The 144,179-nt window shown below is 41.3% G+C and overlaps 1 long non-coding RNA gene across 2 annotated transcripts; it reads left to right on the top strand.

Moving 5' to 3' along the window:
• The first annotated feature begins 35,550 nt into the window (after positions 1-35,550).
• LOC135229920 (uncharacterized) lies at positions 35,551-92,723 on the top strand. Of its 2 annotated transcripts, XR_010320587.1 has the most exons (4): positions 35,551-35,670; positions 79,007-79,154; positions 86,185-86,359; positions 90,419-92,723. It is a non-coding gene; the product is annotated as an uncharacterized LOC135229920 (long non-coding RNA). The 2 variants fall into 2 exon arrangements; XR_010320586.1 differs by lacking the exon at positions 35,551-35,670 and having other exon boundaries at positions 72,761-79,154.
• Positions 92,724-144,179: the final 51,456 nt, after the last annotated feature.

Raw genomic sequence — 144,179 nt, 5'->3', positions numbered from 1 at the left:
CTGGTGATGGAGAGGCCTCCAGGGATTCCTGAGACCAGAGCCTTGGGCTCCTATATGAAGATCAGGGCCATGAGAGCTCATATAAATTAACTATTCTCAGAGGTCTCTATCCAAAAGGAAAATGCCCAAGAATCCACAACATCTCAAGCAAAAAACCCAAGCTCTAGGGCCGGGAAGACTCCACTACCATCAGAGAGGCCTTTTCCCTCAGCTTCCGCTGAGCAGACATCTCATTCATCCAGCTAAGGGGCTACCCCAGAGAAGCGATGGGTAAGGTGTGCATATTTCACCCAGGTGCGCACGGTCAAGTGGGTGGCTGTGGCCTGGCAGACCAAAACCTCCTTTGCCCCCGTGGGACAGATGCCCCAAGTCTTTGAGGCCGAGCTCTCTGAGTAGAGCACCGTCGCCGTGCCCCCAGTCTGGCCAACACTGAGTCCCTGGTGAGCACCCTGGGGCCTTGGAAGGAGGGGCCCCAGGCCCGCACCACCGAGCCCAGCGTCTGAGGAGAGGATCATGGGGAAAGCCCCCACGCAGCCACCCCGGAGTGGCTAGTGACCCATGAGCGCAGCTTCCACTGCTTGGCCTGCTGCCTTGTGTTCAAGTCCCAGGAGGCCCTGGTGGCTCACATGGAGCATGGAATGAGCCAGGGCTTCAGCAACCAGGTCCTCTGTGAAGAGCTGCTGGAAAAGGAACTGCCACCCTCACCCCCATGCAAGCCCAGAGGCTGCCACCAGCTGGCCAAGGCCACTTGATGGCCTCCAAGAAGAGGGAGGTGTGGGAGAGGAGTGCCGTCTGCAGGAGCTGGAGGGGCAGCTGGAGAAGCAGAGAGAGCAGCTGAGGAGGTTGAGGCACCAGCTGGTGAGGTTGCAGAGGCAGGAGGCCAGGCTACAGAGGGTGGGGGCACAGCACTGAAGCCAGAGGAGGAAGAGCCTGAAGACCTGCTAGCAACTTGGGACTGGGAGGAGCAGGGCATTTGTGCTGGGAAATGTGGGTCATCTCATCAGCTGCTACCCAAAAGATATGTGGCCCACGGAAGAAAGGCCTGGCAATCTACTTCTGTACTATCACAGTCATTGAAAACTCTGTGCAGTGCAGTTCTACTCTGAAACACCTGGGTTCACCATGCATTGAAATCAACAAGACAGTAGGTTTTTGTTCTGTTAAGGCCTCTGTTCAGGCTCCTTTAACCCACCTGCCTGTAAGAACCTCTCCTCCCAGCCTGTGCCCCAATCCAACTACTCCAAGTGCATGGAGAGCTGCAATCCTAGGGGGACCTGGAAAGAAGGAGCCCCAGAACACCTGACTGCAGACACCAGGTCTGCTCAGAGGTTCCCCTAGCCTAGGAGAGGAGAGGACAGGCCTGATCTGGATGGTGAGGTCTCAGAACTCTGAGAATGAGCACAGCATAAGGAGGGGGGGAGAAATGGGATTTCAGTGGGACTTGGGAGGCTGAGGGGGACTCTGCAAAGACAGCTCCAACGGAAGTGTGCTGGTGAACGGGGTGTCACTGAGTTCTTTGCATAGAAGGAACCAGAGAGAGAGTAGGCTGTGGGGAGACCTGCCTGTAGGTGAGCAGTGGGCATAAGGCCCTACCCAAGGACTCTGGGTCACTTCTCATCATCCTCCAAGCATAGAAAGGAGGAGGTCCTGGTTGGGCAAAGAGGAGGAGGTGGTGAAATAAAGAGCTCACCGCATTCAAGTCTACTGCCCTCACTGGGGGAATTTGGGTTTATTGCTGTGATTTAGTGTTGCCTCTTTGGAGGAAACCCTCATGGCGTATTGGTTAAGTGCCACGGCTGCTAACCAAAGCGTCGGCAGTTCGAATCCACCAGGTGCTCATTGGAAACTCTATGGGGCAGTTCTACTCTGTCCTGTAGGGTCACTATGAGTCGGAATTGACTTGGCCGCAGTGGGTACTGGGCCTCTTTGGACTGGAGTGGGAGATGGTTTAGAAAAACTCTCCTGGGTGTCCCTTTTCTGCATAACAGTAGATCTAGTAGTGTCTGCGTAACTCATGCAAAGGATGAGTTCCTAGGATGTAAGGAAACTTTTTTTTTTCTTTTAAAAAAGCTTTTTCTGTTTGATTTTGCACATATCAATGACACTAGCTTGTTCTTTCTTTTTTTCTGTGGTATAATTTGGCCAATCCTGGGGTCAGAGAACGGGAAGAAAAAGACTGGACTGGAAGTATAGGAACAAAGGCAGATGAGGCCTCTTAACCCTGGGAGAACACAGATGGTTAGAGGTGAGGCCAGCAAGGGACAGATTCAGGCCCAGACTGTATAATGAGCAGAAAAGCCCAAGTCTTAGACACATCATCATGTCCCACGCCCTGGAAGATGCCAGGGGCATGTTGACCCTCCTGGGAGATAAGACCCCAAATGGCACAGGGAAGCCTTCAGGAGCAAGGAAGGGAGGGCAGGGCCTCCAGGATGGGCATCTCCATCCACAGGCTGCCCTGTGTATATTTCTCAGTGACAGTAATGGCTCCTGCGAGGGACGGGGTCAGAGGCAGACAGAAGCGAGAGCTTTGAAAAATTTGAGACAGGGTTAATTCTGCCAGTACCAGAGGATGAAAAACGAAAGCCTGTGGTTCTCAGGGGTACAGACCTGCCAGGGGCCTGATGTATACAGGGTGGACAGAGGTGTCTGGAGAGGTCCACCTGTCTAAAGACTTATGGTCATAGTCTTCATTATCCTAAAAGCAGCAATTTCCCAGTTAATTTCCTCTACGTTTAAACCAAAGCCAAACCCATTGCCATTGAGTCCTGATAAAAGGCCTGGAGTGCGCAAGGGTAGGTTTTCCAGTAGAGCGATGAGGGGAGGAAGATGGTAGTACCATACCAGACAAGGAGACTCTTCTTTGTGCCTTGTGTTACCTACTCAATTGCACATGGTGTTCAGCCCTCATCTTTGCGTATACACGTGTACATGCATTAAGAGTTACTATATTGACCTCGCAGAATTCTTTTTGGTCCTTTCTAGGGATAGAGATCAGAAGAGGTCACTGGCTTCATATACCAAACATGAAATCTGCAGTCTGACTTTTGTACAGTCTGTGTTTGTGTTCTCTATCCAGGGATTAAAATCTCTGATCTGACATTAAAGATTGTTTTTTTTTTCCTACAAGAAAAAGAGGAAGACCCTCAACAAGATGGATTAACACAATGGCTGCAACAATGGGATCAAACGGCAACAATTGTGAGGATGGCGCAGGATGGGGTAGTATTTCCTACTGTTGTACATAAGGTCATTATGAGTCGGAACCAACTTGATGGCACCTAACAGCAACAACAACATAAAAAAATAGTTTTAAAAACATACATGTCATATTTTACAATTTGCAAATATCTTATAATCTTATTATGACATACGTAACAGTACAAATTTGCAAAGAAGTTATAATACAAGCCATCCCTACATGTGTGTGATGCTCCTGCTCCCCCAAGGTGTCCATTGTTCAAAGACACATGTGTGTTCTTCCTTACATTTCTCTTTTCTGGGACACATGTTACAGTCGTACGTATCCATGTAGATCTATTTGCATGTTTGCTGTTACAGAACCTTCAACACAGTCTACCCACATTGCTCCTTGCCCCTTTTTTCACTTGACATTTGATCATGGCTCCCCTGTAAGTCAGTAGATATGGAACTAATGCTGCTTAGTTCTTCTAATTTTTTAACTCATATTTATACATAAAGAATGTAAATAAATGGTAACAATGACAATGTGCAACCTATACACTTTCATATAACTCTACAGAAATGAAAACACATAGCAGCTATGATCTTTAAAAAAAACCCACTGCCAATGAGTCAATTAAGCATAGTGTTTTCAGTATGTTCTAGCTCCCCACCCCTTGTCCCTTCCCATAACTGAATCTAAGATAGTTCATATCAACAATCAGGTAAGTGTTCTATCTTATTATTCTTGCTTAAACTATCATACTCACACATGCAAATAACCACATCTACTCATTTATGGACATATATATATATATACACATATATATATGCTTGTATTCAAATACATTTGGTTATTTGTTATTGTTTTACCCATATGGGCTCACTTTATATATATACTTCTCTCTGTCTTGCTTTTTTTTCTTCAATGATACTTCACAGTGATTTCACTTACTAATCTTCTATAGCTCTGTTTCATTCTAATGACTACCATATATTATTATATGATATGGTTATTATATTATTATTCTAATATTACTGGAATATTTGAATATTATGCATTAAAATTTTATTATAATATCACATCCTTAATGGGCAATAATTTTATTTTTCCTTTTTTGTCTTTAACAATAACCATCCTTTGCATATACTACATGGAGCCCTGGTGGCACAGTGGTTAAGAGCCCAGCTGCTAACCAAAAGGTTGGCAGTTCGAATCCACCAGCTGCTCCCTGAAAACTGTATGAGGCAGTTCTACTGTGTCCTGCAGGGTTACTATGTACTACAAGATTTGTATCTGTGGGGTAGATTCTAATGAGTGAGATTTCCAGTTCAAAGAATGTTTTAAAAAGTATAGAGCCATGTCTATGTCTTTCGCCTAAAAGTCTGTAGTAACGCACCTGTCTTTGTCATCTAGTGCTGCTATAACAAAAGTACCACAAGTGGATAGGTTTAACAAAGAGAATTTATTCTCTCACTGTCTAGTAGGCTACAAGCCCAAATTCAGGGTGGCTATCTGTCTCTGTTAGCTCTGGAGAAAGGTCCTTGTCATCACTCTTTCCTTGGTCTGGGAGCTTCTCAGTGCGGGAATCTCAGGTCAATTGCTTCCCTTTCCTTTTATCTCTTGTAAGGTAAAAGGTGGTGCAGGCCACACGCCGGGGAAACTCCGTTTACACTGGATCATAGTAAGGGTGTTAAAATCCCACCCTAATCCTCTTTAATGTAAAATTACAATCAAAAGTGGAGGACAATTACACAATACTGGGAATCATGGCCCAGACAAATTGATATATACCTTTTGGAGGGGACATAATTCCATCCATGACAGCACCTTTCCAGCCATGTCTGAGGGCATCCTTCTCCCCACAGCCCAGCCAGCCATAAGTGGTGTTGATTTTTAAATTGTGCCAGTTTCACTGGGATTTTGATTGACATTTTCTTAACTATCAGTGTTTTTGAAACTTTGATTATTTTTATTGGGGATTTGGATATTTTCTGAATGGTCGGTAATTGCTCATTACCAACAGTTCTGATGAGGGCCACAATACATAGATGCTGAAAAAGTGGGAGAAAAATGAAGAACAGAGCTCAGATTATTAAAAAGTCCAGACCTACCGGACCAGCTGAGACTATATATATACTTATAATACAAGCCATCCCTGAGATACTCTTTAAACCTTGTACTGAAACTATTCCCTGAGTTCATCTTTTATCGAAATAGCAGACTGGCACACAAAATAAAGGGTATTATCCATCAGTATGGCACTCCATTAAAAAACCATTATGTGCAGCCAAAATGTCAACCATTACTCTAAAGCAAAGATGAGATGATAAGGGGGCAGGGAAACTAGAGTACTGGAAATGGAACAACCGGAACACAATTAAAGACACTGTTGACACGCTGTGAAAGATCTGAATGATTTTTGTAGAAATTGTCAGATGGGAACCTAATTTGCTGAGTAAAGTTTCACCAAAAACATAATAAAATATTATTAAAAAAAATCATTGCTCATTTTCCAAGTGCCAAATTTTTGTGTCTCCTTCATCTAAAGTAGGAATAGTTATTAGTCCTTTGTCATCTATGTTTCAAATTTTTAAGTCTTTTGCTTGTTTATCTCTTCTTTTTTTTTTTTTGCAGGCTATTTTCCTCTCTTCAATAATTGAAATGTTTTATGCTCAATTACATCTACCTTTTCTCTTATAATTTCTGGATTTCCTATATAAGTTAAGAAAATCTTACATGTAACTTCCTAATTTTCTGTTAAGATTGTTGTTGATTTATACATTAAATTTGTAATTCAATGCGGTATTTTCGCACACTTTTCTATAAGGACAATCAGTTGAGTCAGCACCATTTATTATGAATTTTCTATTTTGTTCCACTGGTGTATTTCTCAGTTTCTAGTATAAACCCTGGTGGCGCAGTGGTTAAGAGCTATGGCTGCTAACCAAAAGGTTGGCAGTTCAAGTCCACCAGGCGCTCCTTGGAAACTATGGGGCAGTTCTACCCTGTCCTATAGGGTCACTATGAGTCAGAATCGACTCGACAGCATGGGTTTGGTTTTTTGGTTTAGTATAATGTATTAATTTGTTCTATTATTCAATGAAAGAAGGCTGCACTTACTATCCTTTTTCATATTTCAATTGTCTGTTCTTTGGTATAAGGAGCCCTGGTGGTGCAATGGTTAAGCACTTGGCTGCTAACCGAGAGGTTGGCGGGTCGAACGCACCCAGCAGCTCTACAGGAGAAAGACCTGGGAATCTGCTTCTGTAAAAATTACAGCCCCCTTCCTTCCCCCTCAAAAAAAGAAAAAACCCTAAGTGGCAGTTCTACTCTGTATTCAGTTCAACAGACAACTATTTTGATATTCTAATGGGAATCACATTATATATATATCTTAGTTTTGAAACACTTGACTTGTTTTACAAGTCTTCACGTTTGGGAGAACAGGCATTTTTTTGCATTCAATCGGGTTTTGTTTTATTTACTTCAGTAGATTATTTTCTTCATATAGGTTCCTTACCGTTTCTATCAAAACATTTCCCTAAGTATCTTATTGTTTTTGACACTATTTGGTACAATCAAATAGCAGAGAAAAAAGAATGGTCTATCCTTCCCATTTTCATTTTTTCGCGTGCTTATTTCTGGACAGAAATATAGAACTGATTTTGGTATATATGTCCTATTTCCTGCCACTTTATCAGCAATTTTATATTCGTCCTCTAGGTTTGCAATTATATCAGCATTAAAAAAGTTTTAAAATCTTTTAATAGTTACCCTCGTTATTTAAAATTTCTGGCTTATTCTTTCACCGTCAAAACTATATTCTGGGATAGAAGTAATTATAGCTATCTTTGTTTAGTTGCAAACTTTATCAAAATGAATGGACTGTTTTGTAGTCTATCCCACATCTGTTAAGTTTTGGGATAATTCGTTGTGCACCAGTAGATAACAAACACGTTGACCTTGCCGACCATGATTGCATTTAGCTTCGTGGGCAAGTTGGGGAGAGTTTCGTCTTCATCTATTCTTTGATGGATCCTGTCTAAGGCCAAAATTAACTGTTCTTTGCATGTTTCATGAAATCTGCTGAGAGCCAACCAGGCCTGTAATTTTCTTTGCAGGAAGATTTTTAACTCTAATCCCTTTTCGACTCAACGGCAAGTAGCGACAACAACAATCCATTTTGCTTCATGGAATCTTCTGGCAATAATTTATTAGAGAAGTTTCCAATGTGTGCTCTAGGCTGCTGGAAAGCCATCTTTAAAGATTATGTGGATATTCACTCTTTTCAGCCTTATCCAAACCCATTAATCAATCCCAGATTTTCCCCATTTCCACAAAGGTCCTTTCCTGCATCCACTCCTGGTACCAGTTCCCTCCTCTCAGACTTTGTATTTTCTGAAAAGAAATGAACAGTGTGCCACCCAAGCAGTTTCGTGCCCACAGACTCCTGAGTCCAAAATAGGGAGGATACTGTCTTCAAATATTCTTTTATTTTCTATTTTTGTCTGTACTTAATTTCTTTTTCATACCGTATCGTAATTGTTTTAAAGTTGTGTTTTTATGTCTGGGTCTGAAACCCAGCTGGGATTCCCTTTGTGTGTGGTATGTTGTGGTGTCCAGTTGCATGTGGGCATCAAAAGGACACATTTTTCAGGAGGGTGGGGATGGGGAGGGTGCTGACACATTGCGGGGATTGCAACCAATGTCGGGGAAAATTTTTGTATGAATTGCTGAATGGCAAACTAATTTACTATGTAAATTTTCACCTAAAGCACAAAAATGTTATACACACACACACACACACGCACGCACGCACATTGTGAAACTAAAAGGCAGGGAGAGGCAGTTGGGGCGGTTGGGCCAACCACAGTGGGTGCTGCGCGCGGGGAGAGGAGCACTCCAGGGCGTCACGGAGTCCTGCGCCCAGCAGGGCTGGCAGAGGACCTGAGCCTGGGTCCGGTGCCTCTGGCAAAGGGCCAGCTCCCCTCATACCTGCCTGCCAGCCAGGCTCCAGCCCCTGCCCTCATCCCTCTGGGTCTCCCCCACCAGTCTCCTCATTGCTACCACTAAAATTTAGGGGGAGGCCAACGCCACCCAGAGGGTGGCGCAGAACCTGGACTTCAGGAGCTCCACGTGCACCGCCGGGCCCGCAGCACTTCCGCTGCGAATCCGTCAGCTGTCGGGTATCCCTAGGACGCTGGGCACGGGTGAGTGAGTTGCGATCACACATGGGCTTCTAAATCCGTCCATGGGAAACCCCGGGGGGTGCACTTCCAGGAGGAAAAGGCCAGGCCAAAGAGGCCACCCTGTCAGGTGGACCCTCTCTCCAGTCAGGACTCACCGCCTGCACCGCACTGGGAAGAGTCCTCCCAAGGGCTCACCCCTAGATTGAAGGCCACGATCAGACTTTGGGGATCCCCAGGCTCCCAGAGCTGCAGCACCGCACGGGGAGGGTGAAGTGGTGCTTACCGGCCAAGCCCTGGCAGCAGTTCCTCTTGCATGTGACCCCTTTGTCAGCCTGAATTTCTTGCACTGTTTTTCCACCAGCCTGGCATTCTGCAACAGAAGCTGCAGGGAGAGTTGCTTCATGAAGCTGCTTTGCACTGAGGTCCTGAGCCTGTGCACTCCCAGGACGAGGTCCCATGATTTTAGTTGGATGGTTTCTTTCCAATGACATGTTTTCCTAGATTTTCTTCTCAGCCCCATCTAGTTCTTTCTTCTTTTCCTCCCACCTCCATTTTGTTGGCTCCTATGACATCTATCAGTTCTTTTGCCCCCACCCTCCCATGACTCTGCCACTGTAGACCCCACCCTGGAAGACCCCCATGGAAGGTGCTAGAGAGTGGTTCATGGGCCCCTAGCTGCTCAGCAATTTGGGGAGGGGGTATCTAGGGATCTACACTTCTAAGAAGCTCTTCAGGTAATTCTGGTCCTGTTGCAATGGAAGGCTTTATTTTAGAGGTCAGCTGTGAGCAGGCCCCTACTGAGAATGGCTGTGGCAGGTTTCCCACACACCCCTCTGCTTTGCTCAGTCTAGGGGGAGACAGAAGAAGATTGCAGAGCTGAGCTGCAAGGATTTCCTGCAGCAAAGCCTGCCCTGGTGTGGGCTGGGGAATTTGTTTCCCCAATTCTCATCACTAGTGGTGAGCAGACCGTTCTCTGCTCAGACTAAAGAAGAGTTAACAAAATGAGCTTGAAACAATAAATGCCTGCTTGGAGCCCTAGTTGCTAAAAAAAAAGGGGGGGGGGGAGTGAAACAAGAATCCAAAGGACGTGAAATGAGCCTCCTCTTTTGACACCCTGCCTGGTCCCTAACTTTCTCATCTTCCACCTCCCAAGACTGTACAAACTGAGTTCAGATCCTGGAATAAAGATCCCCAGGAATATTGCTGCTTTCGTCACCCCGTGAGGGTTTCCCGAGTGCTGGCTGGAATAAGGTCTGAGAATCCTCCAGGGGCTGCCCAGGCCTGTGTACTAGACATTCAACACACCGAGATTCAGAACCACTTCAGTTTTCCAACACTCGGGCTTGACCCCAGGGACCTGACCCTGAGGAAGCTGAGATTTTCTGAAGTCAATACTCCTACCCACTCCTCAGGTTCTCCCCATCTGAGCCTCGGGATCAGTCAGGCCTCATGTCCTCTCAGCAGTGTTTCTGCTAAAGGACAACAGAGGGTACTGTAAGGAGCCCTGGTGGCACAGTGGTTAAAGTGCTCAGCGGCTAGCCAAAAGTTTGGTGGTTCAAACCTGCCAGCCACTCCACGGGAGAAGAGGTGGCAGTCTGCTTTTGTGAAGATTTACAGCCTTGGAAACCCTGTGGGGCAGTTCTACTGTGTCGTATAGGGTCTCTATGAGTTGGAATCGACTTAATTGCAGTAGGTTTGGGTTTTTAAGGGCACTGTGGGTTTGTGCTCTATAACTTGAGCACCTGCCCCCTCTGAAAGGTGCAAGGAGCTACTGAAAGGACACCATCATAACTGGCAGAAGCCACAGCCCATGGTGCTGAGGGAAAGCTGGGAGGGAGAGAGAGGTGGGTGAGTTAGAAAGGCCCGGTCTGTAGGCAGCCAGGGGCCAGGGTGACCTGAAGCCAGAAAGCTGACTGAAGACAAAAAGCTTCAAACCTGCCCCTCCTGAGTCTGTTTCTTCTTTCAAAACCTTTTCAAAGTCTTTCGCTGCTCTTATTGGCTAGGCCTGAAAGGCCTTTGCTTTAACATGAAGGAGCCTCCAAAGCCTCTTGGGGCAAAGGATGGCCCAGGAGGCCCTGCCCACCACACTCCGTCCTTCCTGCAAGTCCGAGGGCCAGTAGTTTCAGCCTTCCAGCTCCTCCACCGATCTAATGACTTGAAACAGGATTTCACTGAAGCTCAAACATAACATAGACTGGAAATACTCCTGGGTTCTCTTCTCACAGCAGCTCATCGCCTGGTTCCTAGTTTTATTAGAAAAGTTAGATAAGGGACGAGAAGAGGAGATTGTGGAATGCCTGACATCTTAGCGCCAGTTTTTTTTTTTCTTGAGGAGAAAAGAAGGCGGCATTTACTGTGTCCTTTTTTTTTCCTTGAGTCTCACAAAATTCTCACAAAGACCCTCTCAGTTAAGGACTGTTGGGAAGTGCCTTGCTTTTCTTTTAAACTTTGTCCTGAGGTGCTTTGATTATGGAGCACATATGAAGAATTTTCCCCTCAGGGAAGCATTCTAATTCTTACCTAGACTGTAAGCAGAATGAGGACATATTAAGTGCTAAGCTTGGTACATAAGGGAGTGGGGACCCCTCAAAGCAGGCCTGTGGAGAGGTTCATTCACGATTCCCTGGGAGGCACACCCGTTGCTCCAGACATCTTTGAAATGCCTCCCTGGGGAAGGCCTTCGGGGCTGGTTCCTGGCCACGTGGGAATTCAGTCCCGTTTTTCTGTTAACACTGCTCATTTGGGGTCCAGAATGATATTGCCCAATGTCTCATTTCCAAGGCCTCTGCTGTGAGTGTGACTAAGAGACAATATGGGAATTCTTAGAAGAAAATCCTGCAAGAAAGGCACTTCTTAAATTCAGTATTTTTCAAACCAATGAAGTCTTCATTCTTACTGAAAAAGGAGGGAAAAAAATGCCACAAACTCGGGGGGGGGGGCGGGCGGGGATATTTGCAATGAACATAACTACGTAAGGATAGGCATTCAGAATATGTTAAGATCTCTCTCAGTGAATAGAGAAAAAGCAAAAACCCAATGGAGAAGAGTCACTAGAAGGCAGATTATAGCAGAGGCACCTAAAATGGCCTATAAACCTGAGCTCCTCAGAAGTAATCAGGGATCATCACAGAGACCACACAGAATAGTCCTTCCCACACAGGGAGCAGTCCAGGGCCAGGCCCCTGAAGGAATGTGTTATGAAGCTATCACTGAGAAAAGAGGATCAGTCTATACCACCACTGGGGCCCACTCGGCATCCTGCATGCCTTTGACCAGAATACCTAGGTTCTGCTTCTGGTTAAATAAAAAAAACAGGTGACCTTATAGGGTGGGGTTTATTTCCCTTAGCCCAGCTTCTCAAAACGGGTGTCTGCTGCCCAAGAGGAGAAAATCAGAGGGAAAACCCATGCAGTGCGCAGATGGGCAGATGACCTATTTCCCTGGGGCCAGCCCTGAAATCCTATAGCCTATTTCAAGGTGGCACAGCATGGCCATATTGAGAGGGAAATCTCCATGGTTCCCTGAGATGAGCTCACAGCTCTGCCCATGCCCTGGCCCATTCCAGCACCACCTCTGGCCCCCAGAATCTAGGATTTAGATGTGACTAATTAGCTCACCATTTAAAATTCATTGCTCAAAATCCATTTCCTTATTAAGGGTTACCCTGACCACCCTTTTAAAATTGCAACCAGAAAATCTCTTCCCTCCCATTCACACTCACATGCTCCCTAGCCCTGCCCTATTTTATTACTAGCACTTATCACCTTTAACTGTCTTAGTCATCTAGTGCTGCTGTAACAGAAATACCACAAGCTGATGGCTTTAACAAAGGGAAATTTATTTTCTCATACCCTAGTAGGCTAAAAGTCCAAAATCAGAGCACCAGCTCCAGTGGAAGTCTTTCTCTCTCTGTCATCTCTGGAGGAAGGTCCTTGTTACCAATCTATCCCTGGACTAGGAGCTTCTCTGTGCAGGAACCCCAGCACTGCTTTCTTAGTGTTATGAGATCTCCAACTCTCTGCTTACTTCTCTTTCATTTTATCTCTTGAAAATAAAAGGTGGTGTAGGCCATACCCCGGAGAAACTCCCTTTACATTGCATCAGGGATGTGACCTTAGTAAGGGGGTTACAATCCCACCCTAATCCTCTTTAACATAAAATTACAATCACAAAATGAAGGGCAAGCACACAATACTAGGAATTATGGCCTAACCAAGTTGAGACATATTTTGGGAAGACACAGTTTGATCCATGACATTCCACCCTTTGCCCCCCAACCAAATGCATGTCCTTGCTACATGTAAGACGCATTTACTCCATCATATCACAGCAAAAGTCTTAAATCAACTCCTAGTCTAAAATCCAAAAATTCCTCTTCATCTGTGAAATCTAGAATATAAGTTTTCTGTTTTCAAATGCAGTGGCAGGACAAGTGCAAGCTGTATATTTCCATTACAAATGGAGAAACTGGAAGAATAGAAGGGATAACAAGCACCAAGCAAGTTAACAGAGCCCATTACATTAGCCCTAAAGGCTTTGCAAATAATCCTCTGTTTTTGAGACCATTTACACAATGGCCCAGCTCTCTGAACTCTAGGTATTGGCCACACTCTCCGGATTCTGAGCGGAGGCCCCAGGGCCCTGGGCTTCACCTCTGCCTTCCTGACCCACTGGGATGGCAACTCTGCTCCCTTGACTTTAGTCATAGCGTTCTCCTGGTCCATCTTAGTGGCGACTCAACCCTTAGAAACACCAGAAGCCATGGCTCCACTTTGAAATCCCAAAGGTCAAGGCTATACCTTTTGAGACTAAGGCAGCTCAACTTCCGGTGTTCCTTGTCTCTTTAAACTCTGCTTTTTGGCTTCTTGGCCCTCTGGCCTTATGACCACATCTGTCCTATTGGGGCAAGTGTTCCAAAGCTCAGTAGCTCCCCAAATAAGTGCCTGGAGGCACCCCACTCTGCTAGGAAGCCTCCAGCACACAGGCACTCAGCTCTCTCACTCCTTGGGTTGACTTCAGCACTGCCTGGCCCTGGTTTCCTGGGTGTGCTGCTCCTGGCTCCCTGCTGCTGCTGGTCCTCTGCTGCTGTTTCTCACCATCTGTACCTTCTCTGGTGTTACCAGTTCTCCTCACTTCCTTCTGAGTCTGTCCATTCACAGTTTCAAAACCACTTCCACATTTTAAGTGTCTGTTAGAGCAGCACCACATTCTCTCAGTATCAAATTCTTTCTTAGTCATCTAGTGGTGCTACAACAGAAATACCACAAGAGGATGGCTTTAACAAAGAGAAATTTATTTTCTCACAGTCTAGTAGTCTGGTGGTCCAAATTCACAGTGTCAGCTCCAGGAGAAGGCTTTCTCTATCAGTTTTGGAGGAAGTCTTTGTCACCTTCACTAATTGTGCCCTATTTTATTACTAGCACTTATCACCTTTAACATAATAAATATTTCCTAGTTTATTACATTTATTATCTATTGTCTCTCCACTGGACTATAAGCTTAGTGAGGACAGGAATTTTTGTGTGCTTTATGCATTGATATATCCCCCAATCATAGATAGAACACTTTCTAGTGTAGTATGTTTTAGGTAGTTCAATATTTGTGGAATGGGTGCATGAATCCAAAGAAAGACAGCTCGAACAGGGAAACTCTCTCCTGTCTCTTCTCCCAATAATGGAGGCACAACTGTCACATCTCTGGTGTCTCCAGGGCTTTCCATGCCTCTCATTTGCACCCAAAGCTGTAGACTGGGATTTCCTAACTACTCTTTATGCTGGAGACATGCACGTGAAACGCTCCATGTCCCCCTCCCACCACTGAGATTCAGGTTGACACCCCTCACCCAGGCCCAACCAACATCCCCTCTTTTTTGCTCTTTTGGGCACTCGCTGCATCTGATCTTCCGATGTCAGCAAGGGTCAGAGAGCCCCATGGAAAGAAAGAAAGGCCCCCCCATGTCAAATCTGTGCCCCAAGACAGACATCAAACCCATCAGAAAATCCCAAGCCCACAGATCTTCTCATCAAATTTGTCTCAGAGGTGTCTCCTATGGAAGAATTCAGAGCTGATCATAGGTCATGGAGCCTCACCAGGTCTAGAAGGAGGGAGTCACAAGTTGGGCCTGCATGTATTGAGGTCAACACTCACACCCGTGCTTATGATAGAAGTAGACTCGGCCACTTTTGACTTCATCAATCCCTATTACTCTCCTTTGTACCTTGGTGGGCTGAGCACAGTAAGGAGCTTCTGGGAAGCCAGCCATGGCTCTGGCTACTGCTCTGATATCCCGGTTGGGTTTGGGAATGAAGGATGGTTGCTCTAGGTACCTTTGATCCCCACCCCTCTCAGAGGTATGGCCAGTTTAATTGAAGTAGATGTTTCCTCTTTATTCCCTGAATCTTCTCGTATCTGAATTCTTCATTTGGATATTCTAGGACCTCTCTCCTCAGACTGGGATCCAGGGACCAGCAGCACTGGTAGCACCTGGAACCTTGATGGAAATGTAGACTCTTGGGCCTCAACCCAGACCTCCTGACTCAGACTCATCATTTTAACACGATCCTTAGGTGATCTGGGTGCACAATGAAGTTTGGGAAGCACCATGACTGACCTGGATCTCAGAGAAATCAAATATAATGCATGTGAGTTCTTGGGCCCATTACAAAATGGATTGTCATCCCTGAGGTCTGGTTTGGCCCCATCTTTCTGTCAGTAAGTGAGATCTCTTTGGTTCCTTCTCAGGAGATAAGCCTTCCCAGCCTTCTAGTTGAGGTCTTAGAGAGAAGTACTTAGTACCAAAGGACATGAAAAATAAACTTGAAAGAAAAATGTGTTCATTTCCAGGAGAAAAACTCAGTGCAAAGTGTTGCATTTATACTTGGTATATTTTCAAACTCAGAGGAATTCACAGTTTAAATAATTCTCTTAAAACATTTTTTGTTAATTGACTGCTGAATTAATGTCTACCACGGGGACATGGAAACAACACTGATTTGCTCAACCTTGATAATGTGAATTTATCATATTATTTCAGGAAGAAAATGCACGTTTCTTCATGAACGTGTAATTTAAATAGGGAATCTGCAGAGTTTTATAACTGTTTAATGGTTTAAGCAAGGATAATGAGATAAACTTAACAGATTCTTAGTGTGAATTCCCTTGGATTCACTTGTCGGAAAAGACAGGCAGAGGAGAGTTAAAACATATAGAAACAGTATGCTTCAAAAGCATTGATGATATGTCTTTTCATTTCTGTAGAGTTGTATGTGACTGTTGATAGTGTGTACTGCCCTGGTGGCACAGTGGCTAAAAGCTCGCTTGCTAACCAAAAGATTGGTGGTTCAAATCCACCAGCTGCTCCTTAGAAATCCCATGGGCAGCTCTACTCTGTTCTATAGGGTTGCTATGAGTCGGAATCAACTTGCTGGCAGTGAGTTTGGGTTTTTTGTTTTTTTGGTATGTTCCCATTTATATATGAGTTAAAAGTTAGAAGAACCAAAAAGATAGTGTTACTGCCATGGCTACTGACTTACGGGAACCAAGATAAATTGTCAAGTGAAGAATGGTGCAGAGAAACATGTGGGTAGAGTGTGACCTAATCTCCAGAAAAGCAAACAAACCATAAAGCTACATGTGTACCTGTGACTATGCATATGTGTTCCAGCAAGCAGGAATGTGTGAAGAGGTACACATGTGTCTTTGAACATGGACACCTTGGAGAAGCAGGTAAAATTTACACATGTGGGGATGACTCTTATTATAATTCTTATAAAAATCTGACTTGTTAAATGTGTTATAATAAGAATACAAGAGTTTTCAAAGTAAAAAAAATCATAGAAATATATATATGTATATATTTAAAACAGTTTTATTGGCTGTTATTTTATATAGGCAAAACACTGTCATCAATACTGGATTCAGAGACTTTCACCACTGGGTGAAGAGCAAACTCAGAGATGGAACAAAGGTCTCAGCAAATTTCTTGCTTGTTCTTGGAGCTAATGACCTCTTCTGGTCTCTATACCTGGAAATGGCCAAAAAGAGTTCTGTCAGGATTAATGCAGTCATTGTTCAAACATCTACTGCATGTACATGTCTTCGGGGTAAGGAAGAATGCTGGACACCATGTGCAATTCATTAAGTAACAAGTGGACCATTAGACAGTTCTTTCTCTGATGTCCCACTACCACGTTCCTCCCCTTGTTGCTCTACTGGAAAACCCACGGTATACATTGTAGGCCTTTTTTCAGGACTCAACATAGAGGAAGTTAACTGGAAAGATACATCTTTTAAAGATAAAGAAGATTTTGTCCACAAGGTCTTTAGACATGTGGACCTCCCAGGCAGCCTCTGCATAGGATGGGAATGCAAGACCCCTCTCACTCAGTATCTCTGAGCATTTCAGTCTTTCTGTTTCTTTATCAGGAGACTGCAGAATTTACCCACTTCAGAACCCTTGCTGCCATCAACCCCAACCAGTCCCATATAGGACCCCTCACTTCCACTCTGAGAAATAAAAGTAGGACAGCCTGCAGGTGGAGGTGCCTGACCTGGAGTCCCTGTCTATCCTTCCTTACCCCTGAGGGCTTCCCTGTGCCAACTGGGGTTTCATTTCCCAGGGTGGACATACCTCTGGCACTTCCAGGGCTTCCCAGGCCCTGGAGCTTGATATTGAGGATGGGACTTGGGCTTTTCTGGGCCTGCAGAGCCTGGGCCTCAAGCTGCCCCTTCCTACCCTCAACCTTTGGTTATCTGTACTCTGGCTGTCTTTACCAGGTTTAGGAGGCCTTGCCTTCTCTTTTGCTCCTTTCATCTCAGCCAGGCTTTTCTCTTCCAGTTCTCTGATCTCAGGGCAGTTCAGGCTAGACCACAGAAAAGAGAAAGATGAAACAAGTGTCATTGATTATGTGTGGAGGCTGCTGGGAAAGGAATTGACTGTCATTGGCTTAGGGCTTTATGCCCACTGCTCACCTGCAGGCAGGTTTTCCCACAGCCTACTGTCTCATTGGCTCCTTCTGTCACAAAGAACGTAGTGATGCCCCCTTCACCGTCACACTTCCCTTAGAGCTGTCATTACAGAGGCTCCCTCTCAGTCTCCCAAGTCCCACTGAAATCCCATTTCACTTTCCCTACTAATGCTGTGCTCATCCTCAAGGCCTCAAGAGCTCACCATCCAGATGAGGCCTGTCCTTTCCTCTCCAAGAGAGCCTCTGAGCAGACCTGGTGTCTATGGTCAGCTGTCCTGAGGTTTCTTCCATCCAGTTCCCCCTCCGGCTGGAGCTCTCCATGCAGTTAAGGGGGTGGAGTGGGGTGGGGAGGAAGGCACATGTGAGGGTTTTACAGGTGTAGTGGGTGAAAGGAGCCTGAAAGGACGTCTTTCCAGAAGGGCCCACATTTTGAGGCCGTGTCTGCCCCCTCTGTAGCCAGGTCTGCCACATCTGCAGCAGCACCAGTAGATGCTGTAGTCTCTCCAGCCCCTGTCTCTGCTCCTCTAGATGCTCCTGAAGGTGCCCGGCTCTTCTTGCCAGGACTCCAGGATGCTGACCGAGGCTTAGGTATTGTGTAGACTGGAAGCAGAGCCGATGGGGCTGTCTTTGAGAACTTGGCCTCAAGACTGGGGGCATCTTGCCTACGGAGGCAGGGGATGTTTTGGTCTGCCGGACCACGGCTACCCCCTTAACTGTACACACTTGGGTGAAGTACACATACTTGACTCATGGCTTCTCTGGAGTAGCTTGATGAGTGAGATATCTGTTCAGAGGAAGCTGAGAAAGAAGACCTCTCTGATTCTTAAGGAGTCTTCCTGGACCTGAAGCTTACGTTTTTTGCTTCCGATATTCTGGCTTGAGTGGCACTTTCCTCTTGGGTTGAGACTTCTGATAATAAAGAGTTAACTTACATGAACCCTCTGGGCACTGAGTTCTCAACTGTGACCCAAGACCCTGGTTTCAGGTGTCCCTGGGAGCCTCTCCATCATCACTGTCCTCCACCTCTGCAGGACCTGTGGTTTCTTCCTTTTTCCCTGGGGACCTTCCATCTTTGGGGAACATCACTGTGGGAGACCAAGTCTCCTCTGGGAAATCTTTTGTGATATTAGCACTTCATAACAGAAGTCTATAGTCTTTCAAAGGACTATAATACACTGATAATTTCTATTGCAAAGAGAGGGTCTCCACATTAATTTTTTTGGCATTTGTTGAATGCCAAATGAAATTGTTCCTTTGGAACTTGAAAATGACCTCATTTGCCTGATCTTTCATAATCACACATGACTTCTCTGAGAGACATTTTCTATGAAAGTGATTTTCATAACAGATTTAGAGTGTAAACAGTGAAACAGGAGAAATTGTCATCACTTTTTAAACTTTTTTCAGCCTTCTTTTAAGGGAAGGGTATTTATAGGAGGAAGCATACTTAGAAAAATTTGTATTTTATATGCATATAAAGCTTCTCCTTGTATCCTTAACCAACCCAGGGTAGAAGGTTAAAATTGCCCTTTTCTGAACAGAAGGCCCTTACCATGCTGCTATGAGAAGCACTCCTTCAGGGTGATGCAGAAACAGATGTCCATTTCTGAGAGTTTTGATGCCACAAACCTCAGGTGGGCAACATACAAGAACCTCACCTGAGTGTGTCTGGGTGTGCTGTAATGTCAGCCTAACGGTCTGTGCACATTTCTGAATATGAAGGAAGGATTGGTGAGTTAACGAAGAAATGAATGGAAGCAGTTTGGGAGGGGAGTGAAAGCTCCAGGGACAGACAGAAGATGGGATGGGGGACTTGTCAAGAGGGTGTCAGAAAACCAGGAAGGAGCAGGAAGCACGGCCAGGGGAGGGCAGCATAGGCTAGGGGGCAGCAGAGATAATGGTAGTGGGGAGAGCAACAAAACTGGCCTGTGATACAGTGGGAAATTAGTAATCCTAGATGAAGCTCAGGTTAAGTCAAGTAGGAATGTAAAAAATTCTATCCTGTAGCTATCTTTGCTGTGAGGGATTTAGGTCCTTGGGGAGAGGTGGGGAGGAGACATAGGAGGAAAAGGCGCATTCCTGGGTCTAGGGAAGGAGTCTGAAAGACCTTCTTCTGCCCTAACAGGCTGGGGCTGCATGGTTCACAATGATGTGGGCCCTGTGCTTCTTCACACCACCCACTCCTAGAACCTCCTGAAAATTTTCTTAGTTCTTCACATAGTATGTTCATTCCATCTCATTAGAAAATATAATAATGCAATACACTTTTCCCTCACCACCCTTTCCTCAGTCCTACATTCTCTCTCCCAGTTGTACACTGGCTTCCTTCCTTTCCATCAGGTTTAAAGGCCAGAACAATTGAGTATTATTTCTGCACTTATTCCAGAAATTTCTCAGAATCCTAAGTTTGATCATTGATTTATTCCTGCATTTCCCATTGACATTACAAACTTTGGTGAATTATCTACTAAATGACAGGAAATGCTTTCTTAGGTCAATCCTCCTTATGACCCTATCTGTTCACCTCAAATCCTTCATCTTCTCCTGTCATAGCTCTGATTTCTGTGGAAATCAGATCCCCTAGTTCCCTAGCTCTCACCCATCTGGGAGATTTTTCCTCTCACCCTTATTTAGAGTCTTAGAGAAAGGCCTCTTCTTTGTTTATCACTGATTCATCCTGTCTGGGTGAAGACATCCAAAAATAATGGTACTCTGAAGGATCTCTATCCCTCCTCCCAGTTACTGATGATATCTGAATCTTTCATGACTTGGAGACTCTGATGTAGTCCTGAATTTCCTGGATTTGCTATCTAAAAACACTCTCCTGCAGGAGACCTCAGATCGGCACCCTCTCCAAAGAGCAGTTGACATCTGAGCGAGCACCAAGACTTCCATAGCCCTTGTGTGACATCATTGTTGACACTGCTCGGTTCTATGGGCCCAGTTTGAAGCAAAGCTGGGCAGCAAGGAAAATATGGCAACTGTTGAAGTAGGGGCTTGGGGGCTGGGAGGAGGGAGATTATATATTAAAAATAAATTAAAACTTCTCTCTGCACTCAAAGAGGTTACCATCCCTTGGGAGGGAGAGAGAGCATACAGGGAATGAAAATAGTGTGATAGGCAGTTGCTTCCACCAAATCCTCTCATTTAACTCAGTTTGAATCGTCTCTCCAGCCCTGGTCATACAACATCCACTCTGCACCCTTTTCAGGTCTCCTTAGCCTCTGAGGCTTCACACAGGCTCTTCACTCTGACTAGGAGATGTTGTCCCCCTTCCCATCTCCCGGCCTACTCTCCCTGGTGAAGTATGTGGTGAAGAGAACTGACCCTGTTGAAACAGGTTAGGCTTATGGCCTCACCAAAAAGACCTAAGACTCAGGACTTTTATGCAGCCAGAATAGGAGGTTTAGGAGTTGACTTGGGAAAGCCCATGACCTCTGCTTCTTCCAGACTCTATTTTTGTTTTGGATGCCATTTAGAAAAAGATCCTGGAAATGGGGAGATCTATTACGGAAGAAATTAGGAAAGTTGGGGAGGTGACGAGAGAGGTGCTGACTTCTCGGTAGAAAATAGAAATTACAACACGAAGATGCTAGGGGCTCGTTTTGTGTGACTCCCAACTGTATAGGAGGGAGGACTGGTTGGAAAACAGAACAAAAGACGATCTGTGCCTGTTGACAAATGCACCAGTGGCTTCACTCTGTCTCCTCAGAATGTTCTCATCAAGCCATCCCTCACCTTGTACTGAAGCCTCTAGAGAATTCTTGGGGTTTCCTGGATTCTGGGCCTTTGTCATCCCTTAACTATCCAACCATATTCCCAACTTGGTTCAGGCATCACTTCCTAGTTGAGATCTTCCCTGACCCTTTTCCTGGTAAATTTGTCCACTTCTTGCTCTGTACACCTTTGTATTTAAGATACCCTTTACCACCACATAAAACACAATTCCATTTACTTGCCACAGATGATTTTAGGAAGGTCGACACATTCTCCCTCTCTCTGTGTCCATGCCTTCTGTGAGACTCTGGAGCGCCTTTCCTCAGCAGCAGGAGTCTTTCTGCACCCTCAGTTGAGGCTGACCTTACGGTTGCTTTGGCCATTAGGATAGTAGTGAACCGGATACAAGGTGAGAGTTGAAAGGACTTTGCATTCAGACTTGCCCTTTTGTTGCTCTTAAAGCCTGAGAACCCATGGGAACGGACCCAGGCCAGCCTGCTGGATGATGGGAGACCATTGGAGAGAGGATCCAGCAGTTTCACTGAGTTGATTTTAGATGAAATGGCTCCTAGCTGACCTGGAAGCGAATTGTAGACACATGAGGAAGGCCTGCTGCGAGTCACTGTGCCTGGCCCAGATAGGAAGATCCCCAAATTGACAACCAGAATAACTCTGAGCTTAGTAAGTGGTTGTTCTTTTAAGTGCTACATTTTGGGGTCATTTGTTACACAGCAATACACAACTGATACAACGGTTAACTTGGCTCTTTCTCTGATCAGGCAATGAGGGACCTTCTCTGAGTTATCTTATCATCAAGAGTACATGGCATAGGGTCTGACATGTAGTCAGTATACAGTGAATCTTTGTTGACTTAATGGATAAATGAATAATATGAATCATAAGTGTGAATCTGCATAAAATCCTGTGTGAAAAAAAGCATGATATTTCTTTAAATAAACTGAATTCCAGCTCAGAGCAGCCTGCTTACCAAATTGGGGGGTGGGGGGGGGACGGGGTGGTGGATTTTCACCTTACTCATTTTTAGATTTCCTCCTCATCCAGATATGCAATAATTCCTGGGGCCTTTAATGAAGGACCAAGGTTTGGAGACAGGCTTCAAAACACCCATTGCCCCAGCCTACGTGGGTGATTTCTCTAGAAGTATTGGCTCTGCTCCTTCCATTCCTAGCTGGAGCAGGAGAACCTTGGCAGGGCTGCGAACACCATGATGGGGTTTGTGTACCTATGTGCCTGCATTATCCTTTGAGGTGCTGCCGTCTACCCCAGGGCACTGTCAAGAAGCAGGGCCAACCCCTTTCCTATTTCTAGGACTCTGCTATCCGACTCTCACTCCTCCCCTGGGTTTCAATTCACGCAGTGTGATTACTCCAGTGAGCTGAGGCTTTTACAACAGGCTCTTCAGGGTCTCAAAGTTTCAGAGGTTCAACCCTGTGAGTCCAACTACCTCCTTGAAATAAGATAGAGAAGGAAGAAAAATATAGGAAAATTTTATTTTGAATTTAATGTTTCAATAAATTTTCTTGCCATGTGTTTTGAAAGCGTCCTGCCTAAAAATTCCCCCTGTTCTCTTACAATTTGCAAGACAGTGAAAAGGGAATGTTTGATTGTGTCATAATCTGCAGAAGATGTAAAGCACACATGGGGTCCATTCCTCCCGATGCTCACACTAGAGCACCCCACCCACTTGGAAATTTCTGCAAGTATTTCGGAGTCCCTCACACATCCACAATGAACAGCTTTCAAATTCTCCTAAGCAGGAATTATTACTGTCACAGCCTGTGACCCAATAAGCAAGGTTATGCATGGGTCCAGTTGTGCCTTCCCACTAATCTACAGCGCACCATTTCACCTGTCAACCACCACATCAAAGACGTAGTGAAACCCATGTGAAATTGCTCGCCGTACATTGTTGCTGTTGTGTTGTTGTTGTTAGGTGGGTCTAATCAGTTCCAGCTCATACTGACCTTATGGACCACAGATGGAAACACTGCCCAGTCCTGCGCCATCCTCACAGTTGTCACCATGTTGGAGACCACTGTTGCAGTCACTGTGTTAATCCATCTCATTGAGGAACTTCCTCTTTTTTGCTGAGCTTCTACTTTATCAAGCACGATGTCTTTGTCCAGGGACTGGTTCCTCCTGATAACATGTCCAAAGTACGTGAGACAGAGCCTCATCATCCTCGCTTCTAAGGAGCACTGTGGTCATACTTCTTCCAAAACAGATTTGTTTCTACTTCTGGTAGCCCATGGTATATTCAATATTTTTTTGCCAACACCATAATTCGAAGGTGTCAATACTTCTTCGGCCTTCCTTATTTATTGTCCCAGCTTTTGCATGCATGTAAAAAAAAAATGCATATAAGGTGATGGAAAATACCATGGCTTGGGTCAGGCCCACCTTAGACCTCAGAGTGTCATATTTGCTTTTGAACACTTTAAAGAACTCTTTTGCAGCCAATCTGCCCAATACAATAAGACATTTGATTTTTTTGACAGCTGCTTTCCTGGGTGTTGATTGTGGATCCAAGCAAAACGAAATCCTCTACAACTTCAGTCTTTTCTCTGTTTATCATGATGCTGCTTATTGGTTCACTTTTGATGATTTTTGTTTTCTCTATTTTCACCATACTTATTCAATCTGTACGCTGACCAAGTAACCTGAGAAGCCAGACTGTATAGAAGAATTTGGCATCAGGATTAGAGGAAGACTCATTAACAATCTATGATATGCAGATGACAAGACGATGCTTACTGAAAGTGAAGAGGACTTGAAGCACTTAGTGATAAAGATCAAAAACCACAGCCTTCATTATAGACTACACCTCAACATAAAGAGAACAGAAATCCTCACAACCAGGCCGGTAAGAAATGTCATGATAAAAGGAGAAAATATTGAACTTGTCAAGGATTTCATTTTACTTGGAGTGACAATCAAAGCAGCATTCAAGAAATCAAATGACGTGTTACTTTAGGCAAATCTGCTGCAAAAGCTTTCCTTAAAGTGTTAAAAAGCAAAGATGTCACTTTAAGGACCACGGAGTGCCTGATCCAAGCCATGGTGTTTTCAACAGCCTTATATGTGTGTGAAAGCTGGACAAGGAGTAAGGAAGACCAAAGAAGAGTTGGTGCCTTTGAATAATGGTTTTAGTGAAGAATATTTAATGTACCGTGGACTGCCAAAAGGAGAAAAAAATCTGTCTTGGAAGAAGTACAGCAAGAATGTCCTACTGAGCAGTTACATCTCTCTTATAGGGTTGCTGTAAGTTGGAATCAACTCAATAACACTGGGTTTCATTTGGTTTAAGTGGCGTTCAAGGCAAAAATGTTTTATATAAATATCACAAAATACATTTCCTAAATCTAAATTGATAATTTATATTTAGGAAATGTATAAATTTTGTTGCATTTTTGATTTTATAAGAAAATAAAATTTATAACTCTTCAGGGTTATACTTTATCTATATTAATGGGGTGCCAATTATACTTTCTGAGCATTCTTTTTAGTTTATATGATTTTTCAGTTGAGTCTAATAGTGTTTCAGGTTGATTATATCATACGTAAATACCATTCATTTTTGCTAGCTTTTCAAAGGTAAGATATTTTTAGTTCCAGTGTTGATATCAGATCTACGATTTCCAAGAAAAATGTTGAGTATTGGATCCTTAATGTTTGATTCTAACATTGATGGAAAACATTAACAGTGTTTTATTTTCCATTTAAAATATGTATGCATTTTATCATATTACAGATTTTTTTTCTGCCTCTTCTAGACTATTAAAAAAAATTAGTATGTTTGTATTTAGTGTTCTATGGGAATTTGTATTATTTTTTACTCAAAATGTTTCTCCTCCACTGATGTGATGTCAGGGTTTTTCTCTAATCTGGAGTATTCATGGACTTCTCTCTTTCTCTAACATCTTATATACAACACTTTCTGTTGGTTGTATCTTCAGAATAGATTCCATATCTGCCCACTTCTAAATTACTCCCTTGCCAACACCCTGGGCCTGGCTGCCATTACAGCTTGCTCAGACACTGTAAGGGCCTCCTAACTGCTCTCCCAACCTTCAATTTTTCCCTCTAGAGTCTAATCAGACAACAACCAGGTGGAAGTTCTCAAAACATTACTCAGGGGACATGTCTCTCTGATCAAATCTTTTCAAAGATTTTAAATAAATCCAAGTCCTTTAGGCTGCCATGATAATCTTTTGGACATATCTCTCACCTCACTACAGAGCACCCCTCTCTCCCTTGATTTCTGCTGTGCATCCTCCTTGTTTTGTTTCATTGCCTCCAGGCCTTTGGACTGGGGTTGGTTCTCTCTCCTAGTATTTTTTTTTTTTTTTGCATATTTTCCTGTTGGTTGTCTCTCCCCTTTCATTCAGATCTCTGCTCAGATATCACTCTTAAGAAAGGACTTTGCTGACCAACTAATTTAACCTATAAATTAACATTCTACTTCAATGCCTTGCTCATTTTGTAAGCATTAGCATTACTTTGAATTTTACTGTATCTCTATTTGTATATGCATTTTTTGTGTATTTCTACATTGGAATGTAAGTTTCTGATGGGCAGAGAATTTGTCTGATGGTTTACTTCCATTTCTATGGGACCTGAAACAGCAGTTGACAAACAATATGCACTTACTTAATATTTTTTAATGAATGGATGATTGTACTGGTCCTATTGTAGGACCATCTTAGGAATTTTGTGATTACAAATATATGTTTAAAATACAGTATCTTTTTATTTACTGATAGCACACATTTTCTGGGATTTTATTTATGATATTAAATAATATGCATAAGTGAGACTTGTCCAACTTTATATTTTTGTTCTCTTTGTTATCAAATGTTTCAGTGATAATGCCATAAATATTCATGATATATTGATAACAATTAAGTAGCAACTACAATATACCAAGCAGTGTTCTACACATTTTGTTTATAATAAGTCACTTAACTTTCACAGGGAGTCCCTAGTTGCACAAATTATTAAGCTCTTTGCTGTTAACCAAAATATTTGTGGTTTCAATCTGCCCAGAGGCACCTCAGAAGAAAGACCTAGTGATCTACCTCCAAAAGGCCACAGCAATTGAAAGCCCTACAGAGTACAGTTCTGCTCTGACAGACATGGGTTTGCCATGAGATGAAATTAGTTGGATGGCAACTCGTTAATCCTCACAACGTCAAGACCTATTACTTCTATTGAATCTGTTACTGTTATTACTGCCATTGTACAGATGACAAAGTTGAGGCTCAGAGAGATTAAGTAACTTGTTCTTGGTCATGCAACTAGAATTTGTATGATTATTATTAATCACAGGGTTTTGTTCTATTTTATATTCTCCATTGTCTAAACAGAAGCATAGCAAAAGGGGGGCAGAGGAGGGCACATGCACCAGGGTCCAAGTCCAAGGGTGCAGCAGACAAGGTACAGAATGCTTTTAGGTGCCACAAATATGAAAGCCAGACAAGAGGGGGAGACATTTCTGCTGACTCATCAACATCTATTCGTCTTGAAATTTGGGATAGGGAAAGGCTGAACTTAGAGATTGGCCCTGGAAACTCCTTACCCTCACTATGCCCTGTGTCTGAAATTTATTACAAAGTATAAGAATTGCAAGTTTCTTGCTATTTTGATAAAAGTAACATAAAAATTATATGACAGTGATTTGCTTTGGATTTTAATGGTTCAGTAGCTTTCTAGTTTAGGTATTTTCTATTCAGTATTTTTTTGGTATTTTATTGATTATATTTTGTTAATGTATATCTTTGAACAGACTTACACGCGTGTATATGAACACACACATGCATGCACACACTCCTACACTCATGAACACACATATCCACTCAAGGATTTCATGGATAAAATTATAATATTGACATGAAGGTAGACCTCAATAATTCTTGAGATATAGAAAGTTAATGGTTAAGAAGACCAAATTCAACCAATACTGTTTATATATTCTATGCAAATCTAATAAAAATCACAACAAAATTTGTAAAGAAAATGACAACCTAATTCTAAAACTTATGTAGGTATGTAAAGGCCCAATAGTAGCTAGAGTAGTACTAAAAAATAAGTAACAGCCCCTACCAGATACCTGACATTTTGTAATAAATGAACAGTGCTGTGTCCTTACCTAAATAAACAGACTTCTCATTTGACTAAATCTAGTTTATGTCATTGTTTAATTTCTATCTCTATGCTTACAACTACCAAATTTATATCTCCAAATAGAATCTCTTTCCTGAAATCCATGGTTGAATATCAACTTCCAAGTTAATCTCTCCATGAGGTTATATATTAAGTATTCAAAATTGACTTATTTGAAGTTTAAAGGTTGATTAGGCTCTCCAAGATATTTTCCTGCCCAATCTTCATCCTATCAATAAATGATGCCTTTATTCAACCAAAGCTTTAGTAGCATCCCTGACTCCACTGTTCTCTCAAAGAATGCATTATTCAGCATTTGCTCATTGTCTTCAGGATTTTGCTACTTTTGCTATTTTCCATACTTGATGGTTCAAGTCATCATACTTACTCACCTGTACTTTTGTAATATCTATCTAAATGGTCTTACTGTGCCCATCTTTGTACCATGTGCTTTATGGTACATGGAATAATCCATTTAAAGTATGTTAGATTTTATTAAGGTTCTATTCAATTTTACAAAAACCTGAGTTGAATGGAAAGCTCTTAAAAAACTCAAGGCCCAACTCCACCTGGCCTCCATTATTGTATGCTCCTCAATTCCTATTACATCACTGGGCTCTTTCATTGTATTACAGCTATATTTTGCTGAGGTTTCTTCTATTTTAGGGCTTTAGCCAGTTCATTTGCTTTGAGCAGTCTGCTTCTAGAAATGATAGAGAGACTTCATCCCTGAACCAGTTACTATCTTGTCCTTTTACCCTCCTTTTTAAATTTTTCTTCAGATAGCAAGGCACCATCTAACTATATATATGTAATTATGTGTATCTATTTCTATCTACTACTAGAAAAAGAATTGATGCATGCAAACTCCAGCGTTGATGAAGAATGTTGAATATACCATAGACTCCCAATAGAATGAATGTTTACTCATTCAGTCTTAGAAGAAATACAACCAAAATGTACCTTAGAAATTAGGATGGTGTCTTAGTCATCTAATGCTGCTATATCAGAAATACCACAGGAGGATGGCTTTAACAAAGAAAAATTTATTCTCTCACTGTCTAGTAGGCTACAAGTCCAAATTCAGGTCGTCAGCTCCAGTGGAAGGCTTTCTCTCTCTGTCTGCTCTGGAGGAATGTCCTTGTCATCAATCTTCCCTTGGTCTGGGAGCATCTCAGTGCAGGAATCTCAGACCCAAAGGACATGCTCTGCTCCAGCACTCCTTTCTTGGTGGTATGAGGCTCCCATGTCTCTCTTCTCACTTTGCTCTTTTGTATCTCAAAAGAGATTCACTTAAGACACTACCTGATCTTATACATTTCATCAACATAACTTCTGCTAATCCATCTTATTACATCATAGTGATAGGGTGTACAACACTTACGGAAACCACATCAGATCGTAAAATGATAGGCAATCATAGAATCACACAAGGTAATCATGACCTAGGCAAGTTGACAGATATTTTCGGGGGGGGGACACAATTCAATCCATGACAGACGGTGAGACTTCAAATTCTTACTTTGAACATGTCATCAGGAAAAACCAATTGCTAGAAAAAGGTACCATGTTTGGTAAAGTAGAGAGCCAACCAAAATGGGGGAAACCCTCGTGAGACGGATTAACCCAATAGCTGCAACAACGGACTCAAAATACCAAAGATCATGAAGATGTTACAGGACATGGCAATCTTTCATTTTATTATGCATAAAGTCACCGTAACTCGGAACCAACTTGATGGCAGCTAACAACAACTAGAATGCATATACTTTGAATCCTGCTTTGGTATCTGAAAAAAATATTTGTGTCCAGAAAGTATTTCTTGGATGAGTGAATGCAACTCGTGTAGATTAGATTATTAGTCACCAAATATTGACATTATTCCCCTGCTTGCCCCCACACACATAGATCTACACTGTCTCCGTGGGAGGAGTATATTTCCTGACCCACTGACACTAGTCTTGGCCATGGTACTTGGTTAATGGAATGTGGATATGAGTGTGAGTGTGGTGTTTCCCAGCCTAGTCTGTAAGAGACTTCTCCTCTGAAAGCTTGAAGTTCTACCATGAGATGAACATGCCTCAAGTGTCTGCTGCCCCTTCAACTTGTCCAAGGAAATTAAGAGATGCATGGAAACAACCTGAACTCAAAACCTAGCTGATCTGTAGAGTTGCATGAAATACTTTTTATTACATGTCACTAAGATTTTGTGGTTGTCTTTTATGCATCATTATTGTAGTAAAATTCTGACTAATATCCCAACCCAGTGCCTTTGAGTCGATTCCATGACTAATATAGGAACGTGATATGGAAGCCAAATACAGACCTAATGGTATATGAAATATATGATTAATTCACTATACCTAGAAACAAGGGAAAGGGTTATCCTTGGTGCATCCTGAGTAGCGGGGTATTTCTCATCTCTTTCACGTCAGGATTTGCCATATGACTTGCTGGGCAAATGGAATATGAGTGAAGTGAAAGATTCCACATTCAAACAGAAGAATTAAGTGCCATTTACCTGGTTCCATCCATATTCCTATGCATTTGCCATGATAGTGACTAACATAAGAGCTGCTAACCAGAAATGAAATAGGAAAGATGATAATTCAGAGCAGATTTGCACTTGACTCACACCCAAGAGGTATTATAAATGAGAAATATCCCCACATTTTAAGTCAATGAAATTTGTGGATTGTCAATCAACTAGGATAGAGTTCAAGCCCAGTTCTAAGGATATAACCCAACCATTTCACCAATAACAGTAATCCCATTTGTCGTGATTATTTCTGGAGCATGATTTAAACCAGATGTTGTCTAATTAGGTCAATTGTTTATTTATTCTAGAAGGGGTTCATGCACCTGTAATTATTACACAAGTTTGAACTCAGGTTTTTTTTTTTTTTAACCCAGTTAACACAAATTTTAACTGATTTAGTGATAATGCAAAAAAAGTGCTGCTGCTGATGATAATGGTGATGATATACACCCGTCCCAACCCATATGTATTTTATATAATTAATACTGACAGAAGCTTGGGTGAAACTTTGACTTGCTCTACAAGCATGACTAGAAACCAGTGAGATATCACAGGTGTCTCCTATGAACAATAGGCATATTGGTTTTGACAGACCCTAAACCAAAGATGTCCCTATAATAGCTGACTTGAATATCATATTTTTAATACCATTAGGTGACCATTTATATATATATATATTTATTAACTTTTATTGAGCTTCAAGTGAACGTTTACAAGTCAGTCTGTCACATATAAGTTTACATACATCTTACTCCGTACTCCCACTTGCTCTCCCCCTAATGAGTCAGTCCTTCCAGTCTCTCCTTTCGTGACAATTTTGCCAGCTTCCCACTCTCTCTGTCCTCCCATCTCCCCTCCAGACATGAGATGCCAACACAATCTCAAGTGTCCACCTGATATAATTAGCTCACTCTTCATCAGCATCTCTCCCCCCCGCACTGTCCAGTCCCTTTCATGTCTGATGAGTTGTCTTCGGGGATGGTTCCTGTCCTGTGCCAACAGAAGGTCTGGGGACCATGGCCGCCAGGATTCCTCTAGTCTCAGTCAGACCATTAAGTATGGTCTTTTTATGAGAATTTGGGGTCTGCATCCCACTGATCTCCTGCTCCCTCAGGGGTTCTCTGTTGTGCTCCCTGTCAGGGAAGTCATCGATTGTGGCCAGGCACCAACTAGTTCTTCTGGTCTCAGGATGATGTAGGTCTCTAGTTCATGTGGCCCTTTCTGTCTCTTGGGCTCTTAGTTGTCGTGTGACCTTGGTGTTCTTCATTCTCCTTTGCTCCAGGTGGGTTGAGACCAATTGCTGCATCTTAGAGGGCCGCTTGTTAGCATTTAAGACCCCAGACGCCACATTTCAAAGTGGGATGCAGAATGTTTTCATAATAGAATTATTTTGCCAATTGACTTAGAAGTCCCCTTAAACCATGGTCCCCAAAACCCCGCCCTTGCTCCGCTGACCTTTGAAGCATTCATTTTATCCTGGAAACTTCTCTGCTTTTGGTCCAGTCCAATTGAGCTGACCTTCCATGTATTGAGTGTTGTCATTCCCTTCACCTAAAGCAGTTCTTACCTACTAATTAATCAGTAAAAAACCCTCTCCCTCCCTCCCTCCCTCCCCCCCGTGAAATATTTCATAGCTTGGAGGAATCTGGAGGGCATTACGTTGAGTGAAATTAGTCAGTTGCAAAAGGACAAATATTGTATGAGACCACTATTATAAGAACTCAAGAAATAGTTTAAACAGAGAAGAAAATATTCTTTGATGGTTATGAGGGTGGGGAGAAAGGGAGGGAGAAGGATATTCGCAAATTTAAATAGTAGACAAGAACTATTTTAGGTGAAGGGAAAGACAATATACAATAAAGGAGAGGTCAGCATAACTGGACTAAACCAAAAGCAGTTTCCTGAATAAACCAAATGCTCCAAAGGCCAGAGTAGCAGGGGCAGCAGTGGGGGGACCATGTTTTCAGGGGACATCTAGGTCAATTGGCATAATAAAATCTATTAAGAAAACATTCTGCATCCCACTTTGGTGAGTGGCATCTGCAGTCTTAAAAACACTATCAAGCGGCCATCTAAGATGCATCATTTGGTCTCAACCCACCTGGAGCAAAGGAGAACGAAGAACACCAAAGATACAAGGTAATTATGAGTCCAAAAGACAGAAATGGCCACGTAAATCCAAGACTACATCAGCCTGAGACCGGAAGAACTAGATGGTGCCCGTCTACAACCAAAGACTGCCCCGACAGGGAACGAAACAGAGCATCCCTGATGGAGCATGAGAGCAGTGAGATGCAGACCTCAAACTTCCGTAAAAAAATCAGACTTAATGATCTGACTGACACTAGAGGAACCCTGGAGGTCATGGTCCCCAGACCTTCTGTTGGCCCAAGACTGGAATCATTCCCAAAGCCAACTCTTCAGACAGGGATTGGACTGGATTATAGGATAGAAAAAATAGTGGTGAGGAGTGAGCTTCTGGTCTCAAGTGGACACATGAGACTATGTGGGCAGCTCCCGTTTGGAGGGGAGATGAGAAGGCAAGAGGGGGACAGAAAGTGGCTGAATGGACACGGGGAATACAGGGTTGAGAGAAGGAGTGTGCTGTCTCATTGGTGGGAGAGGAACTAGGAGTACATAGCAAGCTGTATACAAGTTTTTGTATGAGAGACTGACTTGATTTGTAAAGTTTCACTTAAAGCACACACACAAAAGATGGAAAGAATACACAGAGTCACAGTACCAAAAGAAATGGTCGACTCTCAGTCGTTTCATGAGGTGGCATATGATCAAGAACTGGTAGTAGTGAAGCAAGAAGTCCAAGCTACACTGAAGGCACTGGCGAAAAACAAGGCTCCAGGAACTGACAGAATACCCACTGAGTTGGTTCAACAAACAGATGCAGCACTGCAGATGCTCACTCCACCATGCAAAGAAATTTGGAAGCTAGCTACCTGGCCAACAGACTGCAAGAGATGCACGTTTGTGTCCATTCCAAAGAAAAGCAATCCAACAGAATGTGGAAGTTATCAAATGTAAATCATAGTATTAGTAAATATGGTAAACAAACAAACAAAGAAACTCTATCTATTCTACAGTGAATATGACATTCTATCCCCAGGAGATCTAGTGAGTTTATGATGTTGTTGTTAGGTGCTGTTGGGTCAGTTCCAACTCATAGCGACCCTGTGTACAACAGAACGGAACAGTGCCCAGCCCTGGGCCTTTCTCATTGCTATGTCTGAGCCCACTGTTGCGGCCACCGTCTCAATCTGTCTCATTGAGGATCTTTGTCTTTTTCACTGACCCTCTACTTTACCAAGCATGATGTCTTTTTCCAGGGACTGATTCCTCCTGATAATATGTCCAGAGTACGTGAGACCAAGTCTTGCCACCCACTTTTCTAAGGAGCATTCTGGCTGTACTTCTTCCAAGACAGGTGTGTTCATTCTTCTAGCAGTCCATGGTATATTCATTATTCTTCACCAACAACATAATTCAAGTTTCAGTTCTTTTGCCTTCCTTATTCATTGCCCAGCTTTAGCTGCACATGAGGCGACTGAAAATATCATGGCTTGGTTCAGGCACACCTTAGTCCTCAAAGTGACATCTTCGATTTTTAACACTTTAAAGAGGTCTTTTGTAGCAGATTTGCCCAATAAAATATGTCGTTTGATTTCTCGAAGTGTGCTTCCATGGGTGTTGATTGTGGATCCAAGTAAAATGAAATCCTTGATGACTTCAGTATTTTCTCTGTTTATTGTTCCAGTTGTGAGGATTTTTGTTTTCTTTATGTTGAAGTGTAATCCATACTGAAGGCTGAAGTCTTTGATCCTCATCAGTAAGTGCTTCAAGTCCTTTTCACTTTCAGTAAGCAAGGTTGTGTCATCTGCATGTCTAGGCTGTTAATGAGTCTTCCTCTAATCCTGATGCCCCTTCTTCTTCATATAATACAGCTTCTTGGACTGTATGGATTATACGTTTTTTTAAAGACACTCAGTTTTTGGTAATTTACTATGGCAGCCCTAGAAAATGAATACAGAGCCCTTCACCAAGAACAAGTCAAGTTAGCACCAAAAATGCTCCTGTAAGGGTTGCCACGTAACATGAGACATGGCAGTTTTAAAAAGTATGAAGTAAAACTCTCAGCTTTGACAGACAAAGAGCTCCTCTAAGACTAAGTTCATTGCTGTTGAGTCGATTCTATCTCATAGCGACCCTAAAGGACAGAGTAGAATTGACCCATAGGGCTTCCAAGGAGTGGCTGGTAGATTCGAACTGCTTGAATAAGTATTGTGAAAAAATACAACCCTGACACACAACTTTTCTGAGCTTAGTATTAAAACAAAACAAAACAAAACAAAGTCGCTATCGAGTGGATTCTCACTCACAGGAACCGTACAGGACAGAATAGAGCTTCCCCACAGGGTTTCCAAGGAGCGACTGGTAGATTCAAACTGCAGACCTTTTGGTAGCACCCAAATGCATAATCATCGCACCACCAGTGGCTTTCAAATCAGCTATAGGCTGATGATCTCCAAATTCTTAGAACCCAGAAAAGTACTCTACCTCAGAGTGGTATCCACAGCTGGGAACTGTTCTCCACACTTGGATGACCTCAGACATGCAAATCTAACATGTCCAGAAAAAATCTTTTGGTCATTTTCTCAAGTTTGTTCCTCCATGGTTTTCCACATGGTAGAGAATGGCTCTGGTGACCATGCGCTCATGGTAGCCTGAATTCTAGAAGTCACCTTTGATTCTCCATCCCCCTCATCCCATACGTCTGATCCACCAGCAATTCTTGGCAGCTCAAGCTCCAAAGTACACCTCAAGCCTGCCCACTGTTCCCACCTGCACTACCACCATCACTCCTCACCCTGACCACTGCAGAAGCATCCTGACCGGTCCTCTGTATTTGCTGTCTTCAAGTTCTCCTGGGCTACAGTTACTTCCTGGGACACATTCTTTCTCAAGACCATTGAACAATAGGAGAAGGGCATTTAGTTGTATGCTACCTCCTCCGCTTGAGCTGCATACCCCTCAGAAATCACTTTTCACTGTCCACTCTATAATGTCTCTATTCCAATTTCCTGTCTTTGGCCGCACTGCTTTGATAGCGTGCATGCATGTGTGCTTCAGGGGTCATGTAGACAGCTGCTTGGAGGAATTTTTCTTAGTACAATCATGGTTGTGTGCCATCAAGAGATTCTGACTCATATCAACCCTGTACGACAACTTAGAACTGCCTCACAAGGTTTCCTAGGTTGCAGTCTTTATGGCACAGCCCTGGTGGCCCCGTGGTTAAGAGCTCGGCTGCTAACCAAAGGGTGGACAGTTCGAATCTACCAGTTGGTTCTTTGCAGAAAGACATGGCAGTCTGCTTCTGTAAAGACTTATAGTCTTAGAAACCCTGTGGGGCAGTTCTGCTCTGCCCTATAGGGTCACTATGAGTCAGAATTGATTCAACAGCAACTGGTTTGGATTTTGTTTGGTTAGAATCTTTATGGGAGCCCATCTCCAGATCTTTTCAACCCCTGAGCTGGTGGGTTCCAACGGCCCACCTTTCAGTTAGCCAAGCACTTAACCGTTGCACCTCCAATACTTAACTCTGCACGCGAGAGGGCCCTCTCCTGACGTCTCCCGTCTCCTCACCCCGCACACTTTGGCGTTGTCCTTGCTTCTAGACCCCGCCCTCCCCTCTGGAGGCCCAACCCCCCCACGCCCGCCCCACACCCAGGCCGCTGGGGGGGGCCGGCAGCCATGTTCCTCGCCGTCCAGCCAGTTACTCCCGGAAGCGCTGGGACGGGTGGTGAGGGGTCCGGGCCGGATGGCGCGCCTTAGAGAGGATGCTGTTCGTGCTGCTTTCCGTGCCGTGTTTTCTGAAAGGTATGAAACTCCGGCAGCTGGACGGAGGGGCCCGCTCCCAGACTGAACAAGCCTGGCCCCTCGAAGGTGTGGAGGGAAGGCGCCAGGAGGGCGGGTCCCAGTCCCAGCATCCCGTGGGCTCCAGAGGTTGGGGAGTCCGGACGTTGGTTTAGCAGCTTGCATCGCCCCCTCCAGCGTACCCCGTCCCAAGTGATCCCCAGGAGCGGACGCGGCGTGGGGCCGGGTGGACGCAGCCACTCTAGGGGCTGCGAGAGGGAGCCTCTGGCCCGGGAGACGCAGCTGGTCTGCGAAATTTGCATCCCCATGGATTTGCGGGGGGGGGGTTCCAGCCGCGGGATCCAGCTGCGGAGTGCCCTCGGGCCTGGGGGTTGAAGGGCTTGGGGAGAAAGTCCGTGTCCAGGGCTGCACCAAGGTCCCTACTCTGCCCGGGGCAGGTTTGCGGGCCACGCTGGGGGATGGGCGCCTGCCCCCCCCCGCCCCCACCTGCTCCCTGTGCCAGGGGGGAAACCAAGGCCCAGAGTTCGCCCGGGCGGGTGAGACTCCAGACTGAGGGCGGGGCACTCGCCCCCATTCCTCCTCCCACCCCCACCAGACTCCGTAGGGTGCCAGGGACGGGGAGAGAGGGATCCCCCGCCCAAGGCCATGCTGCCCCTTACTGTTTTGGGCGCTGTGCCTGGGAGGCTGAGGCACCCCGCGCCCTCGCCCGCGCCCAGCTGGTCTACTCTCGGGGCTGGGGCGTCGGCGCGGCCCCACCGGGAAAGGAAGGGGTCCTGGGAATCTGTGGAGCAGCGCGGGGATCCTACTCCTTGTGGATGCAGCGATTCAGTGTCTGTTAACAGTGTGGATGCCGGGTCCCGCTCCCCCTCTGGGTGGCGGGGTGGGGGTAGCAGGAAGGGGTCCTGAGCAACCAGGTCATTTGTTAACTTAAACATTTGTGCAGCGCTGTGTACCGGTCGCTGTGGACGCGGTCTCTGGTGCTGAGGGGATTTGAGGGTTCCTCACACTGGCGGGATTTGGAGCCTCTACCCTAGTGGCAGTGGGTTCGTGGGTTACCCTGGTGGTGTAGTGGTTAAGTGCTAAGGCTGCTAGCCAAAAGGTTGGCAGTTTGAATCCACCAGGCGCTCCTTGGAAACTCTGTGGGGCAGGGTCGCTATGAGTCAGAATTGACTCGAGGGCAACGGGTGTGTTTTTTTTTTTTTTAGGTTGGAGGAGATTAGGTGTCTCTCGGGCTGACACTTGAAGGTCTGGAGCTGGCCTTTTATGAGGGTTTATAAGGGTTTTAAGCGCTCCGGCCATGGGCGCCAACCCGATCTTCCAGCCCCTGCGGACGGGCGACCTCCCCCGCCCCGGGGGGATTGGCTGCTCTGGGACCCTGAGCCCAGAGGGCGGTGAGAAGCTGACAAACGTGAGTGATGTCGTGCAGGCTCCAGTCGGCGGGGCAGCCCTGCTCACATGATCTCAATATGGGCAGTGGGCTTCGTGCCTGGGGTGTGGTTTCCGATTGTTCACTCGTGTCCCCCCACCCCGTGCAGGGCGACAACTCTCCTCTGGGCGGGGACCTAGTAGAGGCCTGCAGGGCATCAGGGTATGGAGGGGCAGAGCTTGGGCGGGGAGGGCGCGGCCCTGCAGGTTCCTCTACGTGACCACGGCAGGGGGGTGCGGGTCGTGAAGGCTGGGCCTGGTCGAGGACCCACTAGGTCGCGCAGAAGGAGTGGGTTAGGATAGTAACAGCATTAATGGGAGTATTGAGAGAGCGCCCTGGGGCGTTGGGTCCCTTGGGAAGAAAAGCTTCTGCTATCGCCACTGGAGCAGTACCCAGGTCAGTCCCGGCTTAGGTCCAGGAGGTTCCCATGCTCCGAGGGTCTGGTGGGCAGAACGGAACTGGCGGTGCGCGCGCCCTCTCGCGGCCTTGCACCGAATCGCTGAAGTTCAGTGTCAGGCGATTCTAAGCCATGGTTTTGGAACTGAATAGTGAAGCAGAGCAAATGATGCAGTGCCTTGATGGGACCGGTGGAGACAACAAGAAGCAAAGCACAGCTGAAACTTCAAAATTCCACTGAGTGTTAGTAGGATTTGGAGGAAGAAAATAGACGGAGAGTCGAGAGGCCCAGAGATGCAGAAGGGTTAGAGGATTAGGGTTAGGGGTTAGGGTTTGGTGTTAGGGGTTCAGGTTGGGGGGTTAGAGGTTTGGGAGTTAGGTTTAGGGGTATAGGTTTTAGGTGGTTGGGGGTTGGGGTTACTAGGCTAGGGCACAAGAGGTTTAGGGTTATGGTTAGGGTTAGGGTGAGGCTGAGGTTGATTTCCCAGTCTTGTGTACTGTCTCTTCCTTCACCAGAGTTACCACATATCTGTCGTTTGGTTGGAAACCCTGATGGCGTAGTGGTTAAGAGCCACCGGTGCTAACCAAAGGCCTGCAGTTCAAATCCACCAGGCGCTCCTTGGAAACTCTATAGGGCAGTTCTAATCTGTCCTGTATGGTCGCTATGAGCTGGAATCGACTCGACGGCAGTGGGTTTGGTTTTTTTGGTTATTGTTTAGTTAGCTTTTCTCTACCCGCTCTTCGTCTCCCTGGTGAACATCAAGGATTGTTCCTGTGCGTAAATGTTTTCATGAGTTTTTATGATAGTGGTCTCTTACTGTATATGTCGTTTTGTGACTGACTTAGTATGATGCGCTCCAGATTCATCCATGGCGTGAGATGTTTCGGAGATTCATCATTGGTCTTTATTGTCGTGTAGTGTTCCACTGTGTGTATGTACCATAGTTTGTTTATCCGTTCCTCTGTGGATGAGCACTTAGGTTGTTTCCATCTTTTTGCTACTGTGAATAATGTTGCAGTGAACACGGGTGTGCATATGTCTATTCCTGTGACTGCTCATGGAAACCCTGGTGGCTAGTGGTTAAGTGCTACTGCTGCTAACAAAAAGGGTTAGGGTTTGGGGTTAGGGATGTTAGGGTTAGGGTTGTTAGAGTTAGGGTCGTTAGGGTTTGGGGTTAGGGGTTGGGGTTTGGGGGTTAGAGTTTAGGGCTGGGTTTTTTGGTTAGGGTTTTTGGGATGGGGGTAGGTGTTAGGTTTAGGGTTTGAGGTTAGAGTTCGGAGTTACAGGTTAGGTGTTAGGGGTTGCAGTTTGGGGTTTAGGGTTTTGGGGGTTTAGGGTTTTGGGGTTTAGTCATTAGGGTTTGGGTTAGGTTTTAGGGGTTTAGGTTTAGGCTTGGGGTTGGGTTTGTTTGGGATTTGTGGTTTGGGGTTAGAGGGTTGGGGTTAGAGGGTGGGTGTTAGAGGGTTGGGGTTTAGAGTTTGGGGGTTAGAGATTGAGGGAGTCAGGGTGAGGGGTTAGAGGGTGAGGGGGTTAGAGGTTGAGAAGATTATAGAGTGAGGGAGTGAGAAGGTGAGGATGTGAGGGGGTGAAGGTTAGGGTTTAGGGTTAGAGGGTTTAGGCTTAGGGTTCAGAGGCTTAGGGTTGGGGGTTAGGGTTTCGGGGTTCAGAGGTTGGGGTTGGTGTTGTGGTTAGGGTTAGAGGTATAGTTTAGAGGTTTAGGGTTACGGGTTAGGGCTAGGGTTTAGGGGTTCAGGTTTAGGGGTTTGGGATGGGTTTGGGGTAAGGTTTTGGGGTTTAGGGTTAGAGGGTTAGGTTTAGGGCTTAGGGCTTAGAGTTTAGGGTTTTAGGACTTAGGGTTTAGGGTTTAAGGCTTAGAGTGAGGGTTAGGGCTGGGGGCTGGGGTTAGGGTTTAGGTTTTAGGGTTTAGAGTTAGGGTATTAGGGTTAGAGGGTTAGATGACTTAGGCTTTAAGTTAGGGTTTAGGGGTTAGTGGTTGGGGTTAAGGGTGTTAGTGTTTAGGGTTTTGGCATTTAGGATGTTAGGGTTAAATGTGTTAGGGCTAAGGGTGTTAGGGTTTTAAGTGTTATGGTTTAGGGTTTAGGGTTGTGTTAGGGTTAGGCTTAGGCTCATTCTTAGGTTTAGGGCTAGGGATTTGAGGTTTAGTGTTTGGGGTTGGGTTTGAGGGTTGGAGGTTGAGTTAGAGGGTTAGGGTTTCAGGTTAGCCTTAGAGGGTTAGGGTTTGAGGGTTAGGGCTAGAGTAGTTAGGGTTAGGGTCGTTAAGGTTAGGGTGGTTAGGGTTTAGGGTTAGGTGTTAGGGTTTAGGGCTTACGGTTAGGTTTTGGGTTTGGGCTTTGGGGCTTGAGGTTTGGGTTTAGGGTTTGGGGCTTCGAGTATAGGGTTTAGTGTGTATGGTTTTTGTGTGTAGTGTTTTGGGGTGTAGGTGTTTAGATTGTAGGGTTTAGGGTATATGGTTACAGTTTGGGTTAGGGTTAGAGTTTAGGGCCTTGGTGGTTAGGACCTAAGGGCTTAGGGTCTTAGGGGCTTTGGGGCTCAGGTCTTAGGGGCTAGAGTTAGAGGGCTAAGGCCAGAGGGCCAGAGGGCCAGAGGGCCAGGGTTATGGTTTGATTCCTGGATGGCAATTTTTTTCCTTCAATATTTTGTATAAGTCATCCCATTGCCTTCTTGCCAGCATGATTTCTGCTGAGTAGTCCAAGTTTATTATTATTTACTTTCCTTTGTTGGTGACTTCTTTTATCCCTAGCCTCTCTTAAAATTCTCTTTATATTTGATTTTGGCAAGTTTGATTATTATATGTCTTGGTCACTTTCTTTTGAGATCTACCGTATGTGGAATTCGATGAGCATCTTTCATGATATCAGGGAAGTTTTTTGCCAACAAATCTTCAACAGTTCCCTCTGTATTTTCTGTTAGCCCTCCCTGTTCTGGTACTCCAATCACTCATACTTATTTCTCTTGATAAAGTCCCACATGATTCTTTGGATTTCTTCATTTTTTAAATTCTTTTATCTGGTTTCTTTTCAAATATATTGGTCCCAAGTGTTTTATCTTCAATCTCAGTAATTCTGCCTTCCAGTTCTTCAATTGTGCTCTTCTTACTTTCAGTTGAGTTTTCTAACTCTGTAATTTTATTGTTTATCTTCTGAATTTCTGATTGCAGTCTCTCTATGGTTTCTTGCTGCCTATTAAATTTTTATTATGTTCTTGAGTAACCTTTTTAATTTCTTCAGCTGCTTTATCTGTGTGTTCCATGGCTTGTTCTGCATTTTGCCTCATTTCCTTCCTGATGTCTTTGAGAGTTCTGTATATTAATCTTTTGTATTCTGCATCTGGTAATTCCAGGATTGCACCTTCATCCAGAAGATTCCTTGAGTCTTTGTTCTGAGAGCTTGTTGAAGCAATCATGGGTCAGCTTCTTTTTTTTTTATTTTAATAATTTTTGTTGTGTTTTACGTGAGAGTTTACAAATCAAGCCAGTCTCTCACATAAAAACTTATACACAACTTGTTACATATTCCCAATTACTTTCCCCCCAATGGGACAGCCCACTCCCTCCTTCCACTCTTTCTTTCCGTGACCATTTTGCCAGTTTCTAAGCCCCTCTACCCACCCATCTCCCTTCCAGGCAGGAGATGCCAACATTGTCTCAAGTGTCCACCCAAACCAAGTAGCTCACGCCTCACCAGCATCCCTCTCCAACCCATTGTCTAGTCCAATCCATGTCTGATGAACTGGCTTTGGGGATGGTTCCCATAGTGGGTAAACGGAAGGTGTGGGGGCCATGATCACTAGAGTCCTTCCAGTCTCAGTCAGACCATTAAGTCTGGTCTTTTTATGAGAATTTGGGGTCTGCATCCCACTGTTCTCCTGCTCCCTCAAGGGATCTCTGTTATGTTCCCTGTCAGGGCAGTCATTGGTTGTGGCCCAGCACTATCTAGCTCTTCTGGTCTCAGGATGATGTAGTCTGTAGTTCATGTAGTCCTTTCTGTCTCTTGGGCTCGTTATTATCTTATGTTCTTGGTGTTCTGCATTCTCCCTTGATCCGGGTGGGTTGAGAATCATCGATGCATCTGAGATGGCCGCTTGTTAGCATTTAAGACCCCAGACGCCACATTTCAAAGTGGGATGCAGAATGTTTTCTTAATAGATTTTATTATGCCAGTTGACTTAGATGTCCCCTGAAAACATGGTTCCCAAACATCTGCCCCTGCTTTGCTGACCTTTGAAGCGTTCAGTTCATTCAGGAAACTGCTTTGGTTTAGTCCAGTTGTGCTGACCTCCACTGTGTTGAGTGTTGTCCTTCCATTCACCCATAGTAGCTCTTGTCTATCTCTTGTTGTCCTTCCATTCACCCATAGTAGCTCTTGTCTATCTCTTTAGTAAATACCCCTCTCCTACCCTCCCTCACGCCCCCCCTCATAACAACAAAGGAATATGTTCTTCTCAGTTTAAACTATTTCTCAAGATCTTATAATAGTGGTCTTATACACTATTTGACCTTTTGCAACTAATTTCACTCAGCATAATGCCTTCCAGGTTTCTCCATGTTATGAAGTATTTCACAGATTCGTCACTGTTCTTTATCGAAGTGTAGTATTCCATTGTGTGAATATACTATAATTTATCCATTCATCCATTGATGGGCACCTTGGTTGCTTCCATCTTTTTGCTATTGTAAACAGTGCTGCAATAAACATAGATGTGCATATATCTATTTGTGTAAAGGCTCTTATTTCTCTAGGATATATTCTGAGGAGTGGGATTCCTGGGTTGTATGGTAGTTCTATTTCTAGCTTTTTAAGGAAGCGCCAAATTGATTTCCAAAGTGGTTGTATACCATTTTACATTCCCACCAGCAGTGTATAAGTGTTCCAGTCTCTCCACAGCCTCTCCAACATTTATTATTTTGTGTGTTTTGGATTAATGCCAGCCTCGTTGGAGTGAGATGGAATCTCATTGTAGTTTTGATTTGCGTTTCTCTAATGGCTAATGATCGAGAGCATTTCCTCATATATCTGTTAGCCGCCTGAATGTCTTCTTTAGTGAAGTGCCTGTTCATATCCTTTGCCCATTTTTTAATTGGGTTGTTTGTCTTTTTGTGGTTGAGTTTTAGCAGAGTCGTGTAGATTTTAGAGATCAGGTGCCAGGGGGAGATGTCTTAGCTGAAAACTTATTCCCAGTCTGTAGGTGGTCTTTATACTCTTTTGGTGAAGTCTTTAGATGAGCATAGGTGTTTGATTTTTAGGAGCTCCCAGTTATCTGGTTTCTCTTCGTCATTTTTAGTAATGTTTTGTATTCTGTTTATGCCATGTATTAGGTCTCCTAATGTTGTCCCTATTTTTTCTTCCATGATCTTTATCGTTTTAGATTTTATGTTTAGGTCTTTGATCCATCTGGAGTTAGTTTTTGTGCATGGTGTGTGGTATGGGTCCTGGTATGGGTCCTGTTCCATTTTTTGCAGATGGATATACAGTTACGCCAGCACCTTTTGTTAAAAAGACTGTCTTTTCCCCAATTAACTGACACTGGGCCTTTGTCAAATATCAGCTGCTCATATGTGGATGGATTTATATCTGGATTCTCAATATTGTTCCATTGGTCTACGTGTCTGTTGTTGTACCAGTATCAGGCTGTTTTGACTACTGTGGCGGTATAATTGGTTCTAATATCAGGCAGAGTGAGTCCTCCCACTTTGTTCTTTTTTAGTAATGCTTTACTTATCCGCGACTTCTTTCCCTTCCATATGAAGTTGGTGATTTGTTTCTCCATCTGTTTAAAAAATGTCATTGGAATTTGGATCGGAAGTGCATTGTATCTATAGATGGCTTTTGATAGAATGGACAATTTTACAATGTTGTCTTCCTATCCACGAGCAAGATATGTTTTTCCAATTACGTAGGTCCCTTTTGGTTTTTTTGCAGTAGTACCTTGTAGTTTTCTTGGTATAGCTCTTTTACATTTTTGGTAAGGTTTATTCCTAAGTATTTTATCTTCTTGGGGGCTGCTGTGAATGGTATTCATTTGATGATTTCCTCTTCAATGTTCTTTTTGTTGATATAGAGGAATCCAACTGATTTTGTGTGTTTGTATTGTAATCTGAAACTTTGCTGAACCCTTCTATTAGTTTTCTTGAGGATTCCTCAGGGTTTTCTGTGTATAAGATAATGTCTTTGGAAATAGAGATAATTTTATTTCTTCCTTACCAATCTGGATGCCCTTTATTTCTTTGTCTAGCCCAGTTGCTCTGGCTAGGACCTCTAGCACAATGCTGAATAAGAGCAGTGATAAAGGGGATCCTTGTCTGTTTCCCGTTCTCAAGGGAAATGCTTTCAGGCTCTCTCCATTTAGGATGATGCTGGGTATTGGCTTTGTATCAATACCCTTTATTATGTTGAGGAATTTTCCTTCTATTCCTATTTTGCTGAGAGTTTTTATCATGAGTGGGTGTTGGACTTTGTCCAATGCCTTTTCTGCATCAATTGATAAAATTACGTGGTTCTTGTCTTTTTTTTATGTGGTGGATTACATCAATTGTTTTTCTAATATTGAACCAACCTTGCATACCTGGTATAAATCCTACTTGGTTATGGTGGATTATTTTTTTGATATGTTGTTGAATTCTACTGGCTCGAATTTTGTTGAGGATTTTTGCATCTATGTTCATGAGGGATATAGGTCTGTAATTTTCTTTTTTTGTGTTGCCTTTAGCTGGTTTTGGTATCAGGGTTATGCTGGCTTCATAGAAGGAGTTAGGTAGTATTCTGTCCTTTTCTATGCTTTGAAATACCTTCAGTAGTAGTGGTAAGTCTTCCCTGAAAGTTTGGTAGAACTTTGCAGTGAAGCCGTCAGGTCCAGAGCTTTTTTTTGTTGGGAGTGTTTTGATTACCTTTTCAATCTCTTTTTTTGTTATCGGTCTATTTAGTTGTTCTACTTCAGTGTGTGTTAGTTTAGGTAGGCAGTGTGTTTCTAGGAATTCATCCATTTTTTCTAGGTTTTCAAATTTGCTAGAGTACAATTTTTTGTAGTAATTTGATATGATTGTTTTAATTTCAGTTGGATCTGTTGTGATATGGCCCGTCCCATTTCTTATTCGGGTTATTGGTTTCTTTTCCTGTATTTCTTTAGTCAGTCTGGCCAGTGGTTTATCAAATTTGTTAATTTTTTCCAAGAAGCAGTTTTTGGCCTTGTTAACTCTTTCAATTGTTTTTCTATTCTCTAATTCATTTAATTTTGCTGTAGTTTTTATTTTTTGCTTTCTTCTGGTGCCTGACAGTTTCTTTTGTTGCTCTCTTTGTGTTTGTTCAAGTTGTAGGGACGGTTCTTTCATTTTGGCTCTTCTTTAATATGTGTGCCTTTATTGATATAAATTGACCTCTGAGCACTGCTTTCACCATGTCCCAAAGGTTTTCATAGGAAGTGTTTTCAGTCTTGTTGAATTCTGTGAATTTCTTTATCCCCTCCTTAAGGTCTTCCATAACCCAGTCTTTTTTGAGCAGGGTATTGTGCAGTTCCAAGCATTTGATTTCTTTTCCCTGGTTTTTCTGTTATTGATTTTTACTTTTATGGTCTTTCATTCAGAGAAGATGTTTTGTAATATTTCAATGTTTTGGGTTTTGCAAAGGCTTGTTTTATGACCTAATATGTGATCTATCCTAGAGAATGTTTCATGTGCACTAGAAAAGAAATTATAGTTTGCAGCTGTTGGGTGGAGTGTTGTGTATAAGTCTATGAAGTGAAGTTGTTTAATTGTAGCAATTAGATCTTCTGTGTCTCTATTGAGCTTCTAACTGCATTTCCTACCCTTCACCGAGAGTGTTGTGTTGAAGTCTCCTACTATAATTGTGGAGGTGTCTATCTCACTTTTTAATTCTGTTAACGTTTGTTTTATGAATGTTGTGGCCCTGTCATTGGGTGCATAAATATTTAATATGATTGTATCTTCCTGGTAAATTGTCCCTTTAATCATTATGTAGTGTCCTTCTTTATCCTTTGTGGTGGATTTAACTTTAAAGTCTATTTTGTAGGAAATTAATATTGCCTCTCCTGCTCTTTCTTGATTGTTGTTTGCTTGATATATTTTTATCCATCCTTTCAGTTGTAGTTTATTTGTGTCTCTAAGTCTAAGGTGTGTCTCTTTTATGCAGCATACAGACTGATCGTGTTTTTTTATCCAGTCTGCAACTTTCTGTCTCTTTATTGGTGAATTTAGTCCATTTACATTAAGTGTAATTTTAGATAAGTATGAGTTTTTTTTTTTATGAGTTTAGTGCTGTCATTTTGATGCCTGTTTTTGACAATTTCATTTTTCCATTTACTTTTTTGCGCTGAGTTTTTCTTTGTAGAATGTGTGTTCCTCCTTTTTATAGTAGTTGAATTTATTTTGCTGAGTCGTTATGTTTATCTTGGTTTTTATTTTGAAGTATGGAATTGTTAGACCTCATTGTGGTTACCTTAATATTTACCCCAGTTTGACTAAGTAAAAACCTAACTTGTTTCACCCTATATCACCTTGGTTTCCTCTACATATGTAAGATCTATGTCTCCTGTATTTAGTCCCTCTTTTTTGTCTGTTGTAATCTTTTACATAATGACATCAATGATTCCCTGTTTTGAGTAATTTTTTTTTAATTAATCTTATTTTGTTTTTGTGATTTCCCTATCTGAGTTGATATCAGGATGTTTTGTTCTGTGACCTTGTGTTGGTATCTGATATTATTGATTTTCTGACCAAAGAATTTCCTTTAGTAATTCTTGCAGTTTTGATTCGTTTTTTGCAAATTCTCTAAGCTTGTGTTTATCTGTAAATATCTTAATTTCACCTTCATGTTTTAGAGTTTTGCCGGATGTATGATTCTTGGCTGAGAGTTTTTCCTCTTTGAGTGCTCTATATACGTCATCCCATTGCCTTCTTGGCTGCATGGTTTCTGCCGAGTAGTGCAAACTTATTGATTCTCCTTTGTAGGTAACTTTTCGTTTATGCCTGGGTGCTTTTAAAATTTTCTCTTTATCTTTGGTTTTGGCAGGTTTGAGGATATGTCTTGGTGATTTTCTTTTGGGATCTATCTTGTATGAGGTTCGATGAACATCTTGGGTAGATACCTTTTCATCTTTCACGATGCCAGGGAATTTTTCTGCCATCAGATCTTCCACTATTCTCTGTGTATTTTCGGTTATCCCTCCCTCTTCCGGAACTCCAATCACACGCAAGTTATTCTTGATAGAGTCCCCCATGATTCTTAGGGTTTCTTCATAGTTTTAAATTCTATTTGATTTTTCTTCAACTATATTTGTGTCAATTGCCTTATCCTCCAGCTCCCCCACTCTGCATTCCAGTTCCTCGAGTCTGCTCCTCTGACTTCCTATTGAGTTGTCTGATTCTGTGACTTTATTGTTAATATTTTGGATTTCTGAATGCTATCTCTCTATGGATTCTTACAGCTTATTAATTTTTTCACTATGTTCTTGAATAATCTTTTGGATTTCTTCAACTGCTTTATCCGTGTATACCTTGGCTTTTTCTGTAGATTGCCTTATTTCATTTGTGAGGTCATTCCTGATGTCTTGAGGCATTCTGTATACAATTTTTTTATATTCTACATTTGGCAATTCTAGGAATGTATCTACATCCGGGAATGATTTTGATTCTTTGATTTGGGGGTTTGTAGAAGCAATCATGGTCTGCTTCTTCATGTGATTTGATGTTGACTGCTGTCTCTGAGCCATCTATAAGCTATTGTAATATTTTCTTTTATATTTGCTCACTGAGTCTTGTCTTCTTGTTTTGTTTTGTTACAATACACCCAGATGGGCTACTAGATTGTGGTATCGTGATTGCTGTAGCTTTTGAATCACTTACGTCCTGTTACCAGCTTGCCTGAGCTGTTCCCAGGTATGTAAGTGTATGAGTCCATTCACTATTCTTGAATAGAATCAGCTCAGGTGTCCTGATAGCTGGTCACCTAGTGTGTGGTGTAGGCTCTCACCTATTATCTTAGAGGAGTAGTGGTGATGGTTGTATGCACCAGTTTCTATTAGTGGCAGGGGGTCACATTTCGAGGAGGGCAGGATGCTGACAGCCTTCCTTCAAGTGTCAGTGAGGTAGGTGTGGCTCTATTCTCTAGAGTGCTCTGGTGGGTGAGCTCTGCAGCTGTATCTTAGGCACCCAATGCTAGGGTAGACATCACTATTCTCAGATCCCTCTAGCAGGTGGCTAGGTGGTGTGGGTGGAGTCTCAGCCCTCTTTTCACTGGTGTGGACCAGTGAGGTCTCTGTTTAATAGGTAGAGAGGTATCTGACCTCCAAAACTTGCCTTTCCACTGCTGAGCTAAAACAATTATGGTCAGATGTCTATCAGAATTGCCTTTGCATTATAATAGCCACCTAGTTACCTGTAGGGTGAAAGCCAAAGACTATGGGTCTCTTAATGCCTGGATGGAGCTGATTCTGTATTGTTAATTGCAGTTTAGGGAAGTCAGGGAAGGATTTTTTCTTTGATTGCTAAATGGTGCTTTTCTCAGGCCAGGAGAACGGGTTAGAAAAGAAAGAAGAAAAAAAATCGAGCAGTGCACTTCACTCTCTGGCACAGGGAATTCCAGTCTTAATGAAGCTGGCTGGGGCAATGAGGGGTGGAATCAGATATATAGAAGAGAGTAGCCTGGCAAAATATACAAAGTTACTTATGTTGTTTGGTGAGGACTGTTTTTTCTGAGATTCCAGAGCGTTGTGTAGCTTGCGTGTGCTGGCTGTATCCCTGCTGAGACTGTCCCAGAGGGTTAGGGTTGCGTCCATGCTCACACCATCTCAGGAAGCTGCAATCAGCTCCCCCACACTTAGTCCAACGCCCAGCACCAAGGTTTCCTTTCTGGGGTGCTGCACTCCAGGCTCCAAAACCAGTCGCTGCTTCCCCGTGGTTTTTCATTTCCCTGCCAGCCACGTCTGTGTGGAGCCTGCGTGTGCTGCCTGGGTCCCCTCCGAGGTTGGTCCTGAGGGTTAGGCCTACATCCGTGCTTCCCTGTCTCAGTAAGCCACAATCAGCCCCACCACTCTGGCACCAGGAAACTGCGAGGGCTCAAGGCTGTGGCGTGGGACACTGGCTCCGGAAGCGGTCGCTGCTGCAGTGTGGCTTTTCACTCCCCTGTCACTCAGGTCAACTCCTTAGTTCTGTGTTTGATGGTCAGGGTTTGTAGATTGTCCTTTATGTAATCAGTTCACTTGTTTTTTCGAGTCTTTGTTTCAAGAGGGATAAGCGGAAGCTTCTACCTAGTCAGCCATCTTGGTCCTGCCCCCGTGTCTGCCTCTTTATGTGATTTGATATTGACTGTTGTCTCTGAGCCATCTATAAGTTATTGTATTGGTTTATTTTATGCTTGCTTTTTGTATCCTAGCTTCTTGCTTTGTTTAGTTTTGGTATACCCAGATAAGCTGCTTGAGTGCACTAGGTTGATTATTTTCACCTTTGAAGCTCTAATGTACTATCACCAGATGGCTAGCACTGTTACCAGGTATATGAGCCTAGGAGTTCATTTACTTTTCTTGTATGGATTCAACTCAGGTGCCCAGGTAGTTGGTCATAAAGTGTAAGGTACAGGCTCTGTCCTACAGTCTTAGAGGGGCAGGGGTTATTGGTGTAGGCAGAAGTATCTGGCTGCAGTAGGTGGTCAGGCTCTGATCAAGGCAGGGGTCTGACAGCTGTCCTCTGAGTGTCTGTGAGGAAAGCACATCCCTGTTCTGTAGAGCACACGGGTGGGTTCTGCAGAAGGGCGATGGGTACCCAATGCTTTTGGTTGTAAGTTCTGGGCGGTACTACTTATCCTTGGAGCTCTGTCACAGGTGGCCAGGTATTGTGGGTGGAGCCAGCAGTCCTTAGGCCCCTGATGTGGGTAGGTGAAGACGCCGTTTAATAGGCAAAGCAGTGTCAAACATCAAACACCCATCTTTCCACTGTCCAGCTGAAACCATTGCAGTCTGGCAACAAGGGCCTATTCTCCTGAAATGGGCCCACACAGGTCCATGCTGGGGTGAAAGGTATTCAAAGCCCATGGACCGTTTGTGCCTGAACAAGAGCTACTTCTGTCCTGAGCTCCCCAGCTTAATTGAGCTGGCAGATTACCTTTCCCCCAGTTGTGAACTTATACCTTCTTCAAGGACGGAAGAATGGCTCAGAGTGGTACCGGGGCCTATCTCAGGCCCAGGGAAATTGACAGCCACTGAAGCCAGCTTGGGGGTTGGGGGCGTGGTAAAATAAACACAAGTAATTAGCTTTTGCTGCGAGTGCCATTCTTCTCTTGTTCTGGAGGTGTGAGTAGTCTGTGCAACTTGCTGTCTTTCCCTGAGTGAAGCGCCTCTGGAACGCTACTGCCAGCCCCACTGCACTCGCTCCAGGGAACGGTGCCTGAGGGTTCCTGGCTATTCAGGTCCAGTAACTCCTCTCCACTTCTGAATAGTCTCTCCCTCCCCCTGCCGTTGAGTCCGTTTTCTAACTTTGCCTTTGATGTTCAGGGCTCCTAGCTTGTCATAAATATAATTGCTTCACTTGTTTTTTCGGGTCTTTTTTCTAAGAGGGATCACTGGCAGCGTCTCACTACTCTGCCATCTTGGCCTCGCCTCTCTAATATAATCAACAATTTTTTTAAAAAAGAAAGAAAAGAGTGAAACCTGTAGAAACAACAAATAACAGAATGAGATCCACAGAAAAACTAGATATTGGAGCTATCAGACAAAGACACTGAAATAACTCTATTATGTTCAAAGAAATAAAGGCAAGACTTAGAAATTTGGCAAAAAACTAGAAACTACAAAACAGATCAACTTAGAAAGTCAACTGAAAACTATAGCTGAAGTTAAAATCTTAATGTATGTATATAACAGCAGATTACAAATGCTGAAGAGAGATTTAGTGGAAGACATGTTGGAAGAAAATAGAGGCATAGACAAAAGGAAAAATATATATAATATAAAAACAAATAAGATACAGAGAATACAATGAAAATATCCAGCATAAGATACTTTAAGAAGGAAGAAAAAGAATGAGGCAGAAAAACTGAGATTATGGCTGAGAAGTTTCCTCAAATGATTAAAGATATCAAGTTACAGATTCTAGAAGACTTACAAAACCCAAACCAAAAAAAAAAAAAAAAAAGGAACCAAGCCACTGCCGTCGAGTCGATTCCGACTCAAAGCGACCCTATAGGACAGAGTAGAACTGCCCCGTAGAGTTTCCAAGGAGCGCCTGGTGGATTCGAACTGCTGACCTTTTGCTTAGCAGCCATAACGCTTAATCACTACGCCACCAGGGTTTCCTTATAAGACCCATGTAGGGTAAATACAAAGAAATTCATAGTAGGACTGCTGAAGCTAAAGACAAAAAACCCCACAAAAAGCAAATAATTGAACACTACTAAAGAATGGAAGAGATTATCTTTAAAGGACAAACAAAAAAACTGACCGATGACTTCTCTACAGAAATAGTGAAAACCCTAAGACAATGAGATGATATATTTAAATTACAGAGAGAAAATCCATGGCAACCCAGAACTCTATGCTGAGGAAAAACATCCTTCATGAATGAGCAAAGACCTTTGTTTTCAGACAAACAAAACCTAGATAAGTTAACATCAGCATGCCCACATTAAAGAAAATTCCAAAGGTATTCTTCAAGCAGAAAGAAAATAAGGTGAAAGGCTTAAGATGCAAGAAGGAATGAAAGTTAATGAAATGGGTAAAAATAGAGGATTACTGACTGCATAACATAATAAGAATAGACTTTATTGGGTCTAAAATATGTAAGAAATTAAAATGTATGAGAACGACAGCATTTTGACTTTTATGGCTTTATGGTCAGGAAACATGCTGTGTAATATTTTGATGTCTTGGATTCTGTTAATGCTTGCTTTGTGGCCTAATACGTGGTCTATTCTCAAGAATGCTCCATGAGCGTTAGAAAAGAAAGTTTCCTTGACTACCGTTGGGTGAAGTGTTGTGTTTAAGTCTATGAGACCAAGTTGGCTGATTGTGGTATTTAGATCTTCCGTGTCTTTATTGAGCTTGTTTATGGATATCCTGTCTGTCATCAGAAGTGGTATGTTGAAGTCTTCGACTATTATTGTGGAGCTATTTCTCTTTTCAATGCTGTTTGAGTTTGTTTTATGTGTTTTGGAGCACTGTCATTGGGTATGTAAGTATTTATTATGATTTTGTCTTCCTGGTATATTGACCCTTTAATCATTATATAGTGTATTTCCTTTTCCTTTGTGGCGGATTTTACTTTAAAGCCTGTTTTATCAGAGATTAATATTGCCACTCTTATTTTTTATTGTTGTCTGCTTGATATATATATATATATATTTTCATTCTTTGAGATTTAGTTTGTTTATGTCTTTGAGTCTATGGTGTGTCTCTTGCAGTCTGCATACAGACGGATCATGGTTTTTAATCCATTCTGCTACTCTCTGTCTCCTTATTGGTGCAATTAAACCATTTACATTTATCGTAATTATTCATAGTTATGAGTTTAGTGCTGTCATTTTCGTCTTTTTTCTGTATGTCTTTTTGACATTTTCCTTATTCCACTTAATTTTCTCTGTTGAGTCGTTGTTCTTTGTGCATTTTCTTTCCATCCTCTTCATTTTTGTTGCCTTTGTATTTACTGCTAATTAATTTTTTCTGTGCTGAATCGTTTTTCTTTTTAGTCTTTCATCTTTTTCCTTGTTGTTGCTTTTGTATTTGCCGAAAATTTATGTTTTCCTTGTTTTTTTTTTTTTATTTTAATGTGTAGGATTGTTAGTTTCCTTTGGGTTACCTTAACATTTACCTCTGTTTTTCTAAATTTAAACCAATCTTTTATTTCTTTATATCGTCTTGACTTCCTCTCCATATGAAAGATCTATGACTACATTATTTAGTCCCTCTTTTTTGTCTTAATGTTGTCATCTTTTACAGATCGATGTCTCTGTTTCTACATTTTCAGTGTTTTAGCTTTGATTTATTTGTGACATCTCTACGTGGGTTGCTATCTGGTTGTTCTGTCCCGTGTTCTAGTCTTGGGTTGTTAGCTGATGTCATTGATTTTCTAACTGGAGAACTCCCTTTATTATTTCTTGTCATATTGGTTAGTTTTTTAAAAATTCCCTAAACTTCTGCTTATCTGGAAGTGTCCTAATTTCACCGTCATATTTGAGACACAGTTTTGCTGGATATATAGTTCTTGGCAGGCAATTTTTTTTTTTTTTTTTCCTTCAGGGCTTTGTATATGTCCTTCTTGCCTGCATGGTTTCTGCTGAGTAGTCCGAGCTTAGTCTTACTGACGCTTCTTTATAGGTGACTTTTTGTTTATCCCTAGCTACTCTTAAAATTCTCTCTTTATATTTGGTTTTGACAAGCAAGATTATAATATGTCCTGGTGACTTTATCTTGGCATCTACCTTGCGTGGGGTTCAGTAAGCATCTTGGGTAGATATCTTCTTATCTTTCACAAGATCAGTTAAGATTTTAGCCAGGAAGTCTTCAACAATTCTCACTGTGTTTTCTGTTATCCTCCACCCCCCACCCCGATTCTGGTGTTCCAATCACTCTTGATAGAGTCCCTCATAATTCTTAGCGTTTCTTCAATTTTAAAAAATTACTTTATCTGATTTTTCCTCAAATAAGTTGGCGTCAAGAGCTTTATCTTCAGTCTCACTAATTCTGACTTCCAGTGCCTCAATTCTGCTCCTCTCATTTTCTATTGGGTTGTCTAATTCTGAAATTTTATTGTTACTCTTTTGGATTTGCTTGCTGTCTTTCTATGGATTTTTGCAGCCTGTTACATTTGTCATTATAGTCTTGTGTAACTTTCTTAAGTTCCTCTATTGTTTTATCTGTGTGTTCCTTGGCTTGTTCTTCGTTTTGCCTGATCTCCTCCTGGATCTCTTGAAGGGCTTGGTCTATTAATCTTTTAAATTCTACCTCCAGTAATTCCTGGAATTTTTCTTCATTTGGAAGATTTCTTGATTTGTTGTTTTGGGAGCTTCCTGAATCCATCATGGTCTGCCTCTTTATGTTATTTGATATCTACACTTGTCTCTGAGCCAGCAATAAGTTATTATATTCATTTATTTCATGTTTGCTTACTGAGTCGGAACCTACTTGATGGCACTGGGTTTGGTTTTTTTGTTGTTGTTGTTGTTGTATTGTGTCCTAGCTTCTTGTTTTATTTTAATATGCCCAAATAGGCTGCTTGGTTGAGCTAGTTTGATTATTGGCACTCTTGAAGCTCTTACATCCTGTCACCAGGTGATCAGAGCTGTTAATAGGTATGTGAGCCTAGGAGCCCTTTTACTTTTCTTGTATGGATTCAGCTCAGTTGTCCATGTAGTCGGTCACCAAGTGTGTGGTTTAGGCTCTCACCTACAGTCCTGCATAGACAGGGTTGATTGGTGTAGGTACAGGTGTCTGCCTACTGTGGGGGGAATGACTGCCCCTGAGTGTCTGGGAGGAAAGCATGTCCCTGTTCCCTAGAGCACATAGGTGGGTGGGTTTTGCAGCCAGACCATGGGCACCCAATGCTGTTGGTTGTAAGTACTGGGATTCACCACTTATTCTTGGACTCCTGAATTGGGTGGCTAGGTGACGTGGGTGGAGCCACCAACCCTCAGGTCACTGATGAGGGTAGGTGAGGACCCTGTTTAATTGGCAGAACGTTGTAAAATATCACGAACCTGCCACTCCACTTTATAGCTGATACAGTTGAAAATAAAATTGTAGTGTGCTAATGAGGGCCTACGCTGTTGAAATGGGCCCACACAGGTCTATGCAAGGGTGAAAGGCATTCAGAGTCCTTGGACCCCTTATGTCTGTGCCTTCCCTGAGTTCCTAGCTTAGGGAAGCTGGCAGATTATTTTTTGTTGTTTGTTCCTGCTCCAGGGCATGTGATAGTTCCTACTTCTGGCCCAGAGGACCCAGAAATAGCCGAAGCTGGTCTAAGACTAAAAACAGAGAGGGAGGAAGCAGGTAAATGGGAGAGATGTTCTTCCCAAAGGGGATGATTTTTGATTTGTGTGGCATTTTAAATGCATGTACTTATCTTTTGCCAACTTGGCACTGCTTTTCACTGGTTCTGGAGGCTTGTGTAGACTTTCTACCACTCGGTCTCTTCTGATGTGAAAAACATGTCCCGAGCGTCACTGCTTGCGTCACCGCACATGCCATCCGATCCAGCCTGCAGGGTGCTGGTTTCTGCCGGGTCAGATCTGTCAACCTCTCACTGCTTCTGAACCACATCCCCCTCCCCCTGCCACTAAGTCCAATTCTGTGACTTCACCTTTGATGTTCAGGGCTCCTAGATTGTCATATATAATCGATTTACTTCTCTGGGTCTTTGTTATAAGAGGGGCTACACAAAGCATCTGACTATTCTGCCATCTTGGCCCCACCCCTACAAGAGACATTTTTCATCACATTCCTGAATCTGACACTATCACAGAAACTTATCTCTGAGAAAATGAAATAGGGATGAGGCAGTAGGCAGAACAAACCTGCTGGGTTGGAGTCCATTCTGATGCATAATGACCCTATAGGTCAGAGTAGAACTGCCTCATAGGGTTTTCAAGGAGCGGGTGTTGCATTTGAACTACTGGGCCAGAGTATATTTGGAGCACTGGTGGTGCAGTGGTTAAGAACTCAGCTGCTAACCAAAAGCTTGGCAGTTCGAATACATTAGCTGCTCCATGGAAACCCTATGGGGGCAATTCTACTCTGTCCTATAGCGTTGCTATGTGCTGAAATCCATTCACCAGCAATGGGTTTGGTTTTTTGGTTTACACGCCTACATGAGTAAAATTTGTCTTGAATCTCTAAACTTAATTCTAATGTGAGAATGAAATTGTAGCACTTCTCCATGAAGGTTTATCTTAAGTCATCAGGATAAAAACGAAACCCACTGCTGTCGAGTCGATTCTGACTCATCCTGCCCCTATAGGACAGAGTAGAACTGCCCGATAGAGTTTCCAAGGGGCACCTGGTGGATTTGAACTGCCGTCCTCTTGGTTAGCAGTCGTAGCACTTACCCACTGTGCCACCAGGGTTTCCTCGTCAGGATAAGCCTGTGCTGGTTTATTGGGTACCTTCAGGAATTCTTCATCAGTTATATTCACATTAAGAAGGAAAAAAATATCAGAAGGAACTTCATACATCTTCACCCTTCATTTCATGCAAGATTCAAGTGTGTCAGTGAGGATGGTTGTGTGAAATTGATCCCTGGCACTCAATACTTCTGGAGCATTTCTGTCATTTACTTGTTTCTTTTAATGCTTCTGCAACAAGGAACTGCTTGATAATCAGTATTTGGCAGTATTTGTTTTATTGTGTTTTCAAAATATTCTCTTATGTAAATATCTTGTTAATAGCTGGTAGAGATCTATGCATGTCTATAAATTTATTTCTGAATCTTGGAGAATTGACTCATCAAATGAAAATGATGCTATATATTATTATACATAACAAACATAAATATATGGGCTGTGTTTACATTTTGTTGGTGACGTTTTAAGCTTCTGTTCTGGTATCTCCTTTTTGTGACTGGTCTTCAGCAATATTCTCTATGGAACCTAGAATCTGAGCGTGTGATTCCAGGATTGCATTCGTTGCTATAGCATGTGCTTCCCAGTGGGTATTAGAAAGACATTTTAATGCTGATCATGGCCTATGAACAGCTCATCGGTGAATAGAGATGGCAAAAAATTTGTAAAATATCTGAATAGAAGAAAAAAATCATTTTTTGGACAAAAATCCATTGTGATACATCCTACAAAATTAAGTGAATATGCAGCACCTTGGTATGAAAATGGCATATTCATTACATTCCAGAATTTTCTGTTGCATGCCTTTATAATGCAGTGACATTTCTCAGCATTGTCATAGGATTGGTCTCTGCACTTAGAAAAATCAATTTTGCAAGCTTCATCTAATTAGTGAAACACTTGGTTTGCAATGTCTTTGAGGGCTAATGCGATGTGTTCTCCTGACTCGCTTGGTGCATGTTATGCCTTCTTTCCCTCAAGTTCTTCAGTTTGTAATGGAAATGTCTAGCTTGTTCCTTTTATGCCATTGTACCTTTGGAAGCAGATAACTTGTGTCCTAGATTTCACAGATGAAGAGGGGTTTTTGAATTTTGGACTTGGACTTGATTTAAGACTTTTTCAATGCTATGATGGGATGAGGAAACCCTGGTGGCGTAGTGGTTAAGTGCTACAGCTGCTAACTGAAAGGTTGGCAGTTCAAATCTGCCAGGCGCTCCTTGGAAACTCTATGGGGAAGTTCTACTCTGTCCTATAGGGTCGCTATGAGTCAGAATCGACTGGACGGCAGTGGGTTTGGTTTTGGTTTGTGATGGGATGAATATGTTTTCCATTTGCAAGAATGTGATTTTGGAGGGGCCAAAGGGTAGAATGTCATGGATTGAATTATGTCCCCCCAAAATGTGTGTATCAACTTGGATAGGCCATGTGAGGTTGTCCTCCATTTTGTGATGGTAATTTTATGTTGAGAGGATTAGGGTGGGATTTTAACACCTCCCTGATTTGAGATACAGGGAGTTTCCCTAGGGCGTGGCCTGCACCACCTTTTATCTCCCAGGAGATGAAAGGATAGAGAGTTGGGGACCTCATACTACCAAGAGTAGAGCATGTCCTTTGGACCCGGGGTCCCTGCGCCTGAGAAGCTCCTTGACCATGGGAAGATGGAGGACAAGGACCTTCTTCCAGAATCAACAGAGAGAGAAAACCTTCCCCTGGAGCTGATGTCTTGAATTTGGACTTGTAACCTACTAGACTGTGAGAAAATAAATTTCTCTTTGTTAAAGCCATCCACTTATGGTATCTGTTGTGGCAGCACTAGGTGACTAAGGGAGCGATGATTTTAGCTTCTGTTTTGGAGTTTCCTTTCTGTATCTGGTCTTCAGCAATATTCTGTGTGGCGCCTAGAATTGTACTTGTTGCTATAGCATGTGCTTCCCAATGTGTATTAGACATTTTAATGCTAAATCATTGCCTGAATGTGTTTTAAGAACAGCTCATCAGTGAGTAGAGGTGGCAAAAAATTTGTAAAGTAACTGAATATTAGAAAAAACATCAATTGCTTTTGGACAAAAAAAATCTATTGTGATACATCCTACAAAATTAAGTGAATGTGCAGCACCTTGGTATGAAAAGGGCATATTAATTTCATTCCAGAATTTTCTGTTGTATGCCTTTGTAATGCAGTGACGTAATGGCAGCATTGTCATAGGATTGGTCTCTGCACTTAGAAAAATCAATTTTGCAAACTTCACATAATTAGTGAAACACTTGCTTTGCAATGTCTTTACCAGTATGATTTTTTAGATTTTTTAAGCTAGCAAATGTGATAAATCACCACACAGGTTTTCTATCTGTTGGAGATACGGATCTTTAAACAATCCTTAGCTGGCCTGTATGAGAAGGCTCAGAAGTGGAATCCACAGACAAAATCAAATATCGAGCTATACTTATTTCACTGACAGTAGTTGATTGAACTTCATCACTTATCAAGATTATAAATTTTTTACACATTATTTTAGAATTATGGGATGGATTGCCCTTTCCTGTGTTACCGTGTTTTGAGATGTGACTTGCTAAAAATAGATCAAATGAGCAGCAAGTTGAAGCCAACTTTAAAATTTTCCATTTCGTGGGGACCCAAAGACTTCATTTCTTTTTCACGAAGATAGTCCACTTTCAGTGATTGTTATGACAACAACGACACATTACAAAATGGCTTTTCAATACTGATGTTCATTAATTTGTGATTCCAGTTCATAAATTAAGCCAGAACAATGTGTTTGGTTTAAATATGATAACATAATCTCTGTGAATTGAACTATTTTCATGTTTACCGATCCTATTCAATTTGCACCAATTGCTAAATTCATCTGTAACAATTCGAGAATTAAATGAGGATGACGGGTTTGTTTGTTTGGTTAGTAGGTTTGCAAACAAAGCAGTACACAGAGCTGACTGATGGAGATTGCAGTAGCCACTCCCTCTTATAATTTTCATCATTAACTTTGCACTCTAGAAAAAATTCTGGCTGCAGAACTTTGTTTACCGTCCAGGAATTTTCAACACGAATTTACAAGTGGACAACTGTGATGTTGACAATCACTTGGGCCTCTTTTGATCCAGTAATTTACTTCATTAGAAGAAAATTATTCCACAAGGCAGGATCTGCATTTCTGTTATTTATGGGGTCTGCAGATGTGACAATTTAATATTCTTAGTTTCACTTTCTAGATCATTACTAATTTCTTTTTTTTTTTACTACAGCAAGAAATGGATGCAGAATTTGGAACAAATTCTGTTATATTTGTATTGCCATCGTTAATTTCAGCACTAGTGGTACTAGTAGGATGATTCCCACCCATTAAGCACGTACCTTTAATGGAAGAAGTCTCTGCTGATTTATTACATTCTAAAAACGAATTTTGGAATAGTCTTTAGGGATTCACAGATCATTTTCTTTTTATCTTCTGCAGGCTTCCATTTTTGCACTGCACTTAGTTATTGCCGTTTCATTTTGCCTGGATTGAAAATTATGTCACTTTTTAAATTTGATTCTGCCATAACAATAAATTTGAATAATAGAAAATAAATTTATAAAACCAGAAGTTTATAAAATGAAATTTACTTTAGAATTTAGACATTAACACAAAAAAATTTATATTTGAAAATTAAATAACTCATTGCTGTGGATTAAATTTTAACTAACAGTGACCCTATTGGACAGAATAGAACTGCACAGTAGGGTTTCTAAGGAGAGGCTGGTTGAAACCTTTTAGTTTCAGCCAGGCTTTTAACCACTCTTCCACCAGGGCTACATTTGAAAATTAGTAAGTAAAAACGTTAATTTGGACCATGAGATTTTGTTCTTCAGGTCTTAGATAGTCCAAAGAAATAGTACATGATATCCTTCTCCATGGACTAATTCCTTCTGAAAACAGGTCCAAAGTATGTAGGATGTAGTCTAGCCATTTTGCTTCTAGGCTAGGGTACATTCTGGTTATACTTCTTTCAGGATAGATTTTTTCGTTCTTTTGGCAGTTCATGGTATATTCAGAATTCTTCACCAACACAATTAAAAGGCATCAATTCTTCTAGAGTCTTCCTTATTCATCGGCCAGCTTTCCCACACATACGAGGCCACTGAAAACACCTTGGCTTGGATCAGTTGCATCTTAGTTTTCAAGGTGATGTCTTTGCTTTTCAACACTTTGGAGGTCTTTTGCACCGATTTGCCTGATGGCAGTGCATCTTTTGATTTCTTAACTGCTGTTTCCATGGGTGTCGATTGTGGATCCAAATAAAATGAAATCCTTGACAACTTCTATCTTTTCTCCGTTAATCATGATGCTGCTCATTGATCCAGTTGTGAGGATTTTTGTTTTCTTTATGTTGAAGTGCAATCTCTACTGAAGGCCGCGGTCTTTGATCTTCATCAGTAAGTGCTTCAAGTCCTCTTATCTTTTAGCAAGCAGGGTTGTGTCATCTGCAAAATGCAGGTTGTTAATGAGTCTTCCTCCAATCCTGATGTCGTGTTCTTTGTATAGTCCAGCTTCTCAGATTATTTGCAGATTAAATAAGTATTGTGAAAGGATACAACCCTGACACACACCTTTCCTGACTTTAAACCACGCAGTATCACCTTTTTCTGTTTGAACGTCTACCTCTTGATCAGGTTCCTCATCAGCATAATGAAGTGTTCTGGGATTCCCACTCTTCGCAATGTTATCCATAATTTGTTATGATCCAAGCAGTCAAAGGCCTTTGCATAGTCAATAAAACTCAGGTTTAAACATCTTTCTGGTATTCTCTGCTTTCAGCCAGAATCGATATGACATCAGCTGTGATATCCCTTCTTCCATGTCCTCTTCTGAATCCTGCTTAAATTTCTGGCAGTTCCCTGTCAATGTACTGCTGCAGCTGCTTTTGAATGATTTTTAGCAGAATATTACTTGCATGTGATATTAATGATATTGTTTGACAATTTCCACATTTGGTTGGATCACCTTTCTTAGCAATAGGTGTAAATATGGATCCTTTCCAGTTCATAGGCCAGGTAGCTGTATTCCAAATTTCTTGGGATTAGACAAGTGAGTGATTCCAGTGGTGCATCCATTTGGTGAAACATCTCAGTTGGTATTCCGTCAATTCTTGGAGGCTTTTTTTTCTCACCAATTCCTTCAGTGCAGCATGGACTTCTTCCTTCAGTACCATCGGTTTCTGATCATATGCTACTTCCTGAAATGGTTGAAGGTCGACCAATCCTTTTTGGCATAGTGACTGTGGGTATTACTTTCATCTTCTTTTGATGCTTCCTGCGTCGTTTAATATCATACTCGTAGAAACCTTCAGTATTGCAACTCAAGGGTTGAATTTTTTCTTCAGTTCTTTCAGCTTGAGAAATGCTGAGTGTTCTTCCGTTTTGGTTATCCATCTCCAGATCTTTACACATGTCATTATAATACTTTTTCTTCTCAAGCCACCCTTTGAAATCTTCTGTTCAGCTCTATTACTTCGTCATTTCTTCCTTTCACTTTAGCTACCCGACATTCAAGAGCAAGGTTCAGAGTCTCTTCCGACATCCGTTTGGTCTTTTCTTTCTTTCCTGTCTTTTAAAGGACCTCTTGCTTTCTTCATGTGTGATGTCCTTGATGTCATTCCCCAACTCACGTGGTCGTCAGTCGTTAGTGTGTAACATGTAAAATGTATTCTTGAGGTGGTCTCTAAATACAGGTGAGATATACTGAAGGTTGTACTTTGGCCCTTTTTGACTTATTCTAATTTTCTTCAGTTTCAACTTGAACTCCCATATGAGCAATTGACAGTCTGTTTCACAATCGATCCCTGGCCTTGTTCTGACTGATGATATGAGTTTTCCCATCTTCTCTTTCCACAGATGTAGTCAGTTTGATTCCTGTGTATTCCATCTGGTAAAGTCCACGTGTATAGCTGCCGTTTATGTTGGTGAAAAAAAAATAGTTGGATGAGTCACTGGTCTTGCAAAATTCTTTCATGAGATTTCTGGCATCATTTCTATCAGCAATGCTGTATTTTCCAACTACTTTTCCTTCTTTGTTTCCAACTTTAACATTCTAATGACCAGTAATTATCAATGCATCTTGATTGCATGTTTGATCAATCTCAGGCTGCAGAAGTTGTTTAAAATCTTCAATTTCTTTGTCTTTGGCATTGGTGGTTGGTGCATAAATTTGAATAGTCATATAAACTGGTCTTCCTTGTAAGTGTATGGATATTAGCCTATCAGTGACAACATTGTACTTCAGGCTAGATCTTGAAATGTTCTCTTTGATGATTAATGTAACGTCATTCTTTTGACTCTGGTGGAATATCCGTGTTTGTAAGACTGCTCAGAGACTGTTTCACCAGAGAGTTTTCTGGTACTGCGATATCTACCACTAATCTCTGTGATCCCTGTGAATTGGCAAAATAAGAATAGTGCTATAGATTTCTTCCAAATACAGAAAACATAATTATGAAAATGTTCTTGCTATTGATTATGTTCTTTATCAATCCGTTCTGATGGGATTTTTGATACTTCACTCGAAAAATGAGTCCAAGGTACTGTGATGTGATTGTTTACTTCGTGTGGCCTTTCTAGCCATGGTCTTATAACATCTACCCTGGTACTTGGGCAGGACTGTGTGATAGGGTAATTGTGGCTCACCAAGGGGATTGTTTAGTTTTCCCTTCAAAGAGAACCAGTTCCAGAGCAAAGAGGAGGATTCAACTCCCATCAAGGAAGAACAGCCAGGAGCTGAGCATATATTATGGACCTGAGATCCCTGCACTGAGAAGCTCCTAGAAGCAGAGACTGAGATAGAGAGAGGAAGCTGTAACCCTGAAGACGGTAAGATGCCATGGCAGGAGAGACCAAGCAACAGGGACCCGGCTATAGGAGATGATGGCCCAGGGAGAAGGAAAGCTGAGTGCCTTTGGAGAGAGGCCCAAGGCCAGGCAGAGGCACACCTATGAGCACAGGAGGGGAGAGGCTGTCCCAATAGAAGAACTGTATTCTGAGTGTCTTTGAGCCTGAGTTATAACTGTTACTTCCCTAATAAACCCCATAATCATGAATATGGACTGTGAGCTCTGTGTGGCCGTTGCAATGAATTATTGAACCCAGCAGAGAAGTAGGGAGTGCTGTGTGAGGGACAGTTGGTGTCAGAGTTAGTGAAGATGGTGGAGAGAGGATAGTTTTTTCACCAATGCCTTCAATGCAGCTTCGATTTCTTCCTTTTATACCATCAGTTCTTGATCTTATGCTACCTCTTGAAATGGTTGAAAATTATCCAGTTCTACTGCAGTACTATATTAATATCAGACAAATTATACTTCAGAAAAAGGAGTATTATTGGGAATAGGTAGGGACATAACATAATAAAGGTTCACTTCTCCAAAAAGATACAACCATCCTAAATGTGTACATATTTAACAACAGGGCTCCAAAATACAAAAACTAATAAATCTGAAAGGGGACATGGACAAATACGCATTTGTAATTGGTATCAGTACTTTTCTATCAATAATTAATAGAGCCCTGCTAGTCGAAGTCCAAAGCATCTGTATGAACCACTCATGGATGTCTATGTGTCTGTGTATGTATATAGTATAAAGACAAGTAATACAGAAATAAACATAGAGTCCTTGGGAGGTGCAAACGGTTAATGCATTCAGCTGCTAACCAAAATGTTGGAGGTTTGAGTCCACCCAGAGGCACTTCGGAAGAAAGGCTTGGCGGTCTACTTTTGAAAAATTAGCTGTTGAACTGACACACTTGAGTGTCACTACTACTCTGACACACATGGGGGGAGGGGTCACCATGAGTCAGATCAGCTTGATAGCAATTGAATGATTTTTTTATTCATTCTGCCAGTGTTTGTCTTTTAATTGGTATCTTAGGCTGGGTTCTCTAGAGAAGCAAAACCAGTGAGATATATATATGTATGTATTTATATATAAATAGATTTATATCAAGGAAATGGCTCCCAAGGCTATAGAGGCTGGTAAGTCTCAAGTCCATGGGTCAGGCTGGTGGCTTCTCCTGACTCACATAGATGCAGGGACTGCAGAACTCAAGATCTGCAGGTCATACAACAGGTCTGTGGCTCACAGGCTGCAAAGGCTGACAAATCTCAAGATCGGCAGGTAAGCTGGCAGGCCGTGCCTCACAGACTGCGGAGGCTGATGAATCCCAAAATTGGAAGGTAAGCTGAGAGTTCGAGTCCCAAAAATTTGAGATCAGATGACGAGGAGCCAGCTGCAGGATTCAGAGTGAGCAAAAGCTCAAGAGCCTTGCCAGAAAGTCCACCTATATTGGATGCAGTCCACACCCCTGAGGAAACTCCTTTACATCTGATTGGCTACTCACAGCAGATCCCATCATGGAGGTAATCACATTATATCACATCTCATCATGGAAGTGATTGCATCGTTTTACGACTGCTAAACTACATCATAACTGCCAAAGCACTGAGAATCATGGTCCGACAAAGTTGACACACAACTTTAATGATCCCAATTGTGAATTTAATCTATTTATATTTAAAGCGATTAATGATAAGGAAGGACTTATATCTTCTACTTTGTAATAGTAGGTCATATACGTACTTTGTTTCTCATTTTCTTCACTACTGTCCACTTTTGTGTTTGACTGATTTTTTTTTCAAGTGTACAATTTTGATCCTCTCCTTGTTTCCTTTCCTTATATTTTTTAACTTCTTAGTGGTGAGCATGAGGATTACAATTAATATCTTATATTTATAACAATCTTCTTTTAATTAATACAAATTTAGCTTCAACAGTATAGAAAATTCTGCTTTTATTCAGCTCAGTTACCTCCCCTACTTACGTTGCTGGTACAAAAATTGCATCTTTATACATTGTGTGTCCATTAAGAGAGATGTGTAAGTATTTTTATGCATTCGTGCTTTAAATCATATATGAAAAAAAGAGAGGCGTGATATAAAAATATTACTGACTTTGTTTTATCTAAGTAGTTACCTTTACGGAGTCTTTGTTTCTTTTTATGGCTTCCAGTTACTGTCTAGTGTCCTTCCATGCCAGCCAGAATGATTCCCTGTGGCATTTCTCATAAGGCAGTTCTGCTGCTAACACACTCCCTCAGGTTTTGTGTATCTGGGCATGTCTTAATTTCCCCTTCATTTTTGAAAGATAGTTTTGCTAGATATTGACATCTTGGTTCATAGTTTTGTTTCTGTATTTTTTTTCCAGTATCTTAAATACATCATCCCACTATTTTCTCATCTCAATGGTGTCTGATGAAAAATCAACAGTTAAACTTGTTGAGACTCTCTTCTTGTACATTAGGGTCACTTATCTCTTGCTATTTTCAAGTTTCTGTCTTCGTCTCTTGACATTTTGATTATGTCTCTCTGTGGATATCTATGTATTTATTGTCCTTTGAGTTTATTGAGCTTCTTGGATATCTAGATGACATTTGGGAACCTTCCAGTCATTACGTTTTCAAATATTCTTTCTGTCCTTTCATCTTTCTTTCCTTTCTGGGACTCCTTAATGAGTATATTGGTATGCTTGATGTTGTCCCGCAGGTCCCTTAGGCTCTGTTCATTTTCTTCATTCTTTTTCCTTTATGCTCCTCAGTTAGAACAATTTCAGTTGTGCTTTTTCAAGTTTACATTTTCCTGCTTTCTTGCTCAAATCTGCTGTTGAGCTCCTCTAATGAAAATTTTATTTCAGCTATTCTACTTTTCAGCTCTATAATTTCTATTTGGTTCTTTTGTATAATATTTCTTTATTAATATTTTCTACTTGTTCATGCATTCTTTTGGTTTCCTTTTTTTTTTTGTCTATGGTTTCTTTAGCTCTTTGAGGAAATTTAAGACAATTGGTTTAAAATCTTTGTCTAGTAATCCCAATATCTGTGTTTCCTTAGGGATGCTTTCTGTTCATTCTCTTCTTTCTTTCTTCTTAACAAATGAACCATCCTTTTCTTTTTCCTTTTATGACTTAAAATAGTGTGTTGAAAACTGGATATCTTAAATATTATAATGTAACTCTGGAAATCAGAGTCCCTCCAGTCATTAGGGTTTGCTTTTTTTTTTTTTTAATTGTTGAGGACCAGTCATCCATTTGCTTAGTGATGTTTCCAAACTATTTCTGCAAAGATTGTATGTCTTCTCATGTGTGGACACTGAAGTTCTGTTCTGTTATGTCAGCAGTCAGTTCATGACCTGACAGTGATTTCTTTAAATGCTTGTAGCCAAAAAGAAAAAGGAACATTATCCCAGTCTTTGCAGATTGGCTCTGAACTGGGGTGTTCTTTCAGTGCTAAGCAAAAGCGCCTAAAACTCTGCCTTAGCCTTCACTTCCTGCCCCCGTGGAGCCCAAAGATCAGCCAGAGGTGCAAGCCTAAAGCTTTGTCAGGATCTTTATGAGCATGTCTTCATCCTTAGGCAAGAATATTGCACTCCAGATTCCTCAGTATATGTGGTAGCCCTTCAAAGCCCTTAAACCACCAACCATTGTCCTCTCAGCCCCCTTTTTTCCAAGCTTTTGGATGTCTCTGCTGTTTTCTCTGTCCTTCATCCTTTGACCCTGGAGGTAGGACCAATTCTTATACCTTCGTACTGCTCAGTTTCCATTACATCATACATTTTTTCTTATGTGCTGATGAGTCAATTCTGACTCATAGTGACTATAGGATGGAATAGAACTTCTCCAAAGGGTTTCTAAGGCTGTAATCTTTATGGAAGGAAATCGTCATATCTTTCTCCTGTGGAGTAGTTGGTGGATCAAATCAAAAGGTTTAACAGCTGAGTGCTTAACCACTGCACTACTGGGGCTCCTTTTGACATCATGCATCATAATAGATTTTTAACACACCCCTCAGAAACATAGAAGTCCATAAATTGTCAAGGGTACAGAAGATTTAACATGTATAAAAATACCAAATTGATATATGTGTATGTGTGTGTATTATCTAACCACTAAAGAATATACATTCATCTCATGCACATACATAGTGTTTATAAAAATTGACTGTATACTGTGTTACAAAGCAAGTCTCAACAAATTTCAAGAGTCTGCAATAATATAGAGGATACTGTGTAAGTACAGCATAATTAAAAAAAAACATATTAGAAAAAGAAAATACAAAATCTCCATGTGCTTGGATATTTTAAAATACTAGGCATTAAAAAAGACATCATAATGAAAATTAGAATATATTTTGAAGTGAACAATTATGAACATAGTGCATATAAAAATTGGTGCAGTACAGACAATATAATATAGGAAACTTATAGCCTTAAAAATATAATTGGAAAGAACAAATTTTGAAAAATAAGTGAGTTAAACATCCATTCAAAATGTTGGGAAAAAAACAGAAACAAACATTCATAGGAATTTTTGTTTCTATTAATGATTGGATACATGCAACAGACGATCAACAAAGACTAAAGTTGATTCTTAGAAAATGCTGGTAAAATTGACAAACTTTAGGCAAGATTGATCAAGTGAAAAAGAATGAAGGTATAAATAACGAATATCAGGAATTAGAAAGAAAATGACTACAGATCTTGCAGAACTTAAAGATAATGTGAGAATGTTATGAACCATATTAGCTAATAAATTTGCAAATTTAGGTAAAGTAGGCAAACGTATCATACCATGTAAGTTAATAACAACGATTCAAGAAGAAACAGGAAGCAAAAGTAATTCCACAATTGTTAATAGAATTGAATTAGAGCTCAAACTATTCTCAAAAAGAAAACTTCATGTCAGATGGCTTTTCCTGCAAATTCTGCCAAATATTCAAGAAATACTTCACAAATTCTTCAATATGAAATGAAATATATGCCCAAACTCATTTTATAAAGCTTGTAGAATGAATATTGATACCAAAACCTGACAAGAGCAGCACAAGATGTGAAAATTACAGGCCAATGTCACTGATGAACATAGATGCAAAATATAAAAAGAAATAGGCAAAACAAATCCAGCAATACTCTAAAGAAGAATATAGTATGACCAAGTTGGGTCTATCCCAAGAATTCAAGGTTAGTTTAACATTCAAAAATGAATCAGTATAATTTGCCATATGTACAGGAAAAATAAATGTGGTTATATTAATAGGTGTAATAAAATAAGTATTTGATAACCTCCAGCATCCACTCATGTTTTTTAAAAGAACATCTAGCATGCCATGAGACCAGAAGAACCAGAAGGTTCCCGGCTACTGTCACTGAACATTTTGATCAAAGAGTCCACAGCAAAGCCCTGATCAAAAGGGGGAAAATGCAGAACAGAATTTCAAATTCTCATGAACCCTAGACTTTTTGGAGCCATTGAGGGTGAATGAACTCCTGAAACTATTGCCGTGAGATAATCTTTAAACATTACACCAAAAGCATTCCCTTGAATCATCTTAAAACTGAAGTATAAAAAAGAAAACACCATACTGTTGCTGTTGAGTTGATTCTGACTCAGAGACCCTATAGGACAGAATAGCACTGCCCCATAGAGTTTCCAAGGTGCAGGTGGTGGATTCAAACTGCTCTTCTTTTGCCTGGCTACCGTATCACTTAACCACTGTGCCACGAGGGCTCCAGAACATTAGCTACTTAACTAATAAAAATGGTCTACCTTGAGCATATGCTCTTTTAAGAACTGTCTATATGGCATCAGATTGACAACAGCTACTGAAAAGATTAGATAGGAACCTTAAGGAGCAGTGGGTTTATGCTAATGACAGAGGAACTACTCAGAAAAGGAGGGTGAGAATGGTTGCACAACTTGAATGTAACCGATGTCATTAAATTGTACAGGTAGAAACTGTTAAGTTGGTGTATGTTTTGCTGCATATATTCTCAACCACAAAAAACACATTTACAGGTAATAATTAACAAAAAATGTCAAGGACAGCTAAATATTTTGAAAATAAGACAGAGTTGCATGTGAGGGAATGAGTGGGGTGAGCTGTTTTAGATTAATAGTTAGTAAAGGCTTATGGGATCAGGATATTTGAGGAGATAACTGACCTATATCAAAGGAGAGAATAGCTGTATGAAGTTCTGGAGGGAGGATATTGCCAATAAAGGAAAGAGTTGTTTCTGAGGCCCTTAAATAACCAAGTGTTCTGGCATGTTTTGAGGAAGCTCAGGAAATAAGTCATGGCTAGTGTGGAGTGAACCGAGGGAAGACTGTTAGGAAATGAGGTTAGTATGGTGGGCAAGCCCCGCATCATGAAAGACCATGGGAAGGATTTGGGAATTTTTCCTAATTGCCATGAGAAGCCACTGAGGTGATGCTGTTATGTAGACTGTAAGAGGGAAGATCGGTGGCACGGAGTCCAGTTTTAACCAAGAGATGATGGTGGCTGTAAGGTGGAGGTAGTGAGAAGTGGATAGAGTCAGGATTTATGTTAAGGTAGTGCCAAGAGTCCAGAATATGTGTCAATGGATTGGATGCAAGATTTGAATAAAGGAGAGAAATCAAGGATGATTTCTAGGTTTTTGTCCTGAACAACCCAGAGGATAGTGAGAACATTTGCTGAGATAAGGAAGACTGGGAGGTAGATAAGACACTTGGACGAAGAATTTTATTTGAACCACATAAAGTTTGAGATGCCTAGTAGACATTCAAGGGAAGATGTGAGGTCAGCCATTGGTGAAGGAACAACAGGGCAGAGTATGTAAATGAGGGTATCCTAGGGCTCAGGTGGAATTGACTGCCATGAATTGGCTCAGATAACCTAGATAGTGAGAAGTAATGAATGATGTTACTTAAACAGGGCATGGAAATCAATGAAAAAGGTTTGGGAGTGGCAGGGAGGCTAAGGTAGAGAAGTTTCTCTCTTCCTAAACCTGATTGGCTGGATTTGAAGACATCATAAGTTCGTGTATGAGAAATATCCAGCAAATTACCAGTTGATTTAATAAATTGATAACAAAGTCCACCTTTCAGCCAAAGATTGAAAAACAAACAAACCAATTGCCATCCAGTGAATTCTGACTCTTAGCAACCCTCTAGGACGGAGTAGAACTACCCCATACGGTTTCTAAGGAGCAGCTGTTGGATTCAAACAGCAGACCTTTTGGTTAGCAGCTGAGCTCTTAACCACTGCACCACCAGGCTCAAACCAAGAATAACACAGATGAGGAACTTACTCCTTAGTTCAATCAAGTATGTAGATATTCAAATTTGTGATTTTGGAGATTCCCCCTCTTTTTTTTCAAAGTGGGGGGCATTGAGATGGAGGATTTTCCTATGACCACCATCCTAAGGGATTTAATTAACCCATAGTTGAGACATTGTAAACATCTCAAGAAATTATTACCTTTGAGAAACTTGAGGGTGAGTAGGCATATCACCTGGCTCCTCTTAAACTCCTTTTAAAAACCTGACTTGAAGACTCACCTGCCTTTTTGAATAAGTGCCAGCTTGAATAGGCAGGGTTCAGGGAATTGCCAACCAAAGGTATGGTTTCTCCAGAGGCCTCCAAGGGGTGTAAAAGAAGAGTGGAGCCAGACCCCGCGCTTGGGACACACCCTTGGTAGGAAATATTTGAGTGTGTGTGTGGTGAGGGGAGCACTCGGTGTGGGAGAGTGGGGTGGGTGGGTAATAGGGAAATGCCTGTTTTTTTTTTTTTTCTGGTTTTAAGAAACAGTTTTTTACTTTTTTTTTTTTTTTAATTACAACGAACAGTTCAGTGGAGACATGTTCCTTATCTGCAGGGGCTAGTGGAATTGCTGATAGCTGAGAATGTAGCCTGCTCCCCAAGTGCGAGTTGGCATTTTGGAGAGAAAACTTGATATTTGGAGCACTGACTGGCACTGCGTTTTCTAAATAATTAAGGGTGGTGGGGTGGTGGTGCGAGAAAGAGGATGGTCTATGAACACTGACCCTGGAAAATTAACCCGAGTGTGTGGGTTGTGGATAACAGGAAAAGAACATCACCCGCAAATGACAGCAGTGCCTTTATTTATTTATTTATGCTTCTTTTTAGTTCTGAGTTGTTTTTAAGCCACAAATTAATGGGGCCACCATGAGTTTTCAGAGAATGAGTTTTACAAAAATCTAAGTGTTTTAAATATTGCAAGGATTTACTTATATATGCTGTATATGAGAAAAGTCCTTCCAGTTATAGGGAGGAGAAAGAAAGTATATTCAGGAATTAAATTTTCACAGTTCTCTGAATTCTTATATTTCTCTTGTTGTCCATTTTTCTTTTTTTGTCCTTCATCCACCCCTTCCACCTTGACCCACTGTCTTCATCATCTAGTGCTGCCGTAACAGAAATACCATGAGTGGATGGCTTTAACCAAGAGAAATGTAATACCTCACATTAAAGTAGGCTAATAGTCCAAATTCAAGGCATCAGCTCTAGGGGAAAGCTTTCTCTCTCTTTCGGCTCTGGAAGAAGGTCCTTGTCCTTAGCCTTCCCATGGTCAAGGAGCTTCTCAGGTGCAGGGACCCTGGGTCCAGAGGACATGCTCTGCTCCTGGTGCTGCTTTCTTGATAGTCTGAGGCCCCCAACTCTCCGCTTGCTTCCCTTTCCTTTTACCTCTTGCGAGATAAAAGGTGGTGCAGGTCACACCACAGGGAAAGGTGACCTGAGTGAGGGTGGTGTTACAATCCCACCCTAATCCTCTTACAGTAAAATTACAATCACAAAATGAAGGACAACTAGGCAATAGTGGGAATCATGGCCTAACCAAGTTGAAACACACGTTTTTTAGGGTCATAATTTAATCCAAACCAAATCAAACTTGTCACCATCAAGTTGATTCCAACCCATAGAGACCCTAGTTGATATTAACTCATAGAGACCCTATAGCATAGAGTAGAACTACCTCATAGAGTTTCCAAGGTCTAGTTGGTGGATTCGAACTGCTGACCTTTTGGTTAGCAGCTGAGCTCTTAACCACTATGCCACCAGGCCTCCTCTTGATCCACAGTCCACCCTAATTCACCACTGTGTTAGAAAAAGGCTTTGCTATTCTGAAATAAGAACTTTTTACTATACTTTTGTGTTCGTGGTTGCTTTTGGTATGTCTTTAAGCACTGAACAGTTAACTCATACCCATTAAAAACCCATTGCCACTGAGTCTATTCCAACTCATAGCGGCCCAATAGGGCAGAGCAGAACTGTGCCATAGACTTTCCAAGGAGTGCCTGGTGGATTTGAACTGATGACCTTTTGGTTAGCAGCCATAGCTCTTAAACAGTACACCACCAGTGTGGGAGGGGTTTAATTGATAACATGATGTCTGGGCTCCAAGGGAGATGGAATGGATGTGCAGGAGAAGGGCATGCAGAGTCAGCCTGTATAGTCCCCTGAACTCTGTTCAAGATCATAACACACCTCAGTAATCACTTGAATCTAAACATACAACTTTAACAGTTGATATAAATGACTTTACACATGAATTTTGGAACGCAACTATTTCTCAATGGAAGTTTCTTCAACTAAGCTGTTTGTATTCCCTTAATAATTGTGAAAGCTAACATTTATTGTGTTCATTCTGTGTGTAAGGCCTTTTTCTAAGTGCCTTGTGTGTTTTATTTAACCTGCGTAACAACCTTTTGAATAAGACCCATTTTAGAAATGGGAAACTGAGGCAGTGAGAGGTAAAGTAACGTGCCCAGATCAACCAGCTGATAGATTGAGTTAGGATTTAAACCCAGGCAGTTTGTTTCAGAATTTGCTTATGTAATCACTGTACATGACAGCAGTGAGCCCTAGTGGCTGTGTGGCTAAAGAACTTGGCTGCTAACTGAAAGGTCAGTGGTTCGAACCCAACCGCCTCTCTGCAGGAGTCAGATGTGGCAGTCTGCTTCAGTGAAGACTTACAGCCTTGGAAACCCTATGTGGCAGTTTTACTCTGTCCTTTGGGGTCACTATGAGTTAGAATCGACTTGATGACAGTGGGTTTTGGCACATAATACTAATGTGCAGTGTATTCTGTATGCCGTGTATATGTTCAGAAACTAATTTTCCGAACATTTATGCCATATATAGATTACCAATCCAGTTGCCGTTGAGGAGATTTTCACTCCTGAGGACCCCGTGAGTTTTCAGAGTAGGACTGCCCTCCATACGGTTTTCAACAGCTGTGACCATTTGGAGGTAGATTGCCAGGCCTTTCTTCCAAGGCAACTCTGAGTGGATTTAAACTACCAACCTTTCAGTTAGTAGCTGAGCACTTAACTCTTTGTGCTACCTCATACATATATATACTAGGAGGTTTTCCTCCTTATTTGTACTTTAACGTTTTTTAGACTGTTATGAATACATGTTCCTGGCAGTTAACTACATGCTAAAGAACAGAATAGGCACATGTAACCCTCTCTCACCTTCTCCCTCCCCTCTTTCACAGAGATGAAATGAAAAGGAATTAATGAGGACAGATTATTGGATTAGGGCCCATACTCAGGGCTCTAACAGCATGGGGAGTTTCTCCTGTCACTTCAGTTCTTGTTCAGGAATTGGCACCTGCTTTTTGTGAATCACAAAAACCAGTGCTTTATATCAAGCCATTTAGATTTGGGCTATGGAGCAGTGACTTAAAAAAATTAAATTTTATTTTCAGAGATTTTTTCTATTAATTGTTTACATTTATTTTAATTGTATATTCTGAAACCGCTACAAAAAGGCATGAAATAATTGTTTAAATTTTAATTCGTATGGGTCTAAATGTATGTTAAACTACCTATCGTCGCCGTCACAGTCGTTGTTATGTTTGAGCCGATTGTTGTGGCCACTTGTTACCAAGTATGACTTTCTTCTCCAGGGACCGATCTTTCCTGACAACGTGTCCAAAATATGTGAGATGAAGCCTCGTCATTCTTGCTTCTAAGGAATATTCTGGCTGTACTTCTTTCAAGACAGATTTGTTCATTCTTTTGGCAGTCCGTGGTATATTCAATATTCTTTGCAAATACCGTAATTCAGTGCCTTCAATTTTTCTTTAGTCTTCCTTATTCATTGCCCACCTTTCGTGTGCGTATGAGGCGACTGAAAGCACCATGGCTTGAGTCAGGTGCACATTAGTTTTCAAGGTGACATCTGTGCGTTTGAACACTTTAAGAGGCCTCTGGCAGCAGATTTGCCCAATGCAATGTGTCGTTTGATTTCTTGACTGCTGCTTCCATGGGTGTTTATTGTGGATCCAAGTAAAATGAAGCCCTTAGTGATGTCAACATTTTCTCCATTGTCATGATGTTGCTTATTGGTCCTGTTGTTAGGCTGTTGGTCTGTAGTCTTTGATTTTCTTCAGTAAATGCTTTAAGGCCTCTTCACTTTCAACAAGCGAGATTGTATCATCTGCATATCTCAGGTTATTAATGAGTCTTCCTCCAATCCTGACGCCTTATTCTTCTTCAGACAGTCCAGCTTCTCGGATTATTTGCTCAGCATACAGGTCGAATAGGTATGGTGAAAGGATACAATGGAGACGCATACCTTTCTTGACTTTAAACCATGCAGTATTCCTTGTTCTATTTAGATGACTGCCTCTTTTTCTATGTACAGGTTTCTCATGAGAACAATTAAGTGTCCTGGAAATCTCATTCTTTCCCATGTTATCCATAATTTGTTATGAGCTGGAGTAGGTCTCAGAAATAATGTGCCATTTCTTCCAGTTGGTTGTGCACGGCTGCCTACTTCCCTAGGTGGTAGCAGGTAAGGCCTGTCTCAGAAACACTCCCCTCCTCACTAAGCATGATTCTTCACACTGCTCCATCTTCTTTCCCGTGTGTGTCTCCTGCCCTCCTCAGTGGCCGGGGAAAATGATAGTAGTCCACTATGAGATTTATTCTTTTATTATACTTTATTTTATCATTTGTTTTTATAACATAGTTCCGTTAAAATCAAGGGTAATAAAAATGTTTGTGTGATGGAAGTGGATAATCCCACCCATTGTGTCCATCTAAAGTTTCATGAGAAAACTGTGCCCACAACAGAGGGCTCCCACTCCTCTGGCTCACTGTATTTTCTCCTTGTTTATTTGCTCTTCCCTCTTTCCTGATGCATGCATGGGACCACTGAGCTTCAGGACTCCACAATTCTCCTTTTCATACCAGTGTTACTGTAATCTTGGGTTCCTGGGCTGCCTTGCCACAGATTTACTCATTCTGTTTCTGTTAATTATTTCATTACTTAAAAATCTCTCATGAATTTTTCCAGAAGTACATTCTATTCCTCAAAAACTTGGAAGCAATGGGAAAGTATGCAATAAATAACAAGAAAACATACGTAATGCATAGAATAAATTATTAACGTTCCGATATGTCTGTTATCTTACTTACATTGGCATGTATGTGTATTAGAGTCTCTGGTTGATGCAAATGGTTAATATCTTGAGCTGCTGACAGAAAGTTGGAGTTCAGGTCCACCCAGAATTGCTGTGAAAGAGAGGTCTGGCAGCCTACTTCCGAAAACCCAAACACTGAAACCCCTATGGAGTACAGTTCTACTCTGGCACCCTGGTGTCATCATGAATCAGAACTGACTCAGTGGCAACTGGTTTTATGTGTGTATTAGCACACACATTTATGTATATTAACACAGATATTATATCCTGATATTTTCGTTCATCATTAGTCTTTTCTCATGATAAATTTTTTTTGTTTTTTTTTAATGAGGGCATTAAATTACTTTATAATATTCTGTGTGCATGTAGTATATGTTTTTTAACGATTTGACTATAGTTGCAATAATAAATGTGCATGTTTCTAGTAATCTTCAACCTATACTTACATCTTTTTAACATACATCTCTGCCATTAAATCTCTTTGTTTAATTATTGTTTAACACTCTTTACGCCTAAGAGATGGTCTCAGAAGCAGCCCTGATCAGTTTTTCTCCCTCTTACTCATGAAGCCCCTTAATGTATCCCAAGGTATCAACTACGAAGGATTTTACGTACTTATCGTTTGTTTATTTTTCTTTCAGTCAGTATATTCCATGGGCCAGAAATAGTCTATGTTATGCAGATACAGTGGTGAAAGGTACACACTGTCCCTGTCCTCATGAAGGGGACAACCCAGTGCAGGTGGGAGGAGCACTGGGGAAATGCAGCTGAGAGCAAGGACAGACAACCCTCCAGGAACCACACTGGACTTCAGAGAGGCTTGTTGGCTGCTGTTCACCTGGCAGGCTTCTAGATACCCGAGTACCCTTGGGCTTGGTGCCTGCTCCTCTCTCTATTGACACCCTCCCTCTAGGATGCCTCAGTGAGTTCACTGCTGTCTATTTGTAGCTAAGGACCTGAGGTTTATACCTCCATCCATTCAAACTCCTCCTGGGTCCAGACTCATATATTGAAATGTCAGCCTAACTCTCTGTATTGACCTCTTTATGCATTATAATGATACATTCCTCATATGGCCATCATGAAAAGCAAACATGAAAGGAAAAGCACAGGAGTGCCTGGCACCAGTGTAGGTACTCAATGAACATTAGCTGTTGGTATTATCCTTGACATCCCCGTGTGGGGTGAAGTTTTATTACCTGACATCTCCATGTGAATATCTAACACCTACACCATGTTATCTAGGCTATGAAACAATTCTTTGTTCCAGCCACTATTCTTTTCTTATCCATGAATTTCTCAAGGCTTCGGTGATGGGATTGTGTGTTTTTCCACACAATGGATGTGATTAGGAATGGTTGGCCAGGTCCTACACAATAAATTGCTCCAGCGTTCCTTTGGGTGACCATTGAGACAAGTTTCAGCCAACGAATGTAGCAAAGAATTGGAACCACTCTGAGCTGTTCATGCGAGTACTCTCAATCCAGAATATCTGGTAAATCGACTGTTAGGGATTGAATTGTGTCCCTCCAAAATGTATGTGGAAATCCTAACCCCTGTACCTGTAAATCTGACCTTGTTAGGAAAGAGGGGGCCTGCTTTTATTATGTGAATGAGGTCATACCAATGTAGGGTGGGTCCTAAGCCTAACTCTTCTTAGTTATAAAAGGAGCAGAATACACACAGACACAAACAGGTGAAAAGGAAGACAGACAAAGAAGACAGATGCTTCTAGAAGGCCAGGAACACAAATGATTGCTGGCATCTACTAGAAGCTGAGGTAGACAAGGAAGGACCTCCCACTACAGCCATGCCCTGAATTCGAACGACTACCTGCTAAACTGTGAGAAAATAAACTTCTGTTCTTTAAAGCCATCCAGTTGTGTTATTTTTTGTTATGGAGGGACTAGGTAACTAACACACATACCCGTTCTTATAAGTTCAGCCCAGTGCAGAATAATTTTCTTCCCTCCTTGGTCTAGACCACCCGAACCTGCTCTTTCCCTATCAGTGTCCTTTGCTTTCACCTAAGAGCTATGACAGAGTCAGCTCGATGGTGATGCATTGAAATTTCAATTTATTTTTTATTTATGATTACTATTAATTCCAGTATTTTCTACAGTTTTCAATGGAGACAGTCCTATAATCTATGAATAGCAGTTATACTTTTTCTCTTTTTGTACTAGCTTACACTTCCAGTGTTCAATGTTTAATAAAAGTAATGATAGAAGCACCCTTATTTTATTGTTTATTAATTTTAAAGAGAATGTCCCACACGTCACCATGAACTATCGTGCTAGTTGTAGTTTTCCATGTTCGGGAACTCCTTTTCTGTTCCATATTTGCTCCTAGTCCTTATCTCTCCGTGTGATTGGATTTTATCAACCTGCTTTGCCCCCATCTCTTGAGGTGAGCATATGTCTTCTCTTCTTTCACCTATGCATGTGGTGAATGAAATTACTAAATCTTTAACGTTCACTCAAATTTGTATGCCTACAATAAAACGCCTTGATCATGGCATGTTACGTGGTTTATCCTTTGTTGGATTTCCTTTGCTGGCATCTTACATAGGGTTTTGCATCTCAGTTACTGAGTGTGCTTGTCCTCTAACTCTTCTTCTACCATCCTTCTCTAATTTGTTATCATTTTTAAACTAGCCTTAAGGATCAAGTTAGGGGAGTATCTCATGGTTTTCTAATCTCTGTTGACTATGTACAAGATTAAAATGACTGTTTCTTGCATGTTTGCTGGAACCTGACTGGAAACGATCTAGGTCTGCCGTTTTCTTTGTAGGGAGATCTTGAACTACTGACCCATTTTATTTAGTGGTTAAAGGCATCTTCTGGTGCTAATTTACTTAGAAAAAATTCTGATGCATGTTCTAGGTTGCTCGAATCTCATCTTCAAATATTGATTATCAGGGCTTGTAGCCTCATGGAAGGCAATTCATCAATCCCAGATTTCCCCAAAGTCAGGCTCTGCAACTCTTCCCGGTACCAAATTCCCTCATTTAAGACTTATTTGCAAAGAGACAACAGTATGCTATCTGCGCAGTTGTTTATCCACAACCTTCTTGAGTCCATAATGTGAGGATATAGTCTTCTAATGCTTTTTTTGTAATTGTTCTCTTTCTTATTTTTTTTTTTTCCTTTTTTCACTGCCAATACCCCTGCCCCCCGCCAGTCTAGTAGTTTTAAAGTTGTGCGTTTCAGGTTCAAGTCTGTAATCCAACTGAGCTTCTGTGTGTGCTGCATGTGTGCATCAAAAGAACACGCTTCTAGAAGCAGAAAGCAGGCAGTGCGACTGTTGGGTGGTTGGCGGGGGAGGGGGAGGGGAGCTGCTGCTCAGAGAGGGCGCCCGAGGGAGGCAGGAGATGCCGGGCTGCCGGCCGCAAGCCTGCAGGCTCCAAGGAGGCGGAACCCGCGTGCGCCATGAGCCTTTTGAGACAGGCCCAAGCCCACCCAGCCGGGTGCTAACCTCGCATCCGCCAGGCTTGCAGGTTCCACCAGGACTAGGGGAAGCCTAAGGCCAAGGAGGGCAAGGTCTAGGGTCTGGACCTGAGAACTGGTTCTGCCACTTGTGATCGCAGCGCTTATGCTGGAAAGGAGGGCAGGAAGCATATCGCAACGTGTGTCCGGACGATGACCCAGAAGGGGGGAGTTGTGGTCACCCACGGACTCTGGGTCTGCATATGGAGGCCCCCAGGGTGCAATTCCAGGAGCAGAAGGCAAAGCCACAGAGGCCAAAGTGCACCTCGCCGATGCTTCCCAGGGGCATTTCCCCAAATATGGGGAGCAGTCCCTCCTCTGGGCTAGGGACTTTGTTTCCTCCATTGTCATCACTGACTGTGAGCAGACTCTAGTCTATGCAGACTAATGAGGAGTTATCAAAATGAGCTCCAAACTCCGGATTTGAGTTAAGGATCATAAATTAACACAGAGAAATACGACTTTAGCAATAAGTGACTGTTTGAAGCCCAAGTTGCCTTAAAACACGGAATTTCAGTCTTTCAGCTCCTCTGCTAATCTAGTGACTAAGAACAGGATCTCACTGGAGCTCAAAGATGTGGGGCACTGGGAATACTCTGGGTCTGTCTGCTCACGGCTGATTGCCTGATCCCAGTTTTATTATACAGCTTAAATACAGACCAGAAGAGGAGTTTGGGGCTTGACACCTGACATCTTAACACCAGTTCCTGTTTCTTGAGGAAGGAAGAGGTAAAATAAATCAGCATTTACTGTGTCCTTCTCCATCCCCGGAAGTCTTCATGAAGACCCTCTCAGGTAAGGATTGACAGGGAGTGGCTTGGTTTACTATTCGACTTTGTCCTTCAGTCACTTTGTTTATGTCCTGCATGTAAACTATTATGCATTGACAGAAGCATTCTAATTCTTATGCAGAATGACTAGACCTGCTGCAGAATGACTATATTGTGCCTCCCTTGGGCACCCCTGTCTGCGCAGCACCCCCCACCCCCAACTGCCCAACCGCCTCTCTCCTGGCATTCTGCTTCTAGAAGCATGTTCTTTTGATGCAGAGATGCAGCACACACAGAATCCCAGCTGGATTACAGACTTGAACCTGAAGACCTTATGCAGAATGACTATTTATGAACCCCTAAGCTTAGTACTAAAGCAGGTACTTACTCCTCAGAGAAGGCCCTGGGGGAGGTTGACACCTGCATTCCCCAGCGCTCCTGCTGCTCTAGAAGTGCCTGAAATGCCTCTCTGGGAAAGGCCTTCAGATTAGGCTCATGGCCCACGTGGGAATTCAGGCCTATTTTTCTGTTAGAACATCTCATTTCGCTCTGAAAATTTTATTATCCAGTTTATTCACCAGACATGAGTACAGACATCTCATATTTTCAAAATAATCCCATTCTCTAATACTAATTTGCCACCAAGAGTATATTCCAAAGTGTTTCCAATAGGCTAGCAAGTCTTTCCAAAGAGGGGAGTCCTGCACCATGTTGTGCAGTGACAGCAGGGTTGGCATAATATGTTTACCCAGATACCTACCACTTTTTAAAAATTTTTTATTGTGCTTTATTTGAAACTTTACAGAGCAAATTACTTTCTTGTTCAGCCATTTATACACAATTGTTTTGTGACATTGGTGGCAATATTCATGATGTGTCAATATTCTCTTCTATGCTCCGGTTCCCCGTTTCCATCCGCCATGATTCCTGTTCCGTCCTGCCCTCTTTTCTGTGCTTTTGGGCAGGTTTTGTACTTTTGGTCTCATACACACAATTGAACTAAGAAACACTTTCTTCACGTGTGTTATTGTTTGTTTTATAGACCTGTCTAATCTTTGGCTGATCGGCAAACTTCAGAAGGTACTTTCGACTTTGTTGCTTTCCATAACTCCTGAAATTCCAAGTCTACCACCTGAAGAACTTCCTTAGTGTTTCATTTAGAACAAGTCTGGTGGCGATGAATTCTCTTAAGCGTCCTTCACCTGAGAATGTCAATATTTTTCCTTTACTCATGAAAGAAGTAACAGCCTATAGAACACTGGGTTAATGTTTCTTTTCTTTCAGTGTTGAAAAAATGTTGTTTTCACAGCCTTTTGGCCTCCATGGCTACAAATGATGAATACAGAGTCATTCCAATTGTTTCTCCTGTGTGAAATGAGTTGTTTTCTCTCTAGCTTCTTTGAAGATATTTTCTTGGTCCTTGTTATTCCACAATTGACAGTGAGGCATTTGGGCGTAAAATTATGTGAGTTTAACTTGCTGGAGTTTGCATAGCTTCTTGAATCTGTAAGTTTATGTCTTTCAACAAATTGGGAAAGTGTTCAGCCAGTATTTCTTCAGATACTTTTTTCTACACCACATATTTTCTCTACACCTTATGGAATTCCAATAAATAAATGTTAGATATTTTTGGATTTTTTTGAGGCTCTGTTCATTTTTTTTTCAATATTTGTCCTCTGTTTTCAGATTGGATATTTTCAATTGAACTATTTTCATCTCATTGATCCTTTTGTCTGTCAACAGCATTCCGCTGATCAAGTGAATTTTTTATCTCTATTTTTCCTGTCTAAAATTTTCATTTGTGAATGGTTTCTATGTATTTTTCTATTTTTCTAAGGTGTGCCTGTTACTTCTTTGAGCGTGGTTAAAGTAGCTTTTTAAAGTTTTTGTCTATGATTCCAAGACTATGTCTTACTTCAATCTTACAGAAAATGTTGATGTTGTTTGTTTTAGCAATCACTTGACCCAGTTATGTTCAGGCTGCAGGTTCTTTCCCAACTTCTGGATGCTGTGGCTCAGATGTCAGTTCAGATTTTGAAGACTTTGCAATGATATTTGGATGTAATCTATGGGAGTGTCACTCAGTCTGGGACCTTGTTGGTGTTCTAACCCATAATGCAGTTCTCAAAGGATTGATCTACTTCTTGGGGTCAGAGCAAAGCATATGCAACTATGGGAGTGGAGGGGGGTATGAAAAACAACTTTATGGTATCCCTCTCTTGAGCCGCCTGGTCTCTGTCTCTCTGAGGCTCTCTGATGTCTGAGCAGCTACCTTCCTGGTCCACTGGCAAGAATGTTGGGGCTTTAATCTCTTCATTCTGCCGTGCAATTAAGTGACTGGGTCTGCCTATGAGGCCAAATAACGGTAAGATGGAGAAAATGTAACAGAGATTCCTCTATATTATTTGGTCCTTATATACTTAGGTCAGAGAGAAGGCACACTGTTTCTGGTGATACTTCCAAACAGGTATGGAGAAAAAGGCATTAACAGGTCGATAGCTGCATACTAGGTGTTACGGATTAAACTCTGTCTTCCCAAAATGTATATATCAGCTTGAATAGGCCATGCTTCCCAGTATTGTGCGATTATCCACCATTTTGTCAGCTGGTGTGATTTTCCAATGTATTGTAAATCCTACCTCTATGATGTTAATGAGCGAAGATTTGAAGCAGTTATGTTAAGGAGGCAGGGCTCAATCTACAAGATTAAGTTGTGTTTTAAGTCAGTCTCTTTTGAGATATAAAAGAGAAAAGAGCAGAGAGACAGGGGGACCTCAGTACCACCAAGAAAGAAGTGTCAGGAGCAGTGCATACTTTGGACCTAGGGTCCCTGTGCTGAGAACCTTCTTGTCCAGGGGAAGATTGGTGACAACGACCTTCCCCTAGGAGTGACAGAGAGAAAAAGTCTTCCCCTGGAATTGGCACCCTGAATTTGGACTTATAGAGCCTCCTGGACTGTGAGGGAATAATTTTCTTTGTTAAAGTCATCCATTTGTGGTATTTCTGTTACAGGAGCACTAGATATCTAAGACACTAGGTACCAGGAGATGTCCATTTCCCAGCTCTTTCACTCCCAGGGCCACTATGACTAAGTAGCCATTGCCATAAATCCATGTGAGCAGACTATTCTGATTACTGCTTTGACTCTACTGTCTGTTATGGTAACCACACACACCTTGTCTTTGTTGATTGAGTGCCACCACTTGGCTGCTACCACCACGGGGTCCAGTCAACTGCATTGTAGTTAGGTGTCTTAATTCAGTTAGGGCAGTTCTCACTGTGGACTCTTACTTACATAAAATAGCAACCACAGAAGTCTTCAATAATGCTGGGGCTTGCTGCACAAATTTGTACCTCACTGCTATGGTAAAAAGAGAGCCCTCTGGGCACTCCGTGTGTGGGTCTGTGGGTCCAGCCTAATAAATCCATTCTAACCTGCCAGTTTCCCTCAGCCTTTGGTTACCTTCTCCTACAGTATACAATGGCAGATCTGCCATTTCCACTTGATTTATTGTAGGCCACCACTTAATCCATGCTTCAGTAAACCAACCAAATAAACTATGAGATCCTTTTCTAACCTCTGAAGCTGAAACACTGAATGAAGAATCTATGCTTCCTGGGTCTATATCAATAAACTCAGACTAATCCACCTTTATGTCGCTTGCACCATTATCCCACACCCATAATAGCCATTCCCACACATATTCACCAGGTTTCTGTATGTATGTATGTATGTATTAGAAAAATCAAGCAGTTCTTTTGGAGTTTAGCATACTTTCTCCTGGGTCACACTTCATAGTTCACCTTTTGGGGCTTGTTGGGACTGAAGTCTAGGTATAGGTCTAGAAGCAAAAATGGGCAGTGGCAGTGGGATGTTCAGCCATGTCTTATAAGACATCTGCCTAAGGTGATGCCCCAGGCAATGCCCCAGATACCACCCCAGGAGATAATTCAAACAAGACACTTCAGGCACAGCTGAGGGTAATCTCATTAGATGGAGGTGGAAGGGATAATTGTTTTACTGGGAAGGGTGCCTTAGCAGGCAAAGTTAGAGAATCTCTTCAGATGGGAGTAAGAGGTCTGGTTCTGTTAGGAAGAGTGATTCAACAGAAATTGGAGGTTCATTGTCCCCCACTTCCTGACTGTCTGCCCATATGTCCTCATCCCGAGTTTCAGGATCCCATTTCTTCCCAATCAGTACCCTCACTCTAACTTCAGACACCATTTGAGGCTGGATATTCAATTGGCGCTTTAATTCAGTCACTCTTATGATAAGAATCTGAGTTTATTTTTGGCAGCATTAGCCTTGTTACTATAAGAAATATGGTTTTCTTTCTGGGCACAAGTGGCAGCTTTCAGATCTTGTATGTGGTGCTTCAGCTTTGAGCCCATTTCTTTCATTCACCAGTGTGACTAGCAAAAGCAGGACTAACCAAGCAGCTTCCTTATTATTCTTATTCTGACAAAATTATAGAAAAGTATCAAATATGTAATCAGGCAGAGCCTTGTCTCTCACAAATATTTGATCCAGTGGTAGTAGTATTTTGCGTATTTCTATTGTCACCTCCCACCATGGATTAGCAATAGCCTGTTTACTACTGGAGACAGTCATCAGTGCCTTTAAGACTAGCCAGACTTGAGAATCAATTCAGAAAACTCATCCTTAAGATTTGGTTCCTCTAGAACCACAGTAGGTACCAAATGTCTTAGCCTGGGATCTCTAGAGATGCAAAACTAGTGAAGAGAATATATATATATATATGGAAACCCTAGTCGCATAATGGTTAATAGCTATAGCTGCTAACCAAAAGGTTAGCAGTTCGAATCCACCAGGCGCTCCTTGGGAACTCTGTGGGGCAGTTCTACTTTGTCCTGTAGGGTCACTATGAGTTGGAAACGACTCGATGGCAATGGGTATATATATATACACACACACACATACACACATACATATATATATGCATACATATGTTAGTTGTGGATGTTAGATGCCATCGATCCTGTGTAAAACAGAATGAAACACCGCCTGATCCTGAACCATCCTCACAATCATTGCTATGTTTGAGCCCATTCTTGCAGCCAGTGTGTCAGTTCATGTTGTTGAGCGCCTTCCTCTTTTTTTCTGACCCTCAGCTTTTCCAAGCATGATGAGCCTCTCCTGGGACAGGTCCCTCCTGAAAATATGTCCAAGGCACGTGAAACGAAGTCTCGCCATCCTTGCTTCTAAGGTGCATTCTTGGTGTACTTCTTCCAAGATGGTTTTGTTTATTCTTCTGGCAGTCCATGGTACATTCAGTATTCTTTGCCAACACCATATTTTAAATGAATCAGTTCTTCGGTTTTCCGTATTCATTGTCTAACTTGCTCAAGCATGTGAGGTGATAGAAAATATCATGGCTTTGCTCAGGCACACCTTAGTCCTCAAAGTGACATCTTTCTTTCTCAACACTTTAAGGAGGTCTTTTGCAACAGATTTGCCCAATGCAATACATTGTTTGAATTCTTGACTGCTGCTTCTGTGGGCATTGATTATGGATTCAAGTTAAATGAAATGCTTGATGACTTCAGTATTTTCTCTGTTTATCATGGTGTTGCTTACTGGTCCAGTTGTGAGAATTTTTGTTTTTTTTATGTTGAGGTGTAATCCATACTGAAGGCTGTAGTGGTTGCTCTTCATCAGTAACTGCTTCAAGTCCTCTTTACTTTCAGCAAGCAAGGTCGTATCAGCTGCATATCATAGGTTGTTAGTGAATCTTTCTCCAAAACTGATGCCATGTTCTTGTTCTTCGAAACCAGCTTCTCAGAATGTTTGCTCAGCATACAGATTGAGTAAGTATGGTGAAAGGATACCACCATGACACATAACTTTCTGATTTTAAACCACACAGTATCCCCTTGCCCTACTCAAATGACTGCCTCTTGGTCTACGTAGATATTCCGCATGAATACAGTTAAGTGTTCTGGAATTCCCATTCTTTGCTAAGCTATCCATAATTTGTCATGAGCCACACAGTTGAGTGTCCTTGTATAGGAAACAAAAACAGGTAAACATCTTACTGATATACTCTACTTTCAGCCAAGATCCATCAGACATCAGAAATGATATCCCACATTCCATGTCTTCCTCTGAATCCAGCTTGAATTTTTGGTAGTTGCCTGTCTGTGTACTGCTGCAACTGTTTTTAAATTATATTCAGCAAAATTTTTCTTGCGTGGGATGTTAATGACATTACATTGCTCGATAATTTCCACATTGCGTTGGACCACCTCTCTTTGAAATGGGTACACATATAGATCTCTTTCAGTCATTTGGTCAGGTGGCTGTCTTCCAAATATATTGGAATAGTCAAGTGAGTGCCTCCAGCACTGCGTCCCTGTGTTGAAACATCTCATTTGGTACTCCATCAGTTCCTGGAGCCGTGTTTTTTGCCAATGCCTTCAGTGCAGCTTGGAGTTCTTCCTTCAGTACCATCAGCTCTTGATCCAATGCTACCTCCTGAAATGGTTGAATGTCGACCAATTCTTTTTGGTGTATTGAGTCTGTGTATTCCTTCCGTCTTCTTTTGATGTTTCCTGTGTTGTTCGATATTTTGCCCATAGAATCCTTCCTTCAGTATTGCACCTAGAGGCTTGAATATTTCCTTCAGTTCTTTCAGCTTGAGAAATGCCAGGTGTTTTCTTCCCTTTTGGTTTTCTAACTCCAGATCTGTTCACATTATTATTATCATACTTTGTCTTCTCCAGCTTCCCTTTCAGGTATTCTGTTGAGCTCTTTTACTTTATTTTTCCTTCCATTCTCTTTAGGTACTGTACATTCAAGAGCAAGATTCAGAGTCTCTTGTGACATCCTCTTTGGTCTTTGCTTTCTTTCCTGTCTTTCTAATGACTTTTTGTTTTTTTCATATATGATGTCCTTGTTATCATCCCACAACTAATCTGGTCTTCGATCATTAGTGTGCAGTGCATCAAATCTATTCTTGAGATGGTCTCTAAATTCAGGTTTGATATACTCAAGGGCATACTTTGACTCATGGACTTGTTTTAATTTTCTTCAGCTTCTACTTGAACGTGAATATGAGCAACTGATCATCTGTTCTGCAGTCAGCCCCTGGCCTGATTCTGACTCATGGTATTGACCTTCTCCATCATCACCTTCCACAAATTTGATTCCTATCTATTCTGCCTGGAATGGTTCACGAGTATAGTCACCATTTATGTTCCTGACGAAAGGTATGTGCAATGAATAAGTCATTGGTCTTGCCAAATTCTATCATGTAAGCTTCATTGTCATTTCTATCATCAATACCTTATTTTCCAACTGCTGATTTGTCTGCTTTGTTTTCAACTTCGCATTCTAATTACGTAATTATCAGTACATCTTGATTGATGAATGCATCACGTTTGATCAGTTTCAAACTGCGGAACTTGGTAAAAACCTTCAACTTCTTCATCTTTCACATTCATAATGTGTGTGTAAATTTGAATAATAGTCTTATTAACTGGTCTTCCTGGTAGGCCTGTGAATATTATCCTATTGTTCGTAGTGTTCTACTTCAGAAAAGATCTTGAAATGTTCTTTTTATCGATGAATATGATGCCGTTCTCTTCAGTATCTCAATCCTGGCATAGTAGAACATATCATTGTCTAGTTTAAAAGGTCCAAAACCAAGTTATTTCAGCTCACTAATGCCTTGGATTACTGACCTTTATGCATTCCATTTCATTTTTGATGACTTCCAATTTCCCTAGATTCATACTTCCTTCATTCCACGTTCTGATTATTAAAGGATATTTGCATCAGTTTCTTCTCATTATGAGTTGTGCCCCATCAGGAAACGTCATTAAAGTGGGATCTACTTTGAGGAGGTAGCTCTTCCCCACTTGTATTTTGAGTGCCTTCCAACCTAAGGGGTTATCCTCTGTCATTCCATCAGACAGTGTTCCAGTACTATTTGTAAGATTTCACTGGCCAGTTGTTTTTAGAAATAGGTCACTAGGTCCTTTTTCCTAGTCTGTCTAAATCCAGAGCTCCACTCAAACCAGTCTACCATCAGTGAACCTGGTGGTATTTGAAATACCGGTGGCATAGCTTCTAACATCACAGCAACATGCAAGCCACCACACTACAACAAACTGACAGAAGAGTGGTGGGAGTTAAAAATGAGAAGAACCAAAAAGAGTGCTTCTTCCATGTCTGCTGATTTAGAGGATCCATGAAAAATTGTCAAGTGAAGAGTGATTCAGAGAAAAACATGGGTAGAATGTGACCTAATTTCCATAAAAACAAACAAATGAATGTACTTACACGTGTCCCGGCAAAAAGAAGTGTGTAAAAGGGTACATATGTATCTTTGGACACTGGACACTTTGGGGGAGCAGGTACAATATACTTATGTGGGGATGGCTCTTATTATCACTTCTGTATACAAATCTCTGTTGTTAAATGTGTTATAAGAATGTAAAATCTTTTAAAGTTTAATAACATCATACGTGTGTGTGTGTATTTGAAACATTTTTTTTTTACTATTTTATATATGTGTTTTTTAGTTATCTAGTGTGGCTATAGCAGAGATAGCACAAGTGGATGGCTTTAACAAACAGAAACTTATTCTCTCACAGTTTAAGAAGCAAGAAGTTTGAAGTCAGGGCGCCAGCTCTAAGAGAAAGCTTTCTCTCTTTGTGGCTCTGGGGGAAAGTCCTTGTCATCCATCTTCCCCTGGCCTAGGAAATTCTCAGCGCCTGGACGCTGGGTCAAAAGGACATGCTCCACTCCAGGCACTTCTTCCTTGGTGGTATGAGGTCCCTCTCATTTCTGCTCACTTTTCTCTTTGTATCTCAAAAGAGACTGACTCAAGACTCACCCTAATCCTGCAGATTGTGTCCTCCCTCATTAACCTAACTGCCTCTAATCCTGCCTCATTAACATCACAGAGGTTAGAATTTACAACACATAAGTAATCACATCAGATCACAAAATGCAGGACAACCACACAATACTGGGAATCATGGCCTGGCCAGGTTGACACACATTTTGGGGGACACTATTCAATCCATAACAATAGAGAAAACACTGTCTTCAATGCCAGATTCAGAGACTTTTATCCATCTATGAAGGGCAAACACAGAAATTGAACAAAATTCAGACCAGCGAATTATTGCTTGCTCTTGTAACTAATGACTTCTTCTGGTCTCTATGCCTCGAAATGGCCAAAAAGAATTCTGAGGATTAATTCAGTTATTGCTAAAACATCTACTGAATTTGCATGTCTACAGGTAAGGAAGAATGCTTGACACCGTGTGTGATTCATTAAGTAACACAGGGACCCTTAGACTATTGTTCTCCTTCTCTGATATGCCACTATCACCTTCTCCCCTTGTTGCTCTCCTGAAAAACCCACACTTGTATATTCTAGGCTTTTTTTCAGGATTGAATTTGCAGGAAGTTAAAGATATATCTTTGAAAGATAAAGAAGACTTTGGCCACATTGTCTTTAGACAGTCGAACTTCCCAGCCAACCTCTGTGCAGGATGGGAATTCACAATCCCTCCTACTCAGTACCTCTGAGCAGGACGGGATTTCTGTTTCATTATCAGGCGACTGTGGAATTCACCCCTCTTCAGAAAACTTACTTTCCTTTGCCTCAAACTGTCCCTCTCAGGATCTGTCACGGTCACTCTGAGAAATTCACATGGGCAGCCTGTATGGAAGTGCCCATCCTAGAGGCCCTGCCCTCCCTTCCTTGCTCCGTAGGGCTTCCTCTGACACTTGGGGTCGCATCTCCCAGGGAGTACACACCTCTGGCACTTCCAGGGATTCCCAGGCCCTGGGATACTGTGGATGGGACTTGGAACTCAATCTGTTTCTTCCCATCCTCACCTTTGGTTATCTGTGTTCTGTCTTCACCAGATTTAGGAGGCCTTGTCTTCTCTTTGCTCGTTTCATCTCAGTCAGGCTTTTCTATTCCAACTCTCTGATCTCAGAACAGATCAGGTTAGACCACAGAAAAGAGAAAGACCAAGCAAACATCACTGATCTGTGCAGAAGCTGCTGAGAAGGGATTCGATTCTCATTGGTTTAGGGTTTTATGCCCACTGCTCACCGGCAGGCAGGTTCCCCCCAGAGTCTGGCTTCTGTCTGGTACCTTGTACTACAAAGAACTCAGTGACCAGACCACCTTCACAATCACACCTCCCTTAGAGCTATCTTTGCAGAGGCTCTTTGTCAGACTTCCATATCCCACTGAAATCCTATTTCTCTTTCCTTACAAACATTATGCTCATTCTCAGGGCCCTGAGACCTCATCTGCAGATGAGTCTTGTCCTCTTCTCTCCTTGGCGGGGGAAGCTTTTGAGTGGACCTCATGTCTTCGGACAGCTATCCTGGGGCTTCTTCCACCCTGGTGCCGTAGGGCTGCATCTCTCTTTGTACTAGAAGGGGTGTGGAAGGGGCACAAGGCTAAAAGAGGATGGATTTTCCAGGTGAGGTGGGTTTAAGAAGCTTGAATGAACTTCTTCCCTGAAGAGTGCATATTTTGCAGTCCAGACATCCTGCTTCTCTCAGTCTAAGGGTCCTAGCACGTCTTCAGGTGCTTTCTCCTTTGACCCTGAGGCCATGCCTGCACCCTCTGCAGCCAGGTCTCCCACATGTGTAGCAGCACCAGTAGGTGTGGTAGCCTGTTCAGCCCCTGTCTCCTCCTCCAGATGCTCCTGGAGGTGCCTGGCTCTTCTTGCCAGGACTCCAGGATGCTGACCAGGGACTCAGTGTTGGTTAAAGGATGTCGGCCAGTGACCACGTGTCCTCATTTCCTTTGAAGGCTTAGGCTAGTTGCCTGGGCAGAAGACAGCCAAGGTCAGTCTGAGCCTAGACACCTAGTGACCGACCTGTGACACTGCAGCGAGTGATAGATGTTAATTTCCATACTCAGGTATCCGCAGGTGGTGGATTCAGAGTGGTCGGAGGAGAAGTGTAACTAGAGATAACACACTCATGAGGGCACGGGCCAAAGGTCAGGGAAAATAGCTGAGGTCGTGGAGCTCTAGCGGAGCCAGTCTAGGGCACAGGCCTCCCTCCTGTATGTGGCAAAGAGGCGATCCATGTGCCGCCTTCTGCAGACTCTGGACTGCTGGGGCCCTGGTTGTCCAGAATTCGGCCTTGTCTTTGGAGAAGTGACGCGCATGCAGTGTGCCACCGGGGGCTGTGGCCCAGCAGAAGCAAAATCTTGACAATGGGGGCTTCAGTTGACTTTGCCTGTGCTCTCCTTTGGCTGAGTGACATCGTGTGTTTCCTAGCAGGTGAAGGCATTCGTGGAGAGAGGCGATTTCCATGCGTGCAGGAAAGTGTGTGCTGAGATGATGAGTCGCTGGAGACCGGGGTGGACTCTTCAGACCCAGGATAGGCCTCTGGCAGGTATGTGTCAATGTTTTCTGCCCATGGCACTCACCCGGGTATTTGCATAGAATGTCGTCAGCGGAATTAGTAGTCTCCGGAGAGGCTGCCACATGTCAACAAGCTTCACCTGGCCAGAGTACACCCGTGATGTAGCTCCCCAATCAGTCACCTTCCCCCTTTGCTCTTTCGTCTCTAGGCACTCTATCAGGCACTCCAAGCTGTGAAGTGACTCAGGGAGAGAAGGAAGAGATTTCAGAGAATGAACACATACAGAGAGAGAGGCAAGAGATGCTGAGTGAGGATGTCTTGCGTACTGATATCCTGAGGAAAGTGGGAAAATTGGACCCTGGCCTGCTCTGCCAATGCCCTGAAGCAGTCCGCACCAGGGGCTCCCTTGTGCCTGCGTAGCCTTTCCCAGGGTGTGCTCAAATCCTGTGGCCACTAGGTGTCCTAGGTCACAATGGAGGACCCTGTGTCATCTGCCTGGTGGACTGGATCTCTGCCATTGGCTGAGTCTTGTCACCAGGCCCATCATAAGCTCTGCCCACTCTTCCGGTGGGGAGACTCTCTCCATGGTGATGGCAAAGAAACCTTAGTCCCGCCCACCTGGCCTTGACTTCACCTACCTGGCCTGCTGACCCTCACTCAGACCTCTGTGTCGATCAAAATGAATGTTCACCAGTTGCCCGGTGTCAGCATCTGGTATAAAGGATTCGGGACCTTGCCTGAGGCAGAAGGCAGCCTAGGTCTGCGGGTACCTGGAAGTCTAGTGACTTGTGACGCTGCTGCCAGTGAGAAATGGTGACTCCCATACTCACATATCCCCTGGTGGCAGAATGATAGTGATGGGTGGAGAAACATGGTTCCGGAGCACACGTTCAGTCGGGCACCGGCCAAATGCCACGGCCAGGAGTGGACGTTGTGGAGCTGCATGGCGAGCCAGTGAAGGGCCCAAGGATTTCTCCAATGAGGCAAAATGCAGATCAAGCCAAGGAACATAAAGATAAAGCAGCTGAAGAAATTAAAAAGGTTACTCAAGAACATAGTTAAAAATTTAATAAGCTGCAAGAAACCATAGAGAGACTGCAATCAGAGATTCAGAAGATTAACAATAAAATTACAGAGTTAGAAAACTCAATAGAAAGTAAGAAGAGCACAACTGAGGAATTGGAAGGCAGAATTACTGAGATTGAAGGTGAAACTCTTGGGACTAATATATTTGAAGAGAAAGCAGATAAAAGAAATTTAAATGAAGAAATCCAAAGAATCATATGGGACTTTATCAAGAGAAATAACTATGAGTGATTTCAGTACCAGAACAGGGAGGGCTAACAGAAAATACAAAGGGAACTGTTGAAGATTTGTTGGCAGAAAACTTCCATGATATCATGAAAGATGCTCATCGAATTCCACATAAGGTAGATCTCAAAAGAAAGTGACCGAGACACATAATAATCAAACTTGCCAAAATCAAATATAAAGAGAATTTTAAGAGAGGCTAGGGATAAAGGAAGTCACCAACAAAGGAGAGTAAATAATAAAAAACTTGGACTACTCAGCAGAAATCATGCAGGCAAGAAGGCAAAGGGATGACTTACACAAAATATTGAAGGAAAAAAATTGCCAGCCAGGAATCAAACCATAACCCTGGCCCTCTGGCCTTCTGGCCCTCTGGCCTTAGCCCTCTAACTCTAGCCCCTAAGCCCTGAGCCCCAAAGCCCCTAAGACCCTAAGCCCTTAGGTCCTAACCCCCAAGGCCCTAAACCCTAACCCTAACCCAAACCCTAACCCCTATAGCCTAAACTCTACAACCTAAACACCTACACCCCAAAACACTACACATCAAAACCCTACACACTAAACCCTATACTCTAAGCCTCAAACCCTAAACCCAAACCTCAAATTCCAAACCCTAAACCTAACCGTAAACCCTAAACCCTAACACCTAACCCTAACCCCTAACCACCCTAACCCTAATGACCCTAACCCTAACCCTCGAACCCTAACCCTCTAACGCTAACATGAAACCCTAATCCGAAACCCTAACCCTCTAACTCTAACCTCTAACCCTCTAACCCTAGCCCTAATCCTAACCCCAACCTCCAAACCTAACCCCAAACCCTAAACCTCAAATCCCTAGCCCTAAACCTAAGAATGAGCCTAAGCCTAACCCTATCACTTAACTCTAAACCCTAAACCATAACACTTAAAACCCTAACACGCAAAACCCTAACACCCTTAGCCCTAACACATTTAACCCTAACACCCTAAACGCCACAACCCTAAACACTAACACCCTTAACCCCAACCCCTAACCCCTAAACCCTAAACTTAAACACTAAACCGTCTAACCCTCTAACCCTAATACCCTAAACCCTAACCCCAGCCCCCAGCCTTAACGCTCACTCTAAGCCTTAAACCTTAAGCCCTAAACCCTAGGCTCTAAGCCCTAAGCCCTAAACTCTAAATCCTAAAACCCTAAACTCTAAGCCCTAAGCCTAACCCTCTAATCCTAAACCCTAAAACCTTACCCCAAACCCATCCCAAACCCCTAAACCTGAACCCCTAAGCCCTAGCCCTAACCCCTAACCCTAATCCTCTAACCCTAACTCTCTAACCCTAACCACAACACCAACCCCAACCTCTGAACCCTGAAACCCTAACCCCCTAACCCCAAGCTTCTGAACCCTAAGCCTAAACCCTCTAACCCTAAACCCTAACCTTCACCCCCTCACACCCTCACCTTCTCACTCCCTCACTCTATAATCTTCTCAACTTCTAACCCCCTCACCTTCTAACCCCTCACCCTCTAACTCCCTCAATCTCTAACCCCCAACCCTCTAGACCCCAACCCTCTAACACCGACCCTCTAACCCCAAACCACATATCCCAAACAAACCCAACACCAACCCCAATCCTAAACCTAAACCCTAACCCCTAAAACGTAACCCAAACCCTAACGACTAAACCCCAAAACCCTAAACCCCAAACTGCAACCCCTAACACCTAACCTGTAACTCCAAACTCTAACCTCAAACCCTAAACCTAACCCTAACACCTAACCCCAACCAAAAAACCCTAACCCTAAACTCTAACCCCAAACCCTAACGACCCTAACTCTAACAACCCTAACCCTAACATCCCTAACCCCAAACCCTAACCCTTTTTGTTAGCAGCTGTAGCACTTAACCACTAGCCACCAGGGTTTCCATGAGCAGTCACAGGAATAGACATATGCACACCCGTGTTCACTGCAACATTATTCACAGTAGCAAAAAGATGGAAACAACCTAAGTGCTCGTCCACAGAGGAATGGATAAACAAACTACGGTACGTACACACAGTGGAACACTACACGACAATAAAGACCAATGATGAATCTCCGAAACATCTCACACCATGGATGAATCTGGGGCGCATCACACTAAGCCAATCACAAAACGACATATACAGTAAGAGACCACTATCATAAAAACTCCTGAAAACATTTATGCACAGAAACAATCCTTGATGTTCACCAGGGAGACGAAGAGCGGGTAGAGAAAAGCCAACTAAACAATAACCAAAAAAACCAAACCCACTGCTGTCGAGTCAATTCCAGCTCATAGTGACCCTACAGGACAGATTAGAACTGCCCCATAGAGTTTCCAAGGAGTGCCTGGTGGATTCGAACTGCAGACCTTTGGTTAGCACCGGTGGCTCTTAACCACTACGCCATCAGGGTTTCCAACCAAACAACAGATCGGTGGTAACTCTGGCAAAGGAAAGACGGTACACAAGACTGGGGAATCAACCTCAGCCTCACTCTAACCCTAACCCTAAACCAATTGTGCCCGAGCCTAGTAACCCCAGCCCTAACCCCAACCCCCAACCACCTAAAACCTATACCCCTAAACCTAACTCCCAAACCTCTAACCCCCCAACCTGAACCCCTAACACCAAACCCTAACCCCTAACCCTAATCCTCTAACCCTTCTGCATCTCTGGGCCTCTCGACTCTCCGTCTATTTTCTTCCTCCAAATCCTACTAACACTCAGTGGAATTTTGAAGTTTCAGCTGTGCTTTGCTTCTTGTTGTCTCCACCGGTCCCATCAAGGCACTGCATCATTTGCTCTGCTTCACTATTCAGTTCCAAAACCATGGCTTAGAATCGCCTGACACTGAACTTCAGCGATTCGGTGCAAGGCCGCGAGAGGGCGCGCGCACCGCCGGTTCTGTTCTGCCCACCAGACCCTCTGAGCATGGGAACCTCCTGGACCTAAGCCGGGACTGACCTGGGTACTGCTCCAGTGGCGATAGCAGAAGCTTTTCTTCCCGAGGGACCCAAGGCCCCAGGGCGCTCTCTCAATACTCCCATTAATGCTATGATTATCCTAACCCACTCCTTCTGCGCGCCCTAGTGGGTCCTCTACCAGGCCCAGCCTTCATGACCCGCACCCCCCCGCCGTGGTCACGTAGAGGAACCTGCAGGGCTGCATCCTCCCCGCCCAAGCTCTGCCCCTCCATACCCTGATGCCCTGCAGGCCTCTACTAGGTCCCCGCCGAGGGGAGAGTTGTCGCCCCGCACGGGTGGGGGGACACGAGGGAACATTCGGAAACCACCCCCAGGCACGAAGCCGATTGCCCGATTGCCGGTATTGAGACCATGTGAGCAGGGCTGCCCCGCCAACTGGAGCCTGCAGGACATCACTCACGTTTGTCAGCTTCTCACCGCCCTCTGGGCTTGGGGTCCCAGAGCAGCCAATCCCCCGGGGGGGGGGCGGTCCGTCCGCAGGTGCTGGAAGATCGGGTTGGTGCCCATGGCCGGAGCACTTAAAACCCTTAGAAACCCTCATAAACCGTCAGCTCCAGACCTTCAAATGTCAGCCTGAGAGACACCTAATCTCCAACCTAAAAAAAAAAACAAAACACACCCGTTGCCATCCAGTCAATTCTGACTCATAGCGACCCTATAGGACAGAGTAGAACTGCCCCACAGTTTCCAAGGAGCACCTGGTGGATTCAAACTGCCAACCTTTTGACTAGCAGCCTTAGCACGTAACCACTATGCCACCAGGGTAACCCACTAAACCTACTGCCACCAGGGTAGAGGCTCCAAATCCCGCCAGTGTGAGGAACCCTCAAATCCCCTCAGCACCAGAGACCGCGTCCACAGCGACCGGTACACAGCGCTGCACAAACGTTTAAGTTAACAAATGACCTGGTTGCTCAGGACCCCTTCCTGCTACCCCCACCCCCGCCACCCAGAGGGGGAGCGGGACCCGGCATCCACACTGTTAACACACACTGAATCACTGCTTCCACAAGGAGTAGGGTCCCCGCGCTGCTCCACAGATTCCCAGGACCCCTTCCTTTCCCGGTGGGGCCGCGCCGACGCCCCAGCCCCGAGAGTAGACCGGCCGGGCGCGGGCGCGGGGTGCCTCAGCCTCCCAGGCACAGCGCCCAAAACAGTAAGGGGCAGCAGGGCCTTGGGCGGGGGATCCCTCTGTCCCCTGTCCGTGGCACCCTACGGAGTCTGGTGGGGGTGGGAGGAGGAATGGGGGCGAGTGCCCCGCCCTCAGTCTGGAATCTCACCCGCCCGGGCGAACTCTGGGCCTTGGTTCCCCCCCTGGCACAGGGAGCAGGTGGGGGGCGGGGTGGGCAGGCCTCCATCCTCCAGCTTGACCCGCAAACCCGCCCCGGGCAGAGTAGGGACCTGGGTGCAGCCCTGGACACGGCCTTTCTCCCCAAGCCCTTCAAGCCCCCAGGCCCGAGGGCACTCCGCAGCTGGATCCCGCGGCTGGACCCCCCCCCCGCCGCAAATCCATTGGGATGCAAATTTCGCGGACCAGCTGCATCTCCCGGGCCAGAGGCTCCCTCTCGCAGCCCCTAGAGTGGCTGCGTCCGCCGGCCCCCGCGCAGCGTCCGCCCCTGGGGATCACTCGGGACGGGGTACGCTGGAGGGGGCAACGCAAGCTGCTAACCCAACGTCCGGACTCTCCAACCTCTGGAGGCCACGGGATGCTGGGACTGGGACCCGCACTCCTGGCGCCTTCCCTCCACACCTTCGAGGGGCCAGGCTTGTTCAGTCTGGGAGCAGATCCCTCCAGCCAGGTGTCGGAGTTTCATACCTTTCAGAGAACACGGCAGGGAAAGCAGCACGAACAGCATCCTCTCTAAGGCGCGCCATCTGGCCCGGGCCCCTCACCACCCGTCCGAGCGCTTCCGTGAGTAACTGGCTGGACAGCGAGGAACATGGCTGCCGGCCCCGCCCGGCGGCCCGGGTAGGGGGCGGGCGTGGGGGGGTTGGGCCTCCAGAGGGGAGGGCGGGGTCTAGAAGCAAGGACAACGCCAAAGTGTGCGGGGTGAGGAGACGGGAGACGTCAGGAGAGGGCCCTCTCGCGTGCAGAGTTAAGTATTGGAGGTGCAACGGTTAAGTGCTTGGCTAACTGAAAGGTGGGCCGTTGGAACCCACCAGCTCAGGGATTGAAAAGATCTGGAGATGGGCTCCCATAAAGATTCTAACCAAACAAAATCCAAACCAGTTGCTGTTGAATCAATTCTGACTCATAGTGACCCTATAGGGCAGAGCAGAACTGCCCCACAGGGTTTCTAAGACTATAAGTCTTTACAGAAGCAGACTGCCATGTCTTTCTGCAAAGAACCAACTGGTAAATTCGAACTGTCCACCCTTTGGTTAGCGGCCAAGCTCTTAACCACGGGGCCACCAGGGCTGTGCCATAAAGACTGCAACCTAGGAAACCTTGTGAGGCAGTTCTAAGTTGTCATACAGGGTTGATATGAGTCAGAATCTCTTGATGGCACACAACCATGATTGTACTAAGAAAAATTCCTCCAAGCAGCTGTCTACATGACCCCTGAAGCACGCATGCATGCACGCTATCAAAGCAGTGCGGCCAAAGACAGGAAATTGGAATAGAGACATTATAGAGTGGACAGTGAAAAGTGATTTCTGAGGGACATGCAGCTCAAGCGGAGGAGGTAGCATACAACTAAATGCCCTTCTCCTTCTATTGTTCAATGGTCTTGAGAAAGAATGTGTCCCAGGAATTAACTGTAGCCCAGGAGAACTTGAAGACAGCAAACACAGAGGACCGGTCAGGATGCTTCTGCAGTGGTCAGGGTGAGGAGTGATGGTGGTAGTGCAGGTGGGAACAGTGGGCAGGCTTGAGGTGTACTTTGGAGCTTGAGCTGCCAAGAATTGCTGGTGGATCAGATGTATGGGATGAGGGGAACGGAGAATCAAAGGTGACTTCTAGAATTCAGGCTACCATGAGCACATGGTCACCAGAGCCATTCTCTACCATGTGGAAAATCATGGAGGAACAAACTTGAGAAAATGACCAAAAGATTTTTTCTGGACATGTTAGATTTGCATGTCTGAGGTCATCCAAGTGTGGAGAACAGTTCCCAGCTGTGGATACCACTCAGAGGTAGAGTACTTTTCTGGGTTCTAAGGATTTGGAGATCAGCCTATAGCTGATTTGAAAGCCACTGGTGGTGCGATGATAATGCATTTGGGTGCTACCAAAAGGTCTGCAGTTTGAATCTACCAGTCGCTCCTTGGAAACCCTGTGGGGAAGCTCTACTCTGTCCTATAGGGTCCCTATGAGTCAGAATCCACTTGATAGCGACTTTGTTTTGTTTTGTTTTAATACTAAGCTCAGAAAAGTTGTGTGTCAGGGTTGTATTTTTTCACAATACTTATTCAAGCAGTTCGAATCTACCAGCCACTCCTTGGAAACCCTATGGGTCAATTCTACTCTGTCCTTTAGGGTCACTATGAGATAGAATCGACTCAACAGCAATGAACTTAGTCTTAGAGGAGCTCTTTGTCTGTCAAAGCTGAGAGTTTTACTTCATACTTTTTAAAACTGCCATGTCTCATGTTACGTGGCAACCCTTACAGGAGCATTTTTGGTGCTAACTTGACTTGTTCTTGGTGAAGGGCTCTGTATTCATTTTCTAGGGCTGCCATAGTAAATTACCAAAAACTCAGTGTCTTTAAAAAAACATATAATCCAAACAGTCCAAGAAGCTGTATTATATGAAGAAGAAGGGGCATCAGGATAGGACGAAGACTCATTAACAGCCTAGACATGCAGATGACACAACCTTGCTTACTGAAAGTGAAGACGACTTGAAGCACTTACTGATGAGGATCAAAGACTTCAGCCTTCAGTATGGATTACACTTCAACATAAAGAAAACAAAAATCCTCACAACTGGAACAATAAAAAAATCACAGTAAACAGACAAAATACTGAAGTCATCAAGGATTTCATTTTACTTGGATCCACAATCAACACCCATGGAAGCAGCCGTCAAGAAATCAAACGACATATTTTATTGGGCAAATCTGCTACAAAAGACCTCTTTAAAGTGTTAAAAATCGAAGATGTCACTTTGAGGACTAAGGTGTGCCTGAACCAAGCCATGATATTTTCAGTCGCCTCATGTGCAGCTAAAGCTGGGCAATGAATAAGGAAGGCAAAAGAACTGAAACTTGAATTATGTTGTTGGTGAAGAATAATGAATATACCATGGACTGCCAGAAGAATGAACACACCTGTCTTGGAAGAAGTACAGCCAGAATGCTCCTTAGAAAGGTGGGTGGCAAGACTTGGTCTCACGTACTCTGGACATATTATCAGGAGGAATCAGTCCCTGGAAAAAGACATCATGCTTGGTAAAGTAGAGGGTCAGTGAAAAAGACAAAGATCCTCAATGAGACAGATTGAGACGGTGGCCGCAACAGTGGGCTCAAACATTGCAATGAGAAAGGCCCAGGGCTGGGCACTGTTTCGTTCTGTTGTACACAGGGTCGCTATGAGTTGGAACTGACCCAACAGCACCTAACAACAACATCATAAACTCACTAGATCTCCTGGGGATAGAATGTCATATTCACTGTAGAAAAATAGAGTTTCTTTGTTTGTTTGTTTACCATATTTACTAATACTATCACTTACATTTGTTAACTTCCACAGTCTGTTGGATCGCTTTTCTTTGGAATGGATACAAACGTGCATCTCTTGCAGTCTGTTGGCCAGGTAGCTAGCTTCCAAATTTCTTTGCATGGTGGAGTGGGCATGAACAGTGCTGCATCTGTTTGTTGAAACAACTCAGTGGGTATTCTCTCAGCTCCTGGAGCCTTGTTTTTCGCCAGTGCCTTCAGTGTAGCTTGGACTTCTTGCTTCACTACTACCAGTTCTTCATCATGTGCCACCTCATGAAACGACTGAAAGTTAACCATTTCTTTTGGTACTGTGACTCTGTGTATTCTTTCCATCTTTTGTGTGTGTGCTTTAAGTGAAACTTTACAAATCAAGTCAGTCTCTCATACAAAAATTTGTATACAGCTTGCTATGTACTCCTAGTTCCTCTCCCACCAATGAGACAGCACACTCCTTCTCTCAACCCTGTATTCCCTGTGTCCATTCAGCCACTTTCTGTCCCACTCTGCCTTCTCATCTCCCCTCCAAACGGGAGCTGCCCACATAGTCTCATGTGTCCACTTGAGACCAGAAGGTCACTCCTCACCGCTACCATTTTCTATCGTATAATCCAGTCCAATCCCTGTCTGAAGAGTTGGCTTTGGGAATGGTTCCAGTCTTGGGCCAACAGAAGGTCTGGGGACCGTGACCTCCAGGGTTCCTCTAGTCTCAGTCAGATCATTAAGTCTGATTTTTTTATGGGACTTTGAGGTCTGCATCTCACTGCTCTCGTGCTCCGTCAGGGATGCTCTGTTTCGTTCCCTGTCGGGGCAGTCTTCAGTTGTAGACAGACACCATCTAGTTCTTCCGGTCTCAGGCTGATGTAGTCTTGGATTTACGTGGCCATTTCTGTCTTTTGGACTCATAATTACCTTGTATCTTTGGTGTTCTTCATTCTCCTTTTCTCCAGGTGAGTTGAGACCAATTGATGCATCTTAGATGGCCGCTTGATAGTGTTTTTAAGACTGCAGATGCCACTCACCAAAGTGGGATGCAGAATGTTTTCTTAATAGATTTTATTATGTCGATTGACCTAGATGTCCCCTGAAAACATGGTCACCCAACTGCTGCCCCTGCTACTCTGGCCTTTGGAGCTTTTGGTTTATTCAGGAAACTGCTTTTGGTTTAGTCCAGTTATGCTGACCTCTCCTTTATTGTATGTTGTCTTTCCCTTCACCTAAAATAGTTCTTGTCTACTATCTAATTTGCGAATATCCTTCTCCCTCCCTTTCTCCCCACCCTCATAACCATCAAAGAATATTTTCTTCTCTGTTTAAACTATTTCTTGAGTTCTTATAATAGAGGTCTCATACAATATTCGTCCTTTTGCAACTGACTAATTTCACTCAGCATAATGCCCTCCAGATTCCTCCAAGCTATGAAATATTTCACGGATTCATCATTGTTCTTGATCTATGTGAAGTATTCCATCGTGTGAATGTACCAAAATTTATTTATCCATTCATCTGTTGATGGGCACCTTGGTTACTTCCATCTTTCTGCTATTGTAAACAGTGCTGCAATGAACATGGTTGTGCATATATCTGTTCATATAAAGGCTCTTATTTCTCTAAGATATATTCCAAGGAGTGGGATTGCCATATTCTATGGTAGTTCTATTGCTAGCTTTTTAAGGAAGTGCCAGATTGATTTCCAAAGTGGCTGCACCATTTTAAATTCCCACCAGCAGTGAATAAGTGTTCCAGTCTCTCTACAACCTCTCCAACATTTATTATTTTGTGATTTGGGATTAATGGCAGCCTTGTTGGAGTGAGATGGTATCTCATTGTAGTTTTGATTTACATTTCTCTAACGGCTACTGATTATGAGCATTTCCTCATGTATCTGTTACCTGCCTGAATGTCTTCTTCGTTGAAGCACCTGTTCCTATCCTTTGCCCATTTTTAAAATGGATTATTTGTCTTTTTGCTATTGAGTTTTTGCAATATCATGTAGATTTTAGAGATCAGATGCTGATCGGAAATGTTATAGCTCAAAACTGTTTCCCAGTCTGTCGGTAATCAGTTTACTCTTCTGGTGAAGACTTTGGATGAGCATAAGTGTTTGATTTTTAGGAGTTATCCAATTTCTCTTTGGGTACTTGTACATTGTTAGTAATGTTTTTGTCACAATCCCACCCTAATCCTCTTTAACATAAAATTACAATCACAAAATGGAGGACAACTACAGAGCACTGGGAATCATGGCCTAACCAACTTGATACACACATTTTGAGGGGGAAATAATACAATCCATGACATGCACCTTTTAGTATATTTTGGGGACTGGCCCTTTTAGTCAGAAATAGGTTGAATAAAAGTGCTTACTTACCAGCAGTTTCCCAACAGTGTTGGTGACGGATCCCCAGTTGGATACACACAATCACACTGACTGCATTTGCGGTGCCTCAGCAAGTCCCACTTGCCTTCATAACACTGATCTCTAGAACAAAACACAGCTCTGTAAGCAAGTCAATTGAAAATAAAGGCATTGGCTATTGAACATCACTAAAGACATAAGTGCATATTGGTTCTGTGCTGGTTGCCAGAATCTAATTCTCTTGATTAATTCATATTTTTTGTAGATATTTTTCTTGCTTCATATACCCAGAGTTCTGTGTACATATAATGAACATTCTACACGTAGTTTTCTCACAAATATTACCCAATATCATTCATTTTTTTGACCATTCACTCAATGTTCAAGAATAAATTGAAGTATAGGAAATATTCTTACGGTTATTTAACTCTAAGGATGAAGAAATTGCATAGTGGGTCTTGGCTCCCTTTAGAAATTCTCTACCTGATGCAGTTCCACACAGCAACACGGACCTTCATCTCAGCACAGGAAGAAAGACAGCTTTGTCTCAATATTTGCCACTGCTCTTCACCTTCTACTAAGGTAAAAACTCTTCAGCCTGCCAAGAGCATTGTTCAAGAATTGGCTCCAAATCTCTCCTTGAAAATTACAGTGAAAAATCTTATAAAAATGTTAAGTTTTATTATTAGGCAAACCACTATTTCATCAAATCATCGTCTCTATATAAATTTTTCACCACTATGTTTTTTTTTTATGTGGCTTAAGACAACAATCAGGTGTGTAATAATGTGTATAACACTACATTTCAAATTATAAAGTGATGTTCCAATGGTTTAAAGAGTTGGAGGGACTATTGTGGCTAGGGAATACTGAATCAAAAAATATTTTGACATGAAAGTTTCAACAACAAATATGTTCCATAACTATAGGTGTACTTGTAGGTAAATGTTTAATGTAATAATTCGGACGGTTAAAAAAGACAAAAACAAATAAAAACACATTAAACAGCAGAATAAGTCAATAGATATCTATTGTCATGACAGATACAAACAGAAAACAAAGAATAAAAAATAAGTGCAGCAGAGGTTACCAGCGTTATGTAAAAGAGAGGAGCATCTTGACACCGAAATAAAATAGCTAGATGCTTCAAAATGTGCATCCAGCAGCTTTTCCCTTTAGCAGGTGTTGCAATTTCTGATTTATTGGAATTAAACTAGCTGTCCATGTCATTCAAGTATTATTTTAATGCAATAAATCATTTTACAAGTCCCATGCTGTAGAAAAAATGCTTAAATCATTACATAAACATAGCTTTGCTCACAACTCTTCCCATTCTGAATGCATTACTTTCCCTTTACCACTTCCTAAATAGCTTTGAAAATCTTCACAGTGCTGTAAACCCAAGTTCTAGTCCCACCACCATTTTATGTGATACTGATCACTGTGTGTCCCTGTGAAGTCTTTTTTTTTTTTTTAACATCCTATATATATTTTTTTTTTATAGCACTATGGTCACTATTGTCGACTCAACATGTTTACTGCCTTATTGCGCTCTTTACCTGTTGTTGAAGCCTTGTTATTTACTTTTAAATGTCTTTCTTATTTCTCTACCTTAACAGTTAAAAGAGTGTTTCATTTTATTTGCTGTTGTTTTTTTCTTTTATTATATTCTTGTCCACTCAGAGTTCAGGCATGATTAAAAAGTAATTACATTTTTGTGGAGACAGAATGGGATTTAGAATCAAGTTTTAATTACCTGGGTTTTACTTCCTTCGTTGACTAGCTGTATATCGGCAATACTTACTGACTATAAAACTTAATTTCAACATTTGTAAAACAGGTTACAATCTATCTATGCTTTTTTTAGATATATACATTTCTTTTTAATTTCAAAATATAAATTCACCAAAAATGATGTTAACATTTAGATTTTTCTTGTGTTAAAAAAAACTAAACCAAACCTGTTGTCATCAAGTTGATTCCAACTCATACCGACTCTGTAGGACAGAGGAGAGCTGCCCCATAAGGGCTTCCAAGGAGTGGCTGGTGGATTTGAGCTGTCGGCCTTTTGGTTAGCAGCCAGGTTGGAATCCGCTACATCACCAGGATTCCTTTCTTGTAATAAGTCAGATAAATTGATAAGCTTATATTCCAGCTATGTATTTAGTGCATGAAATATGTCAAAGAGAATTATGTAATGTTTAAAATTTTAAATGTGAATTGATCAAAAATTATAATAAATTCCAAATAAGTAAGATAAAGTGATTAGCTCCAGTTCTCAGTAGGGGTTTAAATGCCTTTGAGACCAGTTGGTGCTCCTGTTTTCACCCATTCTCAATGGCACAAACTCAGCATCAGTCTCTGAATAGTGATTATGATACTAACATAGTAGACAGTCAGGAGTGGTTGGGCTACTATTTTCACATGTTTTGCTGGCTAATAGATTTAAATTATCTTTACTGTCTAATATTTCTTATCTTTTACTTTTGGAGAACGAAGTCAATTGTTCATGTTGTATTACGTATGGTACAGCCCAGAGTGTTTGTAGTGTTCAATACTTTAAATTTCTCACCACTTTCATCATTACTTTTTTGTATAGGAAACTCAGGAATCAAATAGGTATTTTATACTGTCCAGCAATGCTTACCTTGTAAGTATAAAGTGGGAGCCATTATAAAGTTAAGGGAAATATCATTGATACAATGTTGGCTTTTTAATTACGCAGATTTGTATTTGTAATCCCACTCTGCCCTTAATTGGCTGATGACTTTAAGTATGCTTCTTTACTTTCCGTAGCCTTGATTTCCTCACCCACAAAATGGGATGATGACCCTCATCTGGAAAGAATATACATATATATATATATACATACGTATGAAACTTACTTCTGACAATGGATGAAACAAAGCCAATACTAACAAATATTGCTATTTCTTCTACCTACCTTCTTTACTCACTCCAAGCTTCTAGACAGTTTGCTCAGATACGTTTCCTTCCTTCCCTTCTTCTTTCTTTCTATGCTACCTCTTTTTGTTTCCCTTTCAGTTTCATTGTGAATTCACAAACACTAGGTTGAATTTCAGTGTTTATATGCTATTGGGGGTATGCATCTAAGTAAGCAATTTACCTTCCTGAAATTAAAATATAGATAATTCCTGCACTGCCTGCCTCACATGGCATGCGAAAGTTATTTAAAATAGTAAGAAAATATAAATATGTTACTTATTATCTATTGAATCCATACATCAGGCTAGATAATTTAACTGTCATGTTGAAGTGATAAATTTATAAATATAGATATTAATATTTTGTTATTAATGTAAGAAGAGTAAGTTAGAAACCTAATATGAAGAGCAGGTGAGGATTTCAAAAGGATTGGTTCTCAGAAGGGTAGGACTAGAACAGTAATAATCAAACAAAATGTAAAATATGTTCATAGCAGGAACATACAGAAGATTGCTTCTACAATGGTGTTTAAAATAGAATAATGTATATTTGATTAGACAATCATTTATGGGAATAAAAAGATTAAGAAAATTTATCCTTACCTGCAAAATCTTAGAACCAAAAAACCAAACCAAACCCAGTGCCGTCGAGGTGATTCCTACTCATGGCGACCCTATAGGACAGAGTAGAACTGCCCCATAGAGTTTCCGAGGAGCGCCTGGCAGATTCAAACTGCTGACCCTTTGGTTAGCAGCTGTAGCACTTAACCACTATGTCACCAGAGTTTCCACAAAATCTTAGAAGCAACAACATATTCATCATATTTCATCCAGAACATTCCTGATGTCCTGCAGTCAAGCATTTGAACTCATTTGTGCAGAAACATTCGTTTTTATAGCTACTTACCTTCCTGGTGGTTACATCATTGGCTCCTAAAGACCAGAAAAAGAACCAAATGCAATTTGGCTGTCTTGACTGGGTCCCAAAGAAGACTCTTAAAGTTAAACAAATGAACAGAAATATCTTAAACAAGCAATATCTTCTAGGTGCAACTGCTTGTGTGTGGCACGAGGAAAATAAACACTAATCAAGGTAACTTAATTCTCAGTGAAATGAAACCTCATATGGAAACATGGGAATTTTACTCTTCCTTGATAATTACATCATCTAGAATCATCTCATGTGAGATTTTTATCATAAAGGAAGGGTTCATGGAAAGGAGATGCCTGACTAGAGCCAGCTGTGGATTATTCTTAATTGCCTCTCCACTCTCACATTCCCAAAAGGAAGGAGGATATCAGGGCTTAATATGACTCAAGTAAAGCATGAGAAAATGGAATATGTTTACAAATGTCAACACAACTATTTGTAAAATAATTCTATATTTATTAAATCTTTTTGTGAGAAATGAAGTGGCTCTAATCAGACTTAAATAAATGGGTTGACTAATTTTTTTTTTGTTAATATTTGAATGTACCATGCAACTAGGTTGATGGAAGTTGTATATAAAAGTTATCCAAATCACTCAGTAGGATGATTTCGAAGAATCTGAAAAAAGTTAGGAAAATAAATTTGAAATACTGTGGCACTATGAGTCAACCAGAATTACAGAGCGTTCAGTAAATTGGAGTAAAAAAGAACTGAAGGTATCATTTTCAAATTGATTGTTGTTGTTAGGTGCCATCAAGTCTGTTCTGACTCATAGCCAACCTATGTATCACAGAACAAAACACTGCCTGGTCCTGTGCCATTCTTAAAATCGTTACTATCCTGGAGCCCATTGTAGCACCCACTGTGTCAATCTCTCTCTTTGAGGGTCTTCCTTTTTTTCCGCTGATCCTGTACTTTACCAAGCATGATGTCCTTCTCCAGGAGCTGATCTTTCCTGACAACATGTACAAAGTATGTAAGACACAGTCTCGCCATCCTTGCTTCTAAGGAGCATTCTGGTTGTACTTCTTCCAAGACAGATTTGTTCCTTCTCTTGGCAGTGCATTCAATATTCTTTGCCAACGCCACAATTCAAAGGCGTCAATTCTTGTTTGGTCTTCCTTATTCATTGTCCAGTTTTCACATGCATATTAGGCGATTGAAAACACAATGCCTTGGGTCAGGCACACCTTAGTCTTCAAGGTGACATATTTGCTTTTCAACACTTTAAAGAAGTCCTTTGCAGCAGATTTGCCCAATGCAATGCGTCTTTTGATTTCTTTCTTTTTTTTTTTTAATTTTTGTTGTGCTTTAAGCGAAAGTTTACAAATCAAGTCAGTCTCTCACACAAAAACTTATATACACCTTGTTACATACTCCCAATTGCTCTTCCCCTAATGAGACAACCTACTCCCTCCCTCCACTCTCTCTTTTCATGTCCATTCCTCCAGCTTCTAACCCTCTCTACCCTCTCCTCTTCCCTCCAGACAGGAGATGCCAACACAGTCTCAAGTGTCCACCTGATCCAAGAAGCTCACTCCTCACCAGCATCCCTCTCCAACCTATTGTCCAGTCCAATCCCTGTCTGAAGAGTTGGTTCCTGTCCTGGGCCAAGAGAAGGTCTGGGGGCCATGACCACCAGGGTCCTTCTAGTCTCAGTCAGACCATTAAGTCTGGTCTTTTTACGAGAATTTGGAGTCTGCATCCCACTGCTCTCCTGCTCCCTCAGGAGTTCTCTGTGTTCCCTGTCAGAGCAGTCATCAGTTGTAGCTGGGCACCATCTAGTTCTTCTGGTCTCAGGCTGATGTAGTCTCTGGTTTATGTGGCCCTTTCTGTCTCTTGGGCTCTTAATGACCTTGTGTCCTTGGTGTTCTACATTCTCCTTTGATCCAGGTGGACTGAGACCAGTTGATGCATCTTAGATGGCCGCTTGCTAGGGCCGAAGACTCCAGATGCCAATCTCCAAAGTGGGATGCAGAATGTTTTCTTAATAGATTTTATTATGCCAATTGACTTAGATGTCCCTTGAAACCATGGTCCCCAAACCCCTGCCCCAGCTACTCTGGCTTTCGAAGCGTTCAGTTTATTCAGGAAACTTCTTTGCTTTTGGTTTAGTCCAGTTGTGCTGACCTCCCCTGTATTGTGTGTTGTCTTTCCCGTCACCTAAAGTAGTTCTTATCTACTACCTAAAGTAGTTCTTATCTACTACCTAATTAGTGAATATCCCTCTCCTTCCCTCCCTCCCTCCCTCCTTCCCTCCCTCCCATCTCTCTTAACCATCAAAGAATATTTTCTTCTCTGTTTAAACTATTTCTCAGTTCTTATAGTAGTGGTCTTATACAATACTTATTCTGTTGTAACTAATTTCACTCAACATAATGCCTTCCAGGTTCCTCCATGTTATGAAATGTTTCACAGATTCATCACTGTTCTTTATCAATGCGCAGTATTCTGTCATGTGAATATACCATAGTTTATTTATTCACTCATTCATTGATGGGCACCTTGGTTGCTTCCATCTTTTTGCTATTCTAAACAGTGCTGCAATGAACATAAGGGTGCGTATATCTGTTCCTGTAAAAGTTCTTATTTCTCTAGGATATATTCCAAGGAGTGGGATTGCTGGATCTTATGGTAGTTCTATTTGTAGCTTTTTAAGGAAGCGCCAAATTGATTTCAAAAGTGGTTGTACCACTTTACATTCCCACCAACCGTGTGTAAGTGTTCCAATCTCTCCACAACTTCCCCAGCATTTCTTGTTTTGTGTTTTTTGGATTAATGCCAGCCTTGTTGGAGTGAGATGAAATGTCATTGTAGTTTTGATCTGCATTTCTCTAATGGCTAACGACCATGAATATTTCCTCATGTATCTGTTAGCTACCTGAATGTCTTCTTTAGTGAGGTGTCTGTTCATATCTTTTGACAATTTTTTAATTGTGTTATTTGTCTTTTTGTAGTTGAATTTTTGCAGTATCATGTAGATTCTAGGGATCAGGCACTGATTGGAAATGTCATACCTAAAAACTTTTCCTCAGTCTAGGTAATCTTTTAACTCTTTTGGTGAAGTCTTTGGATGAGCATAGGTGTTTGATTTTTAGGAGCGCCCAGTTACCTGGTTTTTCTTCTGCATTATTAATAATGTTTCATATACTCTTTATGCCATGTATTAGGGCTCCGAACAGTGTCCCTATTTTTTCTTCCATGATCTTTATCATTTTAGATTTTATATTTAGGTCTTTGATCCATTTTGAGTTTGTTTTTGTGCATGGGGTGAGGTATGGGTCTTGTTTGATTTTTTTGCAGATGGATATCCAGTTATGCCAGCATCATTTGTTTAAAAAACTGTCTTTTCCCTATTTAACTGTTTTGGTGCCTTAGTCATATATCAACTGCTCATATGTGGATGGATTTATGTCTGGATTCTCAAATCTGTTCCAGTGGTCTATGAATCTGTTGTTGTAGGAGTACCAGGCTGTTTTGACTACTGTGGCAGTATAATATGTTCTAAAATCAGGTAGAGTGAGGCCTCCCACTTTATTCTTCTTTTCCAGTAATGCTTTACTTATCATTAAAAAATGTCATTGGACTCATTAGACATGGATTGGACTGGACAATGGATTGGAGCGAGAGATGATGAGGAGTGAGCTACTTGTATCAGGTGGACACCTGAGACTATGTTGGCATCTCCTGTTTGGAGGGAAGATGGGACGGTTAGAAGCTTACAAAATGGTCACCAAAAAAGAGACTGGAAGGAGGGAGCGGGCTGTCTCATTGTGTAGTAAGGCGTATATTATAAGTTTATATGTGAGAGACTGACTTGATTTGTAAGCTTTCACTTAAAGCACAATACAAATTATTTTTAAAAAGTTGGAATTTGGCTCGGAATTGCATTAAATCTATAGATTGCCTTTGGTAGAATAGACATTTTTATAATGTTAAGTCTTCCTATCCATGAGCAACGTATGTTTTTCCACATAGGTAGGTCTCTTTTGGTTTCTTGCAGTAGTGTCTTCTAGTTTTCTATGTTTAGGTATTTTACATCTCTGGTAAGATGTATTCCTAAGTATTTTATCTTCTTCGGGGCTATTGTAAATGGTATTGATTTGGTGATTTCCTCTTCGATGTTCTTTTTGTTGGTGTAGAGGAATCCAACTGATTTTTGTATGTTTGTCTTGTATCCTGATACTCTGCTGAACTCTTCTATTAGTTTCAGTAGTTTTCTGGAGGATTCCTTAGGGTTTTCTGTGTATAAGATCATGTCATCTGCAAATAGAGATACTTTTACTTTTTCCTTGCCAATCTGGATGCCCTTTATGTCTTTATCTAGCCTAATTGCTATGGATAGGACCTCCAGCACAGTGTTCAATAAGAGTGGTGATAAAGGGCATCCTTGTCTGGTTCCCTATCTCAAGGGGAATACTTTCAGGCTCTCTCCATTTAGGATGATGTTGGCTATCGGTTTTGTATCAATGCCCTTTATTATGTTGAGGAATTTTCCTTGTATTCCTATTTTGCTGAGAGTTTTTGTCATGAATGGTGTTGAACTTTGTCAAATGCCTTTTCTGCATCAATTGATGAAATCATGTGATTCTTGTCTTTTGTTTTATTTATATGATGGATTACATTAATGGTTTTTCTAATGTTGAAACATTCCTGTATACGTGGTATGAATCCCACTTGGTCATGGTGAATTATTTTTTTTTGATATGTTGTTGAACTCTATTGGCTAGAGTTTTGTTGAGGATTTTGGCATCTAAGTTCATGAGGGATATAGGTCTGTAATTTTGTGTGTGTGTGATGTCTTTATGTGGTTTTGGTATCAGGGATATGGTGGCTTCATAGAATGAGTTTGGGAGTATTCTGTCCTTTTCTGTTCTCTGCTCTCTGAAATACCTGTAGTAGTAGTGGTGTTATCCCTTCTCTGAAAGTTTGGTAGAACTCTTCAGTGAAACTGTCCGGGCCAGAGCTTTTTTGGGGGGGGCAGTTTTTTGATTACCCTTTTCGCTTTGTCTTTTGTTATGGCTCTATTTAGTTGTACTACCTCTGTTTGTGTTAGTTTAAGTAGGTAATGTGTTTCTAGGAATTCATCCATTTCTTCTAGGTTTTCAAATTGTTAGAGTACAATTTTTCAGAGTAATCTGATATGATTCTTTTAATTTCAGTTGGGTGTGTTGTAATATCGCCCATCTCATTTCTTATTCGGGTTATTTGCTTCCTCTCCTGTTTTTCTTTTGTCAGTTTGGCCAGTAGTTTATCAATTTTGTTGATTTTTTTCAAAAAAACTAGCTTTTGGTCTTATTAATTCTTTCAATTGTTTTTCTGTTTTCTATTTCATTTAGTTCTGCTCTAATTTTTATTATTTGTTTTCTTCTAGTGTCTGTGAGTTTTTTTTTGTTGCTCTGTTTCTATTTCTTCAAGTTGTAGAGATAATTCTTTCATTTTGGCCATTTTTTCTTTTTGTATGTGTGCATTTATTGATATAAATTGGCCTCTGAGCACCGCTTTTGCTGTGTCCCAAAGGTTCTGTTAGGAAGTGTTTTCATCTTATTGGATTCTATGAATTTCTTTATTCCATCCTTATTTTTTTTTTTTTAATGTCTTCTATAATCCAATCTTTTTTGAGCAGGGTATTGTTTAGTTAGTGTTTGATTTCTTTTTCCTGCTTTTCCTGTTATTGATTTCCACTTTTATGGCCTTCTGGTCAGAGAAAATGCTTTGTAATATTTCAGTGTTTTGGATTCTGCTAAGGCTTGCTTTATGACCTAATATGTGGTCTATTCTATAGAATGTTCCATGTGCACTAGAAAAGAAAGTTTAGTTGGTTGCTGTTGGGTGGAGTGTTCTGTATATGTCTATGAGGTCATGTTAGTTGATTGTGGCATTTAGATCTTCCGTGTCTTTACTGAGCTTCTTTCTGGATATCCTGTTCTTCAGCGAAAGTGGTGTGTTGAAGTATCCCAGTATTATTGTGGAGCTATCTATCTCACTATTCAATGCTGATAGAGTTTGTTTTATGTATCTTGCAGCCCTGTCATTGGGTGTGTAAATATTTAATATGGTTATAGCTTCTTGGTGTATTGTTCCTTTAATCATTATATAGTGTCCTTCCTTATCTTTTCTGATGGATTTAACTTTAAAGCCTATTTTGTCAGAAATTAATATTGCTACTCCTGCTCTTTTTTGCTTATTGTTTGCTTGATATATTTTTTCCATCCTTTGAGTTTTAGTTTGTGTCTCTAAGTCTAAGGTGTGTCTCTTGTAGGCAGCATATAGACAGATCGTGTTTCTTTATCCAGTCTGAGACTCTCTGACTCTTTATTGGTGCATTTAGTCCATTTACATTCAGAGTAATTATGGATAGGTGTGAATTTAGTGCTATCATTTTGATGTCTTTTTTTGTGTATTGACAGTTTCTTTTTTCCACTTGATTTTTTGTGCTGAGTAGATTTTCTTTATATATTGTCCTTTCCTCATATCTGTTGTTGTTGATTTTGTTTCTGCTGAGTCTCTATTTTTTTTTTTTTAATGAGTAGGGTAGCTTGTCTCCTTTGTGGTTACCTTATTATTTACCCTTAATTTTCTAAATTTAAATGTAACTTTTATTTCTTTGTATTGCCGTATTTTCCACTCCATATGGAAGGTGTATGATAACATTTCTTACTCCCTCTTTATTATTCTAATGTTGTCTTCTTTTCTATGATAACATTGCTGTTACCCTGTTTTGAGGGTTTTTTTTTTTTTTTTAAATAATCTTGCTTTGTTTTTTTGGATTTCCCTATCTGGGTTGACTTCTGGTTGCTCTGCCCAGTGTTCTAGTCTTGGGTTGATACCTGATATTATCGATTTTCTAGCCAAAGAACTCCCTTTAGTGTTTCTTGTAGTTTTGCATTGGTTTTTATGAATTCTCTAAACTTCTGTTTACCTGGAAATGTCTTAATTTCACCTTTATATTTGAGAGACATTTTTGCTGGATATATGATTCTTGGCTGGCAATTTTTTCCTTCAACTTTTTATATGTCATCCCATTGCCTTCTTGCCTGTGTGGTTTCTGCCTAGTAGTCCAAGCTTATTCTTATTGGCTCTCCTTTCTAGGTGACTTTTCCTTTATCCCTAGCTGCTCTTAAAATTCTTTCTTTATCTTTGGTTTTGGCAAGTTCAAGTATAATCTGTCTTGGAGACTTTCTTTTGACATCTGCCTCATGTTCAGTTAGACGAGTATCTTGGATAGATATCTTCTCCTCTTTCATGATATCAGGGAAGTTTTCTGCTAAAAAATCTTCAACAATTTTCTCTGTATTTTGTGTTATCCCTCCCTGTTCTGATACTCCAATCATTCGTAGGTTATTTCCCTTGATACAGTCTGCCATGATTCTTAAGCTTTCTTCATTTTTTAAAAATTCTTTTGTCTGATTTTTCTTCAAACATATGACTGCCAAGTGCTTTATCTTCAAGTTCAGAAATTCTGCCTTCCATTTGCTCAAATCTGCTTCTCTGGCTTTCTATTGAGTTGTCTATTTCTTTATTTTTATTGTTAATTTTCTGAATTTCTGATTGCTGTCTGTCTATGGATTTTTCCAGCTTATGAAATTTTTCATTATGTTCCTGAATAATCTTTTTAATTTTTTCAATTGCTTCATCTGTATGTTCCTTGGCTTGTTCTGCACATTGCCTTATTTCCTTCTTGATGTCTTGAAAGGTTCTGCATATTAATGTTTTGTTTTCTGCCTCTGGTAATTCCAGAAATGCACTTTCATCTAGAAGATCCCTTGATTCTTTGTTTTGAGAGTTTGTTGAGGTAATTATGGTCTGTTTCTTTATGTGACTTGAAATTGACTGTTTTTTTTTGAGCCATCTATAAGTTATTGCATTAGTTTATTTTATGTTTGCTTACTGTGTCATAGCTTCTTGCTTTGTTTTGTTTTGATATGCCCAGATGGTTGCTTGAGTGAGCTAACTTGATTATTTTCACTTTTGGAGCTCAGATGTCCTCTCACCAGATGGTTAGAGCTGTTATCAGGTAGATCAGTCTAGGAGTGCATTCGGTTTTCTTGTGTGAATTCAGCTCAGGTGTCTAGGTAGCTGATCATCAAGTGTGTGGTACAGGCTGTGTCCCACACCCTTAGAGGGGCAGGGGTGATTGGTGCAGGTACCTGTATCTGGTTGTAGCAGATGGTCATACTCTGAACAAGGCAGGGGGCTGAGAATCATCCCCCAAGTGTCTCTGAGGAAAGTGTGCCCCTATTCCCTAGAGTGTACAGTTGGGTGGGTTCTTCAGACGGACCATGGGCACCCAATATTTTTGGTTGTAAGGACTGAGAAGTACCAGTTATCCTCAGACCCCTTTTGCGGGTGGCTGGGTGACCTGAGTGGAGCCATCTGTCTTTAGGCCCCTGATATGGGTAGGTGAGGACCCTGTTTAATAGGCAAAGCAATGTCAAACATCAAACACCCACCTCTCCACCACACAGCTGAAAGAGTTGGTGTTTGCCAACAGGGGCCTATTCTCCTGAAATAGGCCCAGACAGGTCCATGCAGAGGGGAAAGGTTGTCAAAGTCCACAGACCGTTTATGTCTGATCAGGAGCTGCTTCTGTCCTGAGCTTCCCCAGTTAATGGAGCTGGTAAATTATGTTTTTCCCCAATTGCAAATTTATTCCTTCTCAAAGCCCGTGAGGATAGGTCTAGGCTCTCAACAGGACCTATCTCAGGCCCAGGGAAGTCAGCCACTGAAGCCATCTTGGGAGTAGGGGGGGCGGGGGGGCAGAGTGGGGGGTGCAGTGAAATATATGCAGGTAATTAGCTTTTGCTGAGAGCGCCATTCTTCTCTGGTTCCAGAGGTCTGAGTAGGCTGTATGGCTGGCTGCTTCTCCCTGAGGAAACTGTGGCCGAACACTAGTACCAACCCGCCACTGCAGCTCCTGGGAATGGGGCCTAAGGGCTCCCCATGATTCAGGTCTGGTAACTCCTCTCCACTTCTGAACCATCTCTTCCTCCCCCTGCCCCTCAGTTCTTTTTCTAAGCTTGCCTTTGATACTCAGGGCTCCTAGCTTGTCATAAATATACTTGTTTCACTTGTTTTTTTCAGGTGTTTGTTGTAAAGAGAGTTTGCTGGAAGCGCCTGTCTATTCTGCCACCTTGGCTCTGCCTCTGGAAATAGCATCTTTTGATTTCTTGATTGCTGCTGCTATGGTATTGATTATGGATCCAAGTAAAATGAAATCCTTGACAACTTCAATGTTTTCTCTGTTTATCGTGGTTTGGCTTATTGGTCCAGTTGTGAGGATTTTTGTTTTTTTGTGTTGAAGTGTAATCCATAATGAAGGCTGTAGTCTTTGATTTTCCTCAGTAAATGCTTCAAATCCTCTTCACTTTCAGCAAGCAAGGTTGTGTCATCTGCATAATGCAGGCTGTAATGAGTCTTCCTCCAATTCTGATACCTCATTCTTCTTCATACAGTCCAGTTCCTCAGATTATTTGCTCAGCATAGAGATTGAATAGGTATGGTGAAAGGACACAACCCTGACATTCATCTTTCTTCACGGTAAACTACTCAGTCTCCCCATGTTCTGTCTGAACAATTGCCTCTTGATCCATGTACAGATTCCTGATAACACAATTATGTGTTCTGGAATTCCCATTCTTCACAATGTTATCCATAATTTGTTATGATCCACACATAGTCGAATGCCTTTGCATAGCCAGTAAAACACAAGTAAACATCCTTCTGGTATTCTCTGCTTTCAGCCAGGATCCATCTGACATCAGCAATGATATCCCTGGTTCCACTCCCTCTTCTGAATCTGGCTTGAATTTTTTGCAGTTCTCTGTTGTTATACTGATATTCAAATCTATTAATGTCCCGTTTATCTTACCATTAATAAGGACCAGTTATAAAAATATATAAATGGTCACCTAATGGTATTAAAAATATGATATTCAAGTCAGCTATTATAGGGACATCTTTGGTTTAGGGTCTGTCAAAACCAATATGCCTATTGTTCATAGGAGACACCTGTGATATCTCACTGGTTTCTAGTCATGCTTGTAGAGCAAGTCAAAATTTCACCCAAGCTTCTGTCAGTATTAATTATATAAAATACATATGGGTTGGGATGGGTGTATATCATCGCCATTATCATCAGCAGCAGCACTTTTTTTGCATTATCACTAAATCAGTTAAAATTTGTGTTAACTGGGTTAAAAAAAAAAAAAAAACCTGGGTTCAAACTTGTATAATAATTACAGGTGCATGAACCCCTTCTAGAATAAATAAACAGTTGACCTAATTAGACAACATCTGGTTTAATTCATGCTCCAGAAATAATCACGACAAATGGGATTACTGTTATTGGTGAAATGGTTGGGTTATATCCTTGGAACCGGGCTTGAACTCTATCCTAGTTGATTGACAATCCACAAGTTTCATTGACTTAAAATGTGGGGATATTTCTCATTTATAATACCTCTTGGGTGTGAGTCAAGTGCAAATCTGCTCTGTATTATCATCTTTCCTATTTCATTTCTGGTTAGCAGCTCTTATGTTAGTCACTATCATGGCAAATGCATAGGAATATGGATGGAACCAGGGAAATGGCACTTAATTCTTCTGTTTGAAAGTGGAATCTTTCACTTCATTCATATTCCATTTGCCCAGCAAGTCATATGGCAAATCCTGATGTGGAAGAGATGAGAAATACCCCGCTACTCAGGATGCACCAAGGATAATCCTCTCCCTTGTTTCTAGGTATAGTGAATTAATCATATACTTCATATACCATTAGGTCTGTATTTGGCTTCCATATCATGTTCCTATATTAGTCATGGAATCGACTCGAAGGCACTGGGTTGGGATATTAGTCAGAATTTTACTACAATAATGATGCATAAAAGACAACCACAAAATCTTAGTGACATGTAATAAAAAGTATTTCATGCAACTCTACAAATCAGCTAGGTTTTGAGTTCAGGTTGTTTCCATGCATCTCTTAATTTCCTTGGACAAGTTGAAGGGGCGGCAGACACTTGAGGCAAGTTCATCTCATGGTAGAACTTCAAGCTTTCAGAGGAGAAGTCTCTTACAGACTAGGCTGGGAAACACCACACTCACACTCATATCCACATTCCATTAACCAAGTAACATGGCCAAGACTAGTGTCAATGGGTCAGGAAATATACTCCTCCCATGGAGACAGTGTAGGTCTGTGGGGAGGGGGTCAAGCAGGGGAATAATGTCAATATTTGGTGACTAATAATCTAATCTACACAAGTTGCATTCACTCATCCAAGAAATACTTTCTGGACACAAATATTTTTTTCAGATACCAAAGCAGGATTCAAAGTATATGCATTCTAGTTGTTGTTAGCTGCCATCAAGTTGGTTCCGAGTTACGGTGACTTTATGCATAATAAAATGAAAGATTGCCATGTCCTGTAACATCTTCATGATCTTTGGTATTTTGAGTCCATTGTTGCAGCTATTGAGTTATTCCGTCTCACTGAGGGTTTCCCCCATTTTGGTTGGCTCTCTACTTTACCAAACATGGTACCTTTTTCTAGCAATTGGTTTTTCCTGATGACACGTCCAAAGTAAGCAATTTGAAGTCTCACCAGCTGTCATGGATTGAATTGTGTCCCCCCCCAAAATATCTGTCAACTTGCTTAGGTCATGATTCCCTTGTCCGATTCTATGATTGCCTATCATTTTACGATCTGATGTGGTTTCGCTAAGTGTTGTACACCCTATCACTATGATGTAATAAAATGTATTAGCAGAAGTTATGTTGATGAAATGTATAAGATCAGGTAGTGTCTTAAGTGAATCTCTTTTGAGATACAAAAGAGAGAAGTGAGAAGAGAGACATGGAGGCCTCATACCACCAAGAAAGGAGTGCTGGAGCAGAGCATGTCCTTTGGGTCTGAGATTCCTGCACTGAGATGCTCCCAGACCAAGGGAAGATTGATGACAAGGGCATTCCTCCAGAGCAGACAGAGAGAGAAAGCCTTCCCCTGGAGCCGACGACCTGAATTTGGACTTGTAGCCTACTAGACAGTGACAGAATAAATTTTTCGTTGTTAAAGCCATCCTCCTGTGGTATTTCTGATATAGCAGCATTAGATGACTAAAACACCGTCCTAATTTCTAAGGTATATTTTGGTTGTATTTCTTCTAAGACTGCATGAGTAAACATTCATTCTATTGGGAGTCTATGGTATATTCAATATTCTTCATCAACGCTGGAGTTTGCATGCATCAATTCTTTTTCTAGTAGTAGACAGAAATAGATACACATAATTACATATATAGTTAGATGGTGCCTTGCTCTCTGAAGAAAAATTTAAAAAGTAGGGTAAAGGACAAGATAGTAACTGGTTCAGGGATGAAGTCTCTCTATCATTTCTAGAAGCAGACTGCTCAAAGCAAATGAACTGGCTAAAGCCCTGAAATAAGAGATGAGTTAGTATCCAAAGAAGAAACCTCAGCAAAATATAGCTGTAATACAATGAAAGAGCCCAGTGATGTAATAGGAATTGAGGAGCACACAACAATGGAGGCCAGGTGGAGTTGGGCCTTGAGTTTAATTTTAAAAGCTTTCCATTCAACTCAGGTTTTTGTAAAATTGAATAGAACCGTAATAAAATCTAACATACTTTAAATGGATTATTCCATGTGCTTTATGGTACAAAGATGGGCACAGTAAGACAATTTAGATAGATATTACAAAAGTACAGGTGAGTAAGTATGATGACTTGAACCATCAAGTATGGAAAATAGCAAAAGTAGCAAAATCCTGAAGACAATGAGCAAATGCTGAACAATGCATTCTTTGAGAGAACAGTGGAGTCAGGGATGCTACTAAAGCTTTGGTTGAATAAAGGCATCATTTATTGATAGGATGAAGATTGAGCAGAAAAATATCTTGGAGAGCCTAATCAACCTTTAAACTTCAAGTACGTCAACTTTGAATACTTAACATATATCCTCATGGAGAGATTAACTTGGAAGTTGATATTCAACCATAGATTTCAGGGAAGAGATTCTATTTGGAGATATAAATTTGGTAGTTGTAAACATAGAGATAGAAATTAAACAATGACATAAACGATTTAGTCAAATGAGAAGTCTGTTTATTTAAATAAGGACACAGCACTGTTCATTTATTACAAAATGTCAGGTATCTGGTAGGGGCTGTTACTTATTTTTTAGTACTACTCTAGCTACTATTGGGCCTTTACATACCTACATAAGTTTTAGAATTAGTTTGTCATTTTCTTTACAAATTTTGTTGTGATTTTTATTAGATTTGCATAGAATATATAAACAGTATTGATGGAATTTAGTCTTCTTAACCATTAACTTTCTATATCTCAAGAATTATTGAGATTTACCTTCATGTCAATATTATAATTTTATCCGTGAAATCCTTGAGTGGATATGTGTGTTCATGAGTGTAGGAGTGTGTGCATGCATGTGTGTGTTCATATACACCCGTGTAAGTCTGTTCACAGATATACATCAACAAAATATAATCAATAAAATACCAAAAAAACACTGAATAGAAAATACCTAAACTAGAAAGCTACTGAGCCATTAAAATCCAAAGCAAATCACTGTCATGTAATTTTTATGTTACTTTTATCAAAATAGCAAGAAACTTGCAATTCTCATACTTTGTAATATATTGCAGACACAGGGCATAGTGAGGGTAAGGAGTTTCCAGGGGCAATCTCTATGTTCAGCCTTTCCCTATCCCAAATTTCAAGATGAATAGATGTTGATGAGTCAGCAGAAATGTCTTCCCCCTCTTGTCTGGCTTTCATATTTGTGGTGCCTAAAAGTATTCTGTACCTTGTCTGCTGCACCCTTGGACTTGGACCCTGGTGCATGTGCCCTCCTCTGCCCCCCTTTTGCGATGCTTCTGTTTAGACAATGGAGAATATAAAATAGAACAAAACCCTGTGATTAATAATAATCATATGAATTCTAGTTGCATGACCAAGAACAAGTTACTTAACCTCTCTGAGCCTCAACTTTGTCATCTGTACAATGGCAGTAACAACAGTAACAGATTCAATAGAAGTAATAGGTTTTGATGTTGTGAGGATTAACTAGTTGCCATCCAACTGATTTCATCTCATGGCAAACCCATACTCTGTAGGGCTTTCAATTGCTGTGACCTTTTGGAGGTAGATCACTAGGTCTTTCTTCTGAGGTGCATCTGGGCAGACTGAAGCCACAAATATTTTGGTTAACAGCAAAAAAAAAAAAAAAAAAAAAAAAAAAAAAAAAAATTTTTTTTTTTTTTTTAGTGCAACTAGGGACTCCCTGTGAAAGTTAAGTGACTTATTATAAACAAAATGTGTAGAACACTGCTTGGTATATTGTAGTTGCTACTTAATTGTTATCAGAAATTGTTATCAATATATCATGAATATTTATGGCATTATCACTGAAACATTTGATAAAAAGAACAAAAATATAAAGTTGGACAAGCCTCACTTATGCATATTATTTAATACCATAAATCAAATCCCAGAAAATGAATGCTGTCAGTAGATAAAAAAGATACTGCATTTTAAACGTATATTTGTAATTACAAAATTCCTAAGATGGCCCTACAATAGGACCAGTACAATAATCCATTCATTAAAAAATATTAAGTAAGTGCATATTGTTTGTCAACTGCTGTTTCAGGTCCCATAGAAACAGAAGTAAACCATCAGACAAATCTCTGCCCATCAGAAACTTACATTCCAATGTAGAAATACACAAAAAATGCGTATACAAATAGAGATACAGTAAAATTCAAAGTAATGCTAATGCTTACAAAATGAGCAAGGCATTGAAGTAGAATGTTAATTTATAGGTTAAATTAGTTGGTCAGCAAAGTCCTTTCTTAAGAGTGATATCTGAGCAGAGATCTGAAAGAAAGGGGAGAGACAACCAACAGGAAAATATGCAAAAAAAAAAAAAAACGCCAAAATGCTAGGAGAGAGAACCAACCCCAGTCCAAAGGCCTGGAGGCAATGAAACAAAACAAGGAGGATGCACAGCAGAAATCAAGGGAGAGAGGGGTGCTCTGTAGTGAGGTGAGAGATATGTCCAAAAGACTATCATGGCAGCCTAAAGGACTTGGATTTATTTAAAATCTTTGGAAAGATTTGATCAGAGAAACATGTCACCTAATTAATGTTTTAAGAACTTCCCCCTGGTTGTTGTCTGATTAGACTCTAGAGGGAAAAATTGAAGGTTGGGAGAGCAGTTAGGAGGCCCTTGCAGTGTCTGAGCAAGCTGTAGTGGCAGCCAGGCCCTGGGTGTTGGCAAGGGAGTAATTTAGAAGTGGGCAGATATGGAATCTATTCTGAAGATACAACCAACAGAAAGTGTTGTATATAAGATGTTAGAGAAAGAGAGAAGTCAATGATGACTCCAAATTAGAGAAAAATCCTGACATCACATAAGTGGGGGATAAACATTTTTGGTAAAAAATAATACAAATTCCCATAGAACACTAAATACAAACATACTAATTTTTTTTGATAGTCTAGAAGAGGCAGAAAAAAATCTGTAATATGATAAAATGCATACATATTTTAAATGGAAAATAAAACACTGTTAATGTTTTCCATCAATGTTAGAATCAAACATTAAGGATCAAATACTCAACATTTTTCTTGGAAATCGTAGACCTGGATATCATGGCAAACAACAAATATCTTACCTTTGAAAAGCTAGCAAAAACGAACGGTAATTACGTATGATATAATCAACCTGAAACACTATTAGACTCAACTGAAAAATCATATGAACTAAAAAGAATGCTCAGAAAGTATAATTGGCACCCCATTAATATAGATAAAGTATAACCCTGAAGAGTTACAAATTTTATTTTCTCATAAATAAAAAATGCAACAAAATTTATACATTTCCTAAATCTAAATTATCAATTTAGATTTAGGAAATGTATTTTGTGATATTTATATAAAACATTTTTGCCTTGAACTCCACTTAAACTAAATGAAACCCATTGTTATTGAGTTGATTCCAACTTACAGCAACCCTATAAGAGAGATGTAACTGCTCAGTAGGATATTCTTGCTGTACTTCTTCCAAGACAGATTTTTTTTCTCCTTTTGGCAGTCCACGGTACATTAAATATTCTTCACTAAAACCATTATTCAAAGGCACCAACTCTTCTCTGGTCTTCCTTACTCCTTGTCCAGCTTTCACACAGGTGTAAGGCAGTTGAAAACACCATAGCTTGGATCAGGCACTCTGTAGTCCTTAAAGTGACGTCTTTGCTTTTTAACACTTTAAGGAAAGCTTTTGCAGCAGATTTGCCTAAAGTAACACGTCATTTGATTTCTTGAATGCTGCTTTGATTGTCACTCCAAGTAAAATGAAATCCTTGACAAGTTCAATATTTTCTCCTTTTATCTTGACGTTTCTTACTGGTCTGGTTGTGAGGATTTCTGTTTTCTTTATGTTGAGGTGTAATCTATAATGAAGGCTGTGGTTTTAGATCTTTATCACTAAGTACTTCAAGTCCTCTTCACTTTCAGTAAGCATCGTCTTGTCATCTGCATATCACAGGTTGTTAATGAGTCTTCCTCTAATCCTGATGTCAAGTTCTTCTATACAGTCTGGCTTCTCAGGTTACTTGGTCAGCGCACAGATTGAATAAGTATGGTGAAAAGATACAAACCTGATGCACATCTTTCTTAACTTTAAACCATGAAGTATCCCCTTGTTCTGTTGGAACGATTGCCTCTTGATCTATGTCCAAGTTTCTCATGAGCAAAATTCAGTGCTCTAAATTCCCATTCTTTGCTATGTTATCCATAATTGGTTATGATCCACACAGTTGAATGTCTTTGCATAGTCAATAAAACACAGGTAAACATCTTTCTGGTATTCTCTGCTTTCAGCCAGGATCCATCTGACATCAGCAATGATATCCCTCATTCCATATCCTCTCCTGAATTCGTCTTGAACTTCTGGCAGTTCCCTGTTAATACACTGCTACAGCCACTTTTGAATGATCTTTAGCAAAATTTTGCTTGTATGTGATATTAATGATATTGTTCAAGAATTTCTGCATTTGATTGGACCTCCTTTCTTGGGTATAGGCGTATATATTGGCTCTCTTCCAGTTGGTTGGCCAGGTAGCTCTCTTCCAAATTTCTTGGCATAGACAAGTGAGCACTTCCAGTGCTGCATTTGTTTGTTCAAACATCTCAATTGGTATTCTGTCAGTTCCTGGACCCTTGTTTTTTGCCATTCCTTTCAGCATAGCATGGACTTCTTCCTGCAGTACCATTGGATCTTGATCATATGCTACATCCTGAAATGTTGAACATTGACCAATTAGTTTTGGTATAATGACTCTGTGTATTCCTTCCATCTTTCTCTCGATGTTTCCTGAGTTGTTCAATATTTTGCCCATAGAATCCTTCAATATTGCGACTTGCAGCTTGAATTTTTCTTCAGTTCTTTTGACTTGAGAAATACTGAGAGTTTTCTTCCCTTTTGATTTTCTACCTCCAGATCTTTGCACAGTTCATTATAATATTTTATTTTGTCTTTCAAGCTGCCCTTTGAATCTTCTGTTCAGCTCTTCTACTTCTTAATTTCTTCTATTCCCATTAGCTACCGGATATTTTAGAGCAAGTTTTGAAGTCTCTTTTGACATCCGTTTTGGTCTTTTCTTTCTTTCCTGTCTTTATGATACATATAAACCAAAACCTATTGTCATTGAGTCTATTTTGACAGAGTAGAACTGCCCCATAGGGTTTCCAAAGAGCACCTGGTGGATTCAAACTGCCGACCTTCTGACTGGCAGTCATAGCTCTTAACCACTATGCCACCAGGGTTTCCTATAGCACTCCTCAAATCAACATAAAAGTATAAAAATGAGCAAAATATATGTCAGGAGAGTCCAGTAGAAGATAAGAAGGCACTAATATATTCATGGAAATTTATCTAATTTCACTAAAAAAAAATTTAAATTAAAATGGCAGTTGGAATTCATCATTTTTCCAAATGGTTTAGCAGATATTGGAAGATTTAAAAATAGTAATGGTCCAAGGGAAAGCAGGTGCCCTCAACCATTGTTGCAAATATGGATTGTGAAACTTTGTGATGATATATTTGCAGTTTTCAATATTTATATTTATGCTAGAAATAATCCAAGTTAGGAATTCATAAAATGCACATAGACAATTTTACATACTTTTCTTCATTACATTTTATAAGAGGATTTTTTGAATCAAAAAAAAAAAAAAAAGGAAAGAATTCCCATGACTGTGAATTTCCATCAGTCAGGCATGAGAACATAATGTCTACTTTGAAAGCATGAGGAAAACTTATATTCTAACCTAGAAAAATATCTATCAAATATAGCTAGACAAGAATGCATCAGATGCAGGCAGGGCCACGACAGTGGAGTAGTCAGATGCTTCTGATAGTCCTTCTTACAACAAAGACCTGAAAAAACAAGTAAATTGATTATATATATGACAAGCTAGGAGCCCTGAACATCAAAGGCAAAGTTAAGAAATTGGACTTAGCAACAGAGGGAGGGAGATACGGTTCAGAAGCAGCAAGAAGTTGCCGGACCTAACTCAGTGTGAACCAGCGCCCCTCATCCCTGATCTGCTGGTGTGACTGCAGAGGGGCTGGCAGTAGCTTTCTGTACACGGTTTCCCCAGCCACAGAGAGCCAGTGGCACAGAGTCTACTCACGCCTCCAGAATCAGAGAAGAACAGCGCTCTCTGCATAAGTGCTAGCATTTAATTCACTGCACAGATCATATACCTCCCCTTTCAAAGGAACTCTCCCCCATTTATCTGATCCCTCACCCCTCTGTCCCAGGCCCCCGAGCTGGCTTCAGTGACATTCGATTTCCCTGGGCCTGAGATAGGTCCTGGCACGCAACCAGAGCCATTGGAGAAGGAACAAATTAACAAAGAGGGAAAAAATAATCTGATGGCTCCTCTAAGCTGGAAACTCAGGGCAGAAGCAGCTCCTGTCCAGGCACTAGTGGTCCATAGACTTTGAATGGCTTTCACCCCTGCATAGAACTGTGTGGCCCATTTCAGGAGCTGGGTTCTTCTTACACTGCATGGGCGTGTGGCCTAAGGTCTGACTTTAACGGTTTCAGCTGTGCAGTGGCGAGGTGGGTTCTTGATGCTTGACACTGCTCTATTAAGCAGGGTCCTCAACTACCCACATCAGGGGCCTGAGGACTGGTGGCTCCACCTATGCCACCTAGCCACCCATATCAGGGATACAAGGATAAGTGGTGTCTCCCAGTCCTTACAGTTAAAAGTATCGGGTGTCAATGGTATGGCTGCAGAGCCCACCCGCTTGTGCACTCTAGAGAACAGGGACGTGTCTTCCTCACAAACGCTCAGGGAAAGGTTGTCAGCCCCCTACCTTGCTCAGAGTGTGACCACCTGATGCAACAAGAGACTTGTGCATACACCAATCACCACTGCTCCTCAAAGACAGTAGGTGAGAGCCTACACCACACACTTGGTGACCAACTACCTGGAAATATGAGCTGAATCCTTACAAGAAAACTGAATGGACTTCTAGGCTCATATATCTGATAACAGCTCTAGCCATCTGGTGACAGGACATTAGAGCATCAAAGGCTCCATTAATCAAGCCAACTAATTTGAGCAGCCTATTAAGTATTTCAAAACAAAACAGAGCAAGAAGCTAGGACACAGTATGCAAACATACAGAGACAACAGTCAATATCAAATCACATAAAGAAGCAGACGATGATCATGTCAGCAAGCTTCCAAAGCAAAGAATTGAGGAATCTTCCAGATGAAGATATATTCCTAGAATTACCAGAGATAGAATACAAAATATTAATATACAGAACTCTTCAAGATATCAGGAAAGAAAAAAAATAAAAAAGAGATCAGGCAAAATGCAGAACAAGGCAAGGAACACACAGATAAAGCAGTTGAGGGAATTAAGAAGGTTATTCAAGAGAATAACGAAAAATTTAATAGGCTTCAAGAATCCTTAGAGAGACAGCAGTCAGAAACTCAGAAGATCAACAATAAAATTTCAGAATTAGACAACTCAGTAGAAAGTCAAAGGAGCAGAATTCAGGAAGGTGAAGTCAGAATGAGTGAGACTGAAAACAAAATACTTGGCACCAATATATTCAAAGAAAAATCAGATAAAAGAATTTTAAGAAATGAAAAAACCCTAAGAATCATGTGGGACTCTATCAAGAGAAATAGCCTACGAGTAATCAGAGTACCAGAACAGGGAGGAAAAACAGAAAATACACAGAAAATTGTTGAAAATTTGTTGGCAGAAAACCTCCCTGATATCATGAAAGATGAGATATCCATCCAAGATGCTCATCTAACCCCACAGAAGGTAGATCTCAAAAGAAAGATATCAAGACATATTATAGTCAATCTTGCCAAAACCAAAGATAAAAGAGAATTTTAAGAGCAGCTAGGGATAAACAAAAAGTCACCTGCGAAGGACAGTCAGTAAGACTAATCTTGGACTACTCAGCAGAAACCATGCAGGCAAGAAGACAATGGGAGGACATATATAAAGACTTGAAGGGAAAATAATTGCCAGCCAAGAATTATATATCCAGCAAAACTGTCTCAAATATGAAGGTGAATTATGGCATTTCCAGATAAACAGAAGTTGAGGGACATTGCCAAAACCAAACCAAAATTACAAGAAATTCTAAAGGAAATCCTCCAGTTAGAAACTCAATAACATCAGATAACAATCCACGACCAGAACAGAGAACAGGGAAACCAGATATCATCCAAGACAGAGAAATCACAAAACTAAATCAAAGTTAAAATGCTCAGAACAGGGAAACAGACATCAAGAAGTAAAAGATGACAACATTAACTCAAAAAAGAAGGACTAAAAGATATAGTCATAGATCTTTCATATGGAGTATGAAAATAGGGGTAAATATCAAGGTAATCACAAAGGAAAATAACAATCCTGCACATCAAAATAATAATAAAAAAAGAAAAACATGAAGACAGCAAAAACAAAAGCAAAAGCAATGGAAAAGAGGAAAAGACAATATATAAAGAAAAATTACTCAGCACAGAAAATTCAGTGGAAAAAAGAAACTGTCAACAACCCCAAAAAAGGCATCAAAATGACAGCACTAAACTCATACCTAGACATAATTACGCTGAATGTAAATGTACTAAATGCACCAATAAAGAGACAGAGAGTGGCAGAATGGATTAAAAAAAATGATCTGCCTATATGTTGCCTACAAGAGACACACCTTAGACATAAAGATACAAACAAACTAAAACTCAAAGGATGGAAAAGAGATACCAAACAAAGAACAACCAAAAAAGAAGAGTGGCAATATTAATTTCTAACAAAATAGACTTTAAAGTCAACTCTACCACAAAGGATAAGGAAGGACCCTTTTGTGCACCCAATGACAGGGCTCCAAAATACATAAAATGAACTCTAAAAGCACTAAAAACAGAGATGGGCAGCTCTACAATAATAGTAGGAGGCTTCAACACACCACTTTTGGTGAAGGACGGAATATCCAGAAAGAAGCTAAATAAAGACAGTGAAAATCTAAATGCCACAATCAACCAACCTGATCTCATAGGCACATACAGAACACCCCACCCAACGGCAGACAAGCATATTTTCTTTTCCAATGCACATGGAACGTTCTCCAGAATAGACCACATATTAGGTCATAAGCAAGTCTTAACAGAATCCAAGACATCAAAATATCTCGAAGCACCTTTTCTGACCGTAAAGGCATAAAAGTAGAAACCAATAACACAAAGCAAGTGAAAAAAAAATCGAACACACAGAAACTGAACAACACCTTGCTGAAATACTACTGGGTTATAGAAGAAATTAAGGATGGAATAAAGAAATTCGTAGAATCAAATGAGAATGAAAACACTTCCTACCAAGACCTGTGGGACACAGCAAAAGCAGTGCTCAGAGGTCAATTTATAGCAATAAATGCACATATCCAAAAGAAGAAAAGGCCAAAATCAAAGAATTATCCCTACAACTCAAAGAAATAGAAAGAAAGCAGCAAAAGAAGTCCTAGGGTACCAGTAGAAACAAAATAATAAAAATTAGAGCAGAATTAAATGAAATAGAAAAAAGAAAAACAATTGAAAGAGTTAACAAGACCAACAGCTGGTTCTATGAAAAGATCAACAAAATCGATAAACCATTGGCCAAATGAACAAAAGAAAAATAGGAGAGAAAGCAAATAACCCAAATAAGAAATGAGATCGGCAATATTACAACAGACCCAACTGAAATTAAAAGAATCATAACAGAATATTATGAAAAATTGTACTCCAACAAATTTGAAAACCTAGAAGAATTGGATAAATTTCTAGAAACACACTACCTACCTAATCTAACACAAACAGATATAGAACAACTAAATAAACCTATAACAAAAGAAGAAAAGATAATTAAAAATTCCCAATAAATAAAAGCCCTGGCCCTGATGACTTCACTGGAGAATTCTACCAAACTTTCAGAGAAGTGTTAACACCACTACTATTAAAGGTATTTCAGAACATACCAAAGGATGGAATATTCCCAATCTCATTCTAAAAAAAAAAGACACCACAAAAAAAAGAAAATTACAGACCAATATTCCTCATGAACTTAGACACAAAAACCCTCAGCAAAATTCTAGCCAACAACATATTGAAAAAGTAATTCACCATGACCAAGTAGGATTCATACTAGGTATGCTGAGATGGTTTAACATTTAAAAAACAATCAGTGTAATCCATCATATAAATAAAAGACAAGAACCACATGATCTTATGGATTAATGCAGAAAAGGCATTTGACAAAGTCCAACACCCATTCATGATAAAGACTCTCAGCAAAATAGGAATAGAAGGAAAATTCCTCCACATAATAAAGGGCATTTATGTAAAGCCAACAGCCAACAGCACCCTAAATAGAGCAAGTCTGAAATCATTCCCCTTGAGAACGGGAACCAGACAAGGATGCCCTTTATCATCACTTTTATTCAACATTGTTCTGGAGGTCCTAGCCGGAGCTATTAGTCTAGGGGAAAAAAAAAAAAAGCATCCAAATTGGTAAGGAAGAAATAAACTATCTCTATTTGCAGATGATATGATTTTATACACAGAAAACCCTAAAGAATCCACAAGAAAACTACTGGAACTAATAGAAGATTTCAGCAAAGTATCGGGACACAAGATAAACATGCAAAAACCAGTTGGATTCCTCTATATGAGCAAAGAGAAAGTCAAAGAGGAAATCATGAAATGAATACCATTTACAATAGCCCCAAGAAGATTAAATACTTAGGAACAAATCTAACCAGAGACACAAAAGACCTATACAAAGAAAACTATGAGACACTGCTACAAGAAACCGAAAGAGACCTACATAAGTGAAAAAACATACCTTGTTCTTCAATGGGAAGACTCAAGATTGTGAAAATGTTTATTCTACTCCAAGCAATCTGTAGATAAATGCAAGCCTGATCCAAACTCCAATGGCATTTTTTAATGAGATGGAGAAACAAATCACCAAGTTCATATGGAAAGGGAATAGGCCGTAGATAAGTAAAACAGTACTGAAAAATTAGAACAAAGTGGGAGGCCTCACACTACCTGATTTTAGTGCATATCATAACACCAGGGTAGTCAAAACAGCCTGGTACTGGCACAACAGCAGGTACATAGACCAATGGAACAGAATTGAGAATTCAGACATAAATTCATCCATGTATGAGCAGCTTGTATTTAACAAAGGCCCAAAGTCCATTAAATGGAGAAAAGACAGTCTCTTTAACAAATGGTGCTGGAATAACTGGATATCCATCTGCAAAAAAATGAAACAAGACCCATACCTCTCACACCATGCAGAAAAACTAACTCAAAATGGATCAAAGACCTAAATATAAAATCTAAAATGATAAAGATCATGGAAGAAAAAATAAGAAGAACTCTAGTAGCCCTCAAACATAGCATAAACAGTATACAAAACATTGCCAACAATGCACAAACACTGGAAGGTAAAGTCGATAACTGGGAGCTTCTAAAAATGAAACACTTATCCTCATCCAAAGGAAGGCCTCACCAAAAGAGTAAAAAGACTACCTATAGACTGGGAAAAAAAATTTTGGCTACAACAAATCCGATCAGTGTCTAAATCTTTAAAATCTACAAGATACTGCCAAACTTCAACAACAAAAAGACAAATAAACCAACTAAAAAATGGGCAAAGGGTATGAACAGAAACTTCACCAAATAAGACGTTCAGGCGGCTAACAGCTACGTTAGGAAACGCTCATGATCAATAGCCTTTAGAGAAATGCAAATCAAAACTACAATCAGATACCATCTTACCACAACGAAGCTGGCTCTAATCTAAAAAACACAAAATAACAAATGTTGGAGAGGTTGTGGAGAGACTGGAACACTTATACACTGCTGGTGGGAATGTAAAATGGTACAACCACTTAGGAAATCGATTTGGCGTTTCCTTAAAAAGATAGGAGTACCATACGATCCAGCAATCCCACTCCTTGGAATATAGTGTAGAGAAATAAGAGCCCTACAAGAATAGATATATGCACACCCATGTTCACTGCAGCACTGTTACAATAGCAAAGAGATGGAAACAATCAAGGTGCCCACCAATGGATAAATGGATAAACAAATTATGGTATATTCACACAATGGAATAGGATGGAACAATAGAGAAAAACAATGAATCCATGAAACATCTCATAACATGTAGGAATCTGGAAGGCAGTATGCTGATTGAAATTAGTCAGTCGCAGGACAAATATTGCATGAGACCACTATTATAAGAACTCAGGAAAAGGTTTAAACACAGAAGAAAACATTCTATGATGATTATGAGAATGGGGAAGGAGGAAGAGGGATATTCACTAATTACGGAGTAAAAAAAAAAAATTACGGAGTAGACAAGAATTATTTTAGGTGAAGGGAAGGACAACACACAATACAGGGGAAATCAGCACAACTGGATTAATCCAAAAGCTAAGCAGTTTCCTGAATACAATGAAACACTTTGAGGGACAGAGTAGCAAGGGTGGGGGTCTGGGGACCGTGGTTCAGGGGACATCTAGGTCAACTGACATAACAAATTGTGTTAAGAAAGTATTCCACATCCCACTTTGATGAGTGGCGTCTGGGGTCTTGAAAGTTAGCAAGCGGCCATATAAGATGTATCAATTGATCTCAATCCGCCTGGAGCAAAGGAGAATGAAGAACACCAAAGACTCAAGGAAATAACTAGATGGTGCCCGGTTACCACCAATGACTGCACTGAAAGGGAACACAACAGAGAATCTCTGATGGAGCAGGAGAAAAGTGGAATGCAGACCTCAAATTCTAGTAAAAGAGACCAGGCTAAACGGTCTGACTGAACACTGGAAGGACTCCAGAGGTCATGGCCCTTGGACTCTCTGTTAGCCCAAAACTAAAACCCTTCCGAAGCCACTTCTGCAGACAAAGATTAGACTGGACTATAAGACATAAAATGAAACTGGTGAGGATTGTGCTTCTTAGCTCAAGTAGACACATTGTGACTGTGTGGGTATGGCCTGTCTGGAGGCGAGATGAGAAGGCAGAGGGGGACAGGAACTGGATGAATGGACACAGGAAATACACAGGGGAGAAAGAAGGAGAGTGCTGTCACATTGTAGGGGAGCAACTAGGATCACCTTAACCATGTCTGTGTAAGTTTTTTGTATGAGAAACTTACTCGAATTGTAAACTTTCACTTAAAGCACAATAAAAAGAATACTTAATATTAAAAAAAAGAATTGTTATCCATACACATTTGCTAAATATTTACTTCTGAAAACTTCCGTATACCATAACTTCCCCATTACCCTCACTCTGTTTATGATTTTTAAACTAAGCTCAAAAATTTCAAATTAGAACAATTTTATATCTTGCTATTATTATTTCACTTAAAGTAAATTTATTGCCAATCATAGCTTTTATAACAAAATATTAATTCTTTTTCCTTTGCAAATAATTCATTTGATTGGACTATATATATATACATTTTTTCTCAATGAGTCCATTTTTCAATTTCTTGTTTATAATTTCTTTTCTTATCCACTCCAAGCCTGGAAATACAATTTACAGAATGTAGTAGCAAGTTTTGATATAAGACCCTGGATTCACTTTGGGAACCCTGGTAACATAGCGGTTAAGAGCTACAGCTACAAACCAAAAGGTTAGCAGTTCAAATCCACCAGGTACTCCTTGGAAACCCTATGGAGCAGTTCTACTCTGTCGTGTAGGGTTGGTAGGAGTCAGAACCCACTCGATGGCAACGAGTTTTAGGGAACTTACTTTTTGCTACATAAAAAAAGAAAATATAGCCACCAATTTACATATTATTTAGGTCAACAGTTAGGTTATCAAACACTTATCATTTATTAGTCACTGTGCAGGTCATGGTGCCACGAATAGTGATGTTTATGGTCTCCAGATACCAAAAGAAAAATGAGTAGTGATGGTGAACATTTAGAAATTTATTTCATCTAATAAAAAGTAAATACTTTTTTTCTGATTTTGGTGCTCTACCCACTATCATCTGATGCCTATAGCCACGTTTTCTTAGCGTTAGAAATATTTGTTTGTTTTTCTGTGAAAGTAATTTACTAGTGAGAGCACCTTTCGTGAGGAAAGGGGTCATGTGCACCCTCTGAGGGAGGCTGAGGAATATACTCAGCATTGCATAATCCAGTATATCAGCTGATGCCTTATTGTTTTCCTTGGCAATTTTATTGCATACTCCCAGAAATAAAACAAATTAAGAGAACAGTTTATTGTGATACACTCAGTGACTATTTTTGAAAGCTGGAAGGATATATTTATTTTTACCTTTCAAATATTTTTGATATGAAAATAAAATGGCAGAAATCTTAATGAAAAGTATAATTTCTGGGATTATATCCTTCTCTTTGGGACTCCTAATTAATTCTATAAAACTTGAGAAGAACAAAAGAATTTATTTTGTATTCTCCTATGTAATTTCCATCTATCCTATATCAGTATTTTTGAAGATTGGGTTACTTCAGAGTTTATGTCTTATTTTGTTAGAAAAAATTTTAAAAACTACCAAATTATTTTAACATTGGTCTTTACCACTTATACACAAATCTAATTCCCCTTCAACACTGAAATTTTACCCTCTGTGTACTTAGCTACATTCCCAAATTTCTCACTGGAATGACAAGATTTTGTTAATTTTAGATGAGTGGAATCACAAACATGAATTCTTGTCTAGAATGTGGGCAATTAGTTATAATATTCTAGTTTATGCTGTAGTATAACACCAGTGATTTAAAAAAATCTCTGTCATAAAACCACAATAGTGGATTTCTGGATCACGCTGCATGTTATCTTGGGATTTGTCCTCCCTCAGGGACACAGGCTGATGATGCTTCCCTCATTGTGAAGCAACAGCAATTTATGGAAGATGTAAAACTCAAAACCCAGTGCCGTCGACTCAATTCTGACTCATAGCGACCCTATAGGACAGAGTAGAACTGCCCCATAGAGTTTCCGAGACATAAAGAACATGGAATTTCACTCACTGGCTCTTAATTCTTGCCATGGGTTACACATGTCACTTGCACTGATGTTTCACAGTCCACACCTAACTTCAAAGAAAAGGGAAGTGCAATCTAAACTTGAGCCAGGAAGGATGAAGATCAGATGACTAACCCACATTCCTAATCAAGTAGTTCACCCTTCTGGGTCCCAACTCCTCTCCAAAGGAGACAATCAAATGTCCCATTCAGTCATGGAATAAGCTCAAAGCCCAGGATCTCTTGGTGATAAGCAGTCACCAATAAGGTCCATCTTTTATCTGATGACCTGTGAATTATCTAAATTTCCCAGTTATCCAAATATCCAGCATGTCTTGGTTGGACAGGGACAGGATAACAGAAATAAACAGTGGTATTAGGAAAGAAAGAATGAGATATCCACAGGAATCGTGGGTCCCCAGAAATTCTGAAATTCCATTAGGCAGACATTTAAAGGCCCACTATATTTCTGATGAGGAATAGTCACTGATAAGGCCACTTTTCTGCCTCCTTGGAGTAGTTTTCACATTTCATTTTTTTGATAGCATTGCCCCTGGATCTTCTCTCTGAGATATGCTTTTTAAAAGATTCATATTGCCTTATCTGCCATGATGCAAAACCCAAAAAAACCCACTGCTGTTGAGTCGATTCTGACTCATAGCGACCCTATAGGACAGAGTACAACTGCCCCATAGAGTTTCCAAGGAGCGCCTGGTGGACTCGAACTGCCAACCTTTTGGTTAACAGCCATAGCACTTAACCACTACGCCACCAGGGTTTCCTATCTGCCTTGATAATTGTGGAATATACTCTTATGGTTGCTAAAGAGTTTTTTCAACTAACTTTCTGCCCATGGTGATTGGAGTCTGTGATAAAGAGACTATCATTTGACAAGTATTTACTGCCTTCTGCTGATCACATGAGGAGCACACTTCTTCACTCCATCACGCGTTAACCTAGTGATGTGATAAACTTTGCTGAATAGCATGTGGCTGAAAGTGTCTGTATACCACTTCCAAGCCTAGAGTTTCAGCGATATTATATTTTCATATTTCTCTATTGTTTCTTCCATCATCATGAGAAGAAAATGTCTCCAGTAGGTTGTCTCTTTCAAAAACTTATTTAAGTTTTCTAAGCCTAATTTCCTCATCTAAAAACCAGTTATCAGGAGAGAGATCACTAGCTATTTCAAAAGAGAGAACAGAATTCAGATAAGTACTTCAATAGGAGATGAAGGAATCAAGGAGCCAAACAAGGGAAGCTGAATCAACCTAGAGACTCCCATCAGTATGTTGCTCCCAACACCCTGGAAACCGTCAAACAGCAGGACAAGATGGCTTCCAGGATGCCATGGGTGGGGCCCTCATGCAGAACCCAGAACCAAGGTGAGGACCAGCAGACAATATTTGAAACCATGAAGAGAGTGGCTATTTATTCGAAGTGAAATCATGGCGAGCCACGGTTACTTCCAGGAACTATAGTTGAAGTGGGGAAAGAGAGAAGGAGAAATTTGCTGACTTATGTTCTATAGCCTTTCTAATCTTCCGACAGTCTTACATTGTGATTTCCTACAAGAAATATGCTGGCAAAGGATCTTGGGAAATGTAGTTCTCCTTGGTATAGAGTCAAATAAAGTCAGTGAAAATATCTGAAAACCAAGGAGCATTACAAAACATGCTGGCTAATATGAAAAAATAAAAACCAGTCATGTTGAGTCAATTACAACTCATAGCAACCGTATAGGGCAAAGCAGAACTGCCTTGTAGGGTTTTCAAGGAGCAGCTGGTGGATTTGAACTGCCAACCTTTTGATAAGTGTCAGCTTTTAACCACTGAACCACCAGGACTCCAAGCTAATAATCCAAAAAAAAATAGAGCCTGTCTTATATGGTGTGTGTGAGCATCTTCATATCTAGAGTTTTTTTTCTTAAAATCTGCTTTGTTTAATATTTTATAGCTAAACCACCTTTCCTTTTAATTAATATTTGTCTTATGTATCTTTTTGACCTTTTAAATTTCATATATTCTTTGTCTTTATATTTAAATATGCCTCCTTAAAATTTCACTCAAGTAAAATTTTGCTGAAGATAATTAAAAAATGGCTGCAGCAGTACATCAACAGGAAACTGCCAGAAATTCAAGCCGATTCAGAAAAGGATGTGGAAACTAATGGGCCGCAACTACCACAGTCTCCACCAGACTGAGTCCAGCATAACTAGATGGTGCCCAGCTACCACCACCAACTGCTCTGACAAGGATCACAATAGAGGGTCCAGGACAGAACTGGAGAAAAATGCAGAACAAAACTATAACTTACAAAAAAAGACCATACTTACTGGTCTGACAGAGACTGGAGAAACCTCGAGAGTATGGACCCTAAGTGTCCTATTAAATCAGTACTGAAGTCACTCCGAAGGTTCACCCTTCAGCCAAAATTTAGACAGACCCGTAAAACAAATCAAGACTAAATGGGCACACCAACCCAGGGGCAAGGATGAGAAGGCTGGAGGGAACAGGAAAGCTGATAATGGGGAACCCAAGGTTGACATGGGTAGAATGTTGACATGGTGTAGGATTGGCAACCAATGTGACAAAACAATATGTGTATTTATTGCCTAATGAGATATTAATTTGCTCTGTAAATCTTCATCTAAAGCATAATTTAAAAAAGAGATAGAAAAATCAAAATATCCACCTGATAACATTTGGGAATTACTATTATTTCCATCATTGCTATCACATAATAACAATTATAACATGTTTATTGTTAATTATAATTACAACATTTATTGTGCACTGTCAGGAACAGTACCAAGTACTTTTCATACATTGCACGTTCCATGCACGTATTTACCCCATGAAGTAGGTGCTATTTTCACATCCAGAGTCCTGTGGATAGTAATGGGTAGGAATGTAAACCTAGGTTGAAATTCTTAACCACTGTTACATTAACTTCAGTTCTACTTCTGGCCACGGTGGTTCTGTTTTTGTATATTAATTGATTAAATGTATTGAGGAAGACTGAGACTATAAACCCAGAGAGATAAATTTGAATATGTAAGTATATAGCCAGTGGAAGGATCTCAAAGATAATGGAATCAGGGTATTATAATGAAGAAAGATCTGGATCATTGGGATGGCAGACCAAAGAGTAAGAAACACTAACTCTTCAGATGAACTATGTGAGCACTACCCAACTGGCACAATGGTAAGTTCCATCACGTGTCTTGTCAAAGAACATATGACATACTGAAGCCATATACAGCTGTATTTCTGTATGACTTGATTCTGATCCATTGGGCAGACAACCATGTATAATGACTCTGATCTACAAGAAACATGTGCTCTGTGTGCTAGGCTTTGGGTACACAGATATACGTTCCCTTCTTCTTCTTCTTTTTTTTAGAATAAGTTGTGGTTAAATAAATATTAAAATAAAAAAATCCTGATTTGAAAGAAAAAAATAAAGAAAATGACACGGAAGGAGGGATATAATTGCTGATGTCTGGTGGATCTTGGCTAAAAGCTGAGAATACCAGAAAGATGTTTATTGTTGTTGTTATTAGGTGCAGTGGAGTTGCTTCCAACTCATAGCAATCCTATGTACCACAGAAAGAAACACTGTCCGGTCCCATGCCATACTTACAATCGTTGTTATACTTGAGCCCATAGTTGCAGACACTGTGTCAATCCATCTCATTGAGGGTCTTCCTCTTTTAAAAGCTGACCCTGTACTTTACCAGGCATGATGTCCTTCTCCAGGGACTGATCTCTTCTGACAACATGGCCAAAGTATGTAAGATGCAGTATCACCATGCTGGCTTCTAAGGAGCATTCTGGCTGTACTACTCCCAAGACAGATTTGTTTGTTCTTTTGGTATATTAAATATTCTTTGCCAACACCACAATTCAAAGGCATCAATTCTTCTTCGGTCTTCCTTATTCATTGTCCAGCTTTCACATGCATGTGAGGCAATTGAAAATATCACTAATGCTTGGAACCTGAAATACACGAAGTATGAATCTAGGAAAATTGGAAATCTTCAAAAACGAAATGGAACACATAAGCATCGATATCCTAGGCATTAGTGAGCTGAAATGGACTGGTATTGGCCATTTTGAATTGGACAACACATAGCCTACTACGCCAGAAATGACAACTTGAAGAGGAATGGTGTTACATTCATCGTCAAAAAGAACAATTCAGAGGCGGGGCCAAGATGGTGGACTAGGTGGACGCTACCGCGGATCCCTCTTGCAACAAAGACTCAGAAAAACAAGTGAATCGATCACATACATAACAACCTACAAACTCTGAACAACAAACACAGACTTAGAGACAGAGAATGAACAAATACGGGCAGACAGCGATCGTTTTCAGAACCAGGAGCCAGCGTACCAGGCAGGTGACCTTCGGAGCCCGATCTGGGGCAGAGCCCAGGGGGGCAGACGGCACAGACAAGGGCCCCAGCCCTACCCCCCGAGCTCATCCCGGGAGGGAGCCTAGCCGGTTGGCACGGGCGGCGTAGTGGCGCAGCCAGTGGGAGAAGCACCCGGGAGGCAGTGACTGATCTTGGAGCGGGGAGAGCAGCGTCCCAGCCAGGGAGCCGTCCCACTGGGATTTTGGCTGGCGCGGGCTGGGCGTGAGCGCGGGGACCAGTTATATTTGTCAGAATTGACCCCGGGGGCGGGCCCAGCCATTCGTGCGGGCGATGCCCACCCAGTTAGCGAAAGCGGAACGGCGCGCCGGAGGGAGAAGTCCCCGAGAGGAAGTGACTGGTCTTGGAGCGGGGAGAGCAGCGTCCCAACCGGGGAGCTGTCCTGCCGGGATTTTGGCGGGCGTGGGTGGAGCGTGAACACAGGGATCAGCTCTATATTCTAAGGTGCTACACTCCTAGATCTCTGATCCCTCCCCAGGCGGCTCCATTAACATCCAAATACCCTGAGCCAGAGGGAGAATTCAGATAGGGATCTGACTGCATTTTTTTTTAGCTGATTACCTGGAAAAACTAGTTTCCCAGTGATGGCTCGGAGACAGCAGTCCATATCAAACCACATAAAGAAACAGACCATGACAGCTTCTCCAACCCCCCCAAACAAAAGAATCAAAATCTTTCCCAAATGAAGATACAATCCTGGAATTATCAGATACAGAATATAAAAAACTAATTTACAGAATGCTTAAAGACATCACAAATGAAATTAGGCTAACTGCAGAAAAAGCCAAGGAACACACTGATAAAACTGTTGAAGAACTCAAAAAGATTATTCAAGAACATAGTGGAAAAATTAATAAGTTGCAAGAATCCATAGAGAGACAGCATGTAGAAATCCAAAAGATTAACAATAAAATTACAGAATTAAACAATGCAATAGGAAGTCAGAGGAGCAGACTCGAGCTATTAGAATGTAGACCGGGACTTCTGGAGGACCAGGGAATCAACACCAACATAGCTGGAAAAAAATCAGAAAGAAGAATTTAGAAAAATGAAGAAACCCTAAGAATCATGTGGGACTCTTATCAAGAAGGATAACTTGCGAGTGATTGGAGTCCCAGAACAGGGAGGGGGGACAGAAAACAGAGAAAATAGTTGAAGAACTCCTGACACAAAACTTCCCTGACATCATGAAAGACGAAAGGATATCTATCCAAGATGCTCACCAAACCCCATTTAAGATTGATCCAAAAAGAAAAACACCAAGACATATTATCATCAAACTTGCCAAAACCGAAGACAAACAGAAAATTTTAAAAGCAGCCAGGGAGAAAAGAAAGGTTTCCTTCAAGGGAGAATCAATAAGAATAAGTTCAGACTACTCAGCAGAAACGATGCAGGCAAGAAGGGAACGGGACGACATATACAGAGCACTGAAGGAGAAAAACTGCCAACCAAGGACCATATATCCAGCAAAACTCTCTCTGAAATATGAAGGCGAAATTAAGATATTTACAGATAAACACAAGTTTAGAGAATTTGCAAAAACTAAACCAAGACTGCAAGAAATGCTAAAGGAGATTGTTTGGCCTGATGACCAATAATATCAGGTACAAGCACAATACAAGGTCACAAAACAGAACGTCCTGATATCAATGCAACTCAAATAGGGAAAGCACAAAAACAAACAAATTAAGATTAATTCTAAAAAATAAATAAATAAACAAAATAATACACATAACAGGGAATCATGGGAATCAATAGATAAACGATCACAATAATCAAAAAGAGGGACTAAATATAGGAGGCATTGAACGGCCAGATGGAGAGTGATACAAGGCGATATAGAACGACACAAGTTAGGTTTTTACTTAGAAAAATAGGGGTAAATAATAAGGTAACCACAAAAAGGAATATCAGTTCCATAACTCAAGAAAAAAGCCAAGAAAAACGTAACGACTCAACTAACATAAAGTTAAACATTATGAAAATGAGGATCTCACAATCTACTAAGAAAAACATCTCAGCACAAAAAAGTATGTGGAAAAATGAAACGGCCAACAACTCACATGAAAAGGCATCAAAATGACAGCACTAAAAACTTATTTATCTATAATTACGCTGAATGTAAATGGACTAAATGCACCAATAAAGAGACAGAGAGTCACGGACTGGATAAAGAAACACGATCCATCTATATGCTGCCTACAAGAGACACACCTTAGACTTAGAGACACAAACAAACTAAAACTCATAGGATGGAAAAAAAATATCAAGCAAATAATAAGCAAAAAAGAAGAGGAGTAGCAATATTAATTTCTGACAAAATAGACTTTAGACTTAAATCCGCCACAAAGGATAAAGAAGGACACTATATAATGATAAAAGGGACAATTGATCAGGAAGACATAACCATATTAAATATTTATGCACCCAATGACAGGGCTGCAAGATACATAAATCAAATTTTGACAGAATTGAAAAGTGAGATAGACACCTCCACATTTATAGTAGAAGACTTCAACACACCACTTTCGGAGAAGGACAACACATCCAGTAAGAAGCTCAATAGAGACACGGAAGACCTACTTACAACAATCAACCAACTTGACCTCATTGACTTATACAGAACTCTCCACCCAACTGCTGCAAAATATACTTTTTTTTCTAGTGCACATGGAACATTCTCTAGAATAGACCACATATTAGGTCATAAAACAAACCTTTGCAGAATCCAAAACATCGAAATATTACAAAGCATCTTCTCAGACCACAAGGCAATGAAGCTAGAAATCAATAACAGAAAAACTGGGGAAAAGAAATCAAATACTTGGAAAATGAACAATACCCTGCTCAAAAAAGACTGGGTTATAGAAGACATCAAGGAGGGAATAAGGAAATTCATAGAAAGCAACGAGAATGAAAATACTTCCTATCAAAAGCTCTGGGACACAGCAAAAGCAGTGCTCAGAGGCCAATTTATATCGATAAATGCACACATACAAAAAGAAGAAAGAGCCAAAATCAGAGAACTGTCCCTACAACTTGAACAAATAGAAAGTGAGCAACAAAAGAACCCATCAGGCACCAGAAGAAAACAAATAATAAAAATTAGAGCCGAACTAAATGAATTAGAGAACAGAAAAACAATTGAAAGAATTAACAAAGCCAAAAGCTGGTTCTTTGAAAAATTAACAAAATTGATAAACCATTGGCTAGACTCACTAAAGAAAAACAGGAAAGGAAACAAATAACCCGAATAAGAAACGAGAAGGACCACATCACAACAGAGCCAAATGAAATTAAAAGAATCATTTCAGATTACTATGAAAAATTGTACTCTAACAAATTTGAAAACCTAGAAGAAATGGATAAATTCTTGGAAAAATACTACCTACGTAAACTAACACATTCAGAAGTAGAACAACTAAATAGACCCATAACAAAAAAAGAGATTGAAACGGTAATCAAAAAACTTCCAGCAAAAAAAAGTCCTGGCCCAGACTGCTTCACTGCAGAGTTCTACCAAACCTTCAGAGAAGACTTTACACCACTACTACTGAAGGTATTTCAAAGCATAGAAAAACACGGAATTCTACCCAACTCATTCTATGTAGCTACTATCTCCCTGATACCAAAACCAGGTAAAGACATTACAAAAAAAGAAAATTATAGACCTATATCCCTCATGAACATAGATGCAAAAATCCTCAACAAAATTCTAGCCAATAGAATCCAACAACACATCAAAAAAATAATTCACCCTGATCAAGTGGGATTTATACCAGGTATGCAAGGCTGGTTTAATATCAGAAAAACCATTAATGTACTCGATCACATAAATAAAACAAAAGATAAAAACCACATGATCTTATCAATAGATGCACAAAACGCATTTGACAAAGTTCAACACCCATTTATGATAAAAACTCTTACCAAAATAGAAATTGAAGGAAAATTCCTCAACATAGTAAAGGGCATCTATGCAAAGCCAACAGCCAATATCACTCTAAATGGAGAGAACCTGAAAGCATTTCCCTTGAGAACGGGAACCAGACAAGGATGCCCTTTATCACCGCTCTTATTCAACATCGTACTTGAAGTCCTAGCCAGGGCAATTAGGCTAGACAAAGAAATAAAGGGTATCCAGATTGGCAAGGAGGAAGTAAAGCTATCACTATTTGCAGATGACATGATCGTATACATGGAAAACCCTAAGGAATCCTCCAGAAAACTACTGAAACTAATAGAAGAGTTTGGAAGAGTCTCAGGTTATAAAATAAACATACAAAAATCACTTGGATTCCTCTACATCAACAAAAAGAACATCGAAGAGGAAATCACCAAATCAATACCATTCACAGTAGCCCCCAAGAAGATAAAATACTTAGGAATAAATCTTACCAAGGATATAAAAGACCTATACAAAGAAAACTATAAAACTCTGCTACAAGAAATTCAAAATGACATACTTAAGTGGAAAAACATACCTTGCTCATGGATAGGAAGACTTAACATAGTAAAAATGTCTATTCTACCAAAAGCCATCTATACATATAAAGCACTTCCAATCCAAATACCAATGTCATATTTTAAGGGGATAGAGAAACAAATCACTAATTTCATATGGAAGGGAAAGAAGCCCCAGATAAGCAAAGCATTACTGAAAAAGAAGAAGAAAGTGGGAGGCCTCACTCTACCTGATTTTAGAACCTATTATACAGCTACAGTAGTCAAAACAGCCTGGTACTGGTACAACAACAGGCACATAGACCAGTGGAACAGAATTGAGAACCCAGATATAAATCCATCCACATATGAGCAGCTGATATTTGACAAAGGACCAGTGTCAGTCAATTGGGGAAATGATAGTCTTTCTAACAAATGGTGCTGGCATAACTGGATATCCATTTGCAAAAGAATGAAACAGGACCCATACCTCACACCATGCACAAAAACTAACTCCAAGTGGATCAAGGACCTAAACATAAAGACTAAAACGATAAAGATCATGGAAGAAAAAATTGGGACAACCCTAGGAGCCCTAATACAGGGCATAAACAGAATACAAAACATTACCAAAAATGACGAAGAGAAACCAGATAATTGGGAGCTCCTAAAAATCAAACACCTATGCTCATCTAAAGACTTCACCAAAAGAGTAAAAAGACCACCTACAGACTGGGAAAGAATATTCAGCTATGACATCTCAGACCAGCGCCTGATCTCTAAAATCTACATGATTCTGTCAAAACTCAACCACAAAAAGACAAACAACCCAATCAAGAAGTGGGCAAAGGATATCAACACACATTTCACTAAAGAAGATATTCGGGCAGCCAATAGACACATGAGAAAATGCTCCCGATCATTAGCCGTTAGAGAAATGCAAATTAAAACTACGATGAGATTCCATCTCACACCAACTAGACTGGTATTAATCCAAAAAACACAAAATAATAAATGTTGGAGAGGCTGTGGAGAGATTGGAACTCTCATACACTGCTGGTGGGATTGTAAAATGGTACAACCACTTTGGAAATCCATCTGGCGTTATCTTAAACAGTTAGAAATAGAACTACCATACAACCCAGAAATCCCACTCCTGGGAATATACCCTAGAGATACAAGAGCCTTCACACAAACAGATATATGCACACCCATGTTTATTGCAGCTCTGTTTACAATAGCAAAAAGCTGGAAGCAACCAAGATGTCCGTCAATGGATGAATGGGTAAATAAATTGTGGTATATTCACACAATGGAATACTATGCATCGATAAAGAACAGTGACGAATCTCTGAAACATTTCATAACATGGAGGAATCTGGAAGGCATTATGCTGAGCGAAATGAGTCAGAGGAAAAAGGTCAAATATTGTATAAGACCTCTATTATAAGATCTTGAGAAATAGAAAAAACGGAGAACACATACTTTTGTGGTTACAAAGGGGGGAGGGAGGGAGAGGGTTTTTTATTGATCAATCAGTAGATATGAACTGCTTTGGGTGAAGGGAAAGACAACACACAATACAAGGAAGGTCAGCCTAATTGGCATGAGAAGGACTGGTCAGCGGGGGGGAGAGAGATGCTGATGAAGAGTGAGCCAATTAAATTAGGTGGACACTGCAGAGTGTGTTGGCAACTCTTGACTGGAGGGGGGATGGGAAGATAGAGAGAGAGGGAAGATGGCAAAATTGGCACGAAACGAGAGACTGAAAGGGTTGACTCAATAGGGGGAGAGCAAGTGGGAGAAGGGAGTAAGATGTATGTAAACCTACATGTGACAGACTGATTAGAATGGTAAATGTTCACTTGAAGCTTAATAAAAATTAATTAAAAAAAAAGAAAAAAGAATAATTCAAGGTCTATCCTGAAGTACAGTG

The sequence above is a fragment of the Loxodonta africana genome, unplaced genomic scaffold (assembly GCF_030014295.1).
Source record: "Loxodonta africana isolate mLoxAfr1 unplaced genomic scaffold, mLoxAfr1.hap2 scaffold_63, whole genome shotgun sequence".
NCBI classification, from domain to species: domain Eukaryota; kingdom Metazoa; phylum Chordata; class Mammalia; order Proboscidea; family Elephantidae; genus Loxodonta; species Loxodonta africana.
Note: the sequence above shows the minus strand (reverse complement) of the source record. Positions and strands in the feature narration are given on the sequence as shown.